Genomic DNA, 133,475 nt, shown 5'->3' on the forward strand with positions numbered 1-133,475 from the left:
CTAAATCTCATTTTGTCATCTGTGAAATGGGGATAGTGAGATCTCCCCTGAATAATAAATACAATGATTTAGTTGAATGTACATTCAGCACAAATGGATATATCATATACAAGGTATGAAATAATTCCTTGGAATCACTAAGACATAGACTATTAGGATGACCCAACGTGACACTGATAGTTTGAGAATTCAATATCCAAAGTTTCCGTTTATCAAATTTCCAATTGACATTCTGCTGGGAATATACTAGTTTTATGACAGTAGTTACCTCTGCCATGGGTACTTAGTACAAACACCTACCATTTTTTCTTAGAATGCAGGGCTAGATGGGAAGGTAGGTACGGAAAGGAGGGGATTCTAATGGCCTTTTATTCTTCTTTGAAAGTTTATTTATTTATTTTCAGAGAGAGAGAGAGAATCCCAATCAGGCTCTGTGCCAGGCCCAACGTGGGGTTCGAACCCACAAATCAAACTGTGAGATCATGACCTGAATCAGAATCAAGAGTCAGAGGCTTAACCAACTGAGACACCCAGGCGCCCCCTGATGGCCTTTTAAAAAATGCCTGAGGAGATTACAAGTTCTAAAACCTGGCAACCTTCACCATTTCCCTGGCATGAGCAGATACAAGGGATGGTATAAAGATTACTGAGTAAGGGACGCCTGGGTGGCTCAGTCGATTAAGCCTCTCTGACTCTTGAGTTCCACCCAGATCGTGATCTTGCGTTTCATGTGTTCGACCCCCGCACTGGGTTCTGCACTAACAGCGCAGAGCCTGCTTCAGATCCTGTGTCTCCCTCTGCCCCTCCCCTGTGTGTGCTCTCTCTCAAAAATAAATAAACATTAAAAAAAAATTGGGGTGTCTGGGCGGCTCAGTTGGTTGGGCGTCCCTTCGGCTCAGGTCACGATCTCGCAGTGTGTGAGTTCAAGCCCCATGTCAGGCTCTGCGCTGACAGCTCAGAGCCTGGAGCCTACTTCAGATTCTGTCTCCCCATCTCTCTACCCCTCCCCCACTCCCCCACTCACACGCTGTCTCTCTCTCTCTCAAAAATAAAATAAAAACATTAAAAAAAAGATTACTGAATAAGAACTTCATTTTCAAAGCTAAGGCAGATCTACCAGGATCTCAGTGCCTGAGTGGCAGCTCCTCAGAAATCCTGGCTTCTGGAGAGAGGTAACACAGCAGTAGGTTTTTTTCCCTTAAAGATTACATTAAAACTATAATATTAAATGATAAAAAGGAGTAGCCCAGATTTTAATGAAGTCAGAATTACTGGCCTCCATGGCACCCCAAATAGCCACAACGGTCTCCAGGAGTCTGGATCAGTAAAACACAAACAAACAAATAAAAACTGACCTGCTGTAAACTACTCACTGGTTCCCAGAGAGAGCATGCAAACTGATTTCTGATAATATCTCATCTCTTCAAACGCCTTTAGTGTACTAGTTTACAACGTTGGCTAACAAAAGAATCACCTGGGAAGCTTTCAAAAGTCCTGAAGCTTAGGCTGTATTCTAGAACAACTAAATTAGAATCTTAGGGGGTGGGATCCAGGCATTGGTATTTTTAAGGCTCCCCAGATGATTCCAATGGTGGCTCAGGTTGAGAACCACAACTATAATAGCTTTGCATTGCCAGCTGAATCAAATCCATTCTCCTTAGCTTGGTGCTGAACTCCTGCCACACCTTGGGCCCCATTTATGTTTCAGGCTTATTTCTTGTACTCCCAATGCACTAGCTTTATCAGTCTGTTATGTTCTTGCATGGTTTACCTGCAGATAAAGATCCCTGTGTTTACTTCCACTTATATTACCTTCGCTTATTCAAATTACATTCATCTTTCAATACCCAGCTCCAATGGTAGTATTTCCACAAAGTGTTCCCTGATTCTCCAGTGTGGTGTTTTTAACATTTATTTATTTTTGAGAGTGCAAGCGGGTAAGGGACAGAGAGAGAGGGGGGCAGAAGAGCTCAAGTGGGCTCTGTGCTGACAGCAGCAAGCCCAATGCGGGGCTCAAACTCAAACTGTGAGATCAAAGTCGGGCACTCAACCGACTGAGACACCTAGATGCCCTTCCAGTGTGGTGTTTTTAGAACATGCCCACAAATTGTTGGACTCTTTTCCCACAAAAGGTAGAATATAATTCCTTTCCCTTTAAATATAGGCTAGCCCTAGTGAATTGATTCCAACAAACAATGTGGTAGAAGTGACTTTTAAGTAAGACTGGGTTAGAAAAAGCCATACAGCCACCTGCTGCTCTCTTTCAACATGCAGCCCAAGATAGAGAGACCAGGTAGAGGGACCACAGAAAGACAGAGTGAGATGCCTGAGAAGCTCAACTATCCCAGCAGACCAGCTTTTTGAGTCTAGGCAGCATCAACTGCCAGACATGCAAACAAATGAACCCTCGGATGATTCCAACCCCTAAGCTTCAAGTCATCCAACTGAGGTCCCAGACATCATGAAGTAGAGACAATTTATCCCTGATATTCCCTGTCTTATTTCCCAAACCATAGAATAAATGGGTATTTAACAACACTAAGTCTCAGGATAACTTGTTACACAGCCATAATAATGGAAACTCACTTCTCTCATTTTATCTCTATATGGTCACATATGGTACTTAACATATTCTTTCACTATTTTTATTACTAAACTTGCTGTGTCTCCCACCCTAGATTGCTAGGTACTTGATGGCAGAACTCCTAGTTTATTGATTTTTGTATCTTCCGCAATGACTTGTCTTAAAATGTATTCAAAATTGGTAACTTCCAGCACAGACAAGAAATAGCCTTCCTAAGGCATGTTTCTGCTTTTGCTTGGTTCCAAATTCCTGGCCCTTATTGTCATTTATCTTCACCTTGCTTAATGAAATTAAAGACCTTATATTCCATCGACAATACAAAGACAACAAAATGTTGAGAACTGAATGTACAAGAATGAATGTAGCAACATGTGGAATGTAACTAATAAAATACAATAATATATATGAATGTAATATAAATACAAACAATATGCATTATGGGTCTGGTGTTAACCTTTCTAATCTTCACTTTAGGGAACTAATGGATTCTTAGCTGTGTGGCTAAGGGGAATGTTTCTGACCTTGTCTGGTCTGTATGCTCTCCTCTTCTTGAACTGGTTATGTATTCCATGCAAGGTGTTTTATGTCCCACGTCACATGTGCTGGATGTTGGTTCCTTTAAAGGATTGTCAAATGTAAAGAGTTGTCTATTTTAAAAGACAGCACAGAATGGTAGGAAAAGCCTGGACATACAGGGTTGAAATCCTGGGTGGAAGTTGCAGTTGGCTGATCTGCCTCCAGCAAACACTTTCACATTGATGATACTCAATCTCCTTAACTGAAAGAAGAGGAGGGAGACACTTACCTTACAGGGTTGTCAAAAACAAGTGACATTAAATACTAACAGTGAATAGGCAGTGATTGGTACATAGTTAGCATTCAAAACCATTAGGTATCTTATCAATTCCCTTAAATTTTCAAGGCAAATTTACTTAGGTTTAGAATTTTTGTGATCTTTATGTATAAAGAAGTTCACTTTTCTCCAACAGGCTCTACAACAGGCTGGAGCTGTGACTTGAAAAATTCTTCGGTCTTTCTGTCTCTGTCTCTCTGTTTCTCTCTTTTGAGCAAGCTCCTTTCCTTTCTCCCTTTTTGGTCTGCTAGACACATGCTAACCTAAACTAAGAGTGTTATTTCAGTCTCTGATATGTTTCCATAAAGAGAGAAGTTTTGAGGTATAATGTAATCAAAAAAGTGCTACCCTACTGAGCAGATATCTTTGATTCCATAATATTTTCTATGTTATAATTCTAAGTGTTCCCCTGGCTGTGGTTTTCAGAGCAGAGATTAGCTATATAACAATTTTATTACTTCTATGAATAGATTTCAAATCAATTTTTTTAAAGTACAGGCCCAAGAGATCAGTACCAGCTCTCTCTCCAACCCTTTTTCTTCACTTAGAGATACTACATCTGTTTATTATCCTTCCCTCTCATCCATTAGCTCACCAAATCTGGTTGATTGTTCCAGTGAAATACCTCTCAAATCTTCCCATTCTTCTTAACCCTGCTACCCCTAACATAATTAAGTTTAGATAAGTGCATCTCAAACTTTAATATGTATTGGAATCACTGAGTGAACTTATTATAATGAAATGCAGTCTCTGACTCAATCTTGGTGTGCCCCAAGATTCTGCACTTATAACAAGCTCCTGGGTTATGTAGACGATGCTGTTGGTCCAGGACCACATTCTGGGTTACTAAGATCTATATTATAGCAACAGCTTCATTCCTGGGCTCCCTGCCCTCACTCTTGCCTGTGTCAATCTTGATGATAAGACCAAAGTGAGAAATTTAAAATACAGGTCTGATCATATCTATTCTGTACCCCTACTCTCAGCCCCATCATCCTAACATTCTTTTCAATGGTCTCCCATAATTGTCAAGGTGAAGTCCAAACTCCTTCGCATAACTTAAAAGGCTTCTTAAGGGGCACATGGGTGGCTCTGTAGGTTGAGCATCAAACTCTTAATTTCACAGTCATAAGATCAAGCCCCACATTGGGCTCTGTGTTAAGTGTAGAGACTGCTTGCGATTCTCTCTCCCCCTCTCTCAAAATAAATTTATAAATAAACATTAAAAACAACTTCATCCCTCCTTGCTTCTACAGCATTATTTCTCTCTACTCTTTCATTCAGCATATATTTGATAAATGCTACTATGACACAGTTCCTGGCCATAGCCAAGAGCTTGCAATGCCCTTGGCTCATCTTTCTTCCTTCTAAAACTTTTTAGATGCTGCTCCCTCTGCTGTGAACATAATAATCCCTCCTTGTTTCTCTGCCTCCAACTTCCCTGGTTAGAGCCTCTTCATCATTCAGGACCAAACTTGGGATCATCTCTTCTGGAAGACTTCCCCTTCCCCCATTAGGTATTCCTCCTATATGGCAATCTATTTGTAACATCTGCCTTGCACAGTGCTGGGACAGAGTAGGAACCCAGAGACTACCTGAATGAATAAATAGCATTTATGTTGTTGTATTTTAATGGATTATTTGACTATTTCCCCATAGTAAAGTTTTTGAGGGCAGGAACCATTATTCATCTTTTATCTCTAGTGGTGCCAAGGCAACTCAGTAAATATTAGTTGAACACGTGAATGAACGAGTGCATAAAAGAATAAATTAAAAGGTGGCCCAAGATCTCCAAGTCAGAGATATAAGCAAAGTTATGAATGGATTAAAATGTTACAGCTGAAGAAAATAATAAATGCCAGACTCAGATATGGGCTGGAGACAAGGAGGAAAGATCAATGCTCAGGTTTCTAGGGTTCTGTGAGGAATAAGAGTACTACGGGTAAAATTCCCGAACAATCAGGTTTGACAGAAGTTGGATGCAAGTGTAATTGTATAGAAAAAAAAACAACAACAAACACTGGAAAAAAACAAAGAGAAGTTCAGCCAAAATCAGTTTTCACAGCTCCCAGATGTTCTGCTAAACTCTTAAAAATTCTCCAGTTTTTAAGTAGTAACTACCTAGTAGAGTGGCTAAGCAAATGTGTTACCAATTAGGGAGTATTTCAAAGGGAGGACCAAAGAGAGATAATTGGAGCACATCTTTTACTGAGCCATGATTATACCCATATGTTCACAAGAAGAAACGCCATATAAGACAGTGAACATATATTTTGTACTTTCCTCTCACTCTTGACCTAGTGTGTCTTGAGAATTCTCATGCTCAGGATTCTACATTGGAGAGAAGATTATTTTCCGGTGAACGCATGCCATTCAAACAAAATAGAGTCGTCCCTGACCTCCTGGTGGTTTAAATTAACAACAGACGTGGCAAACCAGACAACAAGCAGAGCCATTGTGCTGGGATCAGGGTAAAGACAAGCAGTGGTGAAGCACAGGGGAGGACTTTGCATCAGATGGGGCCTTGGGAATGCTTCCTGAAGTCCTGGCAACAAAATAAAATAAAACAACTCTTAAAATTAAAAAAAAAAAAAAATCAAACAAAACAAACCAACAAACACACAAAAATCCAAACTAACAAACCAATCAGACAAAAAACCCAAAGGCTGTTAACAAAAAAAAGTCCTCAAAGTGTTCAAACAAGAGGCAGGCTCATCTGAAATCTGAGGAAGATATCTGGAAGCAGCGTTTTTCCAACTCCTCTTTCTCCTCTGCTCTCCCTCCTTAGCTTTCTCATCCCCTTGCCCTTCTGTCTTCCCTCCTCCCACCTCCTCCAGTCTAATTCCTATAGTATCTCCCATTGCTGGGGGTGTGGATGAAGGCAAGTTAGATCCTGCTTGGAGGGTGGGGTGGGTGAGAGGCAGATCCAAGAGCCACAGCTGAAGTCCCAGCTCAGAGTCCCTGGGATCCTGATGGGAACAGGAATTCCAACCTGATCCCTGCAGCCGGCTAGGTGGCATTCTTGCCCTCCTCAGCTCACATTCAGGGCCCTTGGTACTTGAAAGATAAACTGGTCCAGTTTTGACAGAAATCACACAGGGAATAGAAGGTGGGAAGATCTAGGAGAATCCCATCCCATGAATTACCAAAGACCCAGGCACCAAATGACTATCTTGGCCATCTGTGTAAACAGATTGGAAAAGTCTAGCCCCACCCACCTCTAGGTTATCCACTGAGCTTCTACTATTTTTATACATTTATATTTTTACATGTTCTGTAAAAGTTGTGTCAATTTTAGCACTTTAAGTGCGTTAAATCTTTAATTTCAATGATGAAAAAAATTAGATGAGTTCTGAGTTTTAAAAATCACATTTTCACTTAAATTAAGGCCAAAATGTCAATGCCATGTTGTTGTGCTACAGTACATCTTTGAGAGTAACTTGTTTACTCAGGTTGGCAGTTCATCCATCATGATGGAGAGAGTTCTTTATTCTCTCTGAACTCAGTCACAGCAGAGTCAAACAAGGGTAAGTAAAATGATTTCTGGGAAAATATAAATAAGACTACTGTAGAATTTTCATATCATAGAATTCCATAAAGAGGGCTGTTTCATTTCCAGTTTCTCTTATAACCATGGGCTGTTAGTGTAAGGACTATTCTTTGGAAAACTTTTTTTCTTTTCTTTTCATATAGCATTCTTATAGAATATGGGTAATCGTTGAATCCATGAAGTAAACCAAACTCCGAAGACAGAGTATTTAGAGGGAGAAGGCAAAGAGGTGCCAAGACTAAAACCATGGGGAATGCATTGATGTGGGTTCTGACAAGGAAAAAGTAGACATAGCTAACAGGAGTGGTCAGGCAGGTAGGACAGAACCAGAAACTAATTGTGTAGATCAGGGAGAAGAGACTTTTTTTTGTTGTTTTTTGTCTTTTTAATATGAAATTTATTGTCAAATTGGTTTCCATACAACACCCAGTGCTCATCCCAACAGGTGCCCTCCTCAATGCCCATCATCTACTTTCCCCTCCCTCCCACCCCCCATCAACGCTCAGTTTATTCACAGTTTTTAAGAGCCTCTTATGGTTTGGCTCCCTCCCTCTCTAACTTTTTTTTTTATTCCCTTCCCCTCCTCCATGGTCTTCTGTCAAGTTTCTCAGGATCCACATAAAAGTGAAACATATGGTATCTCTCTTTCTCTACATGACTTATTTCACTCCGCATAACACTCTCCAGTTCCATCCATGTTGCTACAAAAGGCCATATTTCATTCTTTCTCATTGCCAAGTAGTATTCCACTGTGTATATAAACCACAATTTCTTTATCCCAGGGAGAAGAGAGTTTTAAGAAAGGTGAACATAATGGCCTCTAATTCTGCATTTTCAAGATGTTAGTCCTTGAAATTACCTTATAAAATTCACTGCTTGGAATTCAAGGATTATTTACACAAGAGTGACTCTCTAAAATTTAAAAATGTTTTAAGTCTAGGCTTTTATTTTTAAAGTTGTCATAGTTAAATAGAAATAAAGGAAACAGGGCAAATTGTTTAATTAATGGGAGTTTCCCTCTTATTAATACAACTCAGCTGTGGCATATAACCCAGTCCTTCTCCTTGTCAAGGTTTTATGTTAAATCACCAGCCACTTTCTCCTTAAAGTTTCTTTGAATCTCCTCCAAATAAAGGAGCTCCTCAGAGCCTCCTGAGCCTGGTGTCTAGAAAGCAGGCCAGAGGACCCCTCAACTGGCTGCACAGGCTAGGGGAGAGCGACAGCAGGCAAAAAGAACCAATGGTGCCACATGCCTTTTCCCTTTGGATCTGGTCCCTTTTCTTCACCCACAATTACTCTCCCTTGAGACTTTGATGCTGATGGGTTTTTACCATACTACCTTATATTAAGAAAGTTTTTTTTAAGCTTTGCTTTTGGTCAATTTTATTTTTAAATCTCTCAGTATGTTTCTTTTTGAGCAGCTAATTTAATCAATTTCATAAACCTGACTCGGCCAGTTCTGAGAAAAGTTCACTGAAACCACCTGGGTGGTTAGAAAAGAAAAAGAAAGAAAAGTGCCCACCTTTGTGACTAAATTGATTGTCATCTTTCTATTGATAATACAGGTGGAAGAGTTATAATCCATCACCTGTGGGCCAGAATGTGTCTGTACCCCACCCCCATCCACATCACCCAGCCATATTCAACAAATTGATCTTGCTTGATTCTTCTTATTTTTAATGTTGATTTATTTTTGAGAGAGAGAGAGAGAGAGCAGGGGAGGGGCAGAGAGAGAGGGAGACACAGCATCTAAAGCAGACTCCAGGCTCTGAGCTGTCAGCACAGAGCCTGACATGGGGCTCGAACCCACAAGCCATGAGATCATGACCTAAGCCAACATCAGATGTTTGACTGAGCCACCAGGCATCCCGATCTTGTTTGATTCTTGATCCCAAAGTCCTTTTCGGGGATCATCGTACTGCTAGTGCTACTGCTACTGCAACTGAGATATTGCTTTATTTTTCTCTCAATGAAGCTCAGGTATTAGATTAGGGGGAAGTGAAGAATTTATCCTAATGGCTTATTATCTCTGCAGGCAACATTAACCTGAACACAATTCTGCTAGCTATGCAACACTGCTCAATCATTGAGTAACTCGTTTACATATATTGATGTAAGTAAGTCTCTGTACACATTTAGTTTCCATTATCACCATCAAGGGAATTAGCTAAGCTTTTATCACAGCATGTGCTGACCAGTGTTGAAGCTACTTGTGATATGGAATTATATTTTTTAAATTTTGGACACGTAAAACAATAACCTTTTAATTTTTTCATTTCAGATTCACTCATACCATATATCATTACTCCAAATGAGCAAAGTCTGTATTTTGTTTCATGGAACCTTTGAACACCCTGCATTTATTTCCATGTGACAGCTCCTGCAATTATTAAAACCAGACACTGCCCAGGATCCTCATGGAGATAAGTCCTTATGGATAGCTAAATTTTCCAGTAACAGGAAGCTTTATTATTTTAAGCAAAGAACTTTATTCTTAGTTGGAAGCTTTGGAAAATAAGATTCATATTCTGTTTTCCTAAACAAAAGGTCATATGATCATTTAGGAACAACATTATAACCAGTAAAATCCTGGTGACATACCTGGGTCCACTTGCCCCGGTACTAACTGGGCCTAGACTGACATGTTTTCATATTATTAAACGTGATTAGCACTGTTTTTCTGTATTTTACTTGTTATCATCAGCCCTTTTCTCCCTTTTCTATTTTGCTACCCCAAATCAATCATGAGTTTGGAAATGAGTTTACAAATCTTAATAGAATTGTGTATATTAAATGTAAATAGATATTGTATAAAAAAGCAGATTTTGAAAAAAATTTTAATGTTATTTATTTTTAAGACAGAGAGAGAGACAGAGACAGAGACAGAGCACAAATAGGGGAGAGGCAGAAAGAGAGGGAGACACAGAATCCAAAGCAGGCTCCAGGCTCTGAGCTGTCAGCACAGAGCCCGATGTGGGGCTCAAACTCATGAACCACGAGATCATGACCTGAGCTGAAGTGGGATGCTTAGCTGACTGAGCCACCCAGGTGCCCCCAAAAGCTGATTTTTTAAATAAACATGGCATATCTTTCCTTTTATTTAGTTCTATTCCTTTTTTTCTTTTTCATTTTTATTTAAATTCCAGTTAGTTACCATACAGTATAATATTAGTTTCAGTGTACAACTTAGTGATTCAATACTTACATTCAACAGCTGGAAAAACTGATTTTTTAAAAAAATACACAAGCTTTGCTGCAGTGTAGAATTCAGGCTGGTTACGCAGAGGCCTTTTTGCTTTCCTCCTGTGCCCTTTGCAGGTGTTTTCAGCTCGCTTGCCTGGTCGGGGTGGGGAGACAGAGGAGTGACTTTGAGGATAAATAGCATCTGAATAAATCAGTTATCACTGAAGGCAGAGCTCTAAGGATCTGATATGTGCCATTCCTTGGAACGTTTCAGAGTCTCAAATGCCACTAAGAAGCATTGACGTAGAATAAGGTGGTCCAGATATGAGGGACAGGGCAGAATTAACAGGGTATTAAAGAAAAATCACTCCAGTTTTATGTAAGTTTAGTTAGTACTATGCTACAGTGGCTCAAAGATTGTCACATCTGTGATATCCTATTGTATTTAGATGTTCCCTGGAAACTGTATGTCTGAAGGAAACAGAGACAGAGGAGACAAGACAGAGACAAAATCATGCCATCAGTGAAAATTATAAAACATACATTCTCAATAGAGGTGAAAACTGGCTTTCAGGAGGAGAAAATCCTATTTTTATATAAAAAGTGCAGATAAGCATATACAGTAGATAAACACATACACAGCATACCTGTGGTATTAAAGTTTCATAGGGAGTGGTGTCAGAAAAATAATGTTTAAATAGACTACTTGGGTGGAGTGACAATATGAAAAAAAGGTTGAGAAACACTGCTCTAAGACATGAAATCTGAGACCAGCCCCTCTGAATGAAGGAGGAAGGATGGGGTGTTGGCAGATGCAGTGGGCCTACAGGCACCACTGTTAGTATGTCAACAGATGGCCCTGTCTTCCTCTAGTTCCTTTCTCTCATTCACCCATGCTGCACTTTTTACCCCAATGGAACCACCTGCATTTCTCCAAGGTGGCATTCTGTTTCTTGATGCTGAGCCTTTGCACATGCTGTTCCTTTGGCCTGGGATTCTCTTCTCCCTCTTTCTTACCTGCTATCTCATCCTTCAACATACAACTCAAGCATCACCTCGTCCAGGAAGGTTTCCAGATATGTGCAAAACAACAACAAAACTGACTATACAAACTATAGAAAGCAGGATAAACTGACAACAGGGATGTTGTGCCATTGAAGAATGCTGACTCTGGACAAAAACCTGAATGCAGTAAGAGAGAGTGCCATATGACTATTTGTAGGAAAAGTGTTCTGGGTAGAAACAAATACCCTGAAGTGAAAGCAGGTCATCAGACTCACGGAAGGTCTCTGTATCTGAAACCAACAACAGAGAAGGGAAGTCACAGGAAATTAGGCGGGAGACGTGATGGGGAGTCATATCATATGGGGCATTGTAGTGTTAGGGCTTTGAATTTTCTACCAAGTATTATGGAAAATTACTAGATCATTAACAGCAGGGTGTACCATGAGTTGACTGATGGATTTAAGGCCTCTCTGTAGGCTGTTGTGTGGATAATTAATGGTCGAGGTACAAAGAGCAAAGGCAAGGAGTCCAGGTAGAAGGCTAGCAGGAGAGTGTAGGGGAAATGGAAGTTGCTTGGACTAGTGTGTTAGCGACTAAGTAGGTGAGAAATGGCCCAGAGTCCTGTGCCCCTTCCAGTTTCCTAGACACGTGGAAAACTCCTCCCCACACTGCAAACCTCAGGCCAAGCACCCAAACATCTGGAAACCTTCCCCAGCCACTCCAGGTTCATGGGACTCTCCCTTGTCAGGACTCACAGCTCTTAGTATATTCTTCTAGTTCTACACTTCCTTTATTTCTTTGTAATACTTACTTATATATCCGTCTTTTGTACCTCACTGCAAACTCTAATGGTTAATTTTATGTGTCAACATGAGTGGGCCATAGAGTATCCAGATATTGGGTTAAACATTATTCCTGGGTATGTCCCTGAGGGTGTTTCTGGATTAGATCAACATTTGAATCTGTAGACAAGTAAAGCAGATCACCCTCCCCAGGGAAGGTGGGCCTAATCCAATTCATTGAAGGCCTGAGTAGAATAAAGGGCTGAATAAGAAAGAATCCCTTCTGTCTACCTGACTGACTCGAAGCTGGGCCTTTGGTCTTCTTACCTTTTGCCTCAGCTTCAGATCGGAACTTATGCCATTGTATCTCCTGGGTCTCCAGCTTGCTGATGACTGTAGGTCTTAAATTTCTCGGCTTCCTTCTCAGATTTTTTTTATAGTAAATCTCTCTATATCTAGAGTAAATCTCTTTCTATCTATACCAGTTTCTTACAGTAAATCTTTATCTATATTTATATCTAGGTACTCTAGTGAGTCACCACTTAGAGGAGTTTTACTCCTTAACAGATTTCATTGGCATAGTTTTGGTGCGAGTATCCAGTTTTTAAAAAAAAATGTGCTCAGACAGGAAGGCCAAGTCTATGTGGCGGTGGCAAAGTTATACTGTGGTTTCATGTTAGTCACCTTATAATTACTGCCACTGTAATTAGTGCCACTTAATGTATGCTACTGAAACTAAAGATATTTATCCCAGACTGGAAAAAGTGTCTTAGCTTTTAAAAAATGTCTGATGGAAAAAAAAAAGAAGAATCTTTACCTCCATATGCTATTGGTTCCGTTTCTCTGGAGACCCCAGACTAATAAAAGCTCCTTGAGGGCAGATTATTTAATCATCTTGTGCTATAGACTAAATATTTGTATCTCCCTCCCTCCCCCCCAGTTCATATGTTAAATCCTAATCCCTAATGTGATAGTATTTGGAGGTAAGACCTCTGGGAGGTGATTAGGTCATGATCATGGAAGCCTCATAAATGGGATAAGTGACCTTTTATTTTATTTTTTTAAAATTTTTTAATGTTTATTTATTTCTGAGATAGAGAGAGACAGAGCACGAGTGGGGGAGAGGTGGAGAGAGAGGGAGACACAGAATCTGAAGCAGGCTCCAGGTTCTGAGCTGTCAGCACAGAGCCCGACACGGAGCTCAAACTCACAAACCATGAGATCATGACCTGAGCCAAAGTCAGTTACTCAACCGAGTGAGCTCCCAGGCACCCCTATAAGTGCCCTTTTAAAGGGACCTCATAGAATTCCTCACTCCTCTGCTGTGTGAGGACACAGTGCCTATGAATCAGGAAGCAGTTTCTCACCAGACATCGAATCTGCTGGCACTGTGATCTTAAGAGTTCTCAGCCTCCAGAACTGTGAGAAATAAATTTCTGTTGTTTATAATCCGCTCAGTTGATGGCCTTTTGTTATAGCAGTCCAAATGGACTAAGATATCTTCGCATCTGAAAGGCCTAAGTAGCCAACATCAACAAACTTTCACATTGTGCCTAAGCATTTTACAAGTGTTATTTCATTTGATACAACAAGATGATGAGGTAGGTGTTATTATTACCCCATTTTCAAATATGGAAACTAAGGCACTGACAGTTTAAGGGACTTGTCCAAACCCATAGCACTGGCTACAGAACTAGCTAGAAAGTGGTTGCAGTAGTCCTCAAACCCATCTCTCTAAACACAGAGATTTCACTTTTAGCCATTTTGCAACTCTGCCATAATAAATGTTTTGTTCTTGAACCTTGGAGAGAACCCAAATTGGTTTGAGATTAAAGTGAGATGGAATGAAATGATCAGTAATTATGTAAACATCTTGTTCAGTCTCTAGTGACATCTCAGCACTTCTATGCTATAGTTTATCTGATAAAAGAAGCATTGGTTTGGGCCAAACTTCTCTGAGACTGAGGATCACAGGAATGCACTTCTGGGTCTACCAGGGGCATGGCAGTTGAGTTTGTCAGCCTCAATGGGCCTTCATGATCCTTTGGGGCATATATGCTGTTGATCATTTTTATCTAAAATTGTCCTACCATCATCTATCGCTGAAATGGCTGCAGACCTATTGTTAGTTTAATGATAAAAAAAAAAAAACATTCTGGCATGTTTTCCTAGTTATGGTAATAAATCTGTACTCTTCTATTCATACAGGTACCCTTTGAAATGATCACTTGTGCTTTTAATAACTGACTAAATATGATCAATGCACAAAGCACAATGAGCTATTGGACACTGTCACCTCAAAGCATTTTTAGAGCAAAGCCAAGTATAAATAAATACACAAACAAGTAACTAACTAAACCCACAACTTTAGCTTAACAATCACAATGTGCTTAGTTTAGCAAACACCAATGCGAAAACATTTTCCTGAGAGACACACATGGGAAGAACCTGATGATTCGCTAAACAGGTAGCCTCATGTAGTTAAAATTATTTAGCAGAATTTCCACCTTCACTCTTTTCTCCTGCAAAAGACATGGTGTTTTTTGTCTTCATCCCTTTGTTCTTTTCCTTTGCTGACACTGGGTGTTGAGCTGCTATAGAAAACAAGAGGCTTCCGCTGTGTTACATGGACAGCCTTGCTCTCATCACCTCCTACCTCCCACCCGCTCCTCACTTGTGATTGCAGAAAGCCTACTGTCTTTATGTAAATCTAATGGCGCCTTAGTGAATTATTCCCAAGTACCATGACAAACATTAAGAATACAAAATATTAGCAGAGAGGCTGTGACTTTTAGACTGTGGTTTTTCTCAGAATCAGTGGGCTTGTTTTTCCAGTCTTTGTTGTCCTTTCAGCACACACCAAAGAAGTCTCTGGCCCTAAAGAGAATGCTGTGTTTACAGATCAGAGGTAGAGAGGTTCACAGAGTTCTTCTGAAAATGAAGGAAAGCTCCCTTTCCAAGGCTGTTGCACCACAGATGTTTATAGTGTTCCTTGACAAGTGGGATCTTGAGGGATCTCATAACCTGTAACTTTTTTCTAATGGTCAGGGTATTTTTTGGCCAGGGACACACAAAAGGCAGCATAGGGGGGACAGAAGAAGGTACAGAATCTGAACTGGAGATGTACCTACTCATGGAGGGCTGGCCCTGGCCAATGTTGGGAAGTTAGCAAAAGAATGGGCCGTCAGCTCTATTAGCCTCTCCTAAAAGATGCCCTCCCTCATCCTCACCATTTGAGACATGTCTTCTTCCCATTCCTCAGGTTTTCTCCAGCCTCCCTACAAAAGCCTCTTTATGGAGTCAATAGAAAATGTGACAATGTGAAATACTAGAAACAGTACCCAATATATCCTCAGCTAAGTCCTGGTCCCAACATCACCATATACTACTGGTTTGATTTAGGGCAAATGGTTCAACTCTGATCCCCTGTTTCTTCATCTATGAAATGGGGATCTCCTCCCAGTTCACCTCACAAACATATTTTTAGGATCAAGTAAGAAAAGACATGTAGGCATGCTCTACAAAATCTAAGTACTGTGCAAATATAAGACACAATCGATTTCTACTTGATTGTCTTGCACATGGTGCTCGGTGGATACTCTGAGTGATTGCTAAATGAATACACTGTCTCATTTGACAAATGTTATCATTCTGAGAGATATTTGCAATTCCACAGGGGTAAATCTGTCATAATTGGGAAGGGAAACTTAACCACTAAAGTCATTCGTTTTCAATCAAATTGAATAATCAAGTTGAATAATTAAATTGCATTGTTAAAATCACTTATTAGGTACCATGGGGCTGGTACACTGTTAGTAACCTCAAGCTGTAGACCAATCTGGTCATCCTAACAGGGATGATGCTGTAGCCACTTATGGTTCCATTATCAAATTGTTTCAACCCTATATAAGTTCCATTATATATCAGAGAAGCTGGGAAGTAAAACAAAACAACAAATGACATTTCTAACATTGCCTTGAAGCCATGAGAAGCATGTAACTTATCTGCCAATCAGTTGAACCCACAGTGAGGTTTGGACACAGAGCTGACTATATAAAGTAATGCACAGGGGTACCTGGGTGGCTCAGTCAGTTGAGCATCTGGCTCTTGATTTTGGCTGAGGTCATGATCTCATGATTATGAGATTGAACCCCACAGCTGGCTCCATGCTGACAACGTAGAGCCTGCTTGGGATTCTCTCTCTCTCATTCTGCCTCTCTCTGCCTCTCCTGCTCTCTCTCTCAAAAATAAATAAATATTTTAAAAAATTAAAAAATAAAGTAATGCGCATGTGCCTTGTGGCAAGCACAGTAGTGAAGGCATCTGGTGTTGCAGGGTCAACACTACGGCAGAATTCCAGCATCCAACATCTTGATTTGCTTGACTGAGAAATCACTGCCTTTGACAGAGTCTACTTAGAAATGACTAAATTATTTCTTCTTCTATCAGGGATGATGGGGAATAAGAGTCAGATATTACAGCCATTAAGGACAAGTAAATATATATATATATATATATATATATATGTATATATATATATATATATATATATACAAGTGTCCTACGTGTGTGTGTGTGTGTGTGTGTGTATATATATATGTATATATATATGTATATATATATGTATACGTATATATACGTATATATAAAACCCCTGCATTATTCCAGGGGTTAAGGGCATATAACTTTTTTTTTTTTTTAATGTTTTTTGTTTCAACGTTTATTTATTTTTGGGACACAGAGAGACAGAGCATGAACGGGGGAGGGGCAGAGAGAGAGGGAGACACAGAATCGGAAACAGGCTCCAGGCTCCGAGCCATCATCAGCCCAGAGCCCGACGCGGGGCTCGAACTCCCGGACCGCGAGATCGTGACCTGGCTGAAGTCGGACGCTTAACCGACTGCGCCACCCAGGCGCCCCAAGGGCATATAACTTTTGACTTGCCCAAAACTTTACTTAATAGCCCACTGTTCACCAGAAGCCTTACGGATAACATACAGTCAATTAACACATATTTTTGTATATTATATGTATTATACACTATATTTTGACAACAAAATAAGCTAAAGAAAAGAAAATGTTATTAAGAAAATCATAAGAAAGAAAATGCATTTATTGGACTGTGTTTTTGGAAAAAATGTGCATAAATGGACCCATGTGGGGGTCAAGGCTATGCTGTTCAAGGGTCAACTGTATTTTTGTAAAACAAAGCTTGTGACAATGAAAACTCCTACTTGCTATGTCATCTGTCTTGAAAATGGCTCCATATCAATACATGCAGATTGATCACAATTTTTTACCTTGCTTTTAAGATATAATGTTTTTTTTTTCCTACTTAGGTACCTCCATATATCATTGAAAACTTGGAAAGAAGTGTTTTTAGTAGCTGCATAAGATTTCATTGTATGTGTACACCACGATTTATAGATCCATGGATTCATTTTTACACATTTCTGTAACACATTTTTGCTATGCTAAAAACTCCATGCTAAAAATTCTTTTGACATTTTGAATTATTTCCTACAAAATATCCATAATCAAGTTTTATGTTAATACTCTTGGTCATTTCCATATTCTATAAACTTAAATTTAAAAACAGAAAAGCATTCCAAAGAATATTCCTTACACTAACAGTCCTCATTTTTAAGAGACACTGGAAATGAAGTATTCCTCTTTTATAGCATCCTACAATATGGAAATTCTATTATTGTTTTTATTTATATTTGTCGAGAAAACATTTTGTTTGCCTTTTGTTGGACTCTGCTATAGATAAGTTGAGAGAAAAGAGAAAACCAATAAATTTTCTCCATGCCTGCTGCCAGGAGTCAGGAGTCCTCTCCCTATGCGCCTCCTAGGCTCATGGAGTCTGAGCTTAAGCTCCTGCTTCTGAGGCTGCCTCTTTCACCCCACCCTCCCTCCATAACCCAACCTATCCTCACCCTCACACTCCTACCCCTTGGGAGCCTGGCCCCACAGGAACATATCATACCTGGAAGGCCAATGATGTCACAGGCCAGGGTGCCAAGTCATTGTGTGAACTTCTGGAGAAACTCTATACCGACAAAGTCATTGAAATGGACAATCTGACCATCAAGCTGGTTATCAAGGTCCTTCTGGAAGTGGTTTGGTCAGGTGGCAAAAACACTGGACTGGCTGCCATGAGGTAAGATCATCTCTTCAAGATTTAAAATCCCTGAGACATGGAGAAATCCATTCTTGAAACTGAAACTGAAAATAAAGAAAATGAAAAGAGGAAACAAAAGAAAGCATCATGCTGAATAAAATCCTGCTTGTAGCAATTTTAGAATTCACATCATAGATGATTCTCAAAATGACTGCCAGCATTTCCATTCCATTTACCCATACTGTCCAAGTGTCCTACAATAAACTTCCATGTTTTTTAACTTAAAAAAAATTAGAATTAGAGACTGGAGGGTGGGAGCATTCTGCAGGGGAGAGAGGACAAAATAGGGAGAATGAGGAGACAGGAGAGAAAATAATGATAGGAGGGTAAATGGGGAGGAGAAAGGACAAAAGGGGAGGAGTTAAGCAACACTTAGTACCCAGGTGTCCTCCCCAGACTTCTTTAAATAACCGTTTTTGTTTGATAATTTCAAGGAGTTTTGAAAACAACAACAACAACAACAACAACAACAACTTTTGGAGTTTCTTGACTGTTTATTTGGTTGATTGGCTTCATTTTGTTGTTTGGGTTTGTTTGTTTTTTTAATTTTAAGGGTTATTCTCTTATTTCCTTTTGTTGCAAAGACTACAAGCTTTCTATGGAGAACAGACTATAGTTTTTCTTTCAGATAAAGCATGTTTACTCCTCTTCATCTTCTTTTGTTTCCCTGTGGCAGGTGCGGGGATCACAGCGCTGGTGGTATTGATGTCAAGGCAGAATCCACTCATTAGGCAAGCGTATGACTGGACAGAGAAGCATTCTGGCACACAGCTCCACCCCACCATAGTGCAGAGGCTACCTAGCTCCCAGGGAAGATTTCAAATGTAGAGTATTATTGGAAGGCCCTTCTGTCTTCTACCTTCCTACTTGGAGCCTTCCTCTGACTCCATCTTCTGTCAAAGTTTCCATATTGATGGCAAATAAATCTACAACTTCTGTCCTGACCTCTGTCCCTGGCTTCAGTCACTCTCCCCTGCTGTCTAGATGTTATGCGTCTATAAAGTCATGGGACTCTTCTAAGTCTTTGTGTACCTGAGACCAACGGACCTAAAACAAGGCAAGTTATATCTGTTCTTCATAAATCAAACCTCTTTCTTGACTCCATCTTCGTAGTAGCAGCTGTGGTGGTGGCAGTTTGGTCACGGACATGCAGCTCTCTATCCATGCCCAGGAGCTACACACCCTTCAAGTGACCAGCCAGGACATGGTCGCCGAGATCTAGGCTCATGTAGCCTTGCTGGAGGGCATCGCTCCAGAAGATCAAGTTGTACTCCCAGCAGGCACAGTGCTAGAGGATGAGGCTACCCTAAGTCAGTGTGGAGAGGAGGCTCTGAGCACCCTGGAAGTAACTAGGCATATGCTTGGAGGTAAAGTCCATGGTTCACTGGCCCCTCCTGGGAAAGTAAGAGGGCAGACTCCCAAGGTGGTGAAACAGGAGAAAAAGAAGACAGACAGGCAGAGCCAAGTGGCAGATGCAGTACAACTGCTGCTTTGTCAGTGTTGTGCCCACTTTTGCAAGAAGAAGGGCCTCAATGCCAACTCTTAAGTCCGTTATAATCCTGGCTTTCCCCAATAAAGCCACTTAGTCGAGTCAAAACAAAAACAAAAACCCCTCAAATTTAGCCTATCAAATTTGACCATTTTCCCCCAAACCTGCACTTCTTTCCAAATTTTCCCATTTTTCATAAATGCCAGCAGAAGCCTGGAGCCACCTGAGAATCCAAGTCATCATTGTTCCTTTCTTTCCATTTTCTGTATTCAGTTTGGAAGCAAGTATTTTTGATTCTTCATTTTTTTTTTTTTTTTGTCTCTTTTGCATCTCCCTTTATGCTCCCTACCACCATCCTGGTTTGGACTTTTTACTACTTTTCATAGGTACTATTATGATAGTCTCTTGGTTTACTTCCCCAGCCCACATTAAGCCTCCCTTAATCCATCTTGTATATTGCTGCCAGATTCCTTTTCTGAAGAGACTGTAAAACAGGAGTCTGAGAGTGAGAGCCTATCCAAATTCATATTTGTCTGAGTTTGCCTGGTAGTTGCATAAGGAACTCAAGATTTTAAAAGGGTATGGTCACCAGAAAAGTAGGGAAATTCTCCACAGTTGTGGTAGGCAGCTTCTAACATGGCCCCAGTGATCTTTCCTCTGTGGTATTCATGCTCTTGTGTAATTCTCTCCCCTTGAATGTGGGCTAGACCAGCTGACTTGCTTCTAACAAATAGAATATTACTAAAATGGTAAAACAATGAGATGGCACTTCAGAGATTTATTTACAAAAAAACTTTGACTCATCTTGCTGGCTCTCACTCACTCTCTCCCTCAGGTGCTCTGAGAGAAGCCAGCTGTCATGCTGTGAACTGCCCTATGACAGGCAAATGTGACAAGGAACTAGTGTCTCGGCAAGAGATTGGAGTCCTGCCAATAGCTACGTGAGTGAGCCTGGAAACGGATCCTCCCCCAGTTGAGTCTTGAGATGAGACCACAGCCCTTGCTGACACCTTTATTTCACCTTGATGAGGAACTCTGGGCCAAAGGACCCAGCTAAGCCTCAATTTTTAACTGACAGAAACCATGAAATAATAAATGCATACTGTTTTAAGCTGTTAAGTTTTGGGATACTTTATTATGTATCAATAGATAACTAATACAACAGTTTATGTGTATATAAATCCAGATTGTTTCTTAGCTTCCTCCTCTCCCTCTATAACTTATGGTCGGAACCAAGGGGGTAATAGGCTGTGATAATAATTTTTGGCAAAGCCCTGATAAGAAATAGCTTGCTGCTTCATGGAGCAAATAACAGAGTGTAATATACGATGGGAGTAGCAAAGGAAATGGGAGGAGTTAAGTGTAATGGATATCAGAGGCATAGCAAAATCAGGAGACATGACTATGACTTTGGTACTAAGCCACATTATCTACATCAGAAATGACAGGCGATGTCATGGCAACAATGCAGAATACATGCAGCCATTGTTAGAGTCCATCACAGGGAATTGGAGAGAACACCAGCAGAAAAAAAAAAAAAAATTAGAATTCAGTAATTCTAATCTAAAGGGAGCTGGTACCTAAAGCCAGAAAGCATCTTGTTTCTTTTGTACTGTTAGGTCCCAATTTATCTTCCACGTAGGTGGAAAATGGAAAATATAGACCTAACCTGCTTCCATCATGTCACATCACTACTTCTGTTGCTTGCTTTTGAGCATTCCAACATTTGGCTTCTCCTTCTATTATGGATGTGTTCATGCTCTCATAATGCATTGTATTCACTCTCAGTAGCCTTACCACTGACTATAACCTCCTTTTCTCTCCGAATGTAATGCCCATCCATTTGCAAAGTTCAAGGGAAATCCTAAATTCTATATATCATGCAAAATGATTTAAACAATTTCTCTGTATCTACCATGAAGTTATGGAACATCAATCAACTAATTGAGTATAATATACCAATTTATTTAGAACATACCCAATATTTGTTAGGCATTCTCAGGGATACACAATATGTGTATTGCATGGCCACTCCTCTTAAAGACTCTCTATCTTATTATAAAGGTACAATCTTCCGCTGTGAAGAAATCAGAGGACATAGACAAGATACGTATATTCTTAATCTTTTGAAAACAAGTGAAATTGCTACTTAGAAGTGCTTACCTTTTGAAAGTAAGGGAGAGACTAAAATACGTTTTGCTGTTTCAGAGTAAATTTCGCTTTTCACCCTTGACATTGAATATAAATGGGAACTTCCAGGTTCTAGTAATGGCATAGATGGTTGCCTGGAAGTTAGTCCTTACTTAAAGCAGATTAATCAGAGTTATTCCTAGTGAATAACTCAATCTTACTGCTCTCAGCTGTCTGTCACCAAATCCAGATGTTTGCATCCCAGAGAAGGTCTTGAGTGAGTAGGGGTAATTTTAGTAAACTAACCTGGCCAACATATAAATTTAACATCATAACTTGTTATGTGATGCCTGCTATACATTAATCCAACCTATTTCCTAGTCCCTCTCTTCACCTAGGCCCATATGAATTAAAATGCAGAAAGTCTATGTTGTTCAAACTTGTTTCATAGCATGATTCGCTCTATCACTGAATACTACTTTTTTTAAAAAATGTTTTCATTATTTATTTTTGAGAGAAACAACATGTGCAAGGGAGAGGCAGAGAAAGTGGAGGACAGATGATCCGAAGAGGGCTCTGTGCTGACAGCAGAGTCCGATGCAGGAATCAAATTCACAAACCATGAGATCATGACCTGAGTCAAAGTCAGATGCTTAACTGACTGAGCCACCCAGGCACCCCTACTTCACTTCTTATAACTTGTCTATCATGCTTGTCCCTGAAGAAGAATATAATTATACTTGGGAATAATTTCAAGTTGTTAATAATTTCATAATAGGATATTTTGAAATATTATCTGACATAATCTTTACTTCTGATAATTGTTATTGTCTAACCCTTTACCCAACAAGAATGAAGCCACAATTACTTCAGAGCATAAGCAGAACCAGCCAAGAGCAAAGAAGAAAGTATTCATCTTTAGGTCTCAAAATAAACTGTTAAAAGTTAGGTACAAAAATCATGGAAGCATAGGCTTCCTGTAACAATAGCCTTGCACTGGAGAAAGAAAAGGATTTTCTAATTTCCTAAAGCTTCCCCTTAAAGGTCTAGAATCATAAAGCATAGAGATTTACTATAAGCTATAGGGGAGAAAGGATGTACATTATGATCTTTTTAGAGACAATGTCTAGTTGCACAAGAGAATGAGGAAAGGAGACACAAATGAGGTGAGTGTGGTGCCTCTGATAGTGTTTTGGCCCTTCCCCTCTTCCAAGGTGGAAATCCTGACTGGGAGCTGGGGTGGAGGTTGGAGGAAAGGAAAGGTGGAGAGATCTGAGAGCAAAGAGGGCTTACACTTCTCTTCCCAACTGGCACCAAAGTGATCTGCATTGATTGACATGGGGTGAGACAGCAATTATCTGTGTTTATGTCAGTAGGGAATCTCAAGGGAACATTTGCTCCTGGTTCTCTAGGATTTATGCAAGCCAAGGAAAGGCTTGCCCTCCACCCCCATCACCACCTCCACCAGGGGCTAAAACTGTTGAGAGAGTACATGGACTTGTGGGTTCTCCAGGTGGGGATGAGGCATGTAGATGTCACTTCCAGAGGCTATGACAGGGACCACAAACATCAATAGTAACAGCTGTTGACTTGACCCAAATACAGATGGAACCCATTGCTTTAGAATATCATAATGACCACAGGGAATGAAGCACCCAGAGCCATCAGGGACCATCCCAGGTCAGCATGTGGATCAGACAACTATCCCTCTGAGGTCACAAGGTTTCACAAGTATTCTGGTACCTACACACCATCTGGTTAGAAGCAAAGGAGGAAGGGGAGGGAATTATGTAAAACTGACCATCATCTCCAACAAGATGAGTTAATGTGGAAGAGACAAATTTTCAAGAAGAAATTTATCTTTAGTTAGAAAAATTAAGGTTTTCATACCCACCCCCAATATTGCTAGTCCTTTTCATCCCTTCTGCCCATCTATGAAAGGAAGCAAGGTCATCAGAGAAAGTTGAGTTCAGTCTCAGAACTCTCATTACCATTCTTCCTTCTGAATCATAATGTCTCCAAATCTGGCACTGCCTATAATACTTTCTTCCTTTCCAAGTATACTTGAAGGAACATGAGGAATATGTAGGGTCCTAAGAGTTACTGATTGGTTTTGAAACAGTTTTCACCACAAAGTAAAAATCCATCATACACTAGATCAAACTCCAGATGCATGGGTTGTGGGGGTAACAATTTGCTAGCTAAATGAAATGTGAGGCTGGCCAATCACTGATCACACTGTGACCAAATTTATATCATCCCTAAATTCACAATGTTGCAGGGTGCTTCATCTGGAGGTGGTTAGAGTATTTGAAAAACATATTGTCATCAATATTTAAAATGGCTAAGATAAATACTGCACCCTTTTTTATGAAACAGTTCTATTTCTTCCTTTTTTAAAATCAGAGTGGTGAAAAAACTGGCAATCCTTTAGGTGGTGGTCATCTATTTTTTTTTAAGTGTTTATGATACAATAGTATCCATTGCTTCTCATCTGAACAGATTAAGATCCTAAAATACTCCATACAAAGCACACAGTATCCGGGCACCTGGGTGGCTCAGTTGGTTGAGCATCGAACTCTTGATTTGGGCCCAGGTCATGATTTCAGGTTCCTGAGTCTGAGCCCCACATTGGGCTCTGCGCTGACACTGTGAAGCCTGCTTGGTATTCTCTGTCTTCCTCTCTCTCTCTTCCCCCCTCCCCGTTCCCCATTCCACACACCCCCCCCCCCGCCTTCACCCCTCCCACCCATGCTCATGCACTTTCCCCCATCATCCCACATCTCTCTCTCTTTCTCTCTCAAAAATAAATAAATAAACATTAAACACACACACACACACACACACACACACACACACACACACACAGTATCTCCTAAAAGTTTTGTGAAAAGCTGAGCCATTCTTTCCATCTGTGCTAGTGAGGCTATATTTTATGGTGACGAATGTGAATGGCTAAGGATATACCTAGCACGAGTCCTTTTCTACTTGGCCAACACATGTAAAATTTGCTGCAAAATCTTAGGTTTAAACCTTTCTCCTCAGATGCCCAAAATAACACCCTATTTTGAAATAAGCAGATTTTTCAAACTCTTGATCAAAATGCAACCTGTCCCATTTTATAGATGCTAGAGGTAGAAAATGGAGTACCTCCTCTTTTGTGAGCATTTGAACCCACCTCCACTGCAGTGGTTTGCCCAGTGTCCTTTGCTTTGAATGGCAGCAAGTCTGCTTTGCCTACAACTGTGTAACAATTTCAACAAAATCACCTTCATTTGAGTTGTCACAACTATACCCACTTCTCTCAAACAAATGAGACCATTTAATGAAGCTGACAGCCTTCACTCTTCTCTCATGCCTGATACAGGATGAACATACTGGCTGATGGAAACTGACTTTTTTTTTTCTTTCCAATTTCTCTTCCAAATCTCCTAAATCAGTATTCAAGCCATGTCTCAATATTTAATCCTGATGCAAACCCAACACTTCAGAGGAGCCCGCCAAGACATCCCATGGCGCTCTTCAGACCCATTAACTTGTATTACCTCTGGTTTTAAACAATCAGATGCTCTCTGATTGAAGAAGAAAAAGTGTGGCAGTCGTCAGCAGAAACTCTCAGTAGGAGTCATGACAATCTCTTGCTCAGCCAGACAACAGAATCAGCGCAGAGACACCTAAGTGTGACTATGCTACTCTTAAAAGAAAAATCACATATGCCCAGGAGGCATTATGCATTTTATAGATTATTGCAAAGGGGATATTCGATTACTTAAAAAAAGCGAGTGAGCAAGCAGAGCCACAGAAACAGCAAGTCTTCTCAGAAATGAATATTGATCAAAAAAATTGAAGTCCTAGTACTGAATTGTCTGATACCTCTCAACCATAAGGTCAGAGCCAAGGAGGAAAGATTATTGGCAAGGAAGTTCCCACAAGGTAACTAGGTGACAAGCAAGCATATTGTCAAATGGGTCATATAACTTCTGAGGCAGCTCTTTCACTGTGTTTGTGGTCATTATGTTCCAATGTGAGACAGGACACATTTAAGACATTCACGTTGTTTTCTGTAAATATAGTACCCTCCCCCCACCATCCATGGGGACACTTCTAAGGCCTCCAGTGGATGCCTGAAGGCAAAGATAGTACTGAACCTATATATACTATGAACATATATATACTATGTTTCTTCCATTACATCCACAGTTATGATAAAGTTTAATTTATAAATTAGACACAGCAAGGGATGAACAACAACCAATAGTAAAATAGAACAATTATAATAAACTGTAATAAAAGTTATATGAATGTGGTCACCCTCTCTCAAAATATATTGCTATGCTGTACTCACCCTTCTTGTCATGATGGGATGTGACAAAATGCCCACATGATAAAAGGAAATGAGGTAAATGACTTAGGCACTGTGCCATAGTGTTAGGCTACTGCTACTAATCTCAGAAGACTGAGGCTGACTTTGGGTAACTGAAACCTCAGAAAACAAAACCAAAACCATGGCTAAGTGAGGACACTATAGTGCATGTATTACAACCACTGGTCAAGCTGATTAGTACTTTATCTTTTTGCTGGAGATGAATATATAGGAACAGTCCTTCCACTAGAACATTAGCCAAGAAGCTTGGGCCCATCTGAGAAGCAGAATCAGGGCCAGCTTTTGTGTGGGTACAGGTGGCACTTGGAGACCGGCTGCTCCTTTGTTGTCTTCTGTACTTTTACCAGCCTTTTAAGAATTGCATTTTAAGGAAAACAGAGTGCACATGTTTCTAACTCATTTACACTTAAATGTTGATAATATTCTGTAAGAGTTAGTTGATATCCAAAATGGTTTTTTTTTAAATTAATGTTTTAGAACAAGGGACTTGAATTTGGTCCATTATACATTATTCTGAGCACTCTCGCCCACTCTTCTCCCTGCAAAGTACAGGGCTTGAGTCACTTTAAAAACGTCTTCATAACCCTAATTTGACTGTTTAATATATTAATCTGGTGTCAAGTTTTAAAAATCTAGATTGCTAGGGGGAAGATGGTGGAGGAGGAGGTTCCCAAACTCACCTCGTCCTACAGATACACCTAGATAATACCCACATCAATGTAAATAACCCAGAGAACGACCTGGAAACTGGCAGAACAGACTTTCCACAGCTCAACATAGAGAAGAGGCCACATCAAAAACCACAGGAAGAATGGACAAGTGGTTGGAATCAAGCTGACCTCAAGATTGTTCAGGAGAGGGAGGGCCACCACAAGCACAGAGAAGGGAGAAGAGTAGATACATAGGCACCCCAGGCACAGGGGACCTGTATTGGGAAGACAAATCCCCACAACATTTGGCTTTGAAAACCAGAGGGGCTTAACATCGTGAGATTTTATAATCAGCTGGGCTGAATTTCTAGAACTTTTAAAAATCATCTTGCCATTTGCAACAACACCTAGAAGGTATAATGGTAAGTGAAATGTCAGTCAGAGAAAGCCAAACACCATCATTTCGCTCATATGTGGAATTTAAGAAATAAAACAAAGGTAAAAAGAGACAGACTCTCAGAGAACAAATTGGTGGTTGCTATAGGGGAAGTGGGTGGGGGGAATGGGTGTAACAGGTGGTGGGGGTGTACACTTACTGTGATGAGCACAAAGTAATGTTTAGAAAAGTTGAATAAATATATTGTACACCAAAAACTAATATAACACTGTATCTTAATTATAATAGAATGTTTTTTTAATCTAGATAACCATAATTCAATTTGTTTAGCCTTTCTTTTTTTTATATGCCCAACCAAAATGGACTGAATTTAGACTTTTATTTTATTTTATTTTATTTTGGGAGAGAGAGAGAGGCAGAGAGAGAGAGAGAGAGAAAACATGCAAGCAGGAAAGGGGCAGGGGCAGAGGGAGAGGGAGAGAGAATCCTAAGCAGGCTCCATGCTCAGCATGGACCACCATCCTGGGGCTCGATCCCAGGACAGTGAGATCATGACCTAAGCCAAAATCAAGGAGTCAGATGCTTAACCAAATGAGCCACCCAGGTGCCCCTAGACTATCATTTTAGAAGGCAAACAGCAACCATAATGTGGAAAAACAACATTTAATAAAAAGAGTATTTTTTTTTTATTTCAAGTTTTAAATTGACACCTAAACCTTACATTAGTGCAACAGCCAGTTACTTAATTATCTTTGCTTGCAATTGCTATGCAAGATGATGGCTGTGAATAATGCCTAATGGTTTTAATTTATTGTTGTATCAATGAAAGCCATATTTTTTTCATGAAAGATTGGACATGTTGCCACTTAAAGAAGCAGACGACTCAACAATCATTCATCAGTTAAAGACTTTCTATCCACTCAGCTACTAGAGTTCCTAGCTGTTTCACTTTTCCTGGAACTAACAGAAAATGCCATTAGTAGCTTTCATTCCATCACTCAAAACAATGTAGCAGTTTAGGACGAGTCTTTATTTATGCATTGATAACTTCAGTGTCATCAGTTATATTGATGTTTTCCCAGGAATCCTATGTGGGAATTCAAATGATTAAATCCTTCCAGTGTCTTTACGCTGCTATTCTCTGAAGAAACGACAGGCGAAATATAGTAACATTTATAGTCATATAAAGATGATTATGCAACTCATAACTAGCATGGTAGCCCCATGCAAATTCTGAAAACAATAAATAAAACATATACAAAAGTGAAATTGAAAAGAACATTTGTTCAGACACTAGACAGAAATAAAATACATTCTTTTCCAGCAAGGATTTTCACCTGGCACTTTACATTCAAATGCCCAATTTCAAACATTCCAGTGTTGGGAGAGTTAAATATGAACCTCTGGAGGTGGGTCCCAGCCTTCATTATTTTTCAAAGCATTTCAGATGATTTTCATGTGAAGGCAGATTTGAAAAAACTCTAGTTTACAGGAGTGGAAATTAGAAACTAAACACAGGCTGGAGTCAGTTTATAGAAAATATGAGCTACAGCATGATTCAGGGCAAGGCTCTGACCACAGTCTCAGAGACCTGGGTGGAAGCAAATCAAAATTAGTTTTAACACCTACAGTGCTAAATGCTAAGACTTTTCTTCGAAGCAGATAACTTGAATAATAGTTTCTCCATGTATTTATAGGCCTGATTATATCTAGGGTTGACAAAGCTACTATTTATTTCACAAATATTGGTTGAGTTCCATGCATCCTGTTAGGCACAAAAAGACCTGGAGCAGAGAAAGCCTAGTCAGAGGCCCATAAACCAGATGTACCAACTATCATACTTTACAGAACATACTGACAATAATAACCACATGGAACTTTTCTCCTGTCGAATTAACCTTTGCTGCAGTAACACTGCTACCACTCACTATTCTTACAATGCCAACTTCTGTGATTTACATATATATTAGCACTGATGTAATTTTTATTTATTTTTTATTTATTTTTTTAAATGGTTTTTTTTTTTCAACGTTTATTTATTTTTGGGACAGAGAGAGACAGAGCATGAACGGGGGAGGGGCAGAGAGAGAGGGAGACACAGAATCGGAAACAGGCTCCAGGCTCTGAGCCATCAGCCCAGAGCCCAACGCGGGGCTCGAACTCACGGACCGCGAGATCGTGACCTGGCTGAAGTCGGACGCTTAACCGACTGTGCCTCAGGTGCCCCACTGATGTAATTTTTAAAAGACAGCCAGGAATCTATTCCCGGGAGGAAAAGCCTCTGTTTGTAAGTGTAGTAACAACATCATAAGAAACCTCACTCAACCAGTCACACAAGTAGACACCTTGGAGTAGTCAGAGACGAAGCTAACTATGGCAGGACCAAACAGGGAGAATAAACTAAAAGAGCCCTTTTCGCTCTTTAGGGTGGCGCATTGAGTTCTGTCTTTTGGACTGTTAGTTTGGTTCAGGAATGGCTTAGTTTACCAGAAAGTGTTCTCTGGCTGTTAGGATTGGTGCAAAGGTTTTTCCTTTTCAGAGTTCATAGTAAAAAGAACAAAATCTCATTGTTGGAGGTGGGGGATGAGGGTAGGAAAGTCTTGTCAGAAGAGGTGCTACTTGAGCTGAGTCTTAATGGAAGAATAGCAATCAGATGAGTAAAAAAGAATGCGTGGGGAAAAAAAATTTTTTAAAAAGGGGGGGGTGCCTCCGTGGCTCAGTTGGTTAAGCGTCCGACTTTGGCTCAGGTCATGATCTCATGGTTCATGAGTCTGAACCCCCCATTGGGCTCTGTGCTGACAGCTCAGAGTCTGGAGCCTGCTTCGGATTCTGTCTCCCTCGCTCTCTGCCCCTTCCCAACTTGCACTCTCTGTCTTTTCTCTCAGAAAATAAATAAACATTAAAAAAAATTAAAAAAAAAGAATGTGTAGTTGGGGAGGGAGGAACATATTTAAGGCTAAGGGAGTGATATATGTGAAGGCTCTAAGGCATAAACCAGCACAGTTGTTTGGGAGTTTCCAAGTAGTTCAATATGACTGCAGCTTGGGAGGTACAGAGGGAGAGCTGGGCATTAAAGACAGAGAGGCAGGCTCTGGTGCACTAAAAAGGCATTTGTAATTTCTCCCACAAACTCTGTGTAATCCTTTAAGTATCTTTACTAATAGGGAAACACTGAAAAATTTATGTTTCTTTAAAATTTTATTTATTTGGAGAAAGCGAAGAGTGAGAGAGAGAGAGAGAGTGAGCAGGGAAGGGGCGAGAGAGAGAGAGAGAGAGAGAGAAAGAGAGAGAGAGAATCTCAAGCAGGCTCCCTGCTGTCAGTGCAGAGCCTGATTCAGCAGTCTAACTTACCAACTGTGAGATCATGACCTGAGCCGAAATCAAGAGTTGGATGCTCAACCACTGATTCCTCGTTTAGATGTAAAGAATTGCTTTGGGAGTGTTAGGGAGGAAGGACTAATCATGGGGAGGGGAAGATGTGGAAAGGTGGACACAGTAGAGACCAGCTGGAGGCTACTGGAAGTGAGAAGACAGGAGGGCTGGAACTCAGGGGTAGTGGTGAGGGGAGAAGAGAGCAGAACTACAAAAATCTCTTTATAGCACTTCTGTCAGGGAAGCTGAATGAGAAGGAGGAGGGCAATGCTTATGTTTCTGGATTAAAAAGCTGGTAAAATGATGACCCCTTTTTACAGATACAGGATATAGAGGAGAATTAGGTCTGTGGAGGGGAAATGAATGCAATATTAGATGCAGTTTTAAGTTAGTCTGAGAAACAGGAAGGATGTTTCCCCTAAAATCTTAAAACAAAAAATTTGAGAACCTAAGTTTAAGATCATTGAACAAAAACAGCTGAGCTATACTTATGAAAAATGTCCAGGTCATGACAGGTAAGGACAGACAAAAAGGCTTCCAGATTAAGGCAGACTGAGGAGACCTGACCACTAAACGCATTCAGGTATCATACTTGAGTCCTTTCCCTACAAAGGACATTATTGAGACAGATGGAGAAAACTTGAATACAGCCTATTGATTAGCAACTAGTGTTATATCAATACAATGATAATATATCAATTTTCTGATATTGAAAATTGTACTGTTAGGTAAGAAATGTCCTTGAAGTATTTAAGGGTAAAAGGATATCATATGTGCAAGTTACTCTCAAATGGTTCAGGAAAAAAACAAACAGCATGTACATGTAGAAAGACTGAATTGTAAAGGGAGTGTGATAAAATGTTAATTTTTGAGAATATGAACAAAGGGTATGTAGGAATTCTTTGTACTATTCTTGCATTATTTTGGTAAATTGGAAATTATGTCAAAATAAAAAGGATTTCAGTAAAAATTCTTTTGGAATACTTGAAATTTTTAGAAAAGCATAAAGAATAACATAACAATGTTCCCTGTGACTAGAATAAACAATAGCTAATACTGTCTTAAGTACTTTCAGTCACTTTTTAAGCAAAATACTACCTTGTAACATTTAGAAACAAAATTATTGTGGGGGGGGATTATAGAAAAGGAGGAGAATGGCAAAGGTTGTAGACTATAAAGCAGGTTTAATCATTCCTTAAATTAAGAAATAATCAAACCCAGAATAAAGATTATATCCTATGTATCCTTAGAGACTATGAAACCTGCGGTAAAGCTTAGAACATAATTTAGTTATTCTGCAAAAGGCTTAAGGAGTTAAATTTCTATTTTACTTTCTATGGAAAAGCAAAAATACCTTTTTTCCCCCCATCTATCAAAAAATGAAAAGGAAGTACTTTATTTGTTGTCTTAATTTTGTTAGAATCCACATAGAAAAACCACTTCAAAGGTGCCATTTAACTGAAACTATAGTATAAAGAAGGACTGACTACTCAAAAAAACCTTTCAACATTCTCTTTTAAATAGCAGTAAGAAAAATACAGATGGGTAAATATTGACAGAACATGTGATACCAAATGCTAAAACTAGTGACAGAAGTTATATTCTAGGTTTGCAACCAAGATTGCCACCTTGTTTTCTAGGAGGGGTCACAGTCACTGCCTGGGGCTCATTTGGTTTGAGATAGATGTCGGGAGACTTGTTCTGAAAGGAAAAGAGATGGACACATGATGCTCCCCTGGCCATTCAGGATGTCTCCTCTCCTTCAGGTGTCTTTTATCCAGATACTCACTGGTAAGAGCTTTAATCTTGCTTTCCTAGGTAGGCAGAGGAAAGGCCAAAAGAAACACAGGAATCCAAGACTGGTCAGCAAATCCAAACAGCATAAGCACGAGAACAAATGGAATAAATCATGCAGGCCCAGGTGAAGGAGCAACTGTCTGCAAGGGTAGAAACCAGAGCTCGGTGCTTGGCCGCTCTGGGTGGAGAAAGGAACAAGGGTTCGTGGGCGTTGGAGGTACTGGCTCACCCACATCCACCACCTGCTTCGATTTTCTCTTTCTGACTCTAGTTATTTCTCCCTGTGCTCTCTGTTATTTTATTTTCCCCCTTTAAACTCTCCCACCAAAACAGGTTAGCTCTCTTTGAAACACTGCAGCAAACAGGATGCTTTGAGCTCTCTCTAGGAATTTATGAGCACTGTCCCACCTTTGTCATATGCCTTCTTTGGATTCCTCCTTTTGTCAGAGAATAAATTGTAGTTGACATGGTCATGACCTTTTCTCCTACATTCTCTTCTTATGAAAAAAGAAAAAAAAAAAGATTCCCTTTCTTGAAATGAAAAAAAGATTCATTCTTTTTTTTTTTTAATATGAAATTTATTGTCAAATTGGTTTCCATACAACACCCAGTGCTCATCCCAACAGGTGCCCTCCTCAAAGCCCATCACCCACTTCCCCCTCCCACTCCCCCATCAACCTTCAGTTTATTCTCAGTTTTTAAGAGTCTCTCAAGGTTTGCCTCCTTCCCTCTCTGTAACTTTTTTTTTCCCCTTCCCCTCCCCCAAGGTCTTCTGTTAAGTTTCATACTGAGTTAAGTCTCCTCACAGCATGTCTTCAAGTTGTTACTAAGACTTCTCAGCCTAATGGAATAAAATATTCTCTTAGTAATTTGTAAGTCCATGCATGGAAAAAAAAATACCATCATCAACTGTGCTTTTGCCTCATTTTGTGGAGGAAAACCACAGCTAGTAGGAAAAGAAAGGCATCATAAAGATTTATATGAAAAGAACAGTGAAAAATCACTTACAGACACAAAAGAACTTCTGAACTGGTCTCCTAATTGAAAACTGCCTACTAAAGTGAACAAACAAAATACCTTGGGGTGCCTGGGTGGCTAAGTTGGTTAAGTGTCCGACTTCGGCTCAGGTCATGATCTCAGGGTTTCTGAGTTTGAGCCCCGCATTGGGCTCTGTGCTGACAACTCAAAGCCAGGAGCCTGCTTTGGGTTCTGTGTCTCCTTCTCTCTCTGCCCCTCCCCACTCGTGCTCTGTCTCTCAAAAATAAATAAAATGTTGAAAAAAATTTTAAAAAATATCTTTACAGGCCAAATGTATGTTTATCCTTGTTGCAGTAAAGGCCAAAACACAAAAGATGTTTAGAAGCCAGAGTCTCCAAGCCCTGGAAATTAAATTCTGAAATGTTTTATGACATCAATCAAAAAGTAAAGAATTATTTAGTAAAATTGACAAGAGTATGTGTATTGGTGCTTTTATAGGGCTGTATCTGAGGAGATATTTTCCTAAATATGAACAATATTTATCCCTAGGTGGTGGTATTTTATATGATTTTTTAAAACTTTCTTCTTTTTGTGTTCATATATTTTAATATTTTAGAGTATGCATTATTTTTATAATAAAGAAAATAAAATTATTTCCTTCTCAAATTAAAGTAGTTCATGAAATATTTCAAACACCAATTATTTTTCAGAGTTGAAAGTTATATTACAAAAAGTACATTTTTTTGTTCTACTTTTTTAAAATTTTTATTTTAACTCCAGTATAGTTAACATATAGTGTTAAATTAGTTTCAGGTGTACAAAGCAATTCAGCAATTCCAGACATCACCCAGGGCTCATCACAACAACTGCCCTCCTTAATCTCCATAACCTATTTTACCCATCTCCCCACAGAAGTGAAATTTAAGACACAAAACGAACAAAGAAAAAAAAAAAAAAAGACCAACCAAGAAAGTAGACTCAACCACAGAAAAACTACACATTTTTAATGCAAATCCATTTTTTTAATAAAGTAACATTGAAATTAATTTTTTATTACTCTCTCATATGTATTTTAGAAATATTGAGCATTTATGACATTCCCATTAAATACAGCTTCCATTGTGCAAGCAGTGTTGCTAGGGTGTCATCACTTTGTATTGGCATCTATATTATAGATGAAAGCTTCTATATCATAGGTTTTATAACTTCGTATTTTCTTATTCCAGTTAAACTTTTAAAATGCTTTTGATTATCTGCTATGAGGTCTAAAGGATTCTTGCTTCACTCTCATCACAGATCAACCACCAATCCAAAACAGTGAACATAAATCCTCAGTGCACGCACCAGCAGAATCCAGACTGATCTTAGTGCCCATTCCCTCCCACCTACCATCTGGACCTCCCTGCAGCCAGGGGAGCCTCAGCAGAAAGCAGAAAGGAGAACTTCTCTCCCTCCATTAACCGCTCCAACCACTAGAAGCAGGATCCAGAAAAAGAGGCCGCGAAGTCATGAGTTTCCTCCATTTTCAGCAACTTTACTAACCCGATAGGAATTTTAGGGGATCTTCTAATTCCCTTTCAGATAAAAAAAAAAAAAAAAAAAATCTATGACTCTGTGAATAGTTAATAAGAAAAGTTATTCTTTCAAACGGAGGGTTTTACCCCTTCCTAACAGGATTAGGGATTCAATTAGATTAATTTCTTTGTGGCAGATGTATGAATAAATTACCAGCTCAAACCCTACGCCTCTTCCATTTTAAATATTTTTTAAGCTCTAAGGTTCTTCTCATAAAAACATCTTTCAGGGGCGCCTGGGTGGCGCAGTCGGTTAAGTGTCCGACTTCAGCCAGGTCACGATCTCGCGGTCCGGGAGTTCGAGCCCCACGTCGGGCTCTGGGCTGATGGCTCAGAGCCTGGAGCCTGTTTCCGATTCTGTGTCTCCCTCTCTCTCTGCCCCTCCCCCGTTCATGCTCTGTCTCTCTCTGTCCCAAAAATAAATAAACGTTGAAAAAAAAATTAAAAAAAAAAAACATCTTTCAGCCAATACAGTGGTATCCCACTGCTTGGGGACTTCTTCAGAATTTCATCCATCAGAATCCTCCCTGCCTCTCCCTTTCTTCTTCAATTCTTTATTGTCTGTAGTTTATAAACAAGTTCAGCTCCACCTGTACTAAAAAAAAGCTTAGCACTATCTTCCACTTCAGCTATAATCCCATCCTTTTCCTTCCTCCATGACTACCCTCACCATGTATTCCTATCCTCTTCACCATAGGTTGGTTCCTCCTTGCTGTCACTCTGAAGCTGCTGTCATGATGGCCAGCAATGGCCTTCAAAGGAAAACCAACATTCATCTTGCACACCATTTTATTTTGCTCATTTTTTCTATCCTTCTTCAAATTTACTTCCACCAGGATCATGGACACTACACTCTCCATGCTTTTTCCCATTCCACTAGACATTTGCTCGTTTCTTATCTTTTACCTACCCCTAAATATTGGTGTTTTCTGGAGCCCGACCCTATGTTTTCTTCCTTTTCCTGGGCACCTCACCCAAATGATACTCCAGGCCACCTGTATATACCTTCATCTCACTTCTCAGTTCCACATCGACAGTTTAAATTTACGAGTGGAAATTTATTCTTTCCTTAAACATTCACTGAGTCTGTACATTGCATCAAATAAGAAACAAAAATAAGTAGCCTGATTATTGGTCCCTTTTCATCCATTTTCTCCTCTTTGAAGTCTACTTTTGTTCAAAGGAATAAATTTAATCATGTTAATCCTCAGTGTTAAAAAATTCAGGTTCTCCCTAGGGCCCAAATGAGAAATCCAAACACCATTCCTAGCTCGCTGAGTCCTCTTCTACAGACTACCCCTCCAACTTCATCTTCTTCCCCTCTCTCTCTCCTTGTGTCCCCAAACTTACCAACCATTCATACATACGATGTGCTCCCAACCACATCATCTTTGTGTATATCACTTGGTTTTACCACTGGGCTGGAATACTCTCCTCTCTTTCTTCTTCACCAGCTCAAATGTTTCTTCCTAAGTTAAACCTTTCTGCTTACCTCTTTTTTCCACTTCCTACACATTTGTGGAGCTTAACATTTTTACTTCATTGCAAATCTCAGGGCAACTGGGTCTCACCACTGCCTGTGTCTACCACAATTCTGATATACATCAAGACTCTTCAAATGTATGAATGAGTTAACTATAAATACACCCACGTGGGTGTGGAGAGAAAAATGAGGAAATCTGTAGCTCAAGTGAATAAACAGAACTTTCCTAGACTTATTGTGGTGACCATTTTGTAACATATATAAATATTGAATAACTGTTGTACATCTGAAATACAATATTGTATGCAATTATTATTCAATAAAATTTTAAAACATAAAATAAGTGAAAATAAAAACAAATAAACAAGGCCTTATTTACATCTGGGTACCTCATATTGCCATATTCATAACAACTATGGTTATTATTTGCCATTACATGACTCCCTATTCTCTCCCAACTCAAAAATATTTAGCGGGTGAAGCGTGCCTTTGGCACCTACTCAGTCCCCAAACTTGAGGAGAACAAGAACCTATAAGCTATTGGAAGTCAGGAAGTTCTTAATTTTTGCACTGATAGCCCAGTAGTAAAATGGCAGCCCATTTACTGCTTTTTAATTGTCAAAATCATATAATTTCAGTGGAATGTGGCTATCAGTGGACTCTATTTTAAGAGCAATTATTTCTCATCAGATTAGGGAAACTGATACCCCAACGGTCATGAACTGATTAGGTAATTGCTAAATGCCAATAAATACACTTTAGAAAATTAATTATAAACTGAGCGTCACCTGAGGGGGAAAAAAAGTAGTTCAAACCTCCATAAATGAATAAAGCCAAGTGTTTCACATCTTTAATGTAATTTTAAAAGAACAGTTACAAAATACTGGAATCACTTCTAATAATTTGCCCATGTTTCCAATAAATGGGTCCAAAACAGATAGTTTTGGTTTTGCTTAATTCAACTACGTTCTTAAGGACAATATATAGGAGATGTTAATGAGCAGCTATGCTATGTATCCATGAATGCTTTTCTTGCCTCAGCAGTCAAAAAAGAAAAAAGTGGATATTGTAAGTTTGGACCAATTTGATTAATATGAAATTTGGGCAGCATTCAGAACAGATAATTGAGCTGATAACTTGTGAGTACTTAGAATAGAATGTGGTGTCCAACAGAAGCCATAAAATACAAGCTGAGGGAGAGCGCTAGCAACCTAGGAAAACATGGCATCATGCTGTATGTCCATGTCAGAAAACTGAGCTAAATACCCTCCATGCTGTAAACCTGTAAGAGTAACATTCTGAAGCTATGCCTCAGGGGTGCTAATATAGGACGTGCTAAATACTCAACACTACCATTCACCTTTGCATATGGAGAAAACAGGTTTAAAGTGCAGGTATGAAGAAAACTTCCTTACGGAAGGATGACAGAAAAATCTCATCCCTCAGTGATAGTGGATGGCTATCAAAGATTGCTTAAATGCATATGAAATTTGGGTCTTTTTGACTCCAGCTGGTGGAGTCACCTCTCTCTCTCTCTCCTATCTATTACCTACTGAACCACTGCTCACCCATCAGCAGAAAGAATAGAAAAATGACCTCATTTCATAGAGGGAGGGATACCTCTCTACTCAAATAGCTAGAGTCTTGCTGGTAGAATGGCACTTAGATATTATCCATTAGCTTTTCATCGCTGTTGAGAAAAATGTGCCTACTTAACCTACGTATGACATAAAAAGCTCAACATTCATTTCTCCTCTTATACATTTTTTTTTCCATACCATTAGGAGAAGGTAAATGGGACAAATAATGCACAATTGTAGCAGTTCAAAATATCATATTTTCTAAATACAATAAGATTTTCCTCCTAAATGGCAGCTGCTTTAAATATGGGATAGCTACTGTGTACTTGTTTTTATTATCCTTACTGAAAAATCTCTGAGAAATAAATAATTCACATAGTTGAATTTATAAGGGCAACTTTGTTACAGTTGCTTTGGAAACTAGTTCTGTGTATGTCTATGGACTCACGTGATGCCAAGCCATCATTTTTCAAATATCAAAAATAATTCTGAGTTTTCCAGAGATTTTGTTCCTTGTATTGATTGAATTAGAGCTATCTGAATTGCATAGAAAAAGGATCTGATCAATAGTAACACCTAACCTGAACTTTCTAGCTCTAAGAACTAGAGAAATGATACAGAACTAAGACTTTGTGTTTAGTCAAGGAAGGTTGGGGTTAAATCTTGAGTTCCTTTCTGGCATTATGAATCTGACTCTTATCTCAATTAATGTAGTAGCAGCTGCTTTGGGATTCTCTGAGGAATTCATTTAGGAAAATTCAATTAAATATTTACATGAGTAGCTGCTATTAATAGATATTCATGCTCTGTTTAAAATATTTAACAAGCTAAGATGCAATTACCTCTTCTCTGTTCCACCATAATTATACAATTAAAAATGACTATTCTTATTTGAGAAAAAATTACAAATAAATAAATGTCAACATTATGCATTCAGGACATCCTACTCTACATATAGAGTATCTACAATTAATTGGTTTTGTGCAATTAGTTGCACAAAACAAAAATGATAGAATCTTGATGTTGGAACAAACTTTGGATGTCTTCTGAAGATAAAGGTGTAGGGACCACAGTTTGATGAGGATAAAATGAATGAAAATGTCATGGTTCTATAGTTGTGGGCTGTTCAGTCAGGTAAAGGTGTGGCAGTGCTGCCAAAGGCAAATCATAAGGCTTTCCCAGAAACAAAAGATACACATAATGGGAAATCTAAATTGTCCAGACATTTTCTAAAGCTATATTCTGCTAAAAATCAGTGCATCCGTAAATATTTACCTTATCTTCTAGACAGTATCATTTTTTCAGACTTTAGAGAAAGTGATAAAGAAAACTGCTAGTCTAAACTTGGTTGTGAAAACTGTGGGGGGTTGATGAAGAGACACTGATGAAAACCTCGGAACCAAGCCATTTCAGAATTTATAATAGCCAAGGAATTAGGTACCAGGCATCGGCAATAAGGTCATCAATCTTTGAAAGAGTAAATAGTCCCACTACTCACGTACTCCTGAATACTGACAATATGAAATGCTGGTGAGGATGTGAAACAACATTAAGTCTCATTCATTGCTGGTGGAAATGCAAAATGGGACAGCCACTTTGGAAGACTGTTTGGTGCTTTCTTACAAAACTAAGCATGTCCTTACCATACAATCCAGAAATCATGTTCCTTGGTATGTAACCAAATGAACTGAAAACATGTATACACAATAACCTGCCCACAAAGTTTATAGCAGCTTTATTTATAATTACCAAAAGTTGGAAGCAACCAAGATGTCCTTCAGTAGATGAATGGATAAACTGCAGTACCTCCAGACAATGAATATAATTTCAGCACAAAAAAAAAAAAAAATGAGCCATCAAGCCAAAAAGATACAGAGGAACTGTAAATGCATATTACTAGGTAAAAGAAGCCAATCTGAAAAGGCTACATACTGTATGATTCCAACTATCTGAAATTCTGGAAAAGGTGAAATATGGAAACAGTAAAAAGATCAGTTGTTGCAAAGAATTTAGGGTTGGGGGGTGAACAGACAGGATTTTTCAGAAGGTAAACGTACACTCTGTATGGTACCATAATGATGGATAAATGTCATGGATACATGTCATTTATACCTTTGTACAAACCCACAGATTATATGACACAAAGACTGAAGTCCATTGTAAACTATGGACTTTGGGTGATTATGATATGTTAGTGTAGGTTCATCAACTGCTACAGATGTACATGCATTCTGGTGCAGGATGTTGATTACGAGAGAAGCTATGCATTTGTGGCGACAGAAGACATATGGGAAATATCTGTACCACCTACTCAATTTTGCTGCGAATCCAAAACTGCTTTAACAAATTAAGTATTTTTAAAAAAGTAAATAATCAAAAACTAGCCTAACCCTATTGTTTCCCATGATGGACTGAGGAGAGTAGGAAAAAGTAGGAATAAGATTACAAAAGCATTCCTGGAAAGAGAAAGGAGGGAGAGGTAACTAAAGTGATCTGTGTGTCTCACAGAAAGTTCTGTGGTGAATCTATCCTTTGTTTCTAATTTTACAGGTCTGTAAATATAGTGTAGACATAGCAGAAATCCTTCAGAATGAGTTGAGGATGGGGCAAATACTGAAAAAAAGAACTTCCTAGTTATACGTAAATACAAAGAATTTGAAATAAAAGCAAGACAGGCTCTATGGTCAGAAGATCAAGCTTGGGATCCTGATTTTAATCCTCACTGAGCTGGGGGCCTTGTTACCCAACCAATTTGAACCTTTGTTTCCTCATCTATAAAACGACTGTCTCATTCTAAAATTTTTGGTGAGGATTAAACATAATTGGTAAAATTTAGCACCATGGCTGATACATAACAGCTCTCTTTTCAAAGCATTAACTTCCGTCAATATCATTACTATCAATGATGTAGACACAAATCCTGGGGCTTATGACATGAAAATGGGAGCAGAATTAAATTCTAGTTTTTTATCATCTGTGACACCACCAACAATTCTGTCTTAACTGCACATCTGCACATTTGATAAGCATTACTTCTTTCAATAGTAAAGACCATTATGAATATATTGACTACGAATAGGCCCGAAAATAGAAATTTTAGCATCCTTTTAGGTTGATACCAAATCAGTAATCCGCATTCTTTAGGTATGATTTGATAGATTGGGAATTGATCTGGCATATCATATTATCCCTAAATTTATATTTCACAAATGTGAATATGAAAAATGAAATATGAAAAATGTGAAGATGTTCAACAAATGTTTGGTGAATAAATGAATTAAAGAACTGGAGGGATTTTGGAAGAATAAAGAGAGACGATCATTAGATGACCAGATGGGGTTAATGTTTGTTTCTCTTACTGCTATTAGAGCATAATTTCTATATTACATAAAGAACACTATTCAATAACTAAAAAAAGAAAACAAGATATCCTTGGTACATAATGCTTCCTGATTTTCCATTATGATAAACCTGTCAAAAGAAGGTAGCAAATCTAATTTGTTGTAATTTGTATTTTATGGCTTCTGATGGACACCACATTCTATTATAAATACTCATACATTACCAGTTCAATTATCTGTTCTGAGTGCTGCCCAAATTTAAGGTTAATCAAATTGCTCCAAATTTATGGTACCCACTTTTTGCTGTTTTAAAAACTGTTGAGAAAATATTTGCCTATAAGTTTAAACTATTATCCTGAAGGAATGGTATGATTAATAAAGATACACCACCACGTAGGAGAACAAAATATGTGGGGTTTGTAATGTGTTTTTGTTGCTATTGTTTTTCTTGCAAAAAAAAATGTTACACTGAAACTGAGTTAGCTTATGAATTGTTCATTTGGTCCCAAGGAGTAATGCCATTCACTTACTATTAACTGGTACTAGATTTAAACTAGATGTAAAATATTAGAGCCCAAGTTTGCTTCATCTCTCATGAGGTTATTTCCAAGGAGCCCTGACTCATAAAGTCAAAACATTATGTCATTCATTCATTCATTCATTCACTAAACACTTATTGTATATACCTTATCTTCAAAGTCTTATGGGGTGAATTAAAATTAAATAACATTTATTTGGGGGCACCTGGGTGGCTCACTCAGTTAAGTCTCTGACTCTTGATTTCAGCTCAGGTCATGATCTCATGGTTTCTGAGTTCAAGCCATACATCGGGCTCTGTGCTAACAGTGTGAAGCCTGCTTGTGATTCTTTCTCTCCCTCTCTCTCTGCCCCTCCCCTGCTCTATCTCTTTCTCAAAAAATAAATAAACTGAAAAAGAGTAAAATTAAATAAAATTTATTTAATAAAATGTATGATGAGATAAGAGATGCATAAATTCCTCAAAATTTGACCTGTAGTAATGTTAAAATATATCAGTGCCAGGGCTTCATGGAGAGGTGGCATTTCATACGTCCTTGAAGAATGATAAAATATATAGAAGAAGAAGAGATGTAGGGGAGAAAAGGTGCAGGGGAGGTATGGGGCGGTACTTAATTCAAAACTTCAGAAGCAAAGTTAGAGAGGAGCAAAAGTGTCAGGCATTTATGGGGATATAGGGAGTATTTCCACTAAGGATGAATGTTACAAAGGATATAATGAAAGACAAACCTAAAGATTACGGTTTGTATAATATTGGGGGAAGTGGTAAATTCTAGGCTAAAAACTTTGGATTTATTCTATAGGAAATGGGAATTTATTAAGGTGTTTACATGGGGAAGTCACATTATCATAGCTATACTCCAGGGAAATTATTTCAGCAGTGAAATTTTCAACAGATGTAGGAGGAAGAGTTTGTGGGGTGCCTGGGTGGCTCAGTCGGTTAAGCGCCCGACTTCAGCTCAGGTCATGATCTTGCAGTTCATGGGTTTGAGCCCTGTGTCCGGCTCTGTCAGCTCAGAGCCTGGAGCCTGCTTTGGATTCTGTCTCCCTCTCTCTCTGCCCCTCCCCCGCTTGTGCTCTGTCTCTTTCTCTCTCTCAAAAATAAATAAACATTAAAAAAATAATTTTAAAAAAAGAGGAAGAGTTTGAGACTGATTATTATTAAGAGTCCAAATGAGTAACAAGGAGGGACTGGTCTAACTGGTGGCATAATATACTTTATTTTATTAATCAATATATCTGAGTATTCAATACCATGATTTGTATGATAAACAAGTCAAAGAAAATGTTTATGCAGGACCTTCTTAATTAAAACCCAAGCAAGACGTCACATTAAAGATTAATTAGGGCAAAGATAAAATTTAAAAATAATTTTACCATCAGTGACATTTATGGTACTCAGTTCACAGGTACAAAATAAGAGACCTAAAAATCTCACAGCATTCCAGAAATAAGTAGATACAAATAAAAAGATAATCTAAAGAAAACAGACCTCTGCCAATAAAATGCAAAGCTGTGGTAGGCATTGCTAGCTATCACCTCAATATCCTCTCTCCTTTTCTTCCTCAGTAATAGAACCTACAAATTTATCAAAGCTTGTGACCACATATAATAAAGCTTATACTTTCTAGCCTCCCTTGAAACTAACTAGGGTCACGTCATTAAATTCTGGCCAATGGAATTTAGCAAGTGTCCTGTATGATTTCTAGGAAATGTCCTTAAAGGGGAAAAATGTATTGTTAGCTGGACTGTGGACCTCATGACTGGAACTTGAGTAGTCATCTTGAAAAGCCAGGTATTGAGGATAGCAAAGAAATTATCCAATTCTGTCTTGTTTAAACCACTATTTTTTGTTTTGTTTTGCTTTCCTATCACTTGCAACCAAACCTAATCTTTAGAATTAATATTGTTCTAATTCTTAAAAGTTCTCACCACAAGAAAAAAAAATGTTTTGTAACTATGTTTGGTGAAGAATACTAACCAGACTGATGGTAGTTATCGATATACACAAATATGGAATTGTCATGTTGTACACTTGAAACATATATAGTATGTCAATTATACCTCAATTAAAAGAATAGAATAGAAGTCATAAGGATAAGGGCTGGCATAATGGAAAGAATGCTGGGCTGGGAGTTGGGAGAACAGGGCTTACCCAATTTACCAACTAAGTTTGGTCAAATTTCTTAACTTTTTGGTGTCACTCATACCCTTATAAAATGGCACTATTTGGTCCCTGTGCCCACTTTAAATTTGAGTGTAAACTGTAAGAATTAAATGAAATTATAGCAATTAAAAAAGGATAAAATATTAAAGAAATTAATATTGTTCTAGCACTTTTTATTAAAAAGACATCATAGCGACGGGTGTGGGATATGATGCAAGGGTAGACTTCACCATGCAACTGCCACAAAGGTGGTACTGAATGGGAATCTGGGTGGATCAGAAAGAGGGGACAAAGAAAGAAAGGGAGTTTGCTTTATATAAATGCATAAATCCAAGCCTACATTCTTGACAACATCCTCAGCATTACAGCTGTATTGCTTTTCCTGCTGATCAAGCTGGTGTAGGTTATAAATCATGAATACGGGTTTCCACAAATGAAAGTACACAATAAAACCTAGATATCTTGATATACCTGTTCTACAAGGTGGCATTGCTGCCTGATGTGCTCATGGCTTTGGAAGAGGCTTACTATCCTGGTGGCCTGGTAAATTGACTTGGGATTACAAAAGGCATCTTCCCTGCTAGAACTGTCATTCAGGAGGGTTGGGTGAGAAAGGAATACAAAAGTGTAAGAGCAATTAATAAAGAAGTGGATTTTTAAAAATACATTAAACTTTCTTTTCATCAGTTTAAGCATTGTATAAGTGGGTCTTCCTCACATGAGGGTACTCAGGGATATGTTTCTTTGTTACTCTAAAACACCCAGACTAGACAATTAAATAAACATTTTTAAATTGAGGAATATGCTCTCCATGGTCTTAACCAAAGTCCAGAAGACTGAAAGGGCTTAGGCCTGATCTGTAAGGAGTTCTTGGGACAGGAAATGAGGTAGGCCCATTGGCATGGGACAGTAACTGAGGTTTTTCTCAGTAGTAAGGAAAGAGTATCAGGAGGCTCAACATAGGCAAAAGGAGTCTGTTTTAGCAGTGACATGAAACAAAGAGCCAGAGGCAGGGAAAAGTCTGGGTAGGAATTCTGCTTCGGGGAGCTCTGTGAATGAGTGAGTAGGATAGCCCAGTAGGTAAACTTTGCACAGCTTAAGTGTCTGGAAACAAGGAGGGCTGGCTGGCAGGTGGACTGTCAATGTGTGGTGGTACTCCAAACAGGGGACTGGAGCTCAGGCCACATGAGGAACAGCTGGAGGATGTCAGGTGCAAATCAAAAACTGAACTCAGAGTTGGAAGAGAAGATGGAAGCTTGGTCCCAAGGAAGGATACAAAATGATGGCTATTAAAACAAGGCTCAAAGTATAAGGTTAGAGGGGTGAGCAATGAGGTAAATGGATCCTGAACTACTGAGGTATGTTGGGATGAAGGGGCCCTTTTATTTTGGGGCTATGATGAAGTTAACAATGGGAGCCAAATGGCCTCAGTCTGGAACCTAGAAGGCTTTGGGGAGAGGTAAACAACTAATCACATTGTTCAGTAACAAGAACAAATCAAATGCGCAACCAGGAAATAGCTGTCCATCCAAACCCATTCCGCAGGCTTGGTTCTTCCCTTGCTTTAAAAGATGAACTTTAGGGCAGGCACCATTGGCTTTTTTGGTTACCTTCAGAGTAACCTCTGGTAACATTAGCCCCCTAAATCACAGTTCTAATAATAAAATGACCAGTCCCGTGGATTTGTAAAAACTTCCAGCTATACTATACCAAATTTTCTGCTCCCTAGATCAAACCTGCTCAAAGGAATATCAGCCTTATTTCTGTTTGTTTTATGCTTCTACCTCTCTTCCTCCAGCTTGCAAATCCATGGCTTCTGACTTCTCCCAAGGTGGAGCTGGTGGGTTTGGGAAGATGAGGTAGCAGGGAAGATTTTATTCATCATACACTGTCATAAAGAACTGGAGATGACATTCTCCAGGCTTGGCAGGTGTAAAGCTCTAGTTCTGTTTTTGGAATGCTTTTCAAGGTTCTTTGGAAAGAAGCCTATTGCTGGGGAACGCTTCTCCAAAGTCCTGTGGTGTAGAGCAAAGTACCGCTTCTGGTTGACAGCATACCTCAGTCCCTGGACATCCAGGGTTCACCTCCAGCTTCTCTCCTCTGAAAGAATATTGTTGGAGAAAAAATCGAGCTACCCCACCTGCTCTGCTCTGTCTCTCTTTTCCCTCATGTAGTCTGTGAGAAACCATCACACATTCTTTGCCGCTAAGAAATTTGGGAAGAAAAGAACAGACTGCCCCAATGTGTTGGTTTCTCTCAGTTCCACCATCAAGGCAGCCAGCCAACCACAGCCAGCTTCCTACCCTTTAATTTGTTTGGCCTGAGACACTGTCCACTATGCCTTCCAAGTAGAAAGGGACATGTGCCAAGCTTTCTGAGTGGTTATTTTGATGCCTATTTTCCTGAGCATAATAAAGAGGCAGGCAGAGGGTAGAGCACTCCGTTTTCTGACAGCTCTTCCCATAATAAACACTCTTCTGATCTCCATGCCTGCCCTTTTATGCCTTCAATGTGGGTGAAGACCTACACAAACCTAGCTTTTGACCATCTCCTTTGCAATTCCCATATGTATAGTACTCTCATACCTCATTTTAAAACACAGGAGTAGTTTGCACACACTTGTAAGGCCTCAAGTAAAGCTAAGGCTTTCATTAAATATTTTCATTTTAGTATCCAATTATAATCACAAACATCTATGTTCTTGTTAAAATTTAGATTTCATCAAGTTTAGGTATATTTTGTTGAGTTTCTTATTATTGCTTCTGAAATAATCATTTGTTTATGTAAAAAATTCAGTATCAGAATCGATGCTGCCCACTGAACACGATAGCACAGCACACTGAGGTGTTTACCAAAAGACACATCCCCACCCGCATATACTAACATACTAACCCTTATAGTCACAGATGATATTAAACATACAGGAGCCATCTTTTGTATGGAATACTTAAATATTCCCATAGTATGTTTTTCCCCACTACTTTGTCATAACAGGACTCTTTTTTTTTTCTTTAATTCAAATTCTTCTTGATCATGTATTTCAGTTCAAGATCACTTTAACAGTATCCAATATAGTACATTTTACCTCAGACTTAGACAACTAGACAGTGTTCCAAATTTCCATTGGATAACTTTCAGGAAATTTGCTTAAACTATTCAGGGTGTGTATGCTATTATCCCACCTTTTTTTTTTAATGTCACGGTTAACCATTGTTGTTGTTTTTTTTTTTTTTTTTCCTATTTAAGTTGGTACATCTGCAAAGGTTCTTACACAGCATTCCAAGCTAACAATAATGCCATTAAAGATACTCTGCATGGCTGGAGACAATTTAAGGGATATAACAAGTAGGGAACATTTACTCTCCTTCCCCCCCCCCCCCCAACCTATTTTTGGTTTAATGGAAGTATGGCAATGGTTCAGCTCTATTCTAAAACCAGCTTTAAGGAAACCATAGATATTAAAAGTTTCCAAATAAATTATTCTCTTGCATTTGGATAAAATATTGGGAAGATTTTAGAACTTGTATCTAATTAACAGGTCCCCGATTGAGAGCTTGGATGTCTCCTAATTTTGATCTTTGGGCATCACTTCATTTCAGAGACGAAATGAAAAAGAGACATGCTGATACACTGTTGGAGAGAGAGAGGGGGAGAGAGGGAGAGAGAGAGAGAGAGAGAGAGAGAGAGAGAGAGAGAGAGAGGTTTGCAGCATTACTACCAAATACAATTGATTGTTGATACTAGCAATTAATCTTTATTCACCAAAATTTGTATACTGAGTTAATAAAGTCATTCCAGTATTTTGTGTGTGTTTGGAGGTATTGTGTGTGTGGTGGTAGGAGAGTATAAAAAAGAGAAAATGATAAAGCCTGTGTTTTCAAGATATTATATACATGAAAGCAGAATTTTATTTTATTTTTTTTTTTTATTTTTTTTTTTTTATTTTATTTTATTTTATTTATTTTTTTTTTTTATGAAATTTATTGACAAATTGGTTTCCATACAACACCCAGTGCTCATCCCAAAAGGTGCCCTCCTCAATACCCATCACCCACCCTCTCCTCCCTCCCACCCCCCATCAACCCTCAGTTTGTTCTCAGTTTTTAAGTCTCTTATGCTTTGGCTCTCTGCCATTCTAACCTCTTTTTTTTTTTTTTTTCCTTCCCCTCCCCCATGGGTTCCTGTGAAGTTTCTCAGGATCCACATAAGAGTGAAACCATATGGTAGAAAGCAGAATTTTAAAGATGCAAAAGGAAACTGAATAAAGTCCATTTAGTAACTGCCACAGATAAATTGAAGTATGTTCATAGGAGAACTATCAAAAAATAAAATTGAACTATGCTATGTGAGAAAAGAAAGTGGACATATTAGTTTGCAGAAGACAATCTCAAGGGAATATGTGTTGGAAGGATTGTCATTTGTGGAGAGATTATTCTTATGGTTCCTTAAAGAACAAAACCCATGTATCTCAGTTGGCATACCAAATCCTGCACAATCGGATTCCAAACTACCTTTCCTACTTTATGTCTTTCTAATTGCAATCACACCAGCTCCAGGCAGCTTCTTTCTTACTTCTACATTTTCTATGAATAATTTTCTTATTTAGAATGTCTTACTCCTCTTTTCTGCCTAAACAGACATTTACTCATCCTTTAAAGATCATGATGGATTTCTAGAAAACCTCTAACTTCCTATTCTATGCCCACATCCTCATTGAAATGGCCCAAGAATACAAAAACAGAAATACCTTATACAAGCTAGAAGATCTTGATGTCTATTAGATATAGGGCAGGTAGGTCTGGGTAGAGAAGACACCAAAAACAACTTGCCACTTTGCTCCTTTAATGTAGCTGGTATCACAAGTAGTAAGTAGAGGAGATACAAGATGTTTCTCATGGGAACAGACCTCCAAGGATCTCCTTTGTTGAGGTCCTAACAATACTCAAAAATAGGTTTGACTGTATCCTCAGAGTTCTTAAGCTACTATTCCAACTAGAAAGACAGTACTGAGCAAAAACATCAGTAATGAAGATGAGGCTTAACTGTGTATGGAGAATACACAAAGCAGAAACCTTTATTTATTTATTTATTTATTTAATTTATTTATTTATATTGTTATTTTTTAAAATATAATTTATTGTCAAATTGTCTAACATACAATGTGTACATTGTGCTCTTGGTTTTGGGGGTAGATACCTAGGATTCATCGCTTACATACAACACTCAGTGCTCATCCCAAAAAGTGCCCTCCTCAATGCCCATGACCCCCTTTGCCCTCTCCCCCATGCCCCCATCAACCCTGTTTGTTCTCTGTATTTAAGAGTCTCTTATGGTTTGCCTCCCTCGCTCTCTGTTTGTAACTATTTTTTTCCCCTTCCCTTCCCCCATGGTCTTCTGTTAAGCTTCTCAAGTTCCACATATGAGTGAAAACATATGATATCTGTCTTTCTCTGACTGACTTATTTCACTTAGCATAATACCCTGCAGTTCCATCCATGTTGCTGCAAATGGCAGGATTTCATTCTTTCTCATTGCCAAGTAGTATTCCATTGTATACATAAACTACATCTTCTTTACCCATTCATCAGTTGATGGACATTTAGGCTCTTTCCACAGTTTGGCTATTGTTAAAAGTGCTTCTCTAAGCATTGGGGTACATGTGCCCCTATGAATCAGCACACGTGTATCCTTTGGATAAATTACTAGTAGTGCTATTGCTGGGTCATAGGGCAGTTCTATTTTTAATTTTTTGAGGAACTTCCACACTGTTTTCCAGAGCAGCTGCACCAGTTTGCATTCCGACTACCACTGCAAGAGGGTTCCCATTTCTCCACATCCATGCCAGCATCTGTTGTTTCCTGAGTTGTTAATCTTAGCCACCCTGACTGGTGTGAGGTGGTATCTGAGTGTGGTTTTGATTTGTATTTCCCTGATGATGAGTGAGGTTCAGCATCTTTTCATGTGTCTGTTGACCATCTGGATGTCTTCTTTGGAAAAGTGTCTATTCATGTCTTCTGCCCATTTCTTCGCTGGATTATTTGTTTTTAGGGTGTTGAGTTTGGTAAGTTCTTTATAGATTTTGGATACTAACCCTTTATCTGATAAGTCATTTGCAAATATCTTTTCATGTTCCGTTGGTTGCCTTTTAGTTTTGTTGATTGTTTCCTTTACAGTGCAGAAGCTTTTTATCTTGGTGAGGTCCCAGTAGTTCATTTTTGCATTTTAATTCCCTTGCCTTTGGAGACGTATCAAGCAAGAAATTGCTGCGGCTGAGATCAAAGAGGTTGTTACCTGTTTTCTCCTCTAGGGTTTTGATGGTTTCCTGTCTCACATTTAGGTCTTTCATCCATTTTGAGTTTATTTTTGTGTATGGTGTAAGAAAGTGGTCTAGTTTCGGGGTGCCTGGGTGGCTCAGTCGGTTAAGCATCTGATCAGGTCATGATCTTGTGGTTCATGAGTTCGAGCCCTGCATTGGGCTCTGTGCTGACAGCTCAGAGCCTGGAGCCTGCTTCAGATTCTGTGTCCCCTCTCTCTCCATCCCACCCCTGCTTGTGCTCTTTCTCTGTTGTTCAGAAATGAATAAACATTAAAAAAAAATTTAAGAAAGTGGTCTAGTTTCATTCTTCTGTATGTTTTCTGTCCAGTTCTCCCAGCACCATTTGCTAAAGAGTCTGTCTTTTTTCCATTGGATACTCTTTCCTGCTTTGTCAAAGATTAGTTGGCCATACATTTGTGGGTCCAATTCTGGGTTCTGTATTCTATTCCATTTCTCCATGTGTCTACTTTTGTGCAATTACCATACTATCGTGATGATTACAACTTTGTAACTTTGTAGTAGAGGCAAAAGTCTGGAATTGTGATGCCTCCTGCTTTGGTTTTCTTAGAAACCTCTATTTAGAAGGCTGGTCCATTATTCTACCTGATGTGCAGATGATAAAGCTAAAATAATAAAAGCAGTATGTTTTGACGTAACAATAATCAGAAAGCACTGTTTCAGAAACAAACTCAAATATAAGTTTTACTAACTTCTCTTAGCCTCAATTTCCTGAGCTGTAAAGCAGAGATGGTAATAGGATAATAGAGTTGACTTTTTAAGATTAACACATATCAAATGCTTAACAGTAATTCTTGGCTCTAGAATTACTACAGTTGTTATAATTTTCCATTATCTTTTTTTTTTTTTTAAATTTTTTTTTTTTTCAACGTTCAGTCATTTCTGGGACAGAGAGAGACAGAGCATGAACGGGGGAGGGGCAGAGAGAGAGGGAGACACAGAATCGGAAACAGGCTCCAGGCTCTGAGCCATCAACCCAGAGCCCGACGCGGGGCTCGAACTCACGGACCGCGAGATCGCGACCTGGCTGAAGTCGGACGCTCAACCGACTGCGCCACCCAGGCGCCCCCCATTATCTTTTTAAAAAATGTTTATTTTTGAGAGAGAGAGCATGTGTGTGTGCTGAGTGAATGGGGCAGGGCAGAGAGAGAGGAGAGAGGGGAGGGAGGGAGAGAGAGAGAAAGAAAGAAAGAGAGAGAGAGAGAGAGAGAGAGGAGAGAGAGAGAGAGAGAGGAGATCCACGTAGGCTCTGGACTGATAGTATACAGCCCGATACAGGGCTTGAACCCACAAACTGTGAAACCATGACCTGAGTCGAAATCAAGAGCTGATGTTTAACCCACTCAGCCACCCAGGAGCTTCTCCATTATCATTTTAATATAATAAAACTTGGGATTTCAAAACACTTTGAAAATAATTCCACAACAATGTTGCAACAACAATGATTAAAAGTTTCAGAGAAAAATAGAGCTTGACCATTACTTCCTGAATTGCTTCTTATAACTACTGATGAATAGTTAGTTACATAATATTCACATGCAAAAAGCCTTATTTAGCAAGCACCAAAGACACAATGCATGAGGAAAATGTTACTTGATTTGCTACACAAAAATGGAAACAATTTTAATTAAAAAAAATTAAGTGGCAAACAATGTGGGGAAAATAGTCCTGATATAAGTGGGAAGTTAAATATATTTAAAATATACAAAGCACTAACTACTCAGTAAGCAAAATATAAATACAATGATAAAAACATGGGGAAAAATTAAGTAATGCATGAATGCATTCAATAAATATTTAATGTATTCACTACTGCACTGGGAACTAGAATCTAGTAATAAAATGAGAGATACAGCATTTACCTGCATGTAGCTTATCTTTAGGAAAATTCACAAAAGCAAAACAGAAAAAAAAAATATATATATATAAAATTTTTCCTCACTAAAAACCAAAGACATGAAAATTAAATCAACATATACATTTTCACCCATCAAGTGGCCAAGTTTTAAAATATACAGGGACGCCTGGGTGGCTCAGTCGGTTATGTGTCCGACTTCGGCTCAGGTCATGATCTCACAATCCGTGAGTTCGAACCCCGCGTCAGGCTCTGTGCTGACAGCTCAGAGCCTGGAGCCCGTTTCAGATTCTGTGTCTCCCTCTCTCTCTGCCCCTCCCCTGTTCATGCTCTGTCTCTCTCTGTCTCAAAAATAAGTAAACGTTAAAAAATATATATATACAATGTTGGTGACAAGATGTAGAAGTAGGTTCTCTGCTGGTGAGAATGTAAATTAAAGATACTTTTCTGGAGGGCATGGGAAATTTTTCATATGTGTTTAGAAAACCACATCATTAGTTTAAGAAATTTAAAAATATATTTATGGTTCTGTAAACACAGTTTAAATAAGTTGTAATAGTTGAAAATCAACTATTATAGAACTAAAAAAATACTCTAGGGTATCTTATGAAGTGAAAAAATATTTGAAATCGCATTAAACAGAATAAATTGTTTATAGAACATTATAGCAAGTATTGTAGCAATTTCATTTTCCTATGAAAGTTTTTGTACATGCATAAATACTGAAAAATGTTCACTAAAGTAGTAACTATTGTTATCCTTGAGTGAACATTTAATGTAACATTTTTATTTGGTTTATGCTTTCCATATTTTCCAATGATCTATACTCAATATGAATTTTATAATCAAGCAGAAAATCAGTGGGAAGAAAACATGAAGTGACCTCCTCCGTGAAGCCTTGTTCTACCTGCCTAATCAGAGTGGGCTGCTGCTTCCATTCTCAGCATTTTTGTTCTCACTCACTTTAAACATGTATGAATTTTTTTATTTTTTAAGTTTATTTATTCAGTAATCTCCACACCCAACATGGGGTTCAAACACATGACCCTGAGATCAAGAATCTATGCCCCTCCGACTGAGCCAGCCAGATGCGCCAGATGCCCCTAAGCATGTACTAATTCTTTTTTTTTTTTTAACGTTTATTTATTTTTGAGACAGAGAGAGACAGAGCATGAACGGGGGAGGGGCAGAGAGAGAGGGAGACACAGAATCGGAAGCAGGCTCCAGGCTCTGAGCCATCAGCCCAGGGCCCAAGGCGGGGCTCGAACTCACGGACCGCGAGATCGTGACCTGGCTGAAGTCGGACGCTTAATGGACTGAGCCACCCAGGCGCCCCAGCATGTACTAATTCTTTATGGGCCTTTTTCTGATGAGGCTGAGCTCCTTCAGAGTGTACTTATTTCATCTTTTTACTTTATCTTTTTCTTCCCCTTTATGTTCTTCAGTTACTAATTCAAACCCTGAGACAGAGTAGATGCTCTGTGTTATGAGTTGAATTATGCCCCCTAAAAGATATGGTGAGGGGCGCCTGGGTGGCGCAGTTGGTTAGGCGTCTGACTTCAGCCAGGTCACGATCTCGCGGTCCGTGAGTTCGAGCCCCGCGTCAGGCTCTGGGTTGATGGCTCAGAGCCTGGAGCCTGTTTCCGATTCTGTGTCTCCCTCTCTCTCTGCCCCTCCCCCGTTCATGCTCTGTCTCTCTCTGTCTCAAAAATAAATAAACGTTGAAAAAAAAAAAAAAAAAAAGATATGGTGAAGTCCTAACCCACAGTATCACTGAAATAGTGATATTATGTAGAAACAGCGTCTTTGTAGATGTTAACTGTTAGGGTGGTATCAGGATGAGCCCTAGTCCAATAGGAGTGGTGTCCTTATAAGAAAAGGAGACGCAGGCACAGATTCGCAGAAGAAATACTCTACAATGATGGAGGCAAATAAGGAAGTGATGCATCTATAAGCTAAGACATGCCAAAAGTTGCTGGCAACACCAGAAGTTAAGAGAAGGACATAGAACAGATTTTCTCCTAGAGTGTTCAGAGAAGGTAGCCCTTCCAACACTTTGATTTGGGACTTCTAGCCTCCAGAAATAGAAGAGAACAAATATCTGTTGTTATAACCAATCCAGTTTGTGGTGCTTTGTTACAGCAACCCTACCTAGGAAACTAATATGCTCAGTAAATAATTACTGGATTGCTTCTGCATAACCCCAGGGAGTTAATTCAGAACTGGTGGATGGATTTTACAAGGAGAAGATTCCTGCTCTATATTAGAAGGAATTTTCTTAGAGCCATAGTAGTTCATAGGTGGGATGACTACCTCAGGAGGTACTGAGTTAGCCCTTGTGCCAAGGAATATAAACCTCTGCCCAATAATACTTAATAAAACTGTACAAAGAAAATTCAAGCCATGGATAGTTATTTCAATACTGCTCTAAAATCCACGATTCTCAAATATGACATTAACAAAATAGCTAGCATCTAATTGGAAGTCTAGTCTTTGCAATCCAAGATCCACTGAAATGAATAAGATAAAGCAAGTTCTTGTAGTTTTAGTAGGAGCTGGTAATACTAGCACCAACTACTGGAATGTGAACAATGCTATGACTCTAAAATCAAGTTCCATGGGACAGCACATAATAGGTGTTCAATAAAAAATGATTTTCTTTACTTCAGCTTTTCCAGAAAGAAAAAACAAAAAACTATGAATGCCCTGAAATTTCCAAACTCAATACATTTAAAATAAATCTCTATATAAGATAAATTCATGCAATGCACAAAGTTCATTCTAAACAGACTTAGTGGATCTGAGTAGAAAGGAATGCAATTTGTGCACAATTGTGACAAAATACAAGATTGTAACTCAAATAAACAAATATATACTGTCTTTATAATGAGTCAAAAATACTGCAAGGTGGAAAAGTGACATGAATTTTTTAAAATAAAAAAATTTATTGAAGTGTAATTAACATACAATGTTATATTAATTTCAGGAGTACAAAATAATGTTTCAATGAGTCTATACATCACTCAGTGCTCACCAAGATAAATGTGCTCTTTTTTAAAAAAATGTTTATTTATTTTGAGAGAGAGAGAGAGAGAGAGAGAGAGAGAGAGAGAGAGAGAATCCTAAGCAGTCTCTGCACTGTCAATGCACAGCCCAATGCAGGGCTCAAACTCACAAATTGTGAGATGACCTGAGCCAAGATCAAGAGTTGGACGCTTCACCCACTGAGCCATGCATGCACCCCCAAGATAAATGTACTGTTGATCTCCTTTATCTATTTCACCCATCCTCCACCCACCTCCCTTCTGATAATCACCAGTTTGTTCTCTATATTGAAGAGTCTGTTTTTTGGTTGGTCTCTTTTTTTCTTTGTTCATTTGTTCTGTTTCTTACATTCCAAATATGAGTGAAATCATATGGTATTTGTCATTCTCTGACTTATTTCACTTAGCAGTATGCCCTCTAGGTCTATGTTGTTGCAAATGTCAAGATTTCATTGTTTTTTATGGCTGTGTAATATTCCATATTGTATACATGTATATGTATTATATTATTATATATTTATATACTTTATATAATATATATATATATACATATACATATATATATATATGTATCACCTCTTTATCCATTCATTTGGCTTGCTTCCATATATTGGCTACTGTAAATAATGCTGCAATAGACACTGGGAGCATATATCTTTTCAAATTTGTGTTTTCATTTTCTTTAGGTAAATACTCAGTAGTGGAATTACTGGATCCTATGGTAATTCTATTTTTAACTTTTTGAGGAACCTCCATACTCTCTTCCACAGTGGCTGTACCAATCTGCATTGCCACCAACAGTACACAAATGCTCCCTTTTCACCACATTCCCACTAACACTGGTTATTTCTTTTCTTTTTGATTTTAGCCATTCTGACATGCATAAGGTAATACCTCATTGTGGTTTTGATTTGCATTTCCCTGATGATCAGTGACATTGAGGATCTTTTCATGCATCTGTTGACCATCTGTATGTCTTCTTTGGAAAAACGTCTGTTCAGATCCTCTGCCCATTTTTTAATCAGATTATTTGGTTTTTTGGTGTTGAGTTGAATAGGTTCTTTCTATTTTTGGATATTAACTCCTTATCAGATATATCATTTGAACTATCTTCTGCCATTCAATAGGTTGCCTTTTGTTTTGTTGAGTTTCCTTAATTGTGTGAAAGCTTTTTATTTTGATGTATTACCAAGTTTACTTTTGCTTTTGTTTCCTTTGTTTGAGGAGACGTATCTAGAAAAATGTTTCTATAGCCAATGTCATATAATACAGAAATTATAAACGATGTCACATAATAAATTATAAACAAATATATGCTGAATATAATGAGTCAAAAGTACTGCAAGATGGGAATACTGCAAGATGAATTTTTTTTAATGTTTTTATTTTTGAGAGAGAGGGAGACAGAGCACGGGGGTGGGGGAGTAGGGGCAGAGAGAGAGGGAGATACAGAATCTGAAGCAGGCTCTAGGTTCTGAACTGTTAGCACAGAGCCCGACGTAGGGCTTGAACTCACAAACTGTGAGATCATGACCTGAGCCGAAGCTGGATGCTTAACTGACTGAGCCACCCAGGCACCCCAAGATGAGTTATTTTTAACAACACATTTAAATTATTGGAATAAAGAATATTCTTTCTTTATTGTGCTTGTGGAGAAGAAAACATTGAATCAAAATATATTTAACTGTAAATGTCTGGTGACATAGAGGTTAAAATATCCTTCAAATAGGTAAGACGGCTGTAGCTCACTTTCAGTGCTTTTTGTGGACTATTATTTTCCGAAAACAAACCAAATAAAAACTCATCAATTTTATATGTATATGTGAATAAATACATATATCTGTATATGTATGTATATATCTAGATTTGTAAAGATTTATAAACTGTTGCAGTTTAGGGTATAGATTAAACACACATCCACACATGTATTTTTTCTCATTTATGATCCATCTCTGTTAGAACTGATTTTTAATAAAATGTTCCTATCTACCGAAATGTTACCGTTTTCCTCCTTACTGCCCCCTCCAGGTAAAATTTAGAAGCAAATGTCATATTACATAACATTTTTTGTGTGTTTTTTTACCCTGAATTGATAGTAATAGACAGTGAAATTATATCTAATCCCCAGCCCAAATAACTCCTGGGAAAGATTATATATATGTCCTGTGCAAAGATTAGTTTGTTGTTTCAACATTTTAAGAAACTACAGTCATAGTTAGAAAAGGGTAGCATATGATAAATGTTTATTTAAAATATGCCTCCAAACTGGGCTGGAACCCTGAAACGTTAGGTCTCCTTCTAAAATGTATACCTGAATTCACAAATCTTTCAGACTATGCCTGTACAGAGTTGATGACTCACGCAATTTGTTCAAATAGGCTTCTGTGGTACCTTTCCATGCTGCTCCAACAAAAATATTTTTAAGTGCAAGGGACCTTTTACTTGAGAACCTTTCTACACACTGAAGTTTATTTCAATAAGTCCGCCTTTTAGAACTAAATAAGCTGTGAAACCAAAAATGCAAAACAGATATTAAACACCTGTACAGTTTTTAGTTACATATTATTAATTACTTTTTTGAGAAGTTTCCTTAATGGAGTCTCCGTACTATCTGCTCTCAAAAAAAAAAAAAAAAACCTGACAGCAGCACAGTACATGAAAATCCAGGTGAGGGAAAAAAAGATGGTTAAAGCAATCTGAGATCTCTATTAGTGTGTGTGAATTCCAGCATGCACTTACTGCACTGAGATGTTGGGGATACAGCAGGCAGATTTCGGTATTCATTAGCTACCTGCCCTTGGGCAGTTTGCTTCATTTCCAGTAGTCTGTGCAAATTAGATAAGTAGTACCTACATGCTAGCCCTGTTGCAAAGTTAAAATTAGATACTACCCATAAGATGTCTGTCACCTGGGAACACTTAACAAATATTGACATTCTTTCCTTTTTTGCTGAATAATTGGGATAGGAGATACAGGAGGAATCAAAACAGCCTTAGAAATACTCATCATAGCATTTTGGCTTTTTCTTTCTTCAACATAATATGGGACAATTTATAGAGATGGTTTCAGGGAAGGCAGGGTACTGTCAGTGCCTTTCACTTATTTCATTTTTGGTAGAAATTATGTGACTACAAAATAGCATTTTCAGAGACAGGGATCTGAACTGAAGGATGAGTGAATGTGGTTGCGCTGAAATATTTCTTATTTCACAAATTTCAAGAGCACGTTCACACACAATCCCACTCACATCATTATGTATCTGCAGTAACACATGGCTGTTTGAGGTGGAGCCAGGTGTATGGCCAGGCTTGGCCTAAGTACACATGGCAAACACAGCTTGGGTGATTTAAACCTCCATGTTTCCCAGTCATCTGATAGGCTCCCCGACAGAATGCTGTGGGTGGATGGTGTTGATGCCAGAAGAGGTAAGAGAAATAAAGACAAACTTCAGGGTATTATCATGGTTGGTTTCTCTCCAGTGCACGGGGGTCTCCACAAGTTTGATATTCATTCATTTATTCTTTCAACAAATATTAACTACCAAACTTATGCCCGACTTTGTATGGTTACTGACCAAAATATAGCAGTGAACAAAATGGATACTGCTCTTGCCATTAACAACATGGAGGCCACTCAGTCTAGCATTGGAAAGAAGATGAATCTTATAAGTACTTGTGAAGATGATTAGAATATTGCTAAAAAGGAAGAATGGATAGCCCCATGAGCACAACATGAAAGATTTACAGACATCACTAGAAGATAGCTAAAATATCTGAGACAATTGTGTTTTTGCAATAAGATGATACATAAATGTGTGGCCACAGCTATCACTTAGAATAAATAGGTAAAATAAACTGAAAGAACCATTGAAAGATTTTCTGAATATAAAGCATTTTACATAATGAGTCTCATTTGGGTAATTCACAAAAGCCTGATGATTACCATTTATTTAGATGGAAATATAACTTCAAGAATTCCTTCCAGAGGATTCTAAGCACACGAGTATCTTTAAGTTGGCCTTTTAGTGATAAAATATCCATATAATTTATCAAGGTATGATATATCTGATGTCTCTGTTTTCTGGTTTTAGGAATTAAATTGTCAACCCTGTTAACTGACCTTAAAAGACATGACCTCAGACTCAAAATAATGAAATGCAGCCGGTAAAATTAAGAAAGATAACATAGGGGCGCCTGGGTGGCTCAGTTGGTTAAGTGTCTGACTTCACCTCAGGTCATGATCTCACAGTTTGTGAGTTCGAGCCCCTCATCAGGTTCTGTGCTGACAGCTCAGAGTCTGGAGCCTCCTTTGGATTCTGTGTCTCCCTCTCTCTCTGCCCCTCCCCCGCTCATACTCTGTCTCTATCTCAAAAATAAATAAACATTTAAAAAACAAGATAACATAAAGAATGTTTAGGTATATTAACAACTAGTAGAGTGTCTTTCTGGGCAGAATAGGGATCAAGACATATTGAGTCTTTCTGTGGCTGTAATTCACAGGCTTGCTCTGCTGCTTTCTGCTAATCACTGAAAGGGCCTTAATTGGCTTTTGAGAAATTCCAGTCATTTCTTAGAGTTATAAAATGTTTCTTTTTCCTTCCATGTTGCCCAAGAAGAAAAAATATATTTGCATAAATTCATTCCTGTGTTGTCAGCATAAAGTCTCTACACAGCGTTTTTCCAATCAGAATGAAGCAATTTTCTGTATTATTTCCAAAATCAAGGACTCTTCTCTTCCTAAGATTTTTATTTCCAAAGTACTGCGGGGGCGGGGGAGCTAATACAGTTATCTAGAAACTTAATTTCATTTATTTCTCTCTTTCTACCTCCAGCCCCTCACACACCCATTTTGGATCATGTATTTTTCATATGTAACTTCTGAGAAAAACTATAACATAGTTTCTAAGTCCTGTTTCCAGACTCAGCATGTAAATCCTCTTACTTTCATCATTGCCTTCACCAAGCTTTCCAGATAATGAATATTTTATATTAAAAGTACAGATCATTGGACCTTAGTATATATTCAACTTCAGTTTTTTAAAGTTTCTTTTTTGTCAACTCAGGGCTCCTTTTTTTTTTTCCTAACTTTTTAGTGAACTTTCTAATTTTGACATCTATGTAGCAAATGTATCTATTTTTGCCTTCTGTCTGTCTCACATTGTATTATTAGGAAAGAACTTTTCAGTATGAATTTTATGAGATCAAGTGGATGACTAATTCCTGTCACACTGTTGCAGGTAGGTTTCTTAACTCTTCCTCTTCTGACTTCTGAAGATATCCCCTACTCTGTGGTCTGCTGCTCAGCATCATCTGCTATGCAGAAAAGGCCTAACCAAGTCAAATACAGAGTTACTTTTAAAAATAATTACTTCAGGCAGGGGGTTTCCTTGAGTGCAGGTAATAATTCTCTTTCTTGATCTAGGTTCTGGTTACATGGATGTGTTTTGTTCACTTTGTGAAAATGCATCTAGCTATACACTTCTGATTTGTGCACTTATCTTTGATAAAAAGGTTTGCTAAAGAAAATATACTGCTTTAAAAATCACTTTTTGTTTAAGTTCAATTACACTGTGGCCTATTTTTCCATTGAGGTGTTCATCATTATTCAATCGGTCAACACGGGTTCTTCCAGTAACTCAGGCCAAAATCCTCAGGGTCATTCTTGACTCCTTTCTTTCCCATGCCCATGTCCAATCTTTAGGCAAATGCTGCCAACTGTATCATCAAAATAATCTGTAGTCCTACCACCTCTTCCCACTCCACTGCTACCCCACTAGCCAAGCCAACATCTTTTGCACAGCTTACCATAAATCGTCTCCCTGCTCCCACACTGCCCCTCGCCCCACATATAGGAGCCACAGATCCTATCCAATGTAAAATAAATTTTATCTTTCTTCTGTTTCCAACCCTTCATTAGCTTCATGTTGTGCCCCCAAGTAACAGCCAAATCATTACTGTGGCTCACAGTGTCCTATACCATTGTCCTGAGGTGACTGCTCTGATGTCATCTTCTACCATTCACTCCTTCACTCACTCTTCACTCTGCCTCACCCCAGTGGCCTCCTTGCTGCTTCTCCAACACACTAGACAAGCTCCAGCATCAGGTTCCTTGCCATTTCAGTTCCCTTGGTCTGAAGAGTTTTTTTCTTAATTAATGTGTCTTGCTCTCCAAACCTTTGATCTTAACACAAATGTCACCTTCTCACTGAGACCCTCCCTGATGATCTTATTTAAAATTGCAATTGTCTCAGGGTGCCTGGGTGGCTCAGTTGGTTAAGCGTCCAACTTCGGCTCAGGTCATGATCTCGTGGTTTGTGAGTTTGAACTCCGCGTCAGGCTCTGTGCTGACAGCTTGCTCAGAGCCTGGAGCCTGCTCCAAATTCTGTCTCCCTTTCTCTCTGCCCCTGCCCCACTCATACTCTTTCTCTGTTTCTCTCAAAAATAAATAAACATTAAAAAAAAATTTTAATTGCAACTGTCTCCATCCAGCATTTCTAGTCCCCTTCCCCTGTTTTCCTTTTAGATTTACAATCACTTAATATGCCAGATAGATAGATTTAGATAGATTAGATAGATAGGGATATGTATAGACAGGGTTGGCAAAAGATTGCTTTATATCTCTTGATAACCATGAGATTTACATTCCTGGAAAAAAATGTGATTATTTAAAAACACTGTTAGCAAAAACAAGGCATCAAAAAAAGATAAATGATACGTTTTAAAAAGAATCAAAATAATGTTTCATGTGTAGATTTGAAACCTGGTAAATAGAAGTTATAGAAGGCATTTACTTCTGAAACAACCTAGATTAATCAGCAATAAAATTACACCCTCAGGCACTCCTTCTGATTTCCCTCAATTGTTCCCAAAATATTGCTGAGGCTTTGTCTTCCACTAGGTTTTCATTCCTAGGACAATTGTACTTGTTTATATTTTTTACTCAGCCCTTATTGAAATAAAGATTTTACATGCTTACATATGAATTATTTCCTGTTTCCCAATTAAAGGCAGGACTCTCTTGGTGTATCAGGAAGCCAATTTAGTGGGTTGTGGCAATGCTTTGATAATATAGATTAAAAAATAAAAACATTAGTGTGAATTCTAAATATCAAAGATAAATAATACTTTACAAAACTTCTGTTTCAGGAGTGTGTGTGTGTGTGTGTGTGTGTGTGTGTGTGTGTGTGATGATGATGCTCAATAAATTTCCGAGTGAGGTTTGCAGTGAAAAAAGTTTGGAATACACTGTTGTACGCATATCTGCTGCCTCAAGCCACCCAGAAACTTGCACGACTTGTATCCGATGTTTGCTTTAACCTAGAAAATATCCCTATGTTTGTTTATTTGGGGATGAGAGATGATGAGGATCGAACATTTCTAGGAATCAAAAGGTTGTCAGCCACAAAATATATTATTCCCAGAAAGAAGATTTCAGTGGAACAAAGAGGTTACCCAGCAGCACCAAAGTGGTCACTGGCCAAAATGGTTATCAATGATTCAGTGCTTCATTTTCTTGGATGACATCTCTCATTATAAATAGGGTTAAATTGGGGTGTCTGGGTGGCTCAGTCGGTTGAGAGTCCGACTTTGGCTCGGGTCATGATCTCGCGGTTGGTGCGTTCGAGCCCTGCGTCGGGCTCTGTGCTGACAGCTCAGAGCCTGGAGCCTGCTTCAAATTCTGTGTGTGTGTGTCTCTCTCTCTCTTTCTGCCCCTCCCCCGCTCACACTCTGTCTCTCCCTCTCTGAAAACTAAAAAAACATTAAAAAAAATAAATAGTGTTAAATAATATATTTTAAAATCCCAAGCACAATATGAAATATTGTGCATCCATTTGCTTCAGTTTTTGGAGAGGACTATATAATTCTACAGCATTCTGTATTTGTTTCTGACCTCTGATCCAAATTCACACTCTTTTCCCTTGAGTCCACGATTAACAAGAGTGGTTCAGAAACAAAATATAAACAAAACACCTCGTAGGTCTCTAACATATCATAGTACCTTATCTCCACCCCAAATCCAACCCCTTTACAGCAATACAGAAGCACAATGAGGTTGTCTCATTTGAGGGATCAGCTACCTGTTTTCTTTGCCCTATCTTACCTGTATTAGATTATATATAACAAAAAAATAACATTGACCTAGGTCTATTTAGGATAAATCACATGGAATAGCCATTATTTGACAATTCTACAAAAAAAAGGAGTTTTAGGGAGTTCAAATGAATAGACTAGACATATGGTGGAAGTCTATTGAGAAATTTTGTTCAGGAATTTCAAAGTCTGAATAGTGACGTTCAAATGATCTAGTAAGAAGATAACTCCATAAGGATGTTTTATGACTTCATGAAATTAGCACTTAATAAATTTCTGTTATTATTCATCTCATTAATACTGTAAACACTTAATGAGCACCTCTGATGTGCTCAGACTCTTTTTTAGTTATTCAGGATAGAAAGGTGAATAAGACATAACTCCTGAATTTAAGGAACTTTCAGTCTGATGGCTTGTATTCCATTTGAATTTGAGCGGAAGCATTCAAATTCTAAGGCTGCCAAATAATTATTATATTGAAAAAATCTATTTTCCATTTTTCTAATTAAGTGTAATTTTTTGTTTGAAAAAAGTAGCATCTGCTCATTACTAAAGAAATATTACAGACATGTGTTAAGTTAGAAAGTAGACATCCTGTATTGGTGTCGCCTACTATTCAGAATTATGAGGCATTTCAATGTGACCATATTCTAGACAGTGCTAAGGAATCATTAAGTGGCTATTTTGTAATAAGAATTTGGAGGTCTTGTCTGGATAAAATGCAAATAAGAAAGGAAACAAAGACAACTTAGAGGCCCCATGCCGTCAAAATGCAAATATGGCCAAGGAGTCCTACGATATATATCCCACACATGTAAATATATATTGTATAAATATACATAACAAAGAAAGTCCAAAGACTCTTGTCAGACAAACCTGAAAGAAAGGAAGATTTCCTGAATAAACATGAAGAACAAAGAAATCCCAAATGAAAAAAACAAATTGTTCAGAGGATTTCTAATAAAAGAAGTGAAAATTTAACTAATGGCATATGTCAGTCTGACGATTTTAGGCCTGACTCTTGCCATCCTGACATCAAGTAGCAAAGGATTAAAAAGCCAAAAGCCCCTCAGCAAATTCAGCCAGCAGGGCCTTTGACGGAATGTCTCCGCTCTCTCAGAGCCATCTGGGTCCAGAAGCCACCTACTTCTTCTAGCCTTCTCTGGGACAGACAGCGCAGTGGGGACCAGCAGTGGTGAGGTACCAAGGGAACACTTAAGAGAGTTTATTCCAGGGGCGCCTGGGTGGCTCAGTCAGTTGGGCGTCCGACTCTTGATTTTGGCCCAGGTCATGATCTCATGGTTCGTGGGTTCAAGCCCCATGTCCAGCTCTGTGTGATAGAGTACAGCCTGCTTAGGATTCACTCTCTCCCTCTCCTCTGCCCCTCCCCTACTTACGCATGCGTGATCTTGCTCTCTCTCAAAAGTAAATAAATTAATGAAAAAAAAGAGCTTGTTGCAGAGCATGCACTGTATAAACCCATCGGCATTCCTTGACAGCAATAAATAAATTGTCTCTAGGACTAGGGTAAAAGAATAGAGGGACTATAATAGTGAGAAGTCAAACTATCTGCAATAGTAGTTTTCAAGCTTTTGGTCTCAGGACATCTCCATAGTCTTAAAAAAATTATTAAGGATGCCAAAGAGCACATTTTAAAAGGGTTATAACTATTGATATTTACTAATTACAAATTAAAATGGAGACAAGTTTATATACTATTTAACTTGTTAAAAAATAGCAATATATGTTGACAAATATTTTTATGAAAAATAACTGCTGAGTGACATGCCTCCACAGATGTCTCATGCTCCAAGACAACGTGTTATGTATATCAAGAAGCCAATGCTCTGACAGCTCATTATTTAGGTTTTCTCATGGTTTAAGTGGGCAGCAAGTAGCCTTGTGGGGTAAACTAGGATCTCCCTCCAGGACAAAAAGCAGGCTTGCTGACTGCCAGCTATGAACGGCAGGTTCCCCAAACTCAGCCTCTCTCTCCTGTCTGCAACCCACTGTGTGTACAGGCATCCATCCAGGCCTGTCTGTGCTGACCCTGAAGAACTGGTACTCACTCGGGGAAACTGATGTAAACATACTGACACTCTGGCTACTGGTTTTGCTGAGAATAATAAAGTCTTTTGATTCTGACACAGGAGTCTCTTGTCTCCTGTCAGCCTCCATTAAACTGTGGTAAGCTAATTTGTTAGCTTTTAAGTAGAGTAAAACCTTAGACCCTTTATAGTTCTTGATAATCACAACCAAAAAAGGCAATGAAAACAGCAGTATTAACATTTTTGTAAATCTCTAATGTCTGATTTAATAGAAGAAAGGTTTCTCATCTGATTCAATCCTTGCAATATATCATCTTGGCTAAAATTTATCCAGAAAATCTGGCCTCACACAGACATGCAGCTGGAAAAGAGACAACTCTGTTGACCTCCTAAAACGATCTCAGGATCCCGGTGGTCCTTGGACCACACTTAGAGAACCAATAAGCCATGACTATGCAGCTGACTACACTACAATAATTTTACCACAGAATAGTCTGTGTTTACATGACTCACCCATTCCACAAAATTCTTGCTTTAGAAGATGAAGCTGTAAATACGTTAGAATTATTTGTTTCGCTACTGTTATTGTTGCTTTTACTATTTGTTGTTTATTATTTGCTACAAGAACTTTCTGAAAATCCATTTATCCAAGTAATCAGCCATTAAACTTGCCCTCATCTGAGTAACAGATCATTCATCAGTCTCATCAAAGATTGTTTATTCTTCAAGGCTAACTTCAAAATCTGTGTTGCTGGGTCCATCAATCCTAAACTATTATTTCATAAACCTTGCCCAATCCCAACAGCCCTCCTGCCACATTGAAAGACTTGTCTTAAACAAGACTCTTCAACTCCAACAAATACCTGACTTTGACTTCCCCTTCCTGAGACGCTTCTGAAGCACACTGTCAATATAATGATGTTCCTTAATGCAATAAGTGATAACTTGCTCTTCCTTCATAAATAGGTTAGTTTGGTAGGTTTTATAAGGTATTGTTAATTGACAATCTATTTCTTATATAGATCATTGCTTCTCCAATAAATGAATCTCTGTTCTGAAAAAGTAAGCATCAGATGTGCTTAACACAATCTTTTCTGCACACATTAGGAAAATAAAGTTCTGGGGTCTTTCATCACATGGAGAAATATTGGTATTCAATCTACCATTAAATCATATAAAATTAGGGTTGTCAGATCTAGCAAATAAGATATAGGAAACTCAGTTAAATTCTAATTTCAGTAAAATAATGAATAGTTCTTTAGTACAGGCATGCCCCAAATATTGCACTGGGCATCCTGTGTTTTATCTGGCAACTCTACCTAACACATGTGTGGCAGGACTTGTGGTTCTACTTTAACAATACACATCCTCCAATTGCTTATTATTCGTGATCCTGAAGGATCTTAGACTTTACAAAACTGAATTCAATAATTATTTCAGGTCATTTACTTTAGGTTGGTAGACAAATTACAGATGAAGTATGGAGAGAACAAAATTCTAATGTAGTCAAAAAAAACCCTCTCACTCTGTCAAAGAATCTTGAAACCTTGGTTTTGTTTAAATCATTGAGCACCAAATTTTAAGGTTTCAGCTACAACTGCAGGCTAAAAAGCTATTTGTCACCCTACTATAAAAGCTGGATTCAGTCATGGGCTTGCAGACACTATACATAGTACATAAGAAAGTAAGCGGAGAAACAGGCAAGCACAGGTGATGCCAAAGATGACATTATTATAATAACAAGTGTCAAAGTTTTTAGTTTTTAATAGACCCCATATATTTGAAATGGTACAATCCTTAGTCTTTGGATTTCAGAGCATAAATTTTTTACATTTAATACTCAACCCCACACTGATATCCAAAATTTGTTGTTTGTTTTTATTTTTTATTTTAAGGAGAGTGAGGAAGGGTGAGAGGGGGCAGAGGGGGAGAGAGAAAGAATTCTTAAGCAGACTCCACACTCAACATGAAGACCGACACAAGGCTTGATCCCACAACCCTGGGATCATGACCTGAGCCAAAACCAAGAGTCAGACGCATAACCCACTGACGCACACAGGTGTCCCCATCCAACATTTGTCAAGAGCATCTAATGTTCAAGGTGAACGAAGAACAAGAACAGTCTTCAAACTACTCTGCTATGGTCCTATAATTTTGCATAAATAAAGCTTTTTAAGAATTAATTTTTTGTGTATTAATAGCATCATGACATAAAGGAAAATATACCAAACTGAGAGGCAGAAGTCTTGGATACTTTAGTCTCAGGCATACAGCTATTGTTCTTCAATTTTGGGCAATTTAGTTCCTGTGTTAGTTTGCTAGGGTTGCCATAACAAAGTGGCTTAAGCAACAGCAATTTATTTTCTCACAGTTCTGGGAGACACAAGTCCCACATCGAGGTGTCTGCAGAGGTAGTCACCTCTGAGTCTGTTCTCCTTCACTTGCAGATGGCTGTGTTCTCCCTGTGTCTTCACATCATCTTCCCTCCATATATGCCTGTTATAGACTGAATGTGCACCCCCAAAATTCATATGTTGAAATCCTAATCCTCAATGTGATGATTTAGAAGGAGGGGCCCTGGGGAGGTGATTAGGTGATGATGGTGTTGCCTTCATGAATGGGGTTAGTGCCCTTATAAAAGAGACCCCAGAGAGCCTTTGCCCCTTCCACCATCGAGGACAGGGCCAAAAGATAGTCTGTTTATGAACCAGAAAGCTGGTCCTCACCAGACACCAAATCTGTTGGCACCCTGATCTTGGAGTTCCCAGCCTCCAGAACTGTAAGAAATAAATTCTGTTGTTTATAAGCACCCAGTCTATGATACTTTCTTATAGCAGCCCAAACACACAGGACAATGCCTGTATCCAAACTGCCTCCTAGAAGGACACATTTCATACGGAATTACCCTATCAACCTTATTTTTTTAATGTTTATTTTTTGAGAGAGAGAACATGAACAGGGGAGGGGCAGGGAGAGAGGGTAGAGAGGATCTGAGGCAGGCTCTGCACTGACACTCTAACAGCAGTGAGCTCGATGCCAGACTCGAACTCACGAACCAAAAGAACATGACCTGAGCCAAAGTCAGCTGCTCTCAACCAAAGGAGCCACCCAGGCCCTCCACTAATGACCTCATTTTAAGTTAATTACCTCTTTAAAGATCGTGTCTGAGTTAGGACTTCAATATATTAATTTGCAGGGACACAATTCAGCCCATAACTGTTCCCATTTCTGATAAGGATATTGGAATTGATCATTTCTAAAGTCTGTGATTCATACCATATATTCTAAATCAGATTACCTGTTACATTTTATGGACTACAAAATTAAAACTAGTGGGTATAAAGCTCAAGAAAACTAATATTCATCAATGGAAATGTCTGAAATCATGCCATTATAATGTTAATGAATACCACAGATGGTAAATGTTCATTTGAATTTCAAATAGTTGTAGCTTTTCAAGTGTACTGAAATGATTCAGCAAAATCTGCATGGTAGAAAAAATGTAAATAATGGTCTTTCTCTTATTCCAGTAGAACCTAGGAGGACATTCTGCAAATATCTATTGAAATTTCCATGGATTGATACTATCAACAAAAGGCTTTTTACTGAGGCTATGAAAATTAGTTAAGTCTATACCATGGTCTATGGTTTGAGGATATAGGCAGAGTTTTGTAGTTGCACCCCTTGTTGTTTTCTTTTCTTTTTTTTTTTCCTGTAGTGATTTTACAGCTAAATTGATAGCATAATATGTTTTCTAAGGATCTTTATTCCCATATTCACCTGGAGAAACTCAAAGGGAAAGGCATCTAGAACATCTCTATGGTAGATTCAAAGGCTCCCAAAATTCTTAAGATGCATTTTGGTCATGGCCACAGAACCATGAATGCCTTCAATGAGAAGTGATCTATACCAGTGCATAATAAAATCGGTCACATAGAATGATCTGAGGAGTACCTTTAAATAAGATTATTCAGGCCTCATTGTAATACATGCAGATTCAGTATGTCTAGGATAGAGCCCATGAGTAAAATTTTTGACAAATACATTGCACCCTGATACACACACTCCCCCACCAAGAAGATTTTTATGTAGCTGATCCACCTACGTTTGGCAATTGTGGACAAACAGAACCCTGGATCTCACAGACCTTGGAATCTACTATACGACCCCTTCAGTCCCTGAAGCATTGAAATGGTTTGGTTTTACTCTCTATGTTTATACTCTCTAATGTGTTTATGAAATCCTATTCCTTAACAATCAAGGAACATTAAGTCCCCAGTTAAGTGTCATAACTGCTTACATGAATTTGAAGAGAAAAGAGCTAAGATTATCCTCTTGCCTGGCCTTTCTTTGGGGTGCATTTTCTCTGTCTTGTACCACTGGTTTGTACGAAACAATTCTGGCAGATTTTGAAACTTAGTGAACACACCATCTAGTTCACGAATACAGGTTTTTTCTGCCTTTGGCTTTGACTATATTATTTTACAACACAGTAAAGATACAAGTTAACTGTAGAAAACTATTAGTAATGAGAATAATTTCTGTCCATAGGAACACAAATTTTGTCCAGTGGAGTGCCATTGATTATTGTCCTGTGAATACTGACCAGTTTTGCCAGTTTGCACCCATTTGTAAAAATCATCTCAGCATTCCTTATCTGATAATCAATATATGAGCTCTCATTTATCATTAATTAATGAGTTAAACAAAAATTTGACAGATACTAACTTGAATAAGAATTATGACCACAACTACTTTTAAAATTTATCCTTTAACCTGTCCATTGAACAAATATTTATTGACAATATATGAGTACACATTTGCTAGGATAGTAAACAAAAGAGACACAGCCCTTGTTTTTATAGAATATACAGGTTAAAGAAAGGAACAAAGAAGGAAACAGGTTTTAAATGAGCAGGCAATTATAGTATAGTGTCTTTGTGGTGGGCGCCCTCTGTTATAGCTTCCAAGGATCCCAGTATACTGCTAATCTGCTCTTATGTCGTCCCCTCCCTTTGAGTATGGGTTGGATTTATTGATCTGTCTTCAAGAAATAGAACCAAACAGAATAGAATAGAGGGGATGGCATGTAATTTAATTTCCAAGACTGAATTCTAAAATATTATAAACTCTGTGTTGAGGACCCCTTCTGGTTCTCCTGCTTGCTTGTTCTTAGGGGATTGGCTGCCATGCTGTGAGCTACACTATGAAGTGTCTCATGTGGCTGAGAACTGAGGTCTCCAACCAACAGCCACATGAATGAGTGTGGAAGCACATCTTCCCACAGAAACACCTGGAGAGAACTGCAGCCCCAGCCAACCCCTTAACTGCAAACCTGTGAAAGACCCTGAACCAGAGGCCCCTGGATTCCTTTACTCACAGTAACTGTACCATAATGAGTGTTATTGTTTTAAACCATCACATTTAGGATAAATAGTTACACAACAAGAGATAACTATTATAGTCTTTTTCTTGGCAAACCATTAGAATAGTCTATCACAAATGCCCCAAAAGGGACCACAAAGCTTAGGGTCAGCGTGGGGATCTTACATCTAACATTGTTACCCTTAAGCCTAATTGTCCAGGAATTAGTATCCAGTCCAGGTGTACCAACACAGGTAACTGTAGACACAACAGCACACATATCGAGAAAGAAAGAAAAAAAAAAAAAAAAAAAGGGTGATCCTATGGCAACTTCCAATGTATTTTCTTAAAAATCCCTTTGACAAGCTGTATATAATAGCAAAAGACATTCCAGATTCTACCCATATGTCTATCCCAAGATCTAGAAAATTCTATTTCAGAGGAAACATTGGTCCTTCTGTGCTAATGCAGAGGAAAGGTTGTTTGTTGGCATTTGCCAAGTATAGGCTAATGCCCAGGAAATTTGTCATAAGGCAATCCATAATGTAGCCCCTTTCCCAATATAAAATTAAATATAATCAATCAACAACTCAAAACATTTAAATATCATTGAACTAGGGGCACCTGGCTGGCTCAGTTGGAAGAGCATGCAACCCTTGATCTTGGGGTGGTGAGTTTGAGCCTCATGTTGGGTGTAGAGATTACACACATACACACATACATACATACATACATTTAAAAAAAGTATTTAAAAAGTATTTTAAAAAATCTTAAAAAAAAATCTTTGAACAAAATTTAGTAATATATATTTGGTTGCCTCCTGAGTGGAAAAACCCAGAGGACCAGAGAATAGGAGCGAGAGGAAAAATTCATCTCAACAGTGTATTTGTTGGTAGTTTTAAATTCTTTATACTCTATATAGATATTATCTAATCAAAGGGTTATTCATTAACTAAAATGTATACACTCTGAATCATATTAATATTGCACAATTTATCTTTCCCTTTCAGTTTTATGATTCTCAACATTTCTTTTTTCTACCTTAGAAGGGAATACTAATTCTAAACATTTTTTTTTTCAAAAGTAGTACAAGTACCAGTTTTACACTCCAAAGATATGGCTGCCCCCAATTGCAGTTTTACCTCTAATTTGACTGAGTGTTTCACCCAGCTTCGATCATCTGTGCTCAGGAAAGACTTAACCTCTCTTTGGTCTCCTAGAGAAGAGAGCAAACAATGAAACTTCCCACCAGCTTTCAAGCAACTACTTCTTATTAGCTATAGCTTTAGGCAGGTCATCTTAGGTCTGCACCCAGGACACATCTGGATGCCTCCTCATTCAGTCTCTCCAAGACTGGTGGATTGCTGGGATGTGAGCTGCCCTGATATTCTGTCCTTGTTCTTGGAACTTCATAATAGCTCCTCTTCATTGAAGAATCAGAGTAAGAAAGGAGAAGGGGGAAAAACACGTAACAAAACTTAAAATACAAAAAGCCATTTAGGAATGCCTGGGTGGCTCAGACGACTTCTGCTCAGTCAGGTCATGATCTCCCGGTTCGTGGGTTCGAGCCCTATGGCGGGCTCTGTGCTGCCAGCTCAGAGCCTAGAGCCTGCTTCGGATTCTGTGTCCCCCTCTCTCTCTGCCTCTCCCCCACTCATGCTCTGTCTCTCAAAAATAATTTTTTAAAAAAGCCATTTAAATTGTCCTTAAACCCAGACAATAGTAGCAGTTATTTCAATGAGCTTAGGGTTCTTACCTCTGCTGAATGATTAGTGGAAATTCTGTGTCTTCAGAAATACTGAAGCCATCATATCCTAGATTCAGACAAAACAAAATTTTCAACTAATATACAGCAAATTAACTCCCAATTAACCAGGACATACCAAAGGTTTTCTACTTTTACTAAAAAAGACCAAATGAGGTCCTGGCCCTGTAACAGATATGGTATTTGTACTGTAGGGATATCTGTTGGTCTGAGAGGATCTGCTTCTAGCTTCAGTGGAAAGGGGAGAGGTCCTGAGAGGGGGTAAAATGAAAGGGAAGCGATGAAGGTGGGCCAGGCTCTCCACCCGCTTCTTCACAGAAGAGCCCTCTGCCTTGATGCCCTGATGCTGGGAAAGCACTCACCTCCACACTCCATCAAAGACCTTGTTTGTCTTTGCTTCTTCTCTGTTTCCCACCTTCTCCTACTTCTTGACCTTTCATTTTAAACTCATAGGCTTTATTTTTATTTCTAATCTAGGCTCTCTTAATAGGTATGTTCTTCATTGCTCTCCTAGCTGGATTTCTGCTCTTCACTTTACCTACCAAGCTGTGTGACTCTGGGCAAAGTCCCTACTCTTTCTGTGCCTTCCTTTCCTTGCTATAAAATGGAAATAGTAATGGTCCTGTCTCATGACATATTGAGAGAATTAAATGAGTTAGAAGAGTAACCTTTCTTAGAATAGTGTCTGATATGATATGAAGGATATACAGGGCAGATGTTATTTTTATAGAAAGTTTTACTTATTTCCCCCTTATTCTATTTTTAACCTTCAGTTTATTTTATTGCATTTTAATTTTAGCATTATCTTAGTTCTTTTTCTTAATTTTAGGTTTCTCTATAAATTTAAATCATTATGCTTAATTTTGTCGACTGTCAATATTCTATAATTGTACACTTCAAGGACTAGTTTAAGCCTGTCTTTCACTTGGGTTTGGATGACCCTCTTTGCTCTCCCATTTCTTCTTTTTGGTTGAATTGAATGGTGGTAATGATTTTTAATGACCCGTCTTCATTACAGGAAACAAGAATTGAGTCTAGAGAAGTGGCTACCAAACTTCAGTGTGTCTTAGAATCACCTAGAGGGCTTATAAAACACAGATTGATGGCACCAGCCCCTAAGGTTTTGATTCATTGGGTCTGCGGTGGGGCCTGGGTAATGCTGAGGTTGTGAGTTGGGGACCACATTCTGAGAACCACCGGTCTGGAAAAGTGTGAATAGGGATAGAGTCCTTATTATAACTAGTAAAAACCCTTCCCATGCAACCTAACCCACTTTCACTATGCGCCCACATGCTTTATTGGATTTTCCCTAACACATTCTACTCCCTGCTCAATATAAACTTTTCCCAAGGCCATTATCATCCTCCCTCCCCTGTATATGGGTCATTAATTGACCAACAAGGTGACTTATTAAAATATTACACTAAATATACACACACACACACACACACACACACACACACACACACACACACATACCACACCATTCTCCTTAAGAGAAAATATATAAGTCAGAATCCATGGTTTCTAAAATATACAATAATTGGGTTTTAGGCACATCTTGGCAATTCCAGGAGGGAAGAGCAAGGTGAGCCAACCTTACACCCAAGATCCTTCTGAGAAGCCAAGAGTAATGGAGCTCTCAGAGGCCCCACCGGGGTCCTGGGACCTGGAAGTCAGAGTCTTGTCACTGTTTTCAAAATATTCACTTCCAATATAATTTGGGGAGAATAGGGGCAAAGTCCTGTCATAGCTCATCTCTGTCCTCTCCCCTTTCCCCCAGGATAATGGTTTTCCTGTAGTGCATGTACACAATCCCATACATGTTTGTATAATTTTATTTTCTGTGCGTCTAACAATATATAACATTAATATTCATTACATATTTACATACTTTGTATCTTTTTTCAAACTTTCTGATCATGATCTTTGTCTCCCATCTATGATTATTACCTTGTCCCCAACCACTTCAGTCCTCCAAATTCTTAAAGTAAAGCGTTATGGCTGGGCTGGGCTTTTCCAGGCTTTTTTCTTTGTTCATAGAGGGTACAGGATGCTATCCTATGAAAATAGAGTCCCTCAAAGGGTGGATCTAAGCCACTGATAACTCTGATAATGACAATTGCCCTCTTCGCCCCAAATTGCCTGACTGCTTTATGTCTTGCACTGAAAGATTTTCCCATTGAAAGGATTCTTCCCCAATACTAAATAATCTGTCTTCTTCCTGACTCTCATATCCTGCCATCTTTAACACACTGCAAAGTTTCAGAAAGTGGGAGGGGACTTAGCTGTCTCCAGATAGATCTAACCCACTGCCTGACTCCAGCCATTTTACCACCAACCCCTAATCCAGTGGGGATTAATGGTCAGTCAGAAATTCCGCAGACTCATCCACCATTCTTGACTCAGATGGGCTCAGCTGGCTGGAGGTAGAGTGTACTGCTCTACAGGAAATGGCACTCTAGCAACCCATGAGCCATGAGCTCCACAGCACGACCAATGAGTGGTGGGAGTCCTGGAGCACAGTCTGCATCCTCCAAGAATCGTCTCCTGCATTTTGGCTGGTTGGGACCCCAATAGTAAGGTCTACAAAATGTTGGGGGCTTTTAATGTTAATTGCCTGTTAGAATTCTGGATTGTTCATTAATTTTTCTATATTTGGCCCTTTGGGTCTTTTAATTCTCTAACCATTACTTTTTGTTTTTTAAGTTTATTTATTTATTTTCAGAGAGCTAGTGAGCAGGGAAGGGACAGAAGGAGATAGAGAGGATCCCAAGTAGGCTCCCTGCTGCCAGGGAGGGGTCAGATGCGGGGCTCGAACTCATGAACCGTGAGATCATGACCTGAGCAGAAACCAAGAGTTGGACACTTAACCAACTAAGCCCCTAATTCTCTATTCATTTCTTATGAAGCTACAGATAGATCCATCATCTTGATCTGTATCAGTTTTATGGCTTCCATTGCAAAATTGTCTAATGCATTAGGAAAGAAATCTTTTTATGTGATTTTAGAACTTGTTTCTTGGCAAGCTTGATGTGTCTTCATGTTGAAGTAAGCATATAATTTATCACCTAAACTGGAACAGTTTTGAGAGTGACAAATGCTACATCACTTGGGATGCTAGTACAACAGAACACCGGACAGTCTAGACAAACCAGACACACGATCACAGACACCCTACTGAGTGTGCACATTCCCTCCCCCAAAATAAGGTTCCAGAGGAAGTGTTCAGCAAACAGGCTATGGTGTCACCCCTGCCAGGACCATCTGCTTGTGTTTGACAAACCGGGAGGCCTTGGGACCGGCTAAGCCACACAAAATATATTTGGACACATGTGGGATCTGTAGTCCAACTGCCTGTGTTCTTCCAGTGGAGAAATCTACATGAATCCATGCTATAAATAGAAACTTCATTATCTGCACTGTGTGTTTCTGCCTTGGCTCAAAATGTAGGAACTTCCATCAACATTTCCTTTCTCTAAGCAAAGTGTTGGAGACTTAGACAAACATTTCTGCCTTCTCAGAAGTGCCAAGGGAAAAAATCTTCCATTCTTAGCAAATCTCAATTACTAGCAACTTCTTCTGCAAAGAGGCATGACTGAATGACTTGATAGACCTGGGAGAAACCAGTACCTGGTAGGCTGCGTTTCTCTATTGAGCAGGTGATATTCATTGAATGTTTGCTATATGCTGGGAACTTTACATGGTTTTGTATGGTGCATCAGCTCCAGGCCGGCAGCTCAGCACAGCCAGAGGATGCCACAGAGGATATCAAAGATGTATGAACAACAATAACAAAAAACCCAGCAGAGTGAAAATTCTCAACACATGGTTTTTTTGCTCTGTATGTATGTGTTTTAACTAATTCCATGAATCCCTAGTGGAGCTGATCATCTGTGTGTGCCCACACCTGCCCGTGGTTGGCAGGCCTGCAGGATCCCACTCGAGGTCCCAGAGGCCTGCTTCCACTTGCCCTGCACCAGCCAGAGTAAATGACATTCAGATGGAACCTTAAAATGAAAAAGCAAACATGAGTCACAATTTCATAGGACAGTTCTGCCACATATATTTCAGCAGTGTGATTTAGCTCACACACAGTAAATAGGGAAGTAGTACCAGGGTAACACGGAAGTCAAATCAGTTCACACCCAATTTTTCCTTAGCCAAAGGAGAGATCTATAGTTGTTGGCAGGATAGAAAAAGCCCAGCTTCTATGGTGGCAACAGGCTTTAATTTTTAAAATGTGAAGCAAACATCTACACTCTCAGGCGCCCAGACCTTGCACCGTTCTTGGCTTGTGGCAGGCCATGCTGTCTCGAATGCCCCAACCCCTGCTACAGACAGCCCCAGAGGCTCGGAGGTCTGCTTCTATCCACACACTGTCCCTGTGCCATCCAGCACTATGGTCTTCTTTTTTTTAATGTTTATTTATTTTTGAGAGACAGAACACAAACAGGGGAGGGGCAGAGAGAGAGGCAGAAACGGAATCTGAAGCAGGCTCTAGGCTCCCTGCTTTTGGCACAGAGCCTGACACAGGGCTCGAACTCACGAACTGCAAGGTCATGACCTGAAGTCAGATGCTTAACCAACTGACCTTCAGCACTACTGTCTTATGTCTGTTCTTAACTGGGTCAGAATCTTGAAGGAGGCAGAAATGAGGGATTAGATCCCCCTCACCTTTAACTGGGTGGGCACAGACTCTGGTTCGAGTACAGCTCAGCTCAAACCTTCACTTACGAATGCTCCAACAGAATCGAGTCAGCGAGCACCACAGTAACAGCAACATGCATTCAGAGAGTGTTTGCTATTTGTCAGGAATGTTCTAAGAGCATTACATGGTCTTACATATTGAAGGGGATCAGAATATGCCATCCCCAAATATGCCACTTTGACAGGATTATTTTGAGAGGAAAGCATTTGAGTTCTTGAAAATCCCTTATCTGCCTAAAAGCAGGGCCTCCCAAAAGAACTCAAGTGCCACAAATCCTCTCCCGGGATCCACTCTAATAGCTTCTGGGAGACAAGAAGTCAGCACCACACCTAGACACACACTGTCACAAACCATCATATCTTCCATATAGCCCTCCAAGGATCCATTTACCCTTCCAAAAAGCCATTTGCTCTTCCCTAAGTGCCCTTTGCCATCCCCTCCCCTTCTAAGTTAGGTATATAGACCCCAAATTCTAACCACTCCTTTGAGTGCCTCATTGCCGAGTGCTCTCGGATATGCAATGTACATGCAAATGTACATGCGAATGTTTTCAACTTAATCTGTCTTTTTGTCAGCCAATTTACAGGGCCCCAGCCAGAGAACCTACAGGAGTTAGAAGAAAAAAATAATATTTTCATCCCCTACAGTTTGTATGTATTAACTCATTTAATCACAACCCATGAGGTACGTGTTTTCAGCTGAGGAATCTGAGACATGGGAAGGTTAAGTGATTTAGCTAAAGACTGTTAATACAATAGCATAGCCTGGAGAAAAAGCAAAGTTCTAAAGTTGGAATGATTGTTTTGGGGAGTTAGCAGCAGCGCTGAGAAGACAAAAGGAAAAAACAAAAAAGAACCAATATCAACATTCTTGGGTTGGCATCAAAGGGAAATTGTGGGTTCAACCTAGATAAACTGAGATTTTGGAAAGTCCTATTGGTTTGTGAATGTCATCCTGGGTCGCCCAGATAATTAATAATAAATAATTAATAATATTAATAATTAATAATTAAATCATGTAACAATAAAATGAATTAAAGTTATTCAACTAGAAGAGCAGCCTACAATAATCCTTAAATTTATCAAAAATAGATATCTCATACAAGAGCCGAAATTTTCCACAAGGGTAAAGCAAAGTTATTACCCCCCACCGCTCTTTATAACTTGATTCTTAATGATCAGATGCTGCTTTCAGATGAGTTGGACACAGTCCCACAGAGAACACAAAGATGAACAATGTTTTATAAGCTAATGATGCAGTTATATTATTATCTCAAAGCGTGAGTAGCCTGCACAAACAACAGGTTCTGCAAACTCATTATTGTCAGAAAAGAGTTACAGACTAACTTTTTAAATGTGAAAATAGTTGCTTTTGGAGGGTGTCCCAGAACTTTTAACTAATTTATAAACAACAAGCCAATACAAGGAGTGATCTCAGTTATTTTGGTGAACATTGAACAAACAGAACATCTTGGAGGATGTGGGAGGAAATAGCTCTCCTCAAAGTCAGGTATTCTATAGGTGCTGGTGGGGGGCGGTGGTGGTGGTGGTTAAGAATTCTGTTTTTGTGGTTTTTCACCTGAAGGAAGTATCTGATTATAGCTGTTTTAAAGTATTTTCAAGCTAAATTAATAGTTGCCATGCTACACTTTTGGATTCATTTTATGTTCAACTGTATGCTAGAACAGATTCAAGTTATATTTTGGAGAGAAAGTCAGCCTTCCACAGGTATTCTTCTATATTCATCTCAAGCGGAGCAGACATGACAAAGGCCGGCACAGAAGCACATATATTTGAATGCGTATCTGCTTTGTGCCCCACCTTGTTACTCTTTCTTCTGTTTTAATTCTAATACTTCCTACCTGGTCATATTTATGTATCATTGAAAGCCAGTTGTAAATCATTTTTCTGAAGATGAGAAATAAATTGTGAAAGAAGTATAATTTAAGTACATTACTTCAAATACACATCTTCAAATATAAATTCAACTAGTAAATACATACATATACAACATATACATATTAAGACTCTTCCAAAGTTTGCATAAAAGCTTCTTTCATTTCAACTGAATTATTTACTGAATGAAGGTGCCAGATCTTAGCTTATAAACCACATTTAAAGGCTTTGTACTGAATATTTTCTTCTCCTAAAACAGGAAAATTTTGCAATTGTCACCTTTCCTAAGGAGACAGAATTATCCTTCCAATAAGGCTTAATCTATATTAAAAAACGGAAAGTTGCATGCACATTTACATGCATTATTTCTAAATCTGGAGACATCCAACTTCTTTGCAGGAACAGCCAAGACAGAATGAGTCATCCTCTCCAATTGGTCCTCCATTTGACAAAGGACTAAACCTCTTCCCTATCACCTCAATTAGCTTTACACACTGAAACACATCTCCAGCCCTCAGACTATAAACCCTTTTACAGAAATGGAAAGACTGGAATTTATAGTCACAAGTTCAACCATTTTCAGAAGTCCTAATTTTGTTCTTTAAATGAAAGATGCAAGGATTTTTCTCATTATTACCTAAAATACCCAAGTGTGTTTTCCCAAAAAAAGAGTCAGGTAGATTATTTGGGTGGTGATCCTAGGACATAGGACAAAGGACCCAGGGAAAGTGAGTTCAAAAAATAGAAAAATCCAGGCATCTGGGTGGCTCAGTTGGTTGAGCATCCAACTTTGGCTCACATCATGATCTTGCAGTTTGAGTTCAAGCCCCACACCAGGTTCTATGCAGACAGCACAGAGCCTGCTTGGATCCTCTGTCTCCTCCTCTCTTTGTGCCTCCCACCCCCAATCCCACTCTGTCTCTCTCAAAAGTAAATAAACATTAAACAAAAAAACTGAAAAATCCAATATAAGTGCCCATAACCAAATTCCCACTGTGGACAAAAGGGGCTCAATTCACCTGAGTGTCCTGATGCATACATTATGCTTCCCAAGGGACAAGAAGCTGGCGCTTCCATCTCCTGTTGATATAAGGTTGTCCTAGAAGTTAACTCACCTGTATTTTTAGGCTCCCTGGTATAACAGAAAGATTTGGGGCAGAAAGCTGAAAAATCTGCCTCTCACTTGAAGTGAGAAGTGCAAAGGCAGCCTGAGCTTGCACAGAAGTACACACTTTAGCTTCAGCTAAAATCAAAGGTGGGCACAAGGAATGAGATTCAGTGTTTCAGAGGTGTCTAGTGAAAGTACCCAAATGTGGTAGATAGTTAATGAATCTTGTGCAGTCCCCCTTCCACAGTCTCTGGGCTGGGCTTATGATGGCTCTAATAGGATGAAACAGAACTTATTCTGTGCCTGTTCTGTGTCTAGCCTTCAACTGACCCCACAGCTTCTGCTTCTTACTTCTTGGAATGCTTGCTCTTGGAATCTGGTCACAGTAACTTAAAGCTCAATGTAGAGGACCATGTGAAAAGAACTGAGATCTGAGGAATCTACTCCTGAAATCATTGTTTCACTATATGTTAACTAATTTGGATGTAAATTTAAAAAAATAAAAAATTAAATTAAAAAAAAAAAAAAGAACTGAGATCTGACTGAGAGGTCTGGCTGAGCTCCCGGTCAAGCCTTCAGACGACTGATGCTGTCCTAATGCCGTTGGACAATACCATGCTGGGAAGAATTGCCATCAGTTATGGCTCTGAAGGATTCTGAGTAATTTTAGTGATTCTGAGAGGCAATGTTTTTGATATTTTTTGCCAAATTACATTGTTGAATATTATTGTGTGAAAATTTTTCATGCCTACTCTAACCTTCCTCCCCAGTGTGGATGTTATAGGGTTATCAGAGTCATTTGATGTTCACTCAACAGTCACTTGAAATTCACTGAACAAATATTTATTGAGTACTTACCAGGTGGCAGGCCCTATTCTAGGCACTATTATAGTAATGAACAAAATAGATAAGAAACCCTGTCCCCTTGGAGAGAGGAGAGTGACAATGAGCAGAATAAATTCATAGAATGTAAATATATAGTATCTAGAGAGTGTTAAGAGTTGAGAAAAACTAAAGCAGAAAAGGAGAATACAGAAAATGTTTACAAACAGGTGTCAAATTTTAGATTAAGTAACCAAAGATGACCTCATTGAGAAGACAGCATTTGAGTAAAGTCCCTTAGGAAAAGAGGGAACCACAAGGGAATCTAAAAGAAAAGCAGAAAGAACAGCAAGTATACAAAACTTGAGGCAAGGCTGTTACTGAAGCATTCAAGAAACAGTGATGAGGCCATTGTGGCTACAGATGGGTGAGCAAGGGAATAATAGTAAAGGTGTAAGTTAATAGGGGACTAGATCACACAGAATCTTTTGGAAGTGAGTGGAGAATTTTAGCAGAGGGGTGATACGATCTGACTACATCTTAAGAGTATGATTCCGGCTTCTGTATTAAAAACAGATTGGGAAAAGAGGACCAAAGAATACTCAGGAAAAGCAACTGATCACTGTACTGCAATACCAGGTGAGAGAAGAAGGACTTGTACCAGAACGGTAACAGTATGGGGGGCAGGGAGGGTGAGGGTGCAGGGAGAAATGGACCGATTGGACAGATTTGAGGTATAAGTGAAAACAGAGTCAGACAATGGAATCTGCTGACACTTCAGATGTGAGATGTTTTTAATAAAAGAGAAAGGTGTTAGGCATTACTCCAAAGTTTTGGCCTCAGCAAATGAAGAATTACATTTCTATTAACTGAGATGAGGACGTTTGGGAGTTTGTATATAGAGTTCAGTGTTAGACACATTAACTTTGAGATGGATATTAAACCTGCAACTCAAGACGCTGAGGAAGAAGTCTGAGCAATAAGCCTGAATTCAGGATAGAGATTCAAGCCAGAGATATAAATATGGGAGTCATCAGCATATGGTATTTAAAGCTATAACACTGAATAAAATTATGAAGAGACTGAACATAGATAGACAAGGGAGAGGTCTCAAGACTAACTACAGGGCATTCCAAGATATAGAAGTTGGGAAAGAGAGCATGTAGAAGGAAAACAAGAGACTGAGAAGCAACAAGCAAAGCAGAAAGAAAGCCAGCAAGGTGTGATAGCTAGAAAACCAAGAAAATGTTTTAAGGAGGAAAATATAACTGACCATATCAAATGCTAATAGTTCAGGGGAGATGAGGTGTGAGAGCTCATTATCAAATTTAGCAACACAAATTGTCCTGGTGAAAAACAGTTTTTGTGAAGCAGTGATAAAAGCCTAATGGATTGAGTTCAAGAGTAAATGGAAGCAGAGAAAGTCAGCAGTCAATATAGAGAATTCCAAAGTTTTTTTTATATATAAGCAAAATGAAGTTGGCATAGCAAAAAAAAAAAAAAAATTAATGGGAGATATAACAGCAGTTAGTATGGTGATATAACAACCCAAAAGAGAGGGAATAATTATGATCCAAAAGAATGGGTCAGAATTGCTGGAATCATGCCTTTAGTGGTGAAAAGGGATGGAATATAGTACAACAGTGAGAAACTGATCTTATTTAAGAATACAGACAATTTAAGTGCATGCTTAGTAACAGAAAACGAAGGCAGAGTGAATGCACACAGATGCAGGAGGTAAGTAGATGAGGTGTGAGAGTTCATGAAAGTTCTCCTATGAAGGTTTCTATTTTGCCAGTGAAATAGGAACCAGGGTCATCAGCTAAGAGTGATTTCGGTGGAGAAGGCCTTGGAGGTTTGAGGAGAGGTGCAGAAAGTATGAAGTAATCAACAAGGAAGAGTATGGATTGGGGATATATGGTATCGGCATTGCTGCAGGGTAATGTCACCTACTTTAGGAACAGTGGTAGTGACAGCAAGTGACAGTAGTCAGCACTGTTGTGGGCTTCATTCCACTCAGATGTGTAGGTGCAGGAAAAGCACAGTTGGATTTAGCCAGGCGGTGTTTGGCTAATCACAGCCTCATCTCCCTCCACCCCCCATCCCTGAACCCCCTCTCCTCCTCATAGAAATATTAGCTATTTCTTTCCTAACAGATAACAATACTGTTCAGAGAGCTTGGTGATTCTGACTCAGCTTTCAGTACTTCTCCCAATGATGTCTTGCAAAAGTTTCGTGTTTTGTCATTTACTTTTCTTCTTCCCATCCCACAATTCATATGTTTTTCTATTTTCGAAGTTATGAAATATAGTTGTATCCTGAGTAATTTTCCAGAAGGGGCGAAGACAACTGTGGAATGAGAGAGAACTGGTACAATATCTCAATAATGTTAAATGCCATTTATGCAGCACCTTTATGCCGTAGGTACTTAACATACATTTCTAATCCTCTCAATAATTTTCCCCCTTTTAAAGGAATGGAAACTTAGAAGTTAGATGAGTCACCCAGCTAATAAATGCCAAAGCCTAGATCTGAACCCTGTTGTGCATGTTCCATGGAGCTGACTCTGGCCACTCCACACCCTGGCCCTTATTTGCCAGGGTAAAATCAAGCCTGTGTTGTCCTAGCTCCAACTGTGGTTGAGAAGTCTTGCCCAAATATCTTTAATCCAAGGTGCTGTTTCCAGCCTCCCCCCTGCCAAACACCAGATCTCATCTGCTGTTGTTCTTGAAATAAAAATTCTAGTTTTCATGTTCCAAACTGAACTTGTTCCTAAATACTGAATTTCACCTGTGTTCTACTGTCCAATTTTAAACCTCTGGATTTATTTACCTATATTTACAATACCTTGGCACTGTTAATGTTTTGGGCCAGGTAGTATTTTTCTTGTGGAGCCTGTCCTGTGCAGAGTAGGCTGCTCAGCAGCATCCCTGACCTTTATACACTTGATTACAGTAGCACCCCCTCCCCAGTTGTGACAATCAACAATATCTACAAACACTGCTAAATGTGCTATGGGAGGCAAATTATCCCTGGTTGTGATCACTGGATCAGAAGTAAAGATTACATAGGAATTAGTTTTTTGGGTTTTTTCATCTTATTTTAAATTTTATTTTGCCACTTTATCCATAAAAGATAAGTTATTTTTATACTTTTTGTTTTAGATTATGTTTTTTTGTTTTGTTTTTTAGAAGACATGCTCCTCTCTGACTTTTACATTCTCTATACTTTTCCAAGAACTCCTTGTCTCAACATCACCATTACAAGTAGAATTAATTCTAACAGTCCCCATGTTCCCATTATACTCTGACATAAAAAAAAATCTGGGGGCGCCTGGGTGGCGCAGTCGGTTAAGCGTCCGACTTCAGCCAGGTCACGATCTCGCGGTCCGTGAGTTCGAGCCCCGCGTCAGGCTCTGGGCTGATGGCTCGGAGCCTGGAGCCTGTTTCCGATTCTGTGTCTCCCTCTCTCTCTGTCCCTCCCCCATTCATGCTCTGTCTCTCTCTGTCCCAAAAATAAATAAAAAACGTTGAAAAAAAAAATTAAAAAAAAAATCTGTAATGGTATTTATCACATTCTATTACAGTGCTTTAAAAAACATAAAAACCTCACACCTATCTTGAATTATCAACTCTTTGATGACCTAGATCATATAATACTCATTAACAAAAATCCTACCAGTATTTGCTTAACTTGTGCATTTAAACTGTATTTCAAGGAATTCCATGTGCTGGCTCTTTAAATTATCTAGGCCTACAGAATTCCCCTTTATTTTATTTTATTTTATTTTTTATTTTATTTTCAGAATGCCCCTTTATGTCTTCTGACCTACTTGCACATCACAGTTCTGCCATCTAGTGGCCAATTACCCAAACTGTAGGTGCAATACCTAGTATGAAATAAGCAAATAGGCCCTATTTCTCAAATACAAACATTTAAATTACATTCAATATTATAAGAAACGTCTATACCAATTTTATACATATACACTTTTAAACTAGTGAAATACTCCAGTTCTTAACATTTTGCCTCTATTTGAAATTAATTCACATTATAAGATTTATAGCTCAAATATATATCATTTTTTTTTTTTTAATTTTTTTTTTTCAACGTTTATTCACTTTTTTTGGGACAGAGAGAGAGACAGAGCATGAACGGGGGAGGGGCAGAGAGAGAGGGAGACACAGAATCGGAAACAGGCTCCAGGCTCTGAGCCATCAGCCCAGAGCCTGACGTGGGGCTCGAACTCACGAACCGCGAGATCGTGACCTGGCTGAAGTCGGAGGCTTAACCGACTGCGCCACCCAGGCGCCCCAATATATATCATTTTTATTTGCAAATAAGGAATATGTAATATCCATATTACCTGCCTTTGATTTTATGCAATGTCCTTTCCCAACCAAGCTCAAACTTTGCTGGTTTTTCTCTTAGAGACCTCTCTCTCTTTGAAGAGTCTAAGCCATTCAACAAAACACATACCAGGACACCAAACTCGGCTAAATATCAAGACAGCAGGACAAAGTCCTCACCTGATAAGATCCGTCATCTAATTGGATCCAAAGCTGTTCTCCAATATGGACTGAAATACAGTGTTTAACCAGTAGGCTTATTAGCATGGTTACAGGGTTGACTGAATTGATCCAACAATTCCACTAAGTAGGTTAGTAGGAAATTAGTCTAAAAATTAAAAACTTGTGAAGAAGCATTTTCATTCTTGATTGAATAAACCTCCTCACTAACTCATTGCCTTCACCAATTATGATTCAACTGTCTCATTCATGCATCATGCTATTATAACAATAATATGATCAACTAATAACACAAATTGAATAAGGAGGGGAATAAAAATGGGAAGAGGATGAGATAAGGGCTGGCGATTCAGTTCCAACTTTAATTACTACCTAGCATTTGAGATATCATAAATCTATCACTATTTCATATTTATGAGTTAACAAAGTATATTTGCTTTAGCAGGAAGGCATTACCAAATAGCTCTAAAAAATACATTCTGAACTGTTCTGTCACTTATCTCTAGTTTGTTGAAATCATTAACTTACTGCGAAGCCAAATGTAGCAGATGTATAAACTCTCCGGTATTTCTTTCTTCCTAATATTCACTCTTGATACATCACTGATTTGCAGAATAAATATTTATTTCTAATACTGCAAACTCATAAGTGCCATGACCCTATTTCTTTGCTTTCAGATATTTAAAATGCCTTAAGTTTGGGACACCTGGGTAGCTCAGTCAGTCAAGCATTCGACTCTTGATTTTGGCTCAGGATATGTGATCTCAGGGTCCTGAGATTTAACCTGGTGTCTAAACACAGAGCATGGTTGGGGCACCTGAGTGGCTCAGTCGGTTAAGCGTCTGACTTCGGCTCAGGTCATGACCTCACGGTTCATGGGTTCAAGCCCCAGGTCCAGCTCTGTGCTGACAGCTTGGAGCCTGCAGCCTGCTTCTGATTCTGTGTCTCCCTCTCTCTCTGCCCCTCCCTCCCCTGCTCACACTGTCTCTGTCTCTCAAAAATAAATAAATGCAAAAAAAACAAACAAACAAACGAACACACACACAGAGCATGGAGCCTGCTTGCTTAGGATTTTCTCTCTCTCTCTCTCTCCCTCCCTCCCTCCCTTGCTTGTTCCCTCTCCCATCTCCCCCAACCCAAATAAATTAATTAAATACCTGAAGTTCAAGAGATTATTTAGACCAACTCCTCACTGCATAGAGGGAAAATTGCGGTTTTGAATGGTGTAGAGCCTTGCCCAAGCTAAGTGAGCTAATTGTAGCAGATGAATCTAGAACTTTCAGTTACTGAGAATAACCACTAGTCCTGAGCCAACACACTATCAAGAGTATTACAAGGTGAACCTCTCAGGACTAATGCCATCATGCTTCACTAATTAGCAGGAGTCTCAGCCTAAGTTATTCTTTCTCAAAAATTCTTAACCCACAAGCTGTATATCCTCTCCACTTCCCTCTCTTACCAAATTCTTCCAGTGTCTCCTTCGACCCCAATCTGAAGCAGCCGTTCCTTTTCTTCAAATATGTGTTCGCTTCACCTCCTTGCCTTACTTGAAACCTACCTGGGTCCTGAGCAAACATCAGGGCCAGAAGCTGATTATATGGAGTTGATTGAGGTAGGTGTATTTCTTGCTCCCCCTTGCTACTTCCAAATGATGTCACCCTTTTCCTCCTGCAAGAATCACTGTTCTTTTAATGCTGTCATCTGGATGTATCACTGTTTCCTACACCTTCTTACACTCTTCTCAACCTCCTAGTCACACCTCATCTTTCACCAGCCTTTGGTTCCTGGCAACGTTCCAATTTTGGTTTCCTTTCCTTATATTTGGTGATTTCAATACGTAAGTGGGGGGACCCATCAAAAAGCTCCAACTTCTCAGTTTCCTGATTTCTATATTCCACTGACATTTTTCTTTTCCAGTTCAGTCACTCACTTTATGCAGTCATACCCTGGATCTTTACATCTCTTAAAAATACAAACCTTTTCAAAACATTCCTATCCAAACACTGAACTTTCCTAGGGCAGCTTCCTATGTATTCAGTGGGCACAAGTACTTCCATACAATTACACAGTTCTTCAATGATGTGGGGACATCTAATCCTCTCATCCCCCCTTTCTTATTATCCATCAGCCCCCTCCTGTCATCACTTCCCATCTGGTTTAGCACAGATTCCATTATCAACATAATGACCCTTTGTAAATACTTCCAACTCTTAGTTCCTTCTTTCCGTCAACTGAGCTCACCCTACAAAACCCTAATCCATATATAAACTCTTGTGGCTTCAGACTTTCTCCTTGTTTGCACAGAAATGTTAGTGACCACAGATTACATAATCATGTAACTAGTTTCACTTTAAATTCGTAATCTCAGGCCACAGTTTGAATCTTGACTATGACCCAGAAATCTTGCTAGATTTCTCTAATAATTTTATTTTTCTGTTCCCCAGGATATCATATTGATCTGGATTCTCTTTCATTTATCTTCTACTCTCCCTCTTCCACCTTTATCTCTTAGCAGGTATGCTTGCCCATAATTTATTGAGAATACAGAACTGTCAGACAGAAGCATTCTCATCCTCCCACAACCAAATCCCCAGGCCTACTGCCTCCGAACCATTTTTCCCATTGCCATGAGATCAGGATACCAAGGAACATATCAGAATATAGCTGGAAACTTCAGAGTTTGAGGCAACTGATCATAAGTGGTTAAGGTTAGTAATGCCAGATTCAGAAGGATAGTGAATATTATGTTCTGTAGGAAATGGAAAGGCTTTGGTGGGGAGATGCATGATCCAAGTTATGCTGAAGGACAGAGGTCAGCAGACTACAGCCCTGGGCCAAATCTAGCTTATTGACTGCTTCTGTAAGTTTTATTGGAGTAGTCATTTATGTATTCCTATCTGTGACTAGTATGCTACAATGGTAGGATTAATAGTTGACACAGAGACCATATAACCCACAATGACTAAAATATTTACTATCCCTTTCCAGAAAAATATACCAGCTTCTTTTTAGAAAGATAACTCTGGCAGCATGATGAAGAATAAATAAGAACGGGGGAAATTAGACGCATGGGAAATATTTGGAAGGAAATTGTGTTAGTGCAGTAAGAGTAATAAAGGTTTGGTCTAAGCCAATGGAGGTAGACACAGAAAAGAAAAAAAAAAAGAGAGACATATTGTGTAAAGAGTCAGGATTAGATAAACAATGAGAAAAAACATGACAGAAATAGGTTAAAAAAATGACTGCACATTTTCTATTTTTGGTGACTGGGAGAGTACTGGTTTTCTCAACTGTGGTAGGAGAAAAAGGATGAGAGAAGTAAAAGCTTTCAGGAATAGTAACAATGGTCATTTTTGGACAAGTTGAATACCTACAAGAAATATACACATGGAGCTTGCTGAAATTATCCCCAAAATGATCTCTGAGGCTAATGGAGTTATGGCAGTCATTGGTCTATAACTGGTAGCTGGTACAATGGGAATAGATGAAATCACTTAAAAATATGTAAAATAATACCAAGTCTCTTAGAAGTTTGAATTCAGGAGTTGAAAACTTATGTGCACACAAAAATTTGCACACAGATATTTACAGCAGCTTTATTTTTTTTTAAATTTTTTTTTTAACATTTATTTATTTTTGAGACACAGAAAGACAGAGCATGAGCAGGGGAGGGTCAGAGAGAGAGGGAGACACAGAATCCGAAACAGGCTCTAGGCTCTGAGCTGTCAGCCCAGAGCCCGATGCGGGGCTCAAACTCACGGACCGCGAGATCATGACCTGAGCCGAAGTCGGACGCCCAACTGACTGAGCCACCCAGGCGCCCCAGCAGCAGCTTTATTTTTAACTGTCAAAAGTTGGAAGCTAGATGTCCTTCAGTAGGTGAATGGATAAACAAACTCTAGCACACTCTGGAAATGGGAGTATTATTCAGCACTAAATCAGAATGAGATATTAAACCAACAAAGACATGGAGGAAACTTAGATGTATATTACTAAGTGAAAGAAGCCAATCTGAAAAGGCTACATTCTGTATGATTCCAACTATATAACATTCTGGCAAAGACAAAACTATGGAGACAATGAAAAGGTCAGTACTGGGTTGACAGGGGTTGGTTGGGGAGGAAGGGATGAATAGACAGAACACAGAGTATTTTTAGGGCAGTGAAACTATTCTACATGATACTGTATGGTAGATACATGTCAATATACAACTGTCTAAACTCACAGAACATACAACACCAAAAGTGAACAGTAATGTAAACTATGGAATTTGGTTGATTACGATGTGTCAATGTTGGTTCATCAATTGTAACAAATGTACACTCTTGTGGGGATGTTGATAGGAGGGAGGTTATGGAAGTGTAGGAATAAAGGGTATATGGGAAATCTCTGCACATTCCCCTCAATTTTGCTGTGAACCTAAAACTGCCCTGAACAATAAAGTCTTAATTTTATTTTTTTTTTTAAATTTTTTTTCAACTTTTATTTATTTTTGGGACAGAGAGAGACAGAGCATGAACAGGGGAGGGGCAGAGAGAGAGGGAGACACAGAATCGGAAACAGGCTCCAGGCTCTGAGCCATCAGCCGAGAGCCTGACGCGGGGCTCGAACCCACGAACCGCGAGATCATGACCTGGCTGAAGTCGGACGCTTAACCGACTGCGCCACCCAGGCGCCCCTTAATTTTATTTTTTTTTTCAACGTTTATTTATTTTTGGGACAGAGAGAGACAGAGCATGAACGGGGAAGGGGCAGAGAGAGAGGGAGACACAGAATCGGAAACAGGCTCCAGGCTCTGAGCCATCAGCCCAGAGCCCGACGCGGGGCTCGAACTCCCGGACCGCGAGATCGTGACCTGGCTGAAGTCGGACGCTCAACCGACTGCGCCACCCAGGTGCCCCAAAAGTCTTAATTTTAAAAGTCTGTGTTTAAAGGGTCGTTAAAACTGTCATTAATTCATACACAAAAGATCACAGAGAAATTAAAGTGAATTAACTGATCTAGATATATCAAAGCAGGTAAATCTCAAATAATGTTCAGTGAAAGCAAGCTACAAAGGATGCTATGATTCTGTGTATGTGAAAGTTTAAAACATAAAGTTAACACATACTGTATGTGGACACACAAATGTAGGAAAGCATATTAATGATAATACAACTTCAGAATAGGAGAATAGAGTGGAGGAGAAGAATAGGAAAAAGATGAGCTTCATTTGCCAGGTATTATTTCTTTTTCAAAAAAAGCTTACAGTGAAACACACCAAAAGAAGGAAAGGAGTATATGCTGTCAGGGGGAAAATTAAGAGGAGACAGTAGTTCTTGGACATCAGAAAGGAAAGGAGGTATGTTTCAAAGCATAAAATAAAACAGACCATCCAACTCTGCAGAGAAGTCAAGTGACATGAGGATTAAGCAGCTCTATCAGTCAGAAATCTTGCAGAGTTTCAGCAGAATAATGGAGGTGGGAACCAGATGGTGGGGGGTGGAGAGAGGAAACTTGGCACTAAACAAGTGGAGGCAGTGAGAGCAAATGGCTCATTCAAAAGAGTTGGCAATGAAGAAAGAGAAAGATATACAGCAGTTTGAATGAGAAATATTTAATGTGTCTGATGCTTCAATTTCAGGCAGGTGGATACTCAAATAACTCAACATTTTTTGCAAAACATTGAGTCCTTACATTTTCAAAAATGAGAAACAGAAATAAATCTTTTTTCCTTAAGAGAATATCTGCAAATTATCTCATATGTTAATATGGTATAAAATAACATTAAGAACTTGGTTCGAATGACAAATAACATGAACAGCAGAAGTGAAAAAGTTAAAAACAGGTAAGCCTTGAGACGTAGGGATTTTCCAGATGTGGAGCTCACCCAGATCCTCACAAAGTGAGGGCACATGTTCATGCAGTCACCCAGTCCAGTTCAAGGTTGGCCTTGAACCTTTCAGATTTAGAAACTTAATCTCATCAATGGGAATATAATTAGCTTCTCAAGAAGCTGATCCATACTAACAAAGCTCATCATAGAACGCTGTTTGAGCCACTTCCCTTATTTATAAGCAGTGTAACTGCTAAGCAGTCTAGATAGATCAGCCTGAACAAGGACTTAGATTACTGGAATGCGTCATGAAATCTAGCTTCCACGTGACAACAGCAATATCCTTGTCAAGTGGCTTCTTATATCAGCTTCATAGAACATTCTTTCTCTGGGTGAAGTCGGCTCTGGCAAATTTCCTTTTCCTGCACCTTTACTTCGAAACATCCTGCTTCTAAGGTGCTTATCCATTCCTAACAATGTTGATACCTTTCTGCCGAGGAGCAGATACATCTCTATAAACTGATTCTGCTTTTCTTTGCACTGAATGCACTACACTTGTTATTGTTTAAACTTTCAGAGTTCTCTGAGGAGTCTAGGATCACCTCCATATAGAAGATAACCTTTCATTTGCATTTACAAGTCCATTAGCATACACTGAAGGGCAAAGTCGACATTCCTTAAATTTCAGTCATACTTATACCACCTTCAATGATTGTTATTACAGGTGAGAACATACCTATATATATTATATATATATATGTATATATATATAATTACCTATATATATATAACCTATATATATAATATATATGATAACATCTAAAGACATATAAATAACTTCATTATTTTATTTTTTTTCAAATAAACTCATGTTGTTACCTAAATTTATTTGTAAAAGATATTTTATATTACTACCACTAATTAGCAACCCAAACTATACTCAACATAAGTAAAAGTAACCAGTAATAAAAGAATAAAAAATAATATTCTTCAATAATTTGCTTCACTAGTACATCTATATATACCCCCACTTACTGTCACAGCTGTTAAAATATGACATAGTTTTGTACCTTATGTAAGGTCTAATATAGCCCACACATAACATCAGCACTGCTCTCATTCAGCAGACCCTGATATGAATGCTAGCTCAACATTAAAAAAAAAAAAATTTTTTTTTCAAAAAATTGTAGTAAATATGAATTGTTTACATTGTTAAAAAGAAACAAGCCCAAAGTGGAGTCACTTGCTACGCCCCACAACTTAATATGTAACCTACCTACAGTTACAGCCTCTTCCAGGAGTGGAATTTCAATAGTCTGGAATTTCCTGGTCAGCACTAGTGAAGTAATCTGCCTGATGAGACCCACTGACCTGCACCTAAGGGAAGGTAACCACCTGAAATAATCCATTCTTTTGCCTTTCTGGTCCTACCCTCCTGCCTGTAAAAACTTAACCATTTCATACAACTCAGAGCTCTCTTCTGTTCGCTAGATGGGATGCTGCCTGATTCAAGAATCATCGAATAATGCCAATCAGATCTTCAAACTTACTCATTTGATTTTTTTTTTTTTAAACAACATGGAATGCTCCTTAGGATAATATCTCTAAAATTAGACCAACTGCCATGGAAATAACCTGGCAAGTCTTTCATGAAATTCTAGACAAGTTCTAATAGTACACTTAAAGGGTTATCATTAAATGATTTATTGCTGTGTAGGTGGTAAGTTTTGAAATATTTTCTCAGACATAAAAAAGTCTAGTTCTTTTGGACCTACAACAAAATGTTTATTTTGCACAGCTCATTCTCAATGTGTGTATCACTGTAAGCATGGAAATGTTTGAAAGTAATTATTAAGGAAAACAAAAGAATAAGGAATTATAGGAAAGATACAACCTGTATATCTTCAGAGACTATTTGAAAATGTATAGGGGAGCTGATTATGTGCAGACAACACAGAAAGAAAAGCCTCAGAAAAACGTCTCTGTCCTGAGTTAGCAGAAGCCCTATGTTATACTTTCTGTTCAGAAATTTTGTGGCCAGGGGTCCCTAGAAAAAACAAATGTATTCTGAGCCATCAGATTTTTAGGACTTCTCACTAAAGGGACAGCAATTGCAAATGCTTATGTTTAAATCTTTATTTCCAAACTTAGGTTCATGGTTATATTAAAAACTTCAAGCAAATGCAAAAGGAAAAAAAAATGTTTAGTAACATTTTAGATACTATAGGTATTATATATAGGGAATATGATTCAACTTGATATAACTGAATTTATGAGCTGCTTAGAGCTTTGGAGCTTTGTTGCATTAGCTTCAAATAGCTCTTAGGGAAAAGTGGATATTTGTTGGCTGCTTCCTCAGGATTCATTTCTCCTTTTGTCCAAACATTTTCTATCACAGAACTCACCCATCCCAGTACAAAGCAGCCATGTGGTTTGAGCATAGATCCCATCCCCAGGTTGGTTAAGTTCAGCAGAGTATCCTGCACCTAACCACACTGATTGGTTCAGGGAGGCACATGTATCACATTTTGACCAATGAAATGTGACTTAATAAGGAGTCCTATGACTTAATAAGGTCATAGGACTCCTTAATAAGGAGTCCTTATTAAGAGCCCTTGCTCTTCTGTGGGAGCTTTAGGGACTTGACCTGGATTACTTTTATACTTACTTGGGCACCTCTCTCCTGGCTTCAAAACCATTTATTCCAGAGGTCAGGACCTGTACTCTTTTCCAGAATACTGCCTACCCTTAGGCTAGTTGGGTTTTGCCTTCACTTACAGTGAGCTAGAAGTCTGCTGCCCCCACTCAAGGCAGCCCTTCCTAAGGACCAGACAGGGAGTTGGAGAAGCCCAGGTCCCTTGCCTCGGATGAGGATAAAACTGCACAGTGCCAACTCACACATCAACATTTTCCAGTGGGCCAGACTCAAACCATCTTTGGTGAGAACTAGCCTGCAAATATACCTGTGCTTGGGTCCACTTCTTCTCCTGCTTTCCTCACTTCCTTACGGATTCCTCTTAGGAACACTTCCTTAGTAAACCATTGACATATAAATAAATCCTTCCTTCAAGTTGTGCTTGTGGAGACTCTGTCCTAAGACATTCTTCTAAATGGAAAGGTCTGTAAAGAGATCCCAGGACTCAGAGAGGGAATATAACAAGGCCAGTCTCATCATTGTCACCATCCCAACAAAAACCTGAGAAGCCTTTTGCAAAGTCAACATCTCACACCCAGTTATTTCAGGAAAGAGGCACAGGTGGCTCAAACCTTCATCTCTACCACCTAAATCACCAAACTGCAAGTTTGGCTCAGGCTTCTCAATGTCATAACTGTTCACTGTGGTGTTGAAGAGGAAGGTGAGCTTAGATTTGTCAAATGTTTACCTGAAGAGCCCAATGTTTGGGAGATACCCAGGCTTACTGGTAGCAGTCTACTTATGGCCAGACTGCACGCTGGCCAAAGTTTGGGGATGGGTCAGAATGGCCACTCGGATTCACTTAATGGTGCTTTCACTGTTTTTGTTTTTTTACTATCTTATTTTTATTTTATTTTTTTATTTATGAGAGAGAGAGAGAGAGAGAGAGAGAGAGAGAGAGAAAGGGGCAGAGAGAGAGAGAATCTTAAGCAGGCTCCTTGCTCAGCATGGAGCCCGACAAGGGACTCAATCTTCTGACCCTGTGACCATGACCTGAGCCAAAATCAAGAGTTGGATGCTCAACCGACTGGCCACCTGGGTTCTCTTGAATGGTACTTTCACTTTGGTTTGCCTTTGAACCAGTAAGCAAGAGAAGTAAAAGGTATACATGAGATTAGGACAGAGACTAGTCACTGGCAATCAGGAGGCATATCCAGGCTTTGGGAATATCACTCTCCCCAAGGAAGGAATGAGCAAGAGAGCAGCTCTGAACTGTGGACTCACTCTCTGCCTTTTTTTTTTTCTTTTTCCATTTCAGGCTTGATGAGGGATATCCCTTCATCAAAAGTCAAGAGTCTAATACCATAAATTTTTCCTAAGCCATTGTCAGATAATTGAGTAATTGCTGCACTTATTTCTTTTTTAATTTTTTAATGTTTTTATGTTTTTTAATGTTTTTAACGTTTTGAGAGAGAGAGAGAGAGAGAGAGAGAGAGAGAGACAGCACAAGTGGGGGAGGGGCAGAGAGAGAGGGAGACACAGAATATGAAGCAGGCTCCAGGCTCCAAGCTGTCAGCACAGAGCCCGACATGGGACTTGAACTTGTGAACCGCAAGAGCGTGACCTGAACTGAAGTTGGACGCTTAACCGAATGAGCCACCCAGGCACCCCATCTGCACTCATTTCTTAATAGAGCACTGAGCCTGAGGTTTCAATGCAGCTACCCAGTTAAGGTACCATACACAGATATTTCATTTTTGAGTAAACTTCCCACTTCAGACCAACTTTGGCGACAGTAGTGATTGTTTACCTAGGGATATTTAAAGATGCCTGCATAGAAGACCATCCTGTCCTTTGCATCATCTAAAAGACGATCAGGTGGAATCAGATGATGACAAGCACTATGGTTAGGCTATAGCTATTCTCAAGCTCAAGGAAGATATAGACCCCTTTGAAAGGAAGAAGTATTCATGATTTCAGTTTGGGTTCTCCCAAATGCAGACCCTGAGGCATGAATTCAAGTGCAAGTAGTTTATTTAGGGAATAAACTTATTCCCTATATCCCCTTATTGGGGATAGAAAAGCATTACAAGGAGAGGAAGGCAGCCAATGAAAGGTGTGCTATTAATCCGGCTACTGTATTGAATGACAGGAGATATACCAACTGAATTATCCCAACTTGATGAAGGGGCTGAGGTATTAGAAACCCACTTTGTCAGTCATGGACTGAAGACTGGTTCCTGGGGTTGCTAAGTTCTTAGCATTTCCAACCTACCACCATACAGACAGGGTTCCAGAAAAAGCCCTCAAACACAGAAATGCACATATCAACAACTGAAAGTGACTGGAGCACACTGAAATAGTTTTGAGAGAACTGGAAAATGGTTATTATATACCTATGTATCCAGAAATTGAGCTAGAAGGACATAAAATTGGCCCAGGTGGAGTGACCAGGACTTTAGATCCACAACATATCCATACTGCAGGGATGTTCAGTTCTCACAGAATTCATGGTAACATATTTATTTAAATTGAAAAGAAAGTCAGCTGATGGGTCTGGTAATGGGCTTTGCTGTAAACTTACAAGTCAAATCTGCAGCACCAAGGTTTTAATGAAAATATATTTAAGGGCACTGGGTGGCTCAGTTGGTTGAGTGACTGATTCTTGGTTTTGGCTCAGGTCATGATCTCACGTTTCGTGGGTTCAAGCCCCATATCAGGCTCTGTGCTGACAGTATGGAGCCTGCTTAGGATTCTCTCTCTGCCCCTCCCCCACCCTCTCTGTCTCTCTCAAAATAAACTTAAAAAGTTTATAAGAAAATATATTTAAAGCATAAACACAAAATACCATGTGGCAGAAATAACATTGTTTGTAATTAATAAACTTATGATACAAAAATTTAGAGTTTTAAAGTAAGCTCCTATAAACAGGTTTTAAATTTTTTTAGTTTAAAAAAATGTAGAAAAGGGGCACATGGCTGGCTCAGTTGGTGGAGTATGTGACTCTTAATCTTGGGGTCATGGGTTCGAGCCCCATGTTGGGTGTAAAGATTAGTAAAATAAATAAATAAATAACCTTAAAAGAAAGGTAGAAATAAGCAAAAGAATGTTTGAAGGTCTTGGTAGCTCACTGCTAACACTACACTTCCAGAACATTTCAACAGTCAGAATTCTTGTCAGCTTGAAACCAGAAATCAACATAAGCTGGTTTAAGCAGCAAAGGGTTATTAAAGGATATTCAGTAGCAACATAATTGTGAGACAGGCTGGAGAAAGAGTCGGAAATTCCATAGCCTTGCAGCACGTCCTAAGGACACAGCAAAGCTGGGTCAGTTAGAATCCTGACACCACTGCCAAACATTACAGACGGAAGCTGATGCTACCAGTAGCATCAATGGTATAGCTCCTTTATGAACTTGCTCCTGCTGCAACTGATGTGATCTCAAGAGTGCATTCTCTGTAGGTCCCAATTCAAAGTGTGAGGTGGTTATAAGCAGAGACTCAGGCTCTCTTGCTGAATCAAAGACCAGGAAAAAAAAAAAAAGTACCCGATATACTGAGCTCTATCTAACACCTTCTGATGTTGAATAGCGAAAAAACAAAACAAAACAAAACAAAATCACAAAGATTAATATCCCCAATGCAGAGTTGTGTTTAATTTGAATTACCACTTTTTGTTTCCAAAAAAAAAAAAAACAAAAACCTCTCTGCTGATAATTTCCTTTAATCCACTGTATTATGATGTGTGTGTGGTTTTTAATTCAGTTTCTAATACATATGTTAAAATAAAAATAAAGGTCATTATTTTCTATTATTTTCTATTTCTTATGCATGAAAAATCCCATTACATGCTTTGTCATCACACGGGGTAATGACTTGGAAAATGTTTTACAATTCTGGCCTGAAACTCCAACAATAGGAAGGAAGGGAGAAATGGAAGAAAAAACGCACACATACCTCTGAAGTCTAACCTGAGTTTTGTTTGTTTCTTGTTATTCATGGTACAAATTATTAAATTCAGAAAAATGGAGGAACCATATCTTAAAGTTGGGTCAAAATGGGCATCATGGTGATACCTAAGACTGGGTAGGATGATGAATCATCTCATATTCCTGCTGGGAAGTGTGCGAATTTTGTAAAAGGACAATTTGGTAATATTGACATAAAAACTTTAAAAATCTCATTTGTTGACATTAGAGAACAGAGATCTGCAAACTTTCTGCAAAAGAGACAGACAGCAAATATTTTAGGGCTCTGTGGGCCATATGGTCTCTTTCACAACCACTCAACTTTGCCATTGTCCCTGAAGAACAGCTATAGACATATAAATCAGTAGGTGTGGCTGTTCCATAAAACTTCATTAACAAAAATATTTGGTCTGAGAGCTATAGTTTGCCAGCCACTGTTAGAAAAGTTTAATAGTAATAATACAGATGAATTGAATAGAAACAGATGAATATAGAAAAATATATATAATTAATGCAGCAGAGGAACTTACTGTTGAATAATTTTTTTAAAGTGTCCTAACCAGAAATTTGAAGGAAGAGTCACAAGTGCCCACATCTGGGCCTTTAACTTTAAATGACCTTTTGTTTTTATCATGTTTCTTCATTCTATTGGGCATTTCCTTTAGACAACATTAAAACTGCAGTGTAGTACAGTGGAGCTTGACTGCCTAGGTTCCAAAACTGGCTCTGTGATTTACTAACAAAATGACTTTGGGCAAGACAAAACCCAAAGAAACTAAAACCATGGAACATGTCCACAGGAGAGATGGAAAGCTGAGAAGACTGTGACTGCCTGATCGAGAAGTAAAGGTTGAGTATGTACCACTCCTCGCCCTCCACCTTATGATAATGACAGTATGATGAATCAGAAATACGCACATTGAGTAAATAGTAATTTGGGTTGAAGAAACCCATGTTTTACTTAATTCCACTATGGAGGAAATTCTGGAGAGAAGTTTAGAATTTAAAAGGACTTCGTACGACACAGAAAGATGGCCATGAACAACAGTACCTAAGGTGTTTATAAGTGCTCCAAAATCAAATATGCTCTAAATCTCTAAGGTGTAGTACAGCCGATTTTTCCTAATAACTTTGTTTAGTCAAAATCCAGGAAGATAATAAATTAAGACACTGCATATCTCCCTTAGTATCTATTGCTGATATAACAATTATCACAAACTTAGTGACTTAAACAACAGAACTATCGTCTCACAGACCTATAGGTCAGAAGTCTGGTATGGAGATATCTGACTGGACTGAATCAAGGTGTTGGCAGAATGTGTTCCCTGCTGGAGGCTCTGAGGGAGAATCCATTTCCTTCCCAAGATTTCAGTTTCTTGCCTTTGTGGGACCAAGGTCCCTGTTTTCCTGTTGGTTGTAAACTAAGGGCTGTGCCCAGCTAAAGATGACCATATTCCTTGGTTCATGGCCCCCTTTCTCCAACTTCAAAACCATGAGCAGTGGAACCAGTCCTTGCATACATCTCTCAGATCCACTCCCTTCCCTCCATCTTCCACTTTTAAGGACTCAAGTGATTAGAGTGGGCCCACCTGGATAATCCAGGATATTCGCCTCATCTCAAGGTCCCTAACCTTACTCACATCTGAAAAGACTCTTTTGTCATACAAGGTAACATTATCACATGTTCCAGAAATTAGGAGGTGGACATCTTTGGGGTAGAGTGGGGTTTTTTTCTGCCTAACACAACATCCTATTTGTTTTTCCTAGCCTTCCCAGTGGTATTGATATCTCAAAAATGTCAGACTGCCTTTGAATACTCTTGGATATCTGTTCCTTCTGATCTTTAAAAAAGTCTACATACAAAGGCAGACAATGACATATTTATGGATATATGCTGATCATTTATACGTACAGACTCAAATCTTGTCTTGCGAGTAAAACAACTTATTACTAATTATTGTCAAGTTACTGGTCTAGAATCTAGAAAGCGCTCTGTAAGCCTTGCTATGTAACCCAAGAGAGTCACTGAGCTTCTTTGGGACAATTTCCTTATCCATAAGATGAGAACCATGGACTTGGAAATTACTAAATTTCTTTCCAGCTCTAAAAATCTAGATCCATGCTCTGCAAAAAAGGTGGGGGGGGGGTGGTGGGAGAGTAATATAGCTTAGATATAAAAAATAATGAGAACTTTTCAAAAACAGTAAGAAAGCATTGATTTCTTTTTTCATTTTTTTACACAATACATATTTTTTGTATTAAATTTTTTTACTGTTTATTTATTTTTGAGAGAGAGAGACAAAGCCTGAGTGGGAGAGGGGCAGAGAGAGAGGGAGATAGAGAATCCAAAGCAGGTTCCAGGCCTGCACTGTCAGCACAGAGCCTGACACGGGGTTTGAACTCACAAATCAATCATGACCTGAAGTCGGATGCTTAACCAATGGAACTACCAAGGTGTCTTGGCAATACATATTTTTTAAAACAAATTTGTAATGTTTATTTATTTTTGAAAGAGAGAGAGAGAGAGAGAGAGAGACAGAATGCAAATGGGGGAGGGCAGAGAGAGAGAGGGAGACACAGAATCTGAAGTAGGCTCCAGGCTCTGAGCTGTCTGCATAGAGCCTGACGCAGGGCTTGAACCAACAAACCACAAGATCATGCCCTGAGCCAAAGATGGACGCTTAATCAACTGAACAACCCAGGCACCCCTCTACCCAATACATATTTTTAAAAAATATTTATTTATTTTTGAGAAAGAGAGCAAGTGAGAGAGAGAGAACACGAGCATGGGAAGTGCAGAGAGAGAGGGAGAGAGAGCATCCCAGGCAGGCCCCACACTGTCAGTGCAGAGCTCAAACTCCCAAAACATGAGATCATGACCTGAGCTGAAACCAAAGTTGGACACTTAACTGAGCCACCCAGTTAAGTGTGGCTTAACTACCCAATACATATTTTAACGTAATTTCAGCGTTTGCTTCCCAAAAGTAACTGAAGGTTACTCATGCTTAGTTTTTGTCAATATAATTCAAATACTTCCCTCTACCACTCCATTTATCTTCTGTACTTTCTCGTATTATTCTTCCCTCATAGCCTAACTTCAGTATTTTTCCCCAAGGATACCAATACATCAAATTTGATCTTTTTTTTTTAAGATTTTTTTAAGTAATCTGTTCACCCAACATGTAGCTCAAACTCACAACCCCAAGATCAAGAGTGGCATGCTCTATAGACTGAGCCAGCCAGGAGCCTCTAAATTTGCTCTTTCTTGCAATATAATGTCACAACAAATCTACATCAATCTATTCCTTCAGTGTGGATTATGCCATTCAGGAATGAGTTCAGGTGAAAGATTATAGACACCTAAGTCAAAGTAATGTCTGCCTTCAATATGATTTTTCAATTTTGTCATGCCAAATCCCAGTGAAAAGGAAAATATAATTTTACCTATACTGCAATCCAAGCCACTAAAGACACTAAGCTTTAAATATTAGCAAAAGTAAAAATGCAAGTGGATGCATTCAACTTAAAATAATGTTTCTTAACTTGCTTTGTGATGGTGATAACACATAGATGGCAATTTATACAAAAAAAAAGATATTAAATGGCTCAGGCATGCGCGTTCCATTTAGATTAGTCCTACTCTTTACTTGCTATTTAAATAAAGTCACCCCACACTGTACAAATTCAAACATCCTCTTAGGACAGAGTCAGAGGCTGTAGACCTTCCTACCCAAAAAGCTACCTGCTACCTAAAGGGAGGATGAACCACAGGAGGGGAGAATAGGGGCAGATTAACCATATTTAAAGCCCATATTCTCAGTGGAATAGTAACAGTCTGCTGTGCTATAGTGCTGTTTTGTATATGCAAATCAGCTCATGTGATTATTAAATAGGGGGGAAATGTTAGAATGACACAGAAGGCGGGTTGGTTCATACTTAATTTTTCCTAGCACTTTATGTCTTGTGCTACCAAGAAACAACAGCTGAATGCAAAGTACACAGCTGACTCCACCATGATCACGCCAGGCCTGGAGAAAGACAGTACCCAAATGACATCTTTCATTGTGTGGCATCCCATTCTTCCTTTGGCTTAGCTCAACCCTGTTTTCCATTTTGATAGTGCTTAGTTTGCAGTTCTCTTAGATCTTTGTGCAAAAGCCACAGAGGACATGAATCAGAGCTATCCATCTCTGGCATTGCTACATTTTGTGCAAAGTTTGCAACTGCTTGTCTACCTGCAACCTCTGATGATAACTACTGCCGGCTCGTGTTTCAATCACTCAGCAGTATCAACTCTTCCACAAACTCATTTTTCAAGCTAACTTCAACTCTTTTAAAAGGTAAACAAGTAACGACGGCTTTTATTTGTTAGGAATTGTCCCTGTTAATGCTGCAGTTCAGTAGTTCCCAAACTTTGCTTCATGTTGCAGTCACCTGGGGAGCTTTTGGGAGAGGCTGGATGCCCAGACTCTCCCTTTATTCCATTTAATTCGGTATGTCTGGGGGTGGTTCACAGGCATCAGTTTTCAAAGATCCCCAGGTGATTTCAATGAGAGCAGTCAGGGAACTATTACTCATCAGGTCAAGTTTTGAGTGGTCCTTCCCAGATCTATGTTTTCCTTAAGCTCTGTTACATTGAGAACTATTTTTTTTTCTCATGTTTATTTACTTTTGTAAGAGACAGCATGCGATTGGGAGAGGGGCAGGAGTGGGGGGAGAGACACAGAATCCCAAGCAGGCTCCAGGCTCTGAGCTGTCAGCACAGCACAGTGCAGGGCTGGAATTCACAAATCATGAGATCATGACCTGAGCAGAAGCTGGACACTTAACTGACTGAGCCACCCAGGCGCCCCCAGTGAGCTATTTTTTAAAAGGTAGTATTTACAGGAATATAATTACTATATTATTATACTATACTATATATATATACTATACTATATACTATATATATAAAATTATAATTTAAAATGTAGTGTTTATAGGAATATAATTATAGTACACTGTAACTAAAATGTTTCTATTACTATTTGGGTTTCCAAAATAAAAATAATGTAAAGAATGCATAAAAGCATACATAAGTATTTTATTAACGTATATTATCCTTCATGAAGGCAAATAGTGAACCTCCTGAGATACACTGATTCGCCACTGGACCTTTAAGGTGAAGTGACTGCCATTTTCAGAGTGACCAGTACGTTCTGTAGCCTCACCACTAGCTGGTAAGCAACAAGTGTTACATGTACACAGTTTTACAGACTGGACCATCCACTTTATTACCTAGCAGTCCTGGGTTTTCCTGGGTCTCCTTACACTTGCCATCCTTTCACTTCACCAACCACTGTCACAGTGCAGTCCACGATATGCTGTCTGCCCCACTGTCTTTCTTAACCATTATTTCTGAATGATCCTTATTCTGCTTTCCTATTCCTTCTGCCATAAATCAGATATTCACACCTGGATTCTTGTTAGCCTTCTTATCCTTAGTTCCTACCACCACTAAATAAATAATGTCAGATTAATTTTCCTAAAGTGTATTTGTACTTTTTTTCAAGCCCCAGTTTAAGTCTTATGCTGTTCATAAAACCTTCCAAGATTCCGGGGTGCCTGGGTGGCTCAGTCAGTCAGTTGAGCATCCAACTTCGCTCGGGGTCATGAACTTGCAGATCTTGAGTTCAAGCCCTGCATTGGGCTCTGTGCTGACAGCTCCTTCTCTCCTTCTCTCTCTGTTGCTCCCCCACTTTCTCTCTCTCTCTCAAAAATAAAGATTAAAAAATTAAAAAAAAAAAAAAAACCTTCCAAGATTCCAATACATATCCCTCTTCCTCAAGCACTTAAAATGTGTAGCCCTTCAGTTTGGCCAATCAGAAAAAAGGGCAGTGAACAAACTATGGTAGGAGAACAAGCTTCAGGACTGAAAGGTTATGTGATGTATATCCTTGAGTAATAATAACTAATATTTATTAAGTGCTTTATTTTATGCCAAGTTTTATAAGAATTACTTTTACTCCCCCAACAATGTGATGAGGTAAGTAACATCTTCTCAATTTTACAGTTGGGGAAACTGAGGTAAAGTTATGCAATCCACTTGGTTACACAGTATCAAAATCTAGACAGGCTAGTTCTGGGTCAGTCCTCTTAATCATGAACCTGTACTGCTTCTCAATTAACAAGTCAATTGTATATGATTTTTTCCTCCATCCCTTAACAAATGGGAGTTTAAAATGTCTGTCTTAATAACTTAGAAGACAAAAAAAGAAATATGGGTAACCCTTTGTAATCTATAGTGTTAAATGAGCTAATACTTCAACATCAATTATCTTTCCTTAAATTTGGAATATTTATTGTTTTTCCATGTACTAATTGTTTCAGGTTTATAATTAAAGCTCTGTACCTATTCAGTAGTTTACTTGTAAGGAGAGACCATGATTTATGTCCTTTTCTGTCTTGGAAAATCCTAGAATGATCTATTCAACATATATTACTGATTAGTTGACACTTTTGGAACTCAGGAATGTAAATTAATAAAAAATAAAAGTAAATAAAAGTTCATATCGCATTAGGTTAAAAGTAGTATTTTCCATGGGCCATTCACAGGAAAGTGCAAATTTAGTATCCTCAGATCCTAGTATGAGTCTGATTCTTCAGGTTAACAAAAGAATACAGAATACAAAGGGAGATGAGTTATGTCCTGATTCTGCTTCCAGAGAGACCCATTTTATACACATTGGTTTCTACTAACAAAAAGTAACTCCCAGGATGTCAGATGTCTAGGGATACTCCTTTCTCTTTTTGGTCCTGTTCTTGATTAATCTTATCTGTTGTTCTGGATACAGGCGACTGGATTACTAACAAGAGGGAGGCTCATGATTGGGCTGGGAGATATAAAAAATCTTAGGTTAGCCTTTTTTTTTTTTAATGTTTATTTATTTATTTTTGAGAGAGAGAGAGAGAGAGAGAGAGAGAATGAATGAGTGGGAGGGGAGAGGAGCAGAGAGAGAAGGAGAGAGAAAATCCCAAGCAGGTTCTGCACCATCAGCATCAGCGGAGAGCCTGATGTAGGGCTCGGGCTCATGAACCATGAGATCATGACCTGAGCCAAAATCAAGAGTCGGTCGATTAACTGACTAAGCCACCCAGGCGTGCCTATAAGCTAGTCTTAAATGAACTACATATGAAAGCAAAACGTAGTTTTCTCCTTAAGGTTTAGATTCAGGACTAATGGAATAAAACGAGTATCTATTCCAGCATACTTTGGTTGACTCTTTTTAACAGTAATAGAGTATCATTTAAACGAGTAGCACTTTGAGAGGTTTTGATCGAAATTAAAGGTCTCATTGTACACCTTGGTTTTTCAGTTGTCAGATGTTTATATTTATCCTTTTCCCCTGATGGGACTTAATTTTCCTTCATGAGGTGTTGAACTCTCTCCATATAATCCCAAGGTCATCCGGATATAATTCCTTTTTTTTTTTTTTTTTGGTCTTACTAACTGGACTTTTTATCCATAGGCTTTCTCTCAGCATTTGTGACCCTTATGGACTACAGAAAATACAGCATTTTTAAGACCCGTGTAAAAAAAGTTTCAAACCAAAGTGATGCTACATAAACACTACACATCTGCTATTTATCTGGCATATTAATTTACTGGAAACCACACAGGGTCATAAAGTTGTAATGTATTTATGATAAAATTAATTGTTACTATATAATGTTAATAAACATTTTCAAACATAAGCACTCTAAGAGGTGAAAAACTTACAGTTTATTCATTTTAAAAATATAGCAAAATTATTTTTTTTTAATTCTTTACTAATGATACCTCATTTATCACTAATCAGCATTGTTTTTCATTATTTCAATGTCTAACGTTTGCAAATCACACAATACCTCCATGTTTTCATGTATGGAAGATACTTTCATTTTCCCCCCTAAAAATAATGGGACACTCATCACCTAATTCCTGACTATCTGGAGTTTCAAACAGGCCAGAATACCTTTCAGTATATAAAATAGTAACCATTTGGGAGTGATCTGTAGGTAATTGTGTGGGTATGCCGTAATGAAAACAGATGCTTCACTTTTCAGAAGAAAAAGGCTGCAACTGCAAGTGATTTCAAATCCACAATACTTCAGTTAAGAAATCACAAACTAAAACCATTTAGAAATTTTGTAAAAATAGCTTTCGTCGGTATTTTGTATATAGATTCTTTTCTAACCTCAAGTTATAAGTTACAGTAAAATAGTAGTGACGTTTTCTAGTAATATATGGCGATACCCAAAATACCTGTGACAGGATATACGCAAACTGAGATCCAGGTAAGTTGCTGTTACTTGGGCAAGGACGACCGCATAATTCGTTAGCAGAGACAAGTCTAAAACCCAATCCGGTGCTTATGCTTATGCTTCCTGAATCCGTCTTTTCGCAAGCAGTGGCAGATCTGCCTCATATTTACTAATTTCACCCTGAGGACACAGAGACCTTGTGGCACGGTAATAGGGAGGCGGTTTTCGGAGGCTCACACATCTTTGTACTCGGTTTCTTAAATAAATTAGTAACAATGCCTTCACGTTGGAGCACTTTCAGAGGGAAATGTAGAATGCGCGAACATGCTTTTTACTGTAGTGTCCTCCAGAAATGTATACTATATGGTCACAACGTGCACAATTTTGTCCTGGGCCACTGAACCTCTAAAAGATTAATTTTCGGCCCGTGTGGCAGAAAACTAGGGATCGTTCCAGTTCCCTGCACCTACATTTCATACAAGAACACATTCATCTCTCTACTTGTGATGAAAACACCTTATTTCGTTTTCTCCCGCCTTCCCTGTCTTCTCTCAACATTCTCCCTCAGTGACTTCTACTACTTGCCTTTCACTCCACTAGAAAACTCGCTCTCCCACCTTCTCCCTCCTACCCCACCTTCAAGAAACTTCTTCCTTTCTTCCGCCTGCTGCTCGTTTTTGCCACTCTTGGTTCCGGAGATCGCCGACCGGAAAAACTGCGGAACACACCACGCAGGCGCACTAACTCGCTACCGCTTTGACTCTCAAGTGTGGTTGGCCGGTTTCTTTAAATTTCCGATCCTCTTAACCTGCTGGGCTGTACCTCTCGCGATATTTGCTTCCGCCACTCGGCGGGAGCCGCTGCCGGTCCCTGGCGGGCCTTTTTAGCTCCTCTTGTCCCCTTTGCTGGTGTGTTGCTCAGAGCGGCCGGGCCGAGCATCATGACGTCCGCCTTGGAGAACTACATCAACCGTATCCTTGGGCCGTCTGCCACTGCTACCAGCCGGGGCACGGCGAAGCCCGCGTTCGCACTTGGGAGGGCTGGTGCTGGAGAGATCGGGGGTCGGGACCGGCGGGCGGTTGGGATGTCCGGCCCCTGCGCGGCCTGGGCTGCGGGTGAGGGGCTTAAGGACCTGGGACCCGCTAATCCCGCTCCTGGGGCTAGAGCCTGCCGGTCCTGGGGGCCCAGGGCGCCTTTTAATTTTCACCTAAAACCGAAATATTCCTAACTGTCTCTATAGAAACGCCTGTCTCTATAGTAATCAGCCATCTGTTCTCCACGCTACTTCCCTAGAGGCCTATACGTTCACATTTGGGGAGAAGGGTCTTGTAAATCCTTGAATTTACTTTATTCATTGGCTTTGCTCATTGTTCGAAGATACCAGAAACTTTAAAGATGGTGCGCAGATTGAGTTTCTGCCCCTTTACCACTTAAAGTCTCAACTTCTTTGTAGATAGAATGACAATAACGCTCGTTGTTGTAATTGCTCTCCACGAAGGGCAAATAACTTCTAAAACCCCATGTGAAGTCTTAATGTACCCTATATAGGTGTTACCATTTTAAAATCTCAGGACAGAAACACTACATTGCTCTCCTGTACAAATTTGGGACAAAAGTGAAATACTAAAGCCTTAATAATGCAAGCATACTGGCACCTTGTGACACTGATTATAGCTTCTTTTTTGAGTTCCAGAGGCCAGGTCCTAGAATAAAGTGTCTTAACACGTTTGAAAAGAGTCAACGTTGATTAATTTAGCACTGATTGAATTTTCCTTTTAGAGATCAAGGAACAGGTTGAGGAATGGGGGAAATGTCTTGCTCAAAGTCCAACTGGCAACATTCCCCAGTGAAAAAGAGTACCAAACATCTCAACTGTTTTGAGATGGGAAACAACTGATCACAAACAGAAAGGGATTCTCTTTTTCCTGTTTTAATTGTGTAATTTAATTGAGGAAGTTATAAATACTTAAAGTTATCTTGTGAATGTAGTGGCTGTGTTGAATAGTTGTATCTTAATTCCGTCCACCTTTTTCCTACTAATTAAAACCATTTCTTTACCAGATTCTAACATTTTTATTTTCATTCCCTGAGAATGCTTTCCTTGATTCAGTTATCAGGAACTGTTGCAGTTATTACTTCTGATGGGAGAATGATTGTGGTAAGTGTTTAGCATATTCATCCTTTCCTTGTAAGCTTCTTGCTTGTAAAGTTTTAAGTCAAACTTCTGATCTCTAATGCCTAAGCATCACAGTACACCTGCATTGCAGTTTTGTTATGATTCACCTCTTTATCATAAATAGCTGCTGATCCATATTTTTTTCACTAATAAACGTTGGGTGTAATTTATATACAAAGCTTCTAGGAACCAAGATGAATAACAGATTCTGTCCTCGGAGAGCTTCGAGAATAGTCTTCAGACATCTGCCTGTATTTTATATTTATCTTCCTCTAACATGTTTTATTTCCTTCCCCCATTCAATGCTCTGACATCGCCGACATGAATCATAGGCTTTCTTTTGAAATTTTGTGTATGCCTCTTAGAAACTTCTTTATGATGTAGATACTACATATATAGAACAATGAATATTTTAAGGCTTGTATGGTTGTTAATATATTTTTAATATTTGTAGGTTGCATGACCTCTGTTTTCTGTAGGATAAATTATAATTGACTCTTTTATATCATTTTATTTGACCTTTTATCACAGTATCCCCTTTATAATTCCAGAAAATTCTTGGATTCTCTCCTTGATCTGTTTCTTGATCTGAGGAATTTATCTCATGATCTTTGGCTACTTAATTATTTCTTCACTTATAATTCATACATTGTTTTAAAAAAAAGTTTTAAAGCTGCTAACTTTCTCTGTTTTCTTTACAAAAAATTTTTTTAACGTTTATTTATTTTTGAGACAGAGAGAGACAGAGCGTGAATGGGGGAGGGTCAGAGAGAGAGGGAGACACAGAATCTGAAACAGGCCCCAGGCTCTGAGCTGTCAGCACAGAGCCCAACGTGGGGCTCAAACTCAGACTGTGAGATCATGACCCGAGCTGAAGTCGGACGCTCAACGGACTGAGCCACCCAGGCGCCCCCTCTGTTTTCTAATTGTATCTAATTCATGTAATTTAATCTCTTATTTTTCCATTTTGCAATTGGGTCTTTGTTTTCTTTTTAATCCTTGTGATTTTTCCAAGTGAGTCCCTAAGTGATTTATCAAAGTGTTAAACTTAGCCATTTATTTAAATGTATATCATGTGCCAGGCACTTTACATCTAAATCTTCAATACAGCTCTGTAGAAGTATCCCTGAATTCTTGGTTAGGAACCAGGTTCAGAAAAAGTGAGTCACTTTCCTAGAGTCACTTGGATAATAAGTGGCAGAACCAAACTGAGATTTAAATTCAATTTGACTCTTAAAAAAAAAAAAAGGCCATTTGCCTTGTTTCCTTCTTTAAAAAAATTTTTTTAAGTTTATTTATTTATTTTGAGAGAGGCAGAGTCAGCGTGAGTAGGGAGGAGCAGAAATGGAGAGAGAGAGAATCTCACGTGTGCTCCCCACCATCAGCACACGGCCTGATGCCCACCTAGAACTCACTAAACTGTGAGATCATGACCCCAGCCTAAATCCAGAGTCAAGATGCTTAACCCACTGAGCCACCCAGGCGCCCCTGCCTTGCTTCCTTCTTAACTGACTGAGCCACCCAGGCAGCCCTGCCTTGCTTCCTTCTTAAGAAAACAATCTTTTTGTTTTTTAGGCACCCCATTGTATGTTGTCAATAAGGACAGTTTGAAACATTTTTATCTCATCTTGACACTTCAAGAAATCTTTTGCTATTAAATATTTGCAAATAGTTTTTTTTATTAAAAAAAAACAATAATACCTCAAGTTTAATTTTTCCTGTTTCTGTTAATGGGATAGCTAAGTTTGAGAAATATTTTAATTTTATAGAAGAAGGAAAGTTAGGGGCACCTGGGTGGCTCAGTTGGTTAAGCTTCCAACTTCGGCGCAGATCATGATCTTACAGCTGGTGGGTTTGAGCCCTGCATCGGGCTCTTTGCTGACAGCTCAGAGCCTAGAGCCTGCTTCAGATTTTGTCTCCCTCTCCCTCTGCCTCTATTCCGCTTGCTCTGACTCTCTCTTTCTCAAAAAAAATAAATAAATAAACACTAAAAAATTTTTAAAAAGGAAAAGAGCATTTTGAAAATTTAGTAATTTTGAAAACTTAGTAATTTTGTATTTTTTTGACCCTGGCTCACTTGATAGAATGCTTACATGTAAAATGAAGTCAAGAGGCTATGTCTCGGTGTGGTAACAACTATATACTAATTAGTTTAGTAAATACTCCAGATTTTCTTTCTCATCCAAATTCTAGGTTATCATTTTCTCTTGTTATATTCTGATTTTACATATTTTGATTTTCAAAACATGAAACAGTTTAATAGCTTGAGAGAATTAACCAACCAAAACAACTGTAAGTTGACATTTCTTCAGAAACTTGAAAAGCATCTGAGTGACTGTGTTGTGCTAGATCCGTATCTTCCTTTATTCAAAACCAGGATTCTTCCATAAAATTTTCTCTGAATATTTCTTTCAAGTTCTGCTTCTACTAATTACAATCCTATTTGTATTTACCTTACCGGGTTTGGGGAAGATTAAATAAATACATGTGAGGCCCATAGAACACTGGCAGATAGGAAGTACTCCTTAAGCATTAGCTGTCACCACCAGTCGAAGTTTGTATATATTTATGGGACTGATTTGAATCTCTGAAGAATGGTAAATTCTATTTGCTTGTTCATAGTAGTATAATATAGTAGTTCAGTGGCATGGCCCTGAAGGTAGCTTTTTGTGGTTCAACTCCTAACTCTGCTGCTTTCTACCCATGAAACCTTGAGAGATGACTTAACCTCTCTGTGCCTCAATGTTTCTTCTCTAAAGTGGGAATAACTATGGTATCTACCTCAAAGGATTAAAATTATTTGAGATACTGTGTATAGTGTGTTTAGCACAGGCCTCCTACTAGTATGTAGAACGAAGTGATACTGTTCTGTTACCAGCTATGGTTGCTATGTATATGCTTCTTCGTCTTGTATATTTATATAGTTTTCCCTTGTATTTTATTTGTGATAGTCTATGTCTAATGTTAGCTCCTACACTACATGGGCTTTTAGGCTACTTCCTTATTGGTACATGGGTGTTCTTTGTAACTCTGGACAACTCTGCACACTAGTCTCATGTGTGGTGTGGTTTTTCCTGTCTTAAAAAACCCAGAGGTAAGTTTTGTGCCCCAGGGTACTGTTGGTTATAAAGAAGTGTTCTATTTTCAGTGGGTAAATGAATACTTCTGTTAGTGTCCCTGGAACTAAAATTTTTGTGTCATTTAATGTCTATATTCAGGTAAACTAGAATATTTATCTTTTTCTTTTGAATGTTTTCTTTACAGGGAACACTGAAAGGTTTTGACCAGACCATTAATTTGATTTTGGATGAAAGCCATGAACGAGTATTCAGCTCTTCGCAGGGAGTAGAACAGGTGGTGCTAGGGCTATACATCGTAAGAGGTGACAATGTGTAAGTAACAGGTCTTCTTTTTAAGGGCAGGTCAAATCTGCTATAGGTGTACTACCTTGCTGTATGGAGAAGAGGTTTTTATCTACTGAGATTGGTCATATTTATGATAGTTAAGTGGCCTAGATAGGATCCAGAAAGGGCCCTGCCTTACACTGAATACTTCATTAGAGAGCCTTCTTAAAATGTTCTTCCAAAATAATCCTAATTTTAGAGAAATATAAATATACTTCTAGGGTCCAAGGCTAGGGTTTGAAAGTGCCTTTGAAACCTCTTGTGTGAACAGTTTTAAATAATTCATGCTCTATAACTGATGAATTTATGAGTAAGTACTTATCCATTATTTTTTTCTTTAAATATTTTAGTACAATAAGATGCCCCATGTTTATGCTCTAGCGTCAGTTAACTGAAAATACACTTTAGTGGTAGCAATTTAAGAAAATCTGCAACAGTATAAAGCAATACTGTGCAGTAGAACTTGTGGCAGTGATGGAAATGTAGGTCTGCATTGTCCACTGTCCTAAGGTACTAGTCAGGTGTGGCCATTGAGTACTTGAAAACTGGTGTGATGGGAATTGAATTTTAAATTTTACTTCATTTAATTACTTTTAATAGTCACATGTGGCTAGTAGCTATTGTATTAGTGTAGTTATAGAGGCTATAAGATTGTTGAATCCATTTTCTAGTGAGTATAGAATTAAAACATGGTTGGAAGGCAGCAAAAGATGTATTACACATTGTTTTGGAAGACAAATAGGATATCGAATATAGACAATAGGATATAGATGAAGGAATACTTTATTCATTTAAATTATCTTAAGAAAATCACCTTTGGATGGATAAATTATTTGATCTTTAATCAAAATTGGGGAGTTTACAAAATATTCTCAAGAGGTGACTTTTAGGTGTGAGGTTATAAAATGAACTATAAAATACGAGAGAAAGGCAGAGTATTTGGTGGGGACCAGGTTCCCTGATGAGAATAATAATGATTATTTTACATTGGATCTCTGCCTAATAATTGATTTTAAGAAGCTTTCTCCTACTTTGATTTAAAAAAAAATTAAAAATAAAACTTTTGGACTTCATTTTTAAAAAAATTTAAACTTTGGCGTAGACTCAGTGGTGTGCTAGAGCCAGCTTGATTGGCTCATGGAGGCAGATTGTTATATTTTCAGGAATTTTGCAAGCTGGTCGATGTCTTGGTGGTAGCTTGAAATTGACCATAGTGGGAGTATTTGCACTAAGGATGTGAGTAAACACTGCAGGTCTGCCTCCCTCTTTTCCTTTGGAGAGCCAGTTTTAAAACCTGTACCAGTACTCCACTGTCTTCCTTAAGGATTTCAAATGATACTAAAATTTTTAAGGTGGAATTGAGATCTTTGATTTGTTTTATATTGAGAAAACAATATTTATTTTAACCAGAGTTTGGTACTTCTCATTTATCAGAGAGCTAAAGGCTATATAGAGTTTAAAGCAAAATTGGGCAAATTCTCTATTACTTGTATTCACTAATAGATGCTACTCTTATGAAAGCCAAACTAATTTAAACAACCAATTTTTTTGTGGAATAATGTTTCATATATGTCCTGTGGTCTGGATATAACAACAACTGTATCCAGCTGGAGAGCCATGGCTTGGTGCTTAGCATGGTATTAACGTTTTCATTATAGATGTTATGGTAGTGATTCCTTGAATCAAGGAAAGTTTTGCTGGCTTTAACCCTAGCCAATCACATCAAAAAATCATGTGTTAAGTTACCTGAGTACCCATTGCTACTATTATCTTTGTGTCTTTTTTTTTTTTTTTTTTAATGTTTGTTTGTTTTTTAGAGAGAGAGACAGAGCATGAGTGGGGAAAGGGCAGAGAGAGGGAGACACACAACCTGAAGCAGGCTCCAAGCTCTGAGCTGTCAGCACATAGCCTGACGTGAGGCTTAAACTCACAGACTGTGAGATTATGACCTGAGCTGAAGTTGGACACTTAACTGACTGAGCCACTGAGGCTTCCCAAGAACTGTACATTTTGGTCTTGGATTTAAATTGAGCAAACTGAGAAATCTTGAAACAAATTAATGGGTATTATGTATACTCTGATGGATTTAGTTCATTAAAGTTACTCAAAGAATAGACACTTATTTGCTTATTTAGTAGTGATTTTGTGATCAACCCTAACACAGTCCCTGGGTTGAATTGAAATCATAGGATTGGAAGTTTTGGGATTTTGATTTTTTTTTTTTTAATGTTTATTTTTGAGAGAGAGCAAGAGAGATGAAGCATGAGTGGGGGAGGGACAGAGAGAGGGAGACAATGAATCCAAAGCAGGCTCCAGGCTCTGAGCTGTCAGCACAGAGCCTGATGTGGGGCTTGAATTCACGAGGTGTGAAATCATGACCTGAGCCTAAGTCAGATGCTTAACCGACTGAGCTACCCAGTTGCCCCAGTTTTAGGGTTTTGTACCATATCTATCTGATATGTGCCTTTTTTCTTTGAAGACTCATGATCCAATCACACTGTATACAATCTGTCTTAATAATTGGTTCCTACAATAATGTTGCCTTCAAATTACTTCTTGAGTTTTGTGACTTAAATTGCAATTCACTACTTCATGAAAACGGTATATGCTTGTCACCTTAAGTAGTTTTTACTGTGTCCTTTCAGTTTTATTTACAAGTGAGATTATTTTAACTGATTTTTTTTCTCCTTAAATAACTACAGTGCAGTCATTGGAGAAATTGATGAAGAGACAGATTCTGCGCTTGATTTGGGGAATATTCGAGCAGAACCTCTAAACTCTGTAGCACACTGAGGAAAAACTACATACATTGGACACCTGTAAATCTTTGTATAGAAACTGATTATTCTGAGGATGATGTATGGAATTTTTATGAATGTGTAATTGTGGACTTTTGACTCCATATATTGATTCATTGTAGTATGATATGTAAATTAAAATATTTCTACGTTTCCTTGAAAATTTTTTATTTTTTTTATTTATTTATTTTTTTGCCTAAATCAGGTTTGGTAGCTTAGCTTTATTTTTCTCTTAAATAGTATGAAAATCTAATGTGTACTGTGAGAACTTTTGGAAAAAATATTTTGGTATTTTAATATTTATAGAAAACTAGTTAAAAAGAAATTTGTGTGTTATGTTAAATCAAGCATCCGAATACCATCAATGGTGCAAGATACATGTGTTTCCAATTTTTAAGAAAGTCACAGAAAGGTAAGTCATGTGTCATGTTGTCTGAACCATCCCCATTTATCACACTGCCCTGGTGGTTCATTGTTCTCTAGCATTTTAGAAGCCTGGGTAAAAAATGTGTTTGGTTAAGAAAAGGAAAAATGCTAATAACAAAGTTGATATTATCTGAAAAAAGAATGATTCCTTATAGTCTTAAAAGCCATCTTAGTTTTTAATCTTAAAAATTGGAGAATTTTTAGTATTAACAGTTTTTTGTTGTTTATAAATGTGAGTAAATAAACCTTATGTTTGTATTGAGGCAGTGCTCGCTATTATTGTCAAGAACTTCCATGACTCCTTGGTTCCATAAACCTATTTTCAAAAGACGTAAACCTGGTTTCTCAGAGCAATAATCAACAGAATAGGTTGATTGTGTGAGTGAATCAATTAAGTAGATAATGTCCCTCATCTACAAATAGGCTGTTTTCTAAAACCCCTTGTACAGTTCACTGGACTTTTTAAAAAATATATATTTATTTTTTTGAGAGAGTGCACAAGCAGGAGGGACAGAGAAAGAATGGGACAGAGGATCCAAAGCAGGCTCCATGCTGACAGCAGCGAGCCCAGTGTTGGGCTCAAACTCAAGAACTGTGAGATCATGACCTGAGCTGAAGTTGGGCACTCAACCAGCTAAGCCATCCAGGCACCCCAGTTGACTGTGGACTTTTTAAAGAATTCATAGAAACAATGTTAAAATACTGTTGAGATCTCTGACTGGTCCACAGGAATTCTCATCAGTTCCCTGAGGGCCAGAGTCTGTAACTTTGTGGTGAGTAGAAAATAGAAAAATATTTACATTCTTGTAATTCAAACAAAAAATTAAAATAGTTTTTCTTTTTTAAAAAATGAAAGTGTTTAAGGGTTGGCAAGTGTTACGGTTGGCATTTTTGTAAAAATGCAGATAGCAAATATTTTAAGCTTTGAGGGCCATATGGTCTCCGTCACAACTCCTCAATTCTGTTCTGTCATGAAAACAACCATAGGTAATACATAAATGAAGAGTTGTGGCTGTATTCCAGTAAACTTCATTTATAATAACAGGTGGCAGGCTGGATTTGGCCTGTAGGCCATAGTTTGCTGACCCTTGGCTGAAAATAATACAAGCTCAATAAGAAAAGATGAGGGCTAATTTGTTTAAAATCTGAAAAGAGCTTCTGGAATAGATCCTTTTTGAGTTTAGAGGTAGATTTCATTTGTACTTTTAATATTTAACTCTCTACTTGCCAGATACGATAGTTTTTTGGTGCAAAAAGAAAACATTTTACAGAGGAAAGTATCTTCACTCTTTCACAGAAACAAGACTTACAAGGAGATCTGTTGAGATAGTTTTGTTTACTGGTCGTCAAGGCACCGTCACCCAGCATATCTTGGTTGATGTTCTGATCTGCCTCAGGATTAGAGGAAGTTTAGCTAGTATTGGCTATCATAAGTATTTTGCTTTTAGGGGTGCCTGAGTGGCTCAGTCAGTTAAGCGCCTGATTCTTGATTTCGGCTCCAATCATGATCTCACAGTTCATGTGTTCAAGCCCCACCTCAGGCACTGTGCTGACAGCACAGAACCTGCTTGGGATTGTCTCTCTCCCTCTCTCTCTGTGCCCATTCCCCCAAGTGTGCCCACAAGCTCACTCTCTCTTGAATAAATAAAACTTAAAAAAACATTTTCTTTTTGTAGTATAAAGTTATATAATTAATAAAATGAAAATAATGCAAAGTGAGTAAAACAGGTAATTTAGGGACTATAAACCAAATGTGCTATTTAAGTAAATGATGGTATTTTAAATGGGTAAACTATTTCCAAAAATCAAATAAGGAATACAGATATTTGCTAAGTGAAATGTATTCTAACAGTACTAATGAAGTTCAAGTCAGATACTTTGTCAACATACTTGATATAATACAAACCACACACAAAGTAGTAAACAAATCCTAGTCCCCCCCACCCTCCCTCACAGTAATGAGGGATTGATGTCAAAAAAATCATTCCCCAAATATGACTTGGATATTTTTGTGAATAGTAGGGAAAGCAAACCAAATGAAATGCACACCAAATGATATAAGCAATTCTTGGGGTGCCTGGGTGGCTCAGTCCCACTTCGGCTCAGGTCATGATCTCATGGCTCGTGATTTTGAACCCTGCGTTGGGCTCTGTGCTGACAGCTCAGAGCCTGGAGCCTGCCTCAGATTCTCTGTCTCCTCTGTAAGCCCCTCCCCTGCTCACGCTGTCTCTCCTTCAAAATAAATTAAAACAAAATTTTTTTAAGAACAAAACAAAAAAACAAATGGTATAAGCAATTCTTTATTTCTGGGTGCACATGGTAGGGTTTTTTGGTGCTCTTAACCAGTTCAATTTGGATTTTTTTTTTTTTTTTTTGCATGAGCACTGTAAAGGAACCACAACCATGAGTGGCAACTTGATTCTTACGCAGTGTCAAGTGTTTATGTTTTTTAATGAGACTTTTATTCTGCAATCACTTTTCTTATTTATAAAGAGCCTCAAATAAATTTTAACCTATAATTAGCTCTGTGCTCTGTGATTCTGGCACTAAGTCTAGCTTAATGAATCAAATAAATTTGTCTTGGCAAGATATTTCACTAAACTTTTTTGTAAAGGGCAATTAACTGCAAAAGGACTTAATTTGTTTCTTTTTAACTGAAAAACCAGCTAAAGCAATAGTTTAGAACACTGCTTTTAGGCTAATGTACTTTGCTAAATCAAATGGCCTTACATGCTGACAGTTTTAGCTTCAATATTACAAACCTTGATACCAGAAGAATAAGAGATAAAGATAAGCTTTATTAATATATGCTTTACGTAAATATATTGTTTAACACCTTTATAAAATCATTCAGAATTTTTAACCTGATGTGAGATATGATAAAAACTTTTTAAGTAGTATTTAATAATAAATGTAGGCTCTCCATGTCAACATGTTTCTCAGACATGTAACAAAGGATTCACCACGTGGATGAGCAAGTATAATGTCTTCACAATGGCATGTCAACCTGCCTGGGTACCACCCAGAATTATAGAGCAATCTTTAACCGGCCATACAGTGTAATTTAGGCCTTCACCTTCAAAATTTAGTAGGTTAAGTGCATATCATGTGTTGGGCATGATGCTAAATGCTTACAACAGAGACCATTTTACACATGGGTAATTTGATGCTCAGCAGGGTTAAGTGCCTTATGAGAGGTCACACTTATGAGTAACAGGGCTTGAATTTGATCAGGTCTTCGTATTTTTATAAACTGCCTGTGAGTAGAAAGTATAATATCAAATTCCTGAGGCCTGACTGAAAGAAATATTTAGATGATCTAAGGCAATTTGCAAAGCTGTGTTATGGGTCATTTTCAAATTACCTGAATTGCTTTAAATACTATCAGGTCCCACTCAACTGATACGGTTCAGTAGATCTGAAATGATGCAAAAAGTAATAATAAATAGCTAAGTAAGGAAAGTGTGGCAGAATTATTAAAAGACCTATTATATGCCTTGATGAGTCCCTAATTATGCTTCAAAATCCTTACCTTTAAGACATGGATAACAATATGGATCTTTGGGCATTGTGACAAATAAAATTAGATTCCCTTTACAAAATTTGATTTGATTTATGGGATTTACAGTAAACAGCTTATTGTAGGTATTCAAAGGCCAAACTGGAAATGGCAGTCTTGCACCTTTGGTTTTCAGAGTCCCACTGGCTACCATATCTCTATGTAAGAGACTGGAGTATTTATATTATGATGATTTAAGGTGAAGTGGAAGGTATGTGTAGTAAGTTTATATTATTTAACAAATATACAGTATAAATAAATTTGTTTTATGGCAGTCATATACACTTGATTGATGGGGTTTAAATGAAAACATAAGTTTTTCACATATAAACTAGGATATCCATTCTGAACTTGTGTAGTTATATACCTCAGTTTATAAATTTATTCATTTTAATATTCTTGTTTACTGATTTGGCATTTTGTTTTGTTTTGTTTTTTTACCTTGGGCTGTTATTCTCAGTTTTTAAGTCATTGTCAAATTTGGTAAAAATTCTGTTTATGTTTAAGACTGAAAAACAATGTTGACAAGTGAGAACTCTCCACTCAAGTTGATACTGATCCATTAAACAACACAGTGTTCCCATTCAACCAGCTACAAATTTGTTTAATTATAAGATATTTAGTCTTTTTTCTCCATCTTGCTTATAGGGACTATTTATGTGAAATTTGGTCAAATGCTTTGCTGTGATCTTCATTTCTCTTTTAGCAGAGAAACTATGTGACATGGGCATATTCAGTCTTCGTGAGTCAACGCTGCCTCCTAGTGATCAGTGCTTCCTTTTCTATTTTTCCACAAACTGAAAAATATTCAGTACTTTGGAATTTTATCAGAGACATTTGTAAAGCCATTAAGGCACACTAGGTACCATGCTTTAAACTGTGGATATACCAGGGAATGACATTAACAAGTTTTTGTCCTTGTGAAGCTTGTTAGCACCTCAACCAAATCATCTTGACTCAAAGGTTTACTGTCCAAGGTCATGAGTTATTTTGTTAAATTCCTTCAGTACCTTAGGAAGTAACTTACAGGGCTTATACTCATTTAAAGCAACTAGAAACTGTCTTTTTAAGTGGTTCTAATTTTTTTCATGTTTTAAGATTGCAGAGTCTCTGTAGTTGTGTAACAGTAAGAATAAAGGCAAAAGAGGACTTCAGCAGCCATTTTCTCTCCTTAGTTAACAGAATACCATCTGCTGCCCACGATCTTTATTTGGTGAATGGAGGAGTTGAGAATATTCTGCAAGACATTTTTCAGATCTTAGGTGCAGCATTAAAAATTTTTAAGCCTCCACTTTCTGTATTGATTTTTTTGTTATACCTTTTACTTCCATCTTTTGTGTACATGTTTCTTTTTTAAACATCCTTTTATCTTCTAGATGTATTACTTGCCAGAAGTGGCACAGGTAAAGTATTGCTACAACTAAGACCCAACTCCCATCCTATTATTTCTACCCCAGTGTTCTTTCAAATATATGATATGGCTTCTCTTTTCTCATTAGGGTAATTTTCAATTATACTGTAAACCTTTGGTTTTTGTTTTCTTTTCCCTGTATACTGTCTTCAAAATACCAAATAATGAAAATGGTACCAAATTGTTTCATTTGAAATATATTAAAAGGAAAAGAATTCAGGAGCAGGGGTATGGGGGGGGCATATCTCTGGGGGATACATAACTTAATTCGTGTGTGAAAAACGTGTGCGTGTGTATGTGTGTATTGGGGAGCAGGTGAAAATAACGTTCTGTTTGATGTCTTAAAATATGCACAATATATCTTTTGTTTCACTTAATTTGTCTTATACCAGGAAAATCATAGATTATAATAAATTCACTCTACAAAGGGTAAGTTTGTAAGCTGATACAAGTTGCCAGAAAGCACTGCATTATGGCTTATATATAACATTTTTAAAATAATGATGTTAATGACATAATGATAGCTAAAAAGTTTTTAATTTTTCTTAAAAGTTAAAATTTTATTTCAAAAAGTATTTAGAGATCTCAGCCCGACTTGGGTAAACTCTACTGTAATTATGTAGAAAAGGACCAGAGACACTGAAGATAAGTAGGAGTTGTAATTTTTAGGGATTTTTAAATTAGAGTCAGGTGAGGCCAGTGTAGTATGTCAGTGAAGGGAATCAGACTTAGCTTTTGTAGCAAATTAATCTTCCCATGTCTTAGATGCTCTAATAAAAATGGGACAACCCTCCTTGAGTTGTTAAATGAAGATTAAGATAGTAAACACTTAGAACACTGCCTGGAACAAAGTAATGTGTCAATGTTAATAACACCTAACATACATCCTAATATTGAAGGAAGGACTTTGTCTGTTGTGAGGTAGGAAAAGTACTCAAAAGTAAGAGCATTTCCTGATAAAGCTCTTTGATGGAAAAAATACTAGTAAGATTCTGTACAGAGCTGTAAGTTAACGAAGTAAAAGTATCTTTCCCTTAAAGGTGATAAGTTTTGATCACCACTTTTTTTAAATGCTGGAGGTAGAGAAAGTACAGAGAAAAGCAATTAAAGTCAAAACGATTAGAAGTCCTAAAAAGATAGATGGGAAATGGGAATGTGTTAGAAGTCTGAAATTAAGAATGATAAGAACTTGCACAGTTAATTTTGTATATTAAAACTATCTTACAAAGATTGGAAGTTTATCTTCTAATAAACCGTTTAGGGCAAATAAAATTCTACATTAAAGAATGAATAATAAACCCAAGCAATTTGTCAATACAACTTTACTTCCTGAGAATGTGCTATATGAGAATCTTCACTGAAAGATGACAAAGTCATTATTTGAGGGCAATACATAAATGTGCCTGATGTATGGCAGAGTTTGCAAATGCTTCCATGTGCAGAGATGTGGGAGAGCACGGAGGAGAATTCATGGAAACAGATTTGTGCTGGGTCCTTAAGGATAGTAAGGCTTTGCATAATGGTTGAGACAGCTTTCAGCATTGGTAGACACAAAGGCCAGAATGAGCAAGATGTGTAATAATTCCTTGAGTAATAAGGAATAGACTGATGTATCTGTGCAGGAAAAGCTCCAATCCTGCACACTCCAAAGAAAGGACTTGGCCTGACCCTCTGTCTTCTGGGGAGGTAACCTCGGAGTCCTTGGAATATCCTTCCTGATAAGAGAGCTTTCATATACCTGAGGTCCTGGGCCATGCTGGTTTCAGTTTAACTTAAGGGGGTGGGAGCTGCATATCTATCTATTTATCTATCTATCTATAAACAGTTCACTGAACTGATAAAAACCCCTAACGCCAAGGCTTGGGTGAGCTGCTCAGATTAGCAACACTTGGCACATGTCGTCAGACATTGTTGGGAAAATTAGAGGCTATCTGCAACTCCACTGAGAGAGGACTATTGGAAGCTTGTAACTGGTTGGGGTTTTTTTTGTTTGTTTTTTGGGTTTTTTTTGTTTGTTTGTTTTTTTGGATTTCACCCTAAGTATCTTTTTCATTTGCTGATCTTAATCTGAGAAGGCAATCAAATAATCTATAGTCTTAAGGCCACAGCTGAGATCTGCCCTCAAACCCTTACGGCAAAAACAAGGTATTGATTACTACTTTAACTATCAAACACATTAGAACAAACACATTCTAGGCCTAATTAGGCTTCTCAGAAAATAATAAAACCAAAGCAGTTAAAATCTGACTTCTTGAAGTAGATCTTTTTTTTTTTTTTTTAATTTTTAGTGTTTATTTTTGAGAGACACAGAGTGCGAGTGGGGGAGGAAGAGAGAGAGGGAAAGACAGAATCCAAAGCAGGCTCCAGGCTCTGAGCTGACAGTACAGAGCCTGACCGCGGGGCTGAAACCCACGGACCACAAGATCGTGACCTGAGCTTAAATTGGACACAACCCACTGAGTCACCCAGGCATCCCTTGAGGTGGATCTTAACTGGATCCTGTCTCTTGCTACTATGGGTGCAAAGGTACCCATGGGGAGAGGAACTGGTTTGAAAGCCTGGTAGGATTGGAGTTAAGTTATGGGGCTGAATGTATTACCTAAGGGATCTTGGGCCAATTAATCAAGCTCCCTAAACCACAATTTTGTAATTAATAAAAAGAAAATGACAGCATGACAACTTTGCAGAGCAATTATGATTATTATACAGAGAACATACATCAAGCACATAATGTCCTGTCTAGCCCAGAGTCAAACACTGAATGAATGTTAGTTCCATTTCTCTTCATTCCCTTATTTAAAAGGTAATAAATGAATCTATAAAAATCCTACCTGCTAGTAAGTCTTCTGCAGAACTTTCATCCATAATTAAAAAATAAAATGAATTTGAATCCGCAAAAGGAAAATAATATTATTAATATAATACTCTTATGCTTTTCCACAAAGTATCCCTTTGGAACACCCCTGGAGACTATTCCAGAATGAGTATTAAGTATACTATTGGTAGGTAGTTGATACATTAAAATCTCCACTATCACAAATCAGATGCAAAGGGCAATGTGATTTATCAAAATTTGATACAGGTATAGTTATAATCGTAACCTAAACCTAACAAATCAACACAAGATGGCATCATGAATGGAATTGGTACTACAACTGAACAACAAATTTAAGTAGCACAATTTTTCTAGATCTCTTCCATTGGGGGCAGTCAGGTGACAGCATATTTTGCTAATTCTTGAGTTCAAAGAGGAGATGTAGGTAGAAACTGTTCAGTTTAGCATGAAGAACCCATTATAAGGTCTAGAGGGACTATACTATGCAATGTTAGAAAACAGGTAAGGGACAATGATCCTTGCATAAACTTTCCAGTAGCCAGAGGAGAGGAGTACAAAATAGACAAGTGTATTTACTTCCTGTTCTCTGAGAGATGGCAGTAACTCATTTAATCCTAGCCACTTTATGTACCCTGCAAACATATCTACTTCTCTCTTGAAAGAATAAATGAAAAAGGTCTGAACTACTTGGAGTTTATACTTATTAACTCCAAGATGAACCACTGAGCAGGTGGTGGCAATTTTCCAGAGTGGATCCTGCCGGATATGTAATTAATAATTTACATCAACACAGTCAGGCTCCCAGAGTGTGACATTAGGTATCCCTCTCTCTAGTGGGAGAACTCTCGTTTATAACATGTAAGCCAAAACAGTGCCATCTTTTAAAAGTACTTTTCATGACAGAAAAACTAGTAGAAATTAATCCATATTGTGTGGTACAGGCTGTTTTCAGATTTGTCCCTCAAGGGAAGGGGATCAATGAGGAGCCTTTGAAACAGCATTTATATTCTGTATTGACTCTGTTTCCAATATAAGGAGATGGTTGTGGAAAAGTCTGTGATTCTAGTTTTAAGTGGTGACCACTTGAGATTCTCTCTTTTAGTGCTAGAGAATCTGGACTCTCATACAGTAGGATGGTCCAAAGAGTGATGTCATTTTCTTATGACAAGCCCTATGTCAAAGGACAAGAAAAATCTTTTTCATTAGCTTGGCATTTTTGTTTTCTAACCATTTAAAAGCCATCCACTGACCCTTCTATTACAGTATGTTATAGCATGGTTTAGCTGCCTAGAAAATCAAATATAAAGATCAAAGTAAGACAATATAGATATTACCCTCAAAAGCATATGGAAACACACAAAGCAAATAATCTTTAATGTATACTGAGGTAAGAAAAATACTTTCCATTCCCCAATACTAAGAAGAAATACTAATACAACTAAAACAATTATCTGTTGAGTGAATAAATGAATGGATGCAAACAATGTTTTCCTTAGAAAAGATTAGAACCATGGAAATTAATTCTGCTCTAACGTGAGTACCTTGAAGATGAGAACTACATCTATTTCATGTTTATATTTCTGATCTGAAGTAAAATGCCAGATTCATAGAATGTCTAACGAACTTAGACCAAACTAAGATGGCTTCACACAGTTTATTAAATCTGCATTGCACAAGTCACCACATCTAAGGGTACAACTTACATCATAGCATTTTTGTTTTTGTGACACATTTTTGTACTTCTATTGAAACTTTAAGTCCAGAGATGGGCTGGATGTATATTTATTATACAACTACAAATCTGGCTGATGGTAATAAAATATCTTGTTCTAACAAAATTAGTAAATGTTACCAAGTAAATGTCTATGTCCCTCCAAAAGTCCTATGTTCAGATTCTAATTCCAATGTGATGGTATTTGGAGAAGGGGGCCGTTAGGAGGTAATTAAGTCACGGGAACCCTCTTGAATGGGATTAGTGCCTTTTAAGAAGCCAGAGATGGTCTTTCAGCCATCTGAGGACACAGAAAGTCAACAGAGAGGGCCCTCACCAAGAACCAGATCATGCTAGCACTCTAATCTCATACTTCCAGCCTCCAGAATTGTGGGTAATAAATAGTTGTTGTTTAAGCAACCTAATCTATAGTAATGTTATACCAACTTGAATAGATTAAGACAGTGAAACATGACAATTAGCCAACAAATGGAAGAAAAATATTTTGTTCTAATGGGAACAACTCATTCTCTTCAACCTATTAAAGAGAAAGGTTAATAGATTGTTAACGTAACAACATATAAAAGAACTTGTGATCCTCAATAAGGAATTGCTTTTCCAACTTCCATACTGATCTGCAAAAGTAAATTAAAAATATAACCTGAAATTTCTTATTGCTTTGTGTTTATTTACAGTCCCAGTTTAAATACACAGGTACTTTTATTATGAATAAGTTGCTATCATTTCTTATAAATGATTATTACTTATCATTTATTATAAATAATTATTACTTAATAATTTATTAGAAATAACTTGTAAAAATAATAAATCCATTTTATAACAAATCCAGTTTGTAACTGTATAGAAACAAATAACAATTATTTTCTAATTTATACAGAGGTACCATATGTATTTAATGAACTTAGTAAACTTTTGAAACTACATTTCTCTTCAGACAAAAAATGTTACACTATGATTTCAGAATCTCACAATTAACATCTTAATTATAGATTGTAGAATTTTAAGGGGCGCCTGGGTGGCTCAGTTGGTTAAGTGTCTGACTTCGGCTCAGGTCATGATCTCATAGTTCGTGGGTTTGAGCCTCGCGAGGGGCTCTGTGCTGACAGCTCAGAGCCTGGAGCGTGCTTTGGATTCCGTTGTCTCCCTCTCTATCTGCCCCTCCCCCACTCACGGTCTGTCTCTCTCTCTCAAAAGTAAATAAATATTTTTTAAAAATTGTAGAATTTTAAGAAAGGAAAACAATAAAACTTACACACTGATTTTTAAATAGCTCTTTTATTATCAAAACTGTCATAATCCTACTTTCTGTATATTTGGCAGGACCACCAAGAGAAAATTCATTATCAGAAGTTTTAACTAGATAGCTATGTTTGGATATAGAATATTTGGATCTTCCTTATTTTTTCTGGAAAATCACATGGTGACTATTATATAGAAAGAAGTAATAAATAACATTGCTATTTTAATACTGATATAATGTACCAACCATACTACATAATACTCATATTTATAATAGAACAGAAGCTTATAACTACAAATAATTATATAAAATTGGTATATAATTTCTATATACCTCAGATTTCTGAGCTATACTAACTTTATATTAGAATTTCAGTAAAAAAATTATCATTGAGTAGTCCTGAATTGAGGGCAGTACATTTCATTAAATTAACCAGACGTTGCATGATATGACGGGAAGATTTTAAAGTTCTGAAGATTAGCTCTTCTCCCAGTTTGGACACATAACTATTTTTTCTTGGTCAAGTACTTTCTCTTAGGCTCCACTGTCTTCTCTAAGATGTGAATCTTGCCTGACTTTCCTAATCTCTAAGTGTTGTTGTGGGGCTTTAATGATTGTGAGATAGTGAAGCAACAAAAGAAATTACTCATTAACTTAGTTACTATCCTATTCTGGATCCTTAAATAAATTCCACTGTCTGTTTTCTTTCTTTTTTTTTGTTTAATGTTTATTTATTTCTGAGACAGAGAGAGACAGAGCATGAATGGCTGAGGAGCAGAGAGAGAGAGGGAGACACAGAATCCGAAGCAGGCTGCAGGCTCTGAGCTGTCAGCACAGAGCCGGACGCGGGGCTCAAACTCACAGACCGTGAGATGGTGAGCTGAGCCGAAGTCGGAAGCCTAACCGACTGAGCCACCCAGGCGCCCCCCACTGTCTGTTTTCATATAGTTGCTACAGTTTCCAAGTTCTGCAGTTTTCATAAAATATTTTAAATCCCAATATTACTTATTAGGTGGCTTATTCCTTGTGGCTTGTAATTTCATGACTTGCTCCCAGCTACTGCATCATTTGTAACTAAAGTTACATATATTATAAGTCATTAGATAACACATTTGTGATTGCATATAAAAATTATAGGGTCTCTATTAACAGTGGCTAATCATGCTAATGGGAGACAGCTAACAGAGGTCAAGATTGATTTAGAATACTGTTCCCACTCTATCCACAAACATTCCAAACCAACTGATCTTAGTGAGAATAATGCTCAATCTCCATGTTGATCCTCAATTGTTTTAGAAGATGAACATTAACCTTTATATTTGGATTGTCATATATGGATGGGTTTGAATGAACTTTCCCTGAGAGACTTAGGTTCCCTAGATTTAGAGAATTCTGCTGAACCTTGAAAATTATGATAGCGTCTCCTAAAACTAAGGTACAGATACAAGCCACATAGGAGGTTTTCATTACTATATCAAACTTAGGACTTGAGTAGTTGACCTTAGTAGTTGGAATTGAAAGTAAGCGGTCCCCCACTGCTCTGGAGGAAGATGACATAGGAATTTTCACAATCTGACACAGGCAGCTACATCAGACATAGGTCTTCTGAGACCATCTAGGAGCAAAGAAAGGAGACTGATCCCTTTTTGCAATACTCTTTGAATTTGATGGCTTAAGCTGGTCCCTATTAGCACTCCTTGGATTTACACACTAAGTGTCCCACTTTCCTCATCCTAGTCCCAGCCCTGATTTCTTGGCAAGAACAACAAAGGGCTCAAAAGGGAACCTAGCAGAGAGTCTGGGTGATGATCTGGGCTCCACATAAAATTCTAACTGACATGAGGGAATGCTTCGGAAACAATGCCTGAGCACTTCAGTGTGCACTAAAAGAGCTGTACTCTAAGACTCCAAGTGCAGTTCAGTACTAAAAATCTGGGCCAGCACTTATGAATTAATCTTTCCATACTAATTTGAATTTTCATAATGATCAAGTATTGATTCTCATATATATTTGGGTATGTTTCTAGACTTTCTCTTCTATTCCATTCATTTGTCCACCTATTCTTCTGTCAGTAAAACAATATTTTAATTAATGGAAATTTATAAATATCTTTATCTTTTTCCAAAACTTTTCTTAATATCATCATAATGGTATATGAGAATAGCATCACAAATGATTCTAATTTTTAAAATCTTGATATTTGATTTGGTTTATAGAAAATTACTAAAATAATAAGAGAAAAGTTTACATATTTTAGATTAATGAGTCTTTTTGTTCAAGAACATGGAGGACCTCTCCACTCCAAAGGTTTTTCTAAGATGCCTTAGTAAAGCATATAGTTTATACCTCTCTACCTACCTACATACCTATGATTAAAACAACTATGTTGATTAAAACTACTAAGAGATCTATACACCTATCACAACAGCCCAAACCTAGAAGACTGACAATATCAGATGCTGGTGAAGATATGGAACAAAAGAAACTCTCAGTCATTGCTAGTGGGAAGACAAAATGGTACACCCATTTTGGAAGACAGTTTGTCAGTTTCTCACAAAACTAAACATATTCTTAGCAGACAATCCAGCAATCACACCCCTTGGTATTTACCTAAAGGAGCTGAAAATTTATGGCTACGAAAAATCTTGCACATGAACATTTATAGCAGCTTTATCTATAATTGCCAAAACTTGGGAGCAACCAAAATTTCCTTCAGGAGGTGAACGGATACTGTGGTACATCCTGACAATAGAATATTGTTTAATGCTAGAAACAAATGCACTGGGGTTCCTTGATGGCTCAGTCAGTTGAGCATCTGACTCTTGATTTTGGCTCAGGTCATGATTCCAGGGTCGTGGGATTGAGCCCTTCATTAGGGTTTTCTTTTAAGGGATCCTTTCTTTTAAGTTTCTTTCTTTCTCCCTCTCTCCCTCTCCCCCACTCGCTCGTACTCTCTCAAAAAAGAAAAGAAAAGATAAAAAGAAAAAAAGAAATGCACTACCGAGTCATGACAAGGCATAGAGGAAACTTAAATGCATGTTATTAAGTGAAAGAAGCCAATGTGAAAAGGCTACATACTATATGATTCCAGCCATAATGTCATCCTGGAAAAGGCAAAACTATGGAGACAGGAAAAAGAGGTTGTCAAGGGCTGGAGGGAGTGTGGAATGAATGGGCGGCGAACATACAAGACCAAGAGTAAATGTAACCTATGGATTTGGGGTGATTATGATGTGTCAATGTAGGTTCATCCTTGGTAACCAGTGTAGTTTCAGTGAGTGATATTGATAGTGTGGGAGGCAGTGCATTTGTGACAGAGGCATATGAGAAATGTACCTTCTGCTCAATATTGTTGTGAACCCCAAAGTGCTCTAAAATATAAAGTCTATTTTAAAAACATAATTTTATCAAAAGTATTTTTAGTTCACAAGTTCCTATAAGAGTTTTTTTCTCTCATTACAGACTTATCTATAATATGCTAATATTTGATAATTTAAAATGTGTAGGGGTGCCCAGGTGGCTTAGTCAGTAGAGCATCCGACTTCTGCTCAGGTCATGATCTCCGTCTGTGAGTTCAAGCCTCACATCAGGCTCTGTGCTGACACCTCAGAGCCTGGAGCCTGCTTTGGATTCTGTGTCTCCCTCTCTCTCTGCCCGTCCCCTGCTCGCACTCTGTCTCTTGCTCTCAAAAACAAACATTTTAAAAAATTAAAAAAATAAATAAAATGTATATATTAAAAAAGGACATGGTGGTTTATGTACTTTCTATTACTATTTAAGCTTAGTTAAACCTCTTTAAAACTGTCAATAATGTGTCCTATAATGCATTATGAAAAGATCAGGATCCAGCTAAAAGTTTTTAGTTCTGTTGTTGATGTTAAAATTTTGATAAATGGCTGACAGACACACAGTGTCTTGGATCCTATGTAAGGTTACGATTTTTTTTTTAATGTTTATTTATTTTTGAGAGAGAGAGCATATGCATGCAAGGAGGGGGAGGGGCAGAGAGAGAGGAGAGAGAATCCCAAGAAGGCTTCACAAGCAGAGCCCCAAGTGGAGCTCGATCCACCAACCCTGAGATCATGACGTGAGCCAAAATCAAGAGCCCAATGTTTAACCAACTGAGCCACACAGGTCCCCCCTGAAGTTACTGGGTTTTTTTTGTTTTGTTTTAATTTTTAACGTTTATTCATTTTTGAGAGACAGGGAGAGACAGAGTATGAGCGGGGAAGGGGCAGAGAGAGAGGGAGACACAGAATCTGAAAGAGGCTCCAGGCTCTGAGCTGTCAGCACAGAGCCCGACACCGGGCTCGAACTCACAAACTGTGAGATCATGACCCGAGCTGAAGTCGGATGCTCAACCAACTGAGCCACCCAGGTGCCCCCTGAAGTTACTGTTTTAAGTGCTACTATGTCCCAGCTGCTAAGGAACCTTCGAAGGGGAAACAATGCCTCACAGGGGATGCAGATAGTGTCCATCTACTCCGGGGGGTGGAGTCAGGGAAGACACACAGTCTTTTCCCAGAATGTCTCCACTTCTTCCTGGCCGCGCCCCATTGGTCTCCTGTCACACTGTCCCTATTACCTGCTCTTTTATGACTTGTAGGTGAGGCTATTGATCCCTATCAAAAGGCTACAGGGCACTTTCCTCATGTTCCCCACACAGCACCCCTGTGGATTTCCTGAGCTCTGTTAGTGGGACTCAGGCTCGTCACCATTCCTGCCCATGGCCCTGCAGTCTCTTCTCTGGGTGGAGGACCTGATGTGTCACTTGCCCGTCCTTTCCAAGGAAGAACACAACCTATTTCATTGTCTAGGGGAGTGGGTTGAGGATCGCCTAAAGGAATCCTGATGCTCTCCTAGTTTCCTGTTTCTTGCTGCCACCTGATCCCCCCCTACCCCCAGAAGCATGAGGTCACAGAAGCAGTTCCTACAGCGGCGACCCACAGTATCAATGCTCTGTTCCTTATAACCTCGTACTTCCAGGGAAAGGAACAAAGCTAAACCCTTTGAAACTAAACCTAACTGTAAGGCAGCAGCTCTGGGCAAGTGCATTTGTTCTAGCCACAGGCACACAGTGAGCAGGTGCTGAACTGGCCCTTCTGTGTCATTCGCTAGATATGGTTGTACTTAGAGGAGTGGTTGGGGAGGTGTTCAGGAGGGCACTACAGCCTGTGGACAGTAATGGTAATAGCCTGTGGCATTGTGGTTTACACCCAGAAAACTTCCCCTGGCACCTTGCACTTGTTTTTCTTCTACTTACTGATTCTAATGGCCGAAGCTTCCTTCCTGAAGCTGATTCCACTCCCACATCTGGAAGGTAGTGGGGATTATAATTTGGGAGCCCATGCAGCAACCTCCGTCCCTGCCATGGTTTCAGAGTGTGACAGCACATGTGCCCAAGGGGAAACCTATGAGGAAAAAGGGAAGTACCCTGTCCAGATGAAAAGAAAAAAGGCATTTCGTCATCTCTCCTCCCCTCCTCTTCCAGCTCTGCCTCACTCAATAAAACCTTACCTTTAAACTTTATCCCTGATGCCAAGTAAGTTTCATGAATTTGATCATAGAGATGGCACTGCCAAGATTTAAAGAAATTTCTCCTCACACAACTTTAGAGAATTGTTAACATCATCAACTCTCTGTTTGCAAATAGCTTAATTACATGCAAAATGTTTTTGTGTTAAGGATTTTCATTTTAAAATTTATTATTCAAAACAAATCCTTCATATAAATCTGTTTCATGTGTTTCTCTCCTCCTCCTCTTATAAAATATGACAAGATGGCCAAAGAAGAAATTGGCTCCTGTCACTATGGTTTCTGGTCTTCCATTTTTTTTTTTTCAGTATAGTCAAATCTTTTTTTTCAGCCAACTTTTGATTCCAGTGGATCTTAACACACTGAAAGACTTTTGGGGTGCCTGGGGGACTCAGTTAAGCATCTGATTTAGGTTCAGGTCATGATCTCACATTTCGTGGGTTTGAGCCTCGCATCGGGCTCTGCGCTGATAGCTCAGAGCCCAGAGCCTGCCTCGAATTCTGTGTTTCCCTCTCTCTCTCTCTCTCTCTCTCTCTCTCTCTCTCTCTGTCCCTCACCCCACTCTCTCTCTGTCTCCCTCTCTCTGTCAAAAAATAAATAAATATTAAAAAATAATTAAAAAAACACTGAAAGACCTTGGAAAAATATTGGTAGTGTATTTTATGAAGGATACATACTTTTATACTTTAAACTAGTAATCTCAGTGTAGAAGTATTCTCCAATGGACATAATCCCAAAGAAGAAAACATGGATAGCAAGAGAAGCTTTTCAGCCTCTAAGGAGGGGGGGGGGACAAAAATGTAATACTTCACAGTAAGGGAATATCTGAATCATTTAGCCAATCAATACAATTTATATCAAAGATCCATGATTCCAAGGATGCTAAAGTGTAGTATAACCATAGGATAAAGGAGAAAATATCTGCCTCATGAGAACGATCTTGGGAAGTGGTTAGTGTATCATCCTTATATTACATTGAAGGAACTGAAGCTATAGTTAAGAAACTTGAAAATTCTTCTGCATTTGAGGGGCTAGGTAGACTTTTGATTCTACCATATCTTTTCCACTGTGCTACTGAAACATCAATGGAAATAGTAAATATATATAGGAAGTGTAGAAGTTGGCAAATTTTTCTCTTGTAATGATTGTAGAAGGCAGAAAAATAACTTAAACATCTTAATAGTAACTTGTTGATTAAGTACTTACATTTTCTCAAGACTTAATACTCAGAAGTCAGAAGGAGGCAAAGAAATTGATATTAGAACATGTGAAAGAGTAAATACACAGATGGACAATAGCCAGATTGTATATGAAGACAGTACTCTGCAGTAATCATCCCAGAATGGTCAAAACCTTGTCAATAACTGCCAATTTCCCAGTATTTCACTCCTCCCTCCTTCTGCTTCCAACTCAGCACCAACCAGAGAAAGCCAAATATGCTCTTCAAATTAATCACATAAAATGCAACATTTCTAATTAACCAATCTCTAGCTTCCCCATGCTAACCACCCCCAATCACAGCATACTTGAAGTCTTCCATTGTTTTCAATATTAGAGTTTTCTCATTTTCCTACTTTCCTTTGAGTCTCCATCAAATGTAAGTGATGATGGCTGACTCCCTTACTATAATCTCTGAATGAATAGCTTCTATTTATTCTCATTTGGGTTATCTTTATTTCCACAGTTTCCTTAGACCACCTGGCAAGACTTGATTTACATCACCTATCACTGCAGATCCTGATTTCAGCTGGGTGCAGTTCCCTTGGAGACTTCTTGTACCTTGCTTTTAGTGCCTTGTTGAATCCCTGCTAACATAGAAAGTCACCACTGGGTCTGAATTATGCTCAACTTCATGTTGAGTTCCTGGGCTATTTATTCTCAGCTTGGTAATAAACTAAGATGAATGTTTTGGTTTCCTAGTTCATATCAAGGTTATGTTTATATTACACTGTAGTCTATTAAATGTACAATAGCATGTGTCTAAAGATACAATGCACATACCTTAATTAAAAATACTTTCTTACTAAAAAATGCTAACCATTACCTGGGCATTCTGCGAGTCATAATCTTTT

The 133,475-nt window shown here is 38.5% G+C and overlaps 1 protein-coding gene, 1 long non-coding RNA gene and 1 pseudogene across 2 annotated transcripts; 2 read left to right on the top strand and 1 right to left on the bottom strand.

The window, feature by feature from the left end:
* Window positions 1–5,615: 5,615 nt before the first annotated feature.
* On the bottom strand, window positions 5,616–106,998 carry LOC125160606 (uncharacterized). The gene is made up of 6 exons (XR_007150296.1): window positions 106,922–106,998; window positions 72,512–72,569; window positions 71,898–71,971; window positions 17,947–18,185; window positions 10,193–10,324; window positions 5,616–5,982 (listed from the first exon to the last, which is right to left on the bottom strand). It is a non-coding gene; the product is annotated as an uncharacterized LOC125160606 (long non-coding RNA).
* Window positions 19,289–19,687, top strand: LOC125160604 (FAU ubiquitin-like and ribosomal protein S30; annotated as a pseudogene).
* A 108-nt stretch (window positions 106,999–107,106) lies between the features above and the next one.
* Window positions 107,107–115,351, top strand: LSM8 (LSM8 homolog, U6 small nuclear RNA associated). The gene is made up of 4 exons (XM_047849709.1): window positions 107,107–107,256; window positions 108,403–108,443; window positions 111,726–111,853; window positions 114,568–115,351. The coding sequence occupies exons 1-4, from the start codon at window positions 107,226–107,228 to the stop codon at window positions 114,656–114,658; spliced, it is 291 nt and encodes a 96-aa protein (XP_047705665.1). The 5' UTR covers window positions 107,107–107,225; the 3' UTR covers window positions 114,659–115,351.
* The last annotated feature ends 18,124 nt before the right edge of the window (window positions 115,352–133,475 follow it).

Source organism: Prionailurus viverrinus, chromosome A2, assembly GCF_022837055.1.
Source record: "Prionailurus viverrinus isolate Anna chromosome A2, UM_Priviv_1.0, whole genome shotgun sequence".
Classification (NCBI taxonomy): domain Eukaryota; kingdom Metazoa; phylum Chordata; class Mammalia; order Carnivora; family Felidae; genus Prionailurus; species Prionailurus viverrinus.

Bases quoted from the DNA above. Each gene is read 5' to 3' on its own strand.
- LSM8 (XM_047849709.1), top strand. From the start codon at position 107,226: ATGACGTCCGCCTTGGAGAACTACATCAACC. The intron at 108,444-111,725 runs GTAAGTGTTTAG...TTTTCTTTACAG, and splicing joins CTGATGGGAGAATGATTGTG to GGAACACTGAAAGGTTTTGA. The intron at 111,854-114,567 runs GTAAGTAACAGG...AAATAACTACAG, and splicing joins ATCGTAAGAGGTGACAATGT to TGCAGTCATTGGAGAAATTG.